Source organism: Staurois parvus, unplaced genomic scaffold (genome assembly GCF_062004578.1).
Source record: "Staurois parvus isolate SC_StPar_1 unplaced genomic scaffold, SC_StPar_1.0 ptg000168l, whole genome shotgun sequence".
Lineage (NCBI taxonomy): Eukaryota > Metazoa > Chordata > Amphibia > Anura > Ranidae > Staurois > Staurois parvus.
In genome coordinates, this window is record NW_028317964.1 from 2903624 (window position 1) to 3047802 (window position 144179).

The 144179-nt window shown below is 41.2% G+C and overlaps 1 protein-coding gene across 1 annotated transcript; it reads right to left on the minus strand.

The window, feature by feature from the left end:
* Positions 1-600: 600 nt before the first annotated feature.
* On the minus strand, positions 601-97252 carry TMC3 (transmembrane channel like 3). Its single transcript, XM_089676415.1, has 22 exons — positions 97116-97252; positions 96052-96198; positions 92761-92836; positions 63500-63581; positions 50783-50889; positions 47865-47963; positions 44730-44872; positions 43461-43608; positions 40590-40633; positions 36348-36495; positions 34436-34545; positions 34263-34335; positions 31004-31231; positions 28972-29100; positions 27160-27227; positions 23099-23227; positions 17284-17394; positions 14377-14502; positions 12831-12909; positions 12713-12755; positions 6595-6856; positions 601-1506 (listed from the first exon to the last, which is right to left on the minus strand). Exons 1-22 carry the CDS (start codon positions 97217-97219, stop codon positions 657-659), a joined length of 3306 nt encoding a protein of 1101 aa, XP_089532541.1. The 5' UTR covers positions 97220-97252; the 3' UTR covers positions 601-656.
* Between the last annotated feature and the right edge of the window lie 46927 nt (positions 97253-144179).

Consider the following 144179-nt stretch of genomic DNA (forward strand, 5'->3'; position numbering starts at 1 on the left):
TGTCAACCGCCGTGGCTGCTGTGCTTGCACGGCATCCCCAACATCTCTCCAGATGGACCCGGACTGCATGCTAAACTCTGAGGCCGCAGGTTTTACACCCCTGCTCTAGAGCACTTGCACTTTCAAAGTGCACAGTCTATTTCCCTTTAGTAAATCAGCCCCACAGTATATTACCTTGGTTAACATTATTTGCTTTCATCATGTACAGTATAAAATTGATCAAGCTGCAAGCTCTTCTCCAATCAACCATCAGCTATCTGTAGCAGAACAAATAGGAAGTTATAGGCAGACTAGAGGCAATTAAATTCAGTGCTTGGGACTTTAAGATGGCAGAAAAAATAAAAATAGTTGTTACGGTAAGGGCCAATACCTCTTGCATGAGTGACTTGTGTTGTAATTAGCATTTTTTCTTCAATGTCTTTATCATAATATCTAGTTTCCAAGCCAAATGCAGTGTCACATTAATGTAAAGTGAATTTAAAAAATATTGCACGTCTAAAGTCTTTTTTTTTTTTTTTTAACCTGGATGGTTGCTTTGTATTCATGACTGACTAGTGTGGAGTGTGTAGGTCACTATAACTAGTTATATTAATTTAGATATTTGTGAAATGGCCCAACTGCTATTTTTAATGACTTTTATAATAAATATTACAATTCTAGACATTTGAACAAATCAGTTCATTCAAGGGAGAGGCATTTAAGTCCACACTGGCTTTTGATTTTTTCTTGGTTAACTTTCCACCACTTTTGATGTATTTGTCCTTTGTATGAATGACCTGGATGTACTGGTCAGTGCTGCTATTTTGCTGGTCACTGCTGGATGCGTTAGACATTGAGTCTGACTCTGTAAGGCAAGATTCAAGTTTGTGCTTTGACTTGACTTTCCGGTGGTGTTCCACAAACTGCTCATCAAGGTCAAGGTTTTTCAGATTTATTTTTTTTCGATGATGTGGCTTTTCTGAGTCAATCTGAAAGCCCCCTTCCCAGGATTTATATTGCATGCGAGCTAGATCTCGCCCAGATATCATTTGGCTGTCATTGCGGTCTCCAATGTAAAACCGAGGATTATGCCGGAGATCTGATAGTGAGCGAGGGCGTTTGGATCTGCGGATTAAGTCCCTGTGAAGTTCATCTTCCTCTTCCTCACTCAGGTGTGGTGAGTGAGATCGACGCGGTGTTTGAACAACATACCTTCTAACATTTCTTGGATATAACTCTACTATATCACCAGACTCATCCATTCTGAAATGTCTTGGCAGTCTAGATGTGGAACGAAGGAGTTTCTTATGAGATTCATGCTCATTAACTATAAAATATCTTGCGTGTGGCCGATGAGGGAGAATACTTGGTGTACTGGTCCCATGACGTTCAGGTGTAACATGTCTCAGGCCTTTCCTGAACAGAGGCTCTGATAGAGCATTCTCTGTTTGTTTCTTTAGCCCAGATGAATGGTAATTCTTGGTTCTGCAGACTTCACTGGAGCTTCCTTGCTTTATACTGGGAGGCCTAAAAATTAAATCATATTAATGCATCTATATTAACATTGCATTGCATCCTTAGATATTAAAAATATAACTCTATAATCATACACTATAAACCGGCCTTTCTCAACTTTTTTTCACCAGAGAAACCCTTGCAATATTTTTCAGGTCTCGAGAAACCTTAGCTAAAACTAATTCATTGGTGATCTTTGGGAAAATTCCCATTTACAATTGGGGCCAAGCGGAAGACCACACTCCCCAATACAGAAAGCTAAAAAGATCATCAGCCTGAAACTGTGGAGGCACCATCTAATGTGAGGTCAGTTGGCCACGGCTCAAGGAACCCCTTGAAATCTCTAAAGGAACCCTGGTTAAGAATGACTGCTTTATACTATACAACAATAATAATAGCCGAAATGGTGGCATATACTGTAGAAGACCTGGCAGCAATCAAGGCACTGTAAGTTTGCAAAACTAAGTAAAGAAAATGTTTATAGAAGTTATTAAAAAAAACATCTAAAGTTAAACTTTAATGTTGAAATGATCAATCCAAAGGAATAGTCCCAGAAGCAGGTAAAAATGCCAGATAAAATTTGCTAAAATTCTCAATATATGTAGTAGATCTGTGAGAGTTGTCTCTGTTCCTGATGTAGTATCTTTTTAACAAGGCTATGTCACTATAAAAAAATGAAATAAAATAGTTATAAACTCCAGGTAGATATTAAATCAGGCCTTGCCCCATGAACATTATTCACCATATGCTTGTTTATCTAGAATAAACATACAAGCTCAGCAAATCCTATGTTTTTTTTTTTTTCCCCTGCTGCTCTTCCACTGCATTTCCTGTGCCGCCATTCTTGTTTTCTTTGTCATGGGAAGCCTGTTATCTTCTTCTGGTTCTTGCAACTAGCCCCCTGATCACCTGGTTCCAGATCTCGTGCATGCACAGACAGAGATCAGTTGCCATGTCTTTTACATTACATGTCGCCATAGTGTTGGGAGGTCTCCACCCTTGGCTTCCTGGGATACATGGTCAAATTTCCATCTGCACATATGTGAGATCTGGCTCCATGTCTTTCCAATTTCAAAATGCCATAGTGTCAGGAGATTACATAAGAATTTGGCACCTACGGCCCTGCAGCTTTCTTGGATGCATGATATGTACTCCAGGAAGCTGGGGGTATAGAGGGGCTATATAATTTCAGCTAGGCAAGGAAAAGGAAGTAAATATTAGATAAGGTATTCTGATTACAAGTAACCATTTGTAACCAATGTTCAAATGGCAGCAGTGTGGGGATTTGAATCAGGGCACATCTCACCACCTGAGCCTAATATATAACTTTTATTTTAAAAAATGTAAGTGAAAATAAGTTTTAATATTAGTTTCATATCTTTTAAAAACCAACATGGCCTGTGCCAACTTTGGCACCTCCAGATAAGAGGCTTTGCCAGAGGTGATTAGTGTAAATAAAATGACAAAGAGCCTAAGGGCTTATTTACATGTGCTTCAAAATGTGGTTTTGGACAAGCTTTTTTAAAGTGTTCTAAATGCCAATCACCCTGTCCCTGTCACTAAATAAAATGGTTGGCTTACAGTCCTGTTTACTCGTTGTTTTTGCTTTGCTTCAAAAATTATACCCCATGTCGCTTTCTTGGCACTTCAAAGCCTCCATAGAAATCTGTGACAAAGCTCGCTTGCAGCCTCTGTGGCTTTTGTTTTGGAGGTATTGTAGGTATGAGATATCCCAGGAAGCACTGGGAAACCAAAAGGTGAACCATTCCATCCAGATTTAAAGCTAATAGTGCCACTTTTGGTCTTAATTTTAAAATATGTGTACTACTGAGGAAAATAATATATTGGATATAAATGCAATATTTATATATAGTATGTAAAAGGCCATTCTGTCTCTGTATTCTATTTCCCTTTTCACTGTATAACGGGTTATGCTTTCAGAAGTAACTGCTCATACACTATATAGTTAAAGGTTTGTGAACACCTGACAATAATACCCAGATGAGCTTTTTAGACATCAAATTCCAAATCATAGGCATGTTGCCACTAAGCCCTAACACCTCCCCCCACTTTGTGGCTATAACAGCTTCCATTCAGGAACCGAAGAGAGAGGACTGAGTGGTAGAGGATCGGGTAAAGGAGAATTTAACAATGTCACACATGCTGTGCAACGTGGAAGAAATATAACGGGGTGAGCGGGGACCAGAGTGAGAGAGGAAGAAAAGCAAACCAAAGAATCAGCTGGGGGTTACTACTGAGTGGGGGATCAGGAGAGCTGGGGGTTACTACTGAACAGAGGATCAGGAGAACTGGGGGTTACTACTGAATGGGGATCAACAGAGCTAGGGGTTACTACTGAGTGGGGATCAGCAGAGCTATGGGGTTACTACTGAGTGGGGCATCAGCAGAGCTATGGGGTTACTACTGAGTGGGGCATCAGCAGAGCTGGGGGTACTACTGAGCAGGGGATCTGTTGAACAAGGGTACTAACAAGCTGGGGATCTGCTGAATGAGCGTACCAATGAGCTGGGGATCTGCTGAACAGGGCTACTAATGAGGTAGGCATCTGCTGACTGGGGGTACTACTGAGCTGGAGTTCTATTGGGCCCCATTTAAAACAAATAGAAAATCAACACACACAGGGTATTTGCTAAGATCCAGAAAAGCATAATTGAAGCATCAAAAACGCATTAAAATAGCATGTTGAAGTGGTAGGCACTTTAATGTGTGTTGAAGTCGAAGCAAGTATACATGAGCCCTAAGTGTCAAAAATGCCACATGGCAATTGGCTATTTTGGTATCAAGTCATGTTGGCTTTAAAACATCTGAAACTGATATTAAAACGTATTTTTAACCCCTTGACGTTGACCGTCTCCTTTCTCTCTCAGGGTTCTAAAAGCTGGGAGGTGGGCCTTAAGGTCATGTGACTGCTGTGATTGACTATCACAGTGGTCACATGATCAGAAAGCTCCCGATTGCAAGCATGAATCGGGAGCTTACTGATCACCTCCAGCTATTATGCTGGCTCCCTACAGGGAGCATGCTCTCAGCACTGTGTGTAGTGTTAACAGAGCCACATATATGTGGCTGCTTGGCGTTAAGGCCCAAATGCTGAGTGGCCGCATATGTGTGCGACTGGCGTCAAAAGGTTAACTTGATTTTTAAATAAAAGTTATAATTTAGACCCAAGTGGGTGAGATGTACGATGATTGAAGAGCATTACATCCACTCTAATATTATGAAGAAAAGGAAGTAGAATCACTAGGTATATAAAGTAAGGTGATTATAAAAGGGAACAAAAAATAGTGGATAATTATGTACAAGGGAGGCGGGAAGAAGTGAAAGAGAATTTAGTGGAAGGTACTCTTTAACCACTTGAGATCTAGAAGATTTTACCCCCTTCATGACCAGGCCACTTTTTGCTATTAAGCACTGCGCCAATTTAACTGATTATTGCGTGGTCATGCAATGCTGTACACAAAATTTATATTTTTTCACATAAATAGAGCTTTCTTTTGGTGGCATTTGATCACTACTGGGTTTTTTATTTTTTGAGATTTAAATGAAAAAAGACCCAAAACTTTGAAAGAAAACCTATATTTTTTTTACATTTCTGCTATAAGACATATCCAATAAAAATAAAAAAATACATATTTCTTGACAAATGTATTCTACATATATTTGGTAAAAAATCCCAATAAGTGTATATTGATCGGTTTGCATGAAAGTTATAGTGTCTTCAAGCTATGTTATAGATACTGCAATTTTTGCATTTTTTTTTTGTACAGTAGTAATGATGGTGATCAGGGACTTATAGTGGGCCTGATAGTGCGGAAGACAATCTGACACTAACTAACTCTGGGTGGGAACTAACTGTCACTGACATCTCCAGTGACACTAATACAGTGATCAATGCTAATAATATACACTGTCACTGTACTAATGACACTGGCTGAGAAGGGATTAACATCTAGGGCAATCAAGGGGTTAAATGTGTGCCAAACAATGTTTCGTATGTGTATTGTGTGCTGTTTTACTAAGCAATGTGCCGGTTTTTACTCCCTCTTTGCAGGGAGAAAAAAAAAACAGCCCATAAACATACTGTGTTTACCAAGACAGGGCTCTCTTCTATCATTCACTGAGCCATATATCATTGGCCAGGACCTACTGATTGGCTTGTGCAGCAGCAAATGACAGCACAGTGTTCCGGGTCCACATATATGTGTTTAACCCTAAGGGCTCATGTACACGGGGCGTTTGGAAAACTCTTCTGAACGATGGAAACTGACTGCTGGAAAACGTAAGTTAAAAAACGCCAGTTTAGCCACGTTTGCATACTGCGTTTATGCGCGTTTGCGTTCAGAAGTGTTTTTAAAAGATAACCTCAGGAGACCTCCCCAAATGCTCAGAATGCACTGAAAAATAGTAAATAATTAACTATTTCAGACATTTTGAGAGCAATAGAGAGAGCAGTAGGTGTTGAGATTAGCTGTCATTTCTGGTTGTATTCACTATGGATCCCATCATGAGCATAATGCGGCACGTTCTACTTTTCTTTTTCCTTCATGCGAAACCTAGAACTGACTGCGCTGGTGTACCGGGTCCATTTGAAAACATGGAAAACACTTTGCATGCATTTCTGATGATAAAAAAAGGCTCTGGACAGCATCTGGATATGGAACAGTTAAAAAAACGCTTCTAAACGCAAACGCTTATAAACCTGGTTAACCGCGTTTACACACGTTTACAAGTATTTGGCGTTTGAAACACCAGTAAAATCTACTCCTGAATGCAAGTTTGGTGCATTCAAAAAAAGACTGTAAACTCAACTGCCTGTAAATGACTGTAAACGACGATGTGTACATGGAGACATAGGAAAACATTAGGGAGAGTTCAGGGGCTGCTGAAAAAAATGCTGAACAGCTCCTGAACGTCAGTTTATCAGCTGCAGTGTACATGAGCCCTAACTCTCCTATATAATTTTTTTAACAAAATAAACAATAATAACAGCACATAATAATTGTACTTTGTTTTATTTTTCCACTTCTTTTCTATAATTAGGCATAGTGTTGAAATAACCTTACAACACAATGGACATACCTGTTTGTAACCTGCTCTGCCCTCTGTGGTTTCACCCTGGACCCTGAAGGGCTTGGACTAACATTTGGAGGCTGTGGCACAACCACACGAGGAGCCGATTGGGAGATAGTTTGTATCTGGCTGCGCTTGCTGCCTGGAGATTCAAAGTTCACCACGCTTCCATTCTTCCGAGGAGTAGATGAATGAACAGAAGACTCTTGGCTGATGATGTCACTCTCTGGATCCCGCTTTTTTTCAGGGGCTTCCTTATGCTGGAATCGGGCTGTAACACAGAGGTATGTACATCACATATCCTATAGAGTATGCATTCTGATTAATATGTATGTATGTATAAGAAAATAAACTGTGACCTTCTACCTGTTTCAACCTTTTTTTTTTTTTTTTTTTATTAATTTGGGCATTCATACTGAGAGCCTGATAAAGATTTAACCAACCATTGTTATTTTATTACTTTATTACTAGTTGTATCCAATTTTTTTGAGTTTAATGATATTTCATCCTTTTCAGATGCGCATGGTTTCTAAACTTGCGCCTGATTTAGGAAAAAAAAACTTGACTTCAACTTTTGTTGAGCAAATATTATTTGTGTTTTGGCATTTAAATAACTGAACTACTTTTCTTTCTGGAAAGCTCAGTGTACAGGTGAGGACTAACTTAACTTTAAAAAAAAAAAAGTCCACCCTCCTTAGCCCAATAAACCTAATCTATGCTGCTACCTCCTCCCAAACCAGGTACTTACATACCTCCTACTTCTAGAAACAGCAAATTCAAAGTCATGCAGGTTGATTTACTAAAAAAGCAGAGTGCAAAATCTGGTGCAGCTCTGCATAAAAACCAATCAGCTTCCAGGTTTTATTGCCAAAGCTTAATTGAACAAGCTGAAGTTAGAAGATGATTGGCTACCATTCACAGCTGCACCAGCTTGTATACTCTCCAGTTTTAGTATATCAACCCCATCGTCTTTGTAACAAAATATTTTCTGGTGCTGCCTATGCAATAAATCTCTACAGACTTGAATAGGGACGTACGGGTGTATTTATAAATATTAATGTGCATAGCAGATTGCCCAGTGAAGGGGTATGTACATTTTTTTTTCTGTGCAAATGGGGCAAAACATGAATGTTTTAGACTATTCCATGTACTGGGTGAATGTTTTTCATTGATTTAAAGCAAACAAATACCACATTTGACCACTAGATGACACTATGTATCATAGGAAATTCTTATCCTACTTAGTGCTTTCTAGTGATCAAATTTGGTGTTTTCTGTTTTAAATCAGTGAAAAACAATCGTTCAGCACAGGAAATAGCATACCATTCTTTGTTTTTGCTAACATCACAAAGAATGAATGTACGTACACTAGGAAAATTGCTATGCAAATATTTTATAAATACACCCCCTTGCGTCTTTACAATATGAGTAGCGCTCCATTCAAGTCTACAGGGAGTTATTGCATAGACGCAGGCAACACTGGAAAAGATTTTGGTACCAAGGCTGTAAATATCATAGGAGGTTTTCTGATATCTATATGAGAATCGTTATACTTGTTATGAAGCAGCCATTCCTCATCTGCCATTTATTATTTCCAGGGTAGTTTATTTTTCCCAGCTCTGAACGCATCACTGCATTATGGATCTTTACATTGCTGTGTGCAGTGTCTATAGACAACAATGCACCTGTCTTCAGATCCGTAAAAAAAACCCCCAAAATGCCACACGGCTACAAATGTGGCTTTAAAGAGGCCTTAATGTGTTTGGAAGACGCCTGCCTTGTGTACATCAGTGTGTGTAAATCTAAACGTTGGGATTGATTTAAGAGCCAAGACTGCTTGTTTGCGAAGTGAATGGGGGTTTAGCTTGGTCAATAGGGTGGAGCTTTCATTATTATTATTATTATTATACAGTATTTATAAAGCGCCGATAGTTCACTCAGCACTGTACATTACAAAGGGGGGACAGAACATGTGACAGAACAATAACAATACAAAACATGAGGGGATTGAGGGCCCTGCTCTTTCGAGCTTACAATCTAGGAGGGAGGGGATGGTGGCACAGGAGGAGATAGCTGTGGGGGATGGAGTGGTAGGAAGAGTGGAGGAGGTCGGTCAAGTTAGCAGGGGGTAGGCTTCCCTGAAGAGATGGGTTTTCAGGGTGCGCCTAAAGGAGAGGAGAGTAGGTGATAATCTGATGGGTTAGGGAAGGGAGTTCCAGAGGATGGGTGACACCCTGGAGAAGTCCTGGAGGCGGGCATGGGAGGAGGAGACCAGGGAACTAGAGAGAAGGAGGTCTTGTGAGGAGCGGAGTGTGCGTGCTGGGCAGTACTTGGATATTAGGTCGGTGATGTAGTTCGGGGCAGTATGGTGGACAGCTTTGTACGTCAGTTTCGTCATCACTTTGTACGTCATCACTTTTAATATCCAGTAATGTCCGAAGGAAATTAAAAAAAACAGTATGTTTGCTTCTACATGATTGGCTAATGGAAATTAATACATCTTCACATTATTCACTGAGCTAAGTGAACAGTCTGTATTCCTATAGTCTGCCTTTTTGTGCCCACCAGCCTAGTGAATCCTACAGAGCCACTAATACTGGAGAAACATATTTAGAAAAATCTAGTTTAGCCCCCCCCCCTTTCCTGGCCTGCCAGGCCTGTGCTCAGATCAAGGGTCTGGTAGCAATTTAGGAGGGACCCCACACTCCTACCCTCCTTTTTTTGGAGGGGTTCCCTTTAAATGTCCTACCAGGCCTAAATGACCTGGTATGGCTTTTATTGGGAACCCCACACTTTTTTAAAACATTTTTTTTTTATTGTGGGGTCCCTTCTAACCTTCCTACCAGACCTAAAGGGGTTTATTTACTAAAGCTGGAGAGTCCAAAATCAGACTCCCTTCTGCATAGAAACCAATCAGCTTCCAGGTTTCATTGCCAAAGCTTCATTGAACAAGCTGAGGTTAGAAGCTGATTGGTTTCTATGCAGAAGGGAGTCTGATTTTGGACTCTCCAGCTTTAGTAAATAAACCCCAAAGGGTCTGGTAATGATTAGGGGGAGGGACACCATGCTGTTTTTTTTTGTTAGTCCTGCTGCAGCAGGTTCTCTACATTGTACAGATGTGCAAATTTGCAGATGGTTTAAGGAGACCACTCAAGATATTTAAAGGAATTTTTTTTTTTTTACTTTAAACAAGGAAAATAACTGCCCCTTTAAAAACGTTACTTCTTGAAATTTTTTTTCACTGATTTATGTCCCTCAGGGCAGTACCTGAGTCCCCATACCCATTGTATGGCCAATAACTTGCATATAAGCCTTCAAAATGGGCACTTTTGAATTTACAAGTTTAAGTCTCATAGACCTGCATTAAATTCGAAGTTCGCGGTTGAACTTTAGTTAAGTTCGAATGTTTGACTTTCGTAGTAAAGTTCCACTGAGATCTGATGTGTTTTCAAAGTGTTCCTTTAATTGTTTTTGTACACATATATACACACAATATACACCCTGCATTTTCTTATATTGGCTTGTAGGACCTTCGAGAAGGTTTTGTTTGTTTGAGCCACTAATACTACTTTACAAATATCAGCATGGATACAATTTTATAAGAACACCTGCAACAAGGTTTTGTAGTTGTGTAAGACCACAATCCAAGACTGTCTATGATTAGGAATAGGTGGAATAATTCTGAAATCCATTTAGGCAAAAATGTTGCATCATTATGAAAATTCTGAACATATTCTATTATGAAAACCACAGCCTAGATCCAACAAGATTTAGTTATTTGAAAATGTTGCTGACCTATTTATTATTTTTCCTGATACAATAGGCCCTGGTTTATGCTGATGCTAATCTGATGCGTTCCAGAAAACATAGATTCGCATGTCAAGGGAGGTGGTTCCCACCCATGCGTTCCAAACACAATGCGGTTTCCGAAAGGGCCCTGTGCATGTTTGATGTGAGGTGGTGCGTTTTTGATCCCCATAGACTTGAATGGAAACAGCAGTGAAAATGCATACAGTTGTGTTCAAAATAATAGCAGTGTGTTGAAAAAAGTGAATAAAGCTCAAAATCCTTCTAATCGCTTTTATTTCCATACACACAAATGCATTGGGAACACTACACATTCTATTCCAAATCAAAACATGAAGAAAAATATATCAAATTTGTGTTGTTCCTCTAAAAAAAAATGAAGAAAAGTGAATATTAGACTGTTCAAAAAATAGCAGTGTTTGTATTCTTCTTTACAAACTCAAACATTCACTATATAAACTGAGAAATGTTTGAAGATTTTGCTTTCCTTTGAATCACTTAATGAATATTTAGTTGTAGTCGCACTGCTTCTGAGAACTGCTGTACATCTGTGTTGCATGGAGTCAACCAACTTCTGGCACCTGTGAACAGGTATTCCAGCCCAGGATGATTGGACTACATTCCACAGTTCTTCTCTATTTCTTGGTTTTGCCTCAGAAACTGCATTTTTGATGTCACCCCACAAGTTTTCTATTGGATTAAGATCCGGGGATTGGGCTGGCCACTCCATAACGTCAATCTTGTTGGTCTGGAACCAAGATGTTGCACGTTTACTGGTGTGTTTGGGGTCGTTGTCTTGTTGGAACACCCATTTCAAGGGCATTTCCTCTTCAGCATAAGGCAGCATGACCTCTTCAAGTATTCTGATGTATTCAAACTGATCCATGATCCCTGGTATGCGATAAATAGGCCCAACACCGTAGTATGAGAAACATCTCCATATCATGATGCTTGCACCACCATGCTTCACTGTCTTCACAGTGTACTGTGGCTTGAATTCAGTGTTTGGGGGTCGTCTGACAAACTGTCTCCGGCCACTAGACCTAAAAAGAACAATTTTACTTTCATCAGTCCACAAAATGTTGCACCATTTCTCTTTAGGCCAGTCAATGTGCTCTTTGGCAAATTGTAGCCTCTTCAGCACATGTCTTTTTTTCAACAGTGGGACTTTGCGGGGGCTTCTTGCAGATAGCTTGGCTTCACATAGGCGTCTACTAATTGTAACAGTACTCACAGGTAACTTTACACCTTCTTTGATCTTCCTGGAGCTGATTGTTGGCTGAGTCCTTGCCATTTTGGCTATTCTTCTAGCCATTCGAATGGTAGTTTTTTGCTTTCTTCCACGTCTTTCAGGTTTTGATTGCCATTATAAAGCATTTGCGATCATTTTAGCTGAGCAGCCTATCATTTTCTGCACTTCTTTATATGTTTTCCCCTCTCCAATCAACTTTTTAATCAAGGTACGCTGTTCTTCTGAATAATGTCTGGAACGACCCATTTTCCTCAGAATTTCAGAGAGAAATGCACTGTAACCAGCATGTACAACATTTGCTGCCTTCCTTCCTTAAATAAGGGCAATAATTGCCACCTGTTTTTCAAAGAATGAATGACCTCACTAATAGAACTCCACACTGCTATTATTTTGAACATGCCCCTTTCAATTAGTGATTCAATTACACAGAATCAGCAGCATGCATGTCATGACTGTTGGGTCTGTTGGATTTCTATTACTCTACTACACCTGCTAGTAAATTGTTTGCCATGTAGAAATATAATTTCTACCAAAAACAGTGATTGATCAGGTGATGTCTGACTGCTATTATTTTGAACACAACTGTAGGTGTTCAAATGCAGTGTGATTTTAGTTGGAGATATACCTATTTCTAATGTTACAAAATAAGCCAGAACAGAAATTGCAGTGTAAAATTGCAGCAGCATCACACTTAAAACACATAGAAATTGAACTGCATCAGTGTGAACCAGGACTTAATATTTCAAAACAATTTTAAAAAAACCTTACTAAAGATACTTATGTATAATGCTTTGCATTGGATATATGCTGTGACTTGAAGTACATTTCTGCTGCTGTATTACTAAAGTTTGCCACCAAGTGGCGATATAGCACCTATTTCTTTATTTTATTAACTTGCACGAAACACATTCTGGTCATTTTACATTTGCATTGCACAACTTTATTTTGTGTTTACATCATTTATATACTGCATACTACATAAATGCCTTGGACATATTTATGTGGTGTGCCTCTTTTGGCAGTTCATATTGAATTAAAATTTAATGTATATAAAATCATAAAACTTACCCACAGCCATTTGAAAGACCTTTTTCTTGTCTTCCATTCTTTCCTGAAAAATGAAACACACTGGGAATATGATCAACTGTCCACTGAAAAATCGGTGTTCTCTTGAGTATTTACTTACAGTCTGGATCTGTGCCCTCAGCTGATTATTGGTGAATTTTAGGGATCTTGCAATACTCTGAAGGTAATAGATTAACATACTATAAAAAGATGAAAACATTAATGGTACATTGTTAGGTAGAAAAAAGGTAATACAAGCTGGTATATTGATTATGTCAGCTACTTTGTAAATGTTTTCTTTTCAGTTGTAAGGGGAATATTCATAAAGCAGTAAATCTGACATTTACCCAACATTCACTGCAGGTGAATCTCCCTGGTGCATGTGTTTTAACCACTTCCCGTCAGACCCATGTACAGGGCTGGATGGGAGCAGTGTAGGAGCGGGTTGCCGTTCATAAACGGCGCCCACATTTACAGGCTGTGCGCGCTCCCTGGGAGCACCGATTTCTGTACGGGACCTCTGTGTGAAGTCCCGATCATGTGATCACCGATTGGCCAATCAATGATCACATGAATAGTAGTAAGCAAGATGTCACTTCCTGACATCATTGCTTACTACTAGTGAAATCTGTGAATGATCACAGAGGTCACATGGTACAATGCTATTCACAACAGCCTTGTACCATGTGACAAGCTGTGACCAATCACAGCTCTCACAGTATTTCTCAATGGCTGCAAGAATGCAGCCAGAGAGAAGGAGAAATGATTGCTTTTACAGCCTTTATGAGTGTAAAAGCAATTAGTGTAAAAAAAAAAAAAAAAAAAATTTCATCACCCCCCAACAAGTAGTACAGTGTCAGGTATGTTAAAAAAAAAACAAAAACCCATAAGTAATAATATAAAAAAATTAAAATGTAAAAAAAATTATATTTTTTGGTTATGAAACTAATTTGGTTTTTTTTTTTTTACTAAAAAGATAATTGAATACATTTTGGCCAAGATCTATGACGAAAGATTATTTATTTTCAACATTTTATAAGAAAAACACTTTTTTCAACATTTTTGGACTTTTTCATTTATATAGCAAAAAATAAAAATCCATCGGTGAATAAATACCACCAAAGTTTTATCTGTCTCAAAACAATGCTAAAAAATTCATATGGGTACAGTGTTGCATGACCGCGCAATTGTCATTCAAAGTGTGATAGCACTGAAAACTGGCCTGGACAGGAAGGGGGTAAAAGTGTCTGGACTTGAAGTGGTTAAATAGGTGACTGATTTACCAACAGCGAATGTTTGGTGAAAGTCACATTAATTCATTTATAAATATGCTCGTAAGTGTACGTTGGGTAGCAATATCCAAGATCAACTATTTAAAGCAGAATTCTAGGAATTTATTTTTTGCATGTTGCTAGCTTGGCTCGATGTAAGTATCTATAACTAATACCCAGAGGGCCGTAGGTGAAGCTGTAAATCACTGTAGTAGCCATTGCTACATACAAAGCACGCTGCAGTATTAGTAAATAACCCCCAGTGTATTTCATTTCTGTTAGGGCACTTTAATGCTGGAAATCGAAGTCAACAGAGGAACTGAATTCACTGTTTTTCAGTAATCCTCAATTTCATAAAATATGGATTTCTACATTCAAGGAGTGAGAATTACTTACAAGAGAAGAAGTAAGGCCGGGAGGACCACCACTGGACTGCTGACATAGCTCATCACCTTATTGAACCAAGCAGGAAAATCAGTTTCAATGGTCTCAGAAATGATGTCATAAATTTTCTCTTGTCCACTGTAGAGACAATTGGTATTAAATTATGTTGTAATGCTAGACCTAAAAATCTTAGTTACCTCTGACTGTAGTGTCCTGATTCCCATCCCCTCTTTCATTGCTCCCCCACCCCTCCCTTTCCCATTCTCTAATCTTATCCCTCCCCACCTTGTCCCTTAATTTTTTATAAACATAGAAAAGTGATGGCAGAAAAAAAGGCCGAGTGATCCATCAAGTCTGCCCCCCCCCCTTTTTTTTTTTTTTGTTTAGTATACATGTTTTGTTTGTTAACTTCTTTTGTCTTTGGACTTTTGTCCCAAGCATGTTTCAAGTCATGTTTCAAGGCCACCCACCAGTAACATAATAATGGTGTTCTAGGGCAGGAAGCATGGCATCATTCATTGCTATGGTGTTGGTGGCTACCTCCAGCATTCAGGAGAGGATGAAAGTTCGCCTCCTGCAAACTTGCTGCACATCCAGACCTTTGCTGCTGTGCTGGAGCCAAAAGGTAGAGCTGTGAATGGATGTGAAGAGGGGATTCTGTGATTGGGAATGAATGCGATGGAAGAAATGTGTGATAAGGGGGCTCTGTGATGGAGTGACTGTGAGATTAGGGGGCTCTGTGATGGAGATTATGTGATTGGGGGGCTCTGTGATGTGAGGGACTGTGTGATTTGGGGGCTTTGTTATAGTGGGACACTGCAATGAGAGGGCAGTGATGTGATGGCAGTACTCTGTGATGGGGAACTCTGTGCTGGGGGGGCTGTGTAATTGGGGGCTTTGAGATGGGGGCACTGTGCTAAGGGGGCCCTGATTTGATGAAAGTTCTCATCAGATGCATTTTTAATGCCTGGCAACAAGGTCTAAAATAGGTTTTTATTGACCGACATGAAAAATGCATGAAAGCACATTAAACATTCACATGAAAGCACGTGTAAAATGCACATTAACTTGCATTGAAAAACGCAGTAAAAAACAAAAGAAAATAGAAAGGTGTGAACCTACAGTGCCTTGAAAAAGTATTCACACCCTTTGAAATTATCCACATTTTGTCATGTTACAACCAAAAACGTAAATATATTTTATTGGGATTTTATGTGATAAAATCAACACAAACAGGCACATAATTGTGAAGTGGAAGGAAAATGATAAATGGTTTTCAATATTTTTTACAAATATCTGAAAGTGTAGTGTGCATTTATATTCAGCCCCTTTACTCTGATACTCCTAACTAAAATCTAGTGGAACCAAATGTCTTCAGAAGTCACCTAATTAGTAAATAGAGTCCACCTGTGTATAATTTAATCTCAGTATAAATACAGCTGTTCTGTGAAGCCCTCAGATGTTTGTTAGAGAACAATAGTGAGCAAACAGCATCATGAAGGCCAAGGAACACACCAGACAGGTCAGGGATAAAGTTGCGGAGAAGTTTAAAGCAGGGTTAGGTTATAAAAAAGTATCCAGAGCTTTGAACATCTCACGGAGCACTGTTCAATCCATCATCTGAAAATGGAAAGAGTATGGCACAACTGCAAACTTACCAAGATATGGTCGTCCACATAAACTGACAGGCTGGGCAAGGAGAGCATTAACCAGAAAAGCAGCCAAGAGGCCCATGGTAACTCTGGAGGATCTGCAGAAATCCACAGCACAGGTGGGAGAATCTGTCCAGTCGTGTACTCCACAAATCTGGCCTTTATAGAAGCGCGGCAAGAAGAAAGCTATTGTTGAAAGCCTTAAGAAGTCCAATTTGCAGTTTGCCAGAAGCCGTGTGGAGGACTAAGCAAACATGGAAGAAGGTGCTCTGGTCAGATGGGACCAAAATTGAACGTTTTGGCCTCAAAGCAAAACGCTATGTATGGCGGAAAACTAACACTGCACATCACACTGAACACACCATCCTCACCTTAAAATGGGGTGGTGGCAGCTTCATGTTGTAGGGATGCTTTTCTTCAGCAGGAACAGGGAAGCTGGTCAGAGTTGATGGGAAGATGGGCAATCTTAGAGGAAAACCTGTTAGAGTCTGCAAAAGACTTAAAACTGGGTCGGAGGTTCACCTTCCAGCAGGACAACGACCCTAAACATACAGCCAGAGCCACAATGGAATGATTTAGATGAAAGCATATTCATGTGTTAGAATGTCCCAGTCAAAGTCCAGACCTAAATCCAATTGAGAATCTGTGGCAAGACTTGAACGTTGCTGTTCACAGACGCTCCCCATCCAATCTGACAGAGCTTGAGCTATTTTTCACAGAAGAATGGGCAAAAATTTCACTCTCTAGATATGCAAAACTGGTAGAGACATCCCCAAAAAGACTTGCAGCTGTAATTGCAGTGAAAGGGGTCCTACAAAGTATTGACTCGGGGGGCTGAATACAAAAGCACTCCACGCTTTTCAGATATTTATTTGTAAAAACTTTTGAAAAGCATTTATCACTTTCCTTCCACTTAACAATTATGTGCCACTTTGTGTTGGTCTATCACATAAAATCCCAATAAAATACATTTACGTTTTGGTTGTAACATGACAAAATGTAGAAAATGTTAAGGGTTATGAATACTTTTTCAAGGCACTATGGTCTAAAGGGAAGCTCCAAGAAAAAATGGAAATATCCTGTCTACTATCAGCCCACTTGCAGAAAACACTGCTCTGGGCCTGAAAGTAAGGGAACAGAACTTGATAGGGGCTTTGACCATTCTTTACTGCATTCAAAAAATGTTTAAACATTTTAAAAAAGTTTAAATTTTGAATACATTTTAATAAAATGTTGAGGTGATGTGTTCCACCTAAATATGTCTTACCTAAATGGTCCACAGTTTATAGATGGCTTATATCTTACTATAGCAAAAACTGTTGGCAGCATGCACAGGAACAGCATGAAAAGCAGCATAGCCAAGTAGAAGTTGTTAGATCTGTAAAAAAAAAAAACAGACAAAAGTGAAAGTCATATGTGCAGATAACCTGTGTCCATTATAATTGCAAGGTAGGTCCCATTGTTTATAAAGTAAGCCTACATCTCAAAGAAATATAAATTTCACTTTATTCTCATTTACCTAAACAAGCTTATAAAAGACTGAATTGTCCTGGGCAGTGTAGAAACTACAATAGTGGCCTAGTGTGCAAGTTCATGATGGTTCTCAAGAGTAGGGCTCAAGTTGTGGCAACTACTGTCAATTAAGAGTGATAGGCAGGAAAAAAAGGAGTTAAGTTGCTTGGTGTGTTATTGATATGTCCTGAATCCTCCCTACCTGAGTGGTTCAGCCCTCTCCATGCCCCATGCTCTTGTGATATATGGTAGGTGGAGTTGAAGGTGGGTGGCCACATGGGATGGAGAGGCTAACGAAGAACCAGGATGTTGTTGTGTTCTGGATTCTACTTACAGTCATGGCCGAAATTGTTGGCACCCTTGATATTTTTCCTGAAAATCAAGTATTTCACACAAAAAAGGTATTGCATTAACACATGTTTTGCTATACACATGTTTATTCCCTTTGTATGTATTGGAACAAATATAAAACAGAGGCAGAAAAGCAAATATGACATAATGTCACACAAAACCCCAAAAATGGGCTGGACAAAAGTATTGGCACCCTTAACTTAATATTTGGTTGCACACCCTTTGGAAAACATAACTGAAATCAGTCGCTTCCTATAACCATCAATAAGCTTCTGACACCTCTCACCCGGAATTTTGGACCACTCTTCCTTTGCAAACAGCTCCAGGTCTCTCTTATTGGAAGGACACCTTTTCCCAACAGCAATTTTAAGATCTCTCCACAGGTGTTCAATGGGATTTAGATCTGGGCTCATTGCTGGCCACTTCAGAACTCTCCAGCGCTTCTTTGCCATCCATTTCTGAGTGCTTTTTGACGTATGTTTGGGGTCATTGTCCTGCTGGAAGACCCAGGATCTTGGACGCAAACCCAGCTTTCTGACACTGGGCCCTACAGTGCGACCCAAAATCCTTTGGTAATCCTCAGATTTCATGATGCCTTGCACACAGTCAAGGCACCCAGTGCCAGAGGCAGCAAAACAACCCCAAAACATCATTGAACCTCCACCATATTTTACCGTAGGTACTGTGTTTTGTTCTTTGTAGGCCTCATTCCGTTTTCGGTAAACAGTAGAATGATGTGCTTTACCGAAAAGCTCTATCTTGGTCTCATCTGTCCACAAGACGTTTTCCCAGAAGGCTTTTGGCTTACTCAAGTACATTTTGGCAAACTGTAGTCTTGCTTTTTTATGTCTCTGTGTCAGCAGTGGGGTCCTCCTGGGTCTCCTGCCATAGCGTTTCATTTCATTTAAATGTCGACGGATAGTTCGCGCTGACACTGATGCTCCCTGAGCCTGCAGGACAGCTTGAATGTCTTTGGAACATGTTTGGGGCTGCTTATCCACCATCCGGACTATTCTGCGTTGCAATCTTTCATCAATTTTCCTCATCCGTCCACGACCAGGGAGATTAGCTACAGTGCCATGGGTTGCAAACTTCTTGATAATGTTGCGCACTGTGGACAAAGGCAAATCTAGTTCTCTGGAGATGGACTTGTAACCTTGAGATTGTTGATATTTTGCCACAATTTTGGTTCTCAGGTCCTCAGACAGTTCTCGTCTCCTCTTTCTGTTGTCCATGCTTAGTGTGGCACAGACAGACACACAATGCAAAGGTTAAGTGAACGTCTCTCCTTTTTATCTGCTTTCAGGTGTGATTTCTATATTGCCCACACCTGTTACTTGCCCCAGGTGAGTTTACAGGAGCATCACATGCTTGTAACATTCTTATTTATCCGCAGTTGTGAAAGGGTGCCAATACTTTTGTCCAGCCCATTTTTGGAGGTTTGTGTGACATTATGTCGAATTTGCTTTCTTTCCTCCCTTTTTTTGTTTTGTCCCAATACACACAAAGGGAATAAACATGTGTATAGCAAAACATGTGTTAATGCAATACGTTTCGTGAGAAATACATGATTTCCTGGAGAAATATCAAGGGTGCCAACAATTTCGGCCATGACTGTATGTTCATCTTCATGGGCCCCTGAGTGATAAGAAGAAAGACTTAGTCTCACCTTCTCAGCTAATGTTTTGTATGAGGGGCGTTCAAGTCAAACTGGGACTTTTAATTTTACAGGTATAAAAAGGGATGCTAGTGTGGCTGTACTACATGCAGTAGTAAGTGGCAAGTTTTTCCTATTACTGATAGGCGGCGAACATGTCAGGGGCCAGTCCAGAGATCAAGATGGCAGACAACAGTGTTATGACATGCATGGAACACCATGTGCTGATGAAATTTCTTGCGAATGAATGTGTAAAACCTGCAGATAACTACAGAAGACTTCAAGCACAGTACAGTGATGAGATGCTCAGCTGCAGTAAGGCAACTAAATGGTGTAAAAATTTAAAAGGTGGGTGTACGTCCATCAGTGACAATCCTGGCCGTGGTGGTTCCCAGCCCACAGCAGTCATTCCTGTGAACATTCAGTGCATGGAATGCCTAATCCTGGATAATCAACGCATAACCTGTCGTGAAATTGCACAAGAGACGATTCTTTCTGTGGGAATGCTGAACACAATCATTAATGAAGATTTGCATTTTTTAAAAGTTAGCGCACTCTGGGTACCAAGACAGCTTTCCACTTTTGGACGGCATGGAAGAGTTGAAGTCTGCATTGCGCTGAAGGAGCGTTTTGACAGGGAAGGCCAGGATTTTCATTCAATCAATGTTGCTTATTTGGCCAGATGCAGCCAACGAAGAACTAAGGGGAGAAGGAAGGAGGAACAGCCAAGTTGGAATGGGAGTGGTGGCTTGGTGATGGAAGGTCGTGATAGTGGGGTGGTCCACAATGTCTGTGAAGCACTCTTTGGGCAACTGTAATACAATCCTCAGTTATGGCACCGGACCAGGAACCCAACCTGTAAACACACAGTAACATGACTTGCAAATGCAGTTGTGTGGGTTCCTAGCCTAACTTTAGGGTAAAGTGTATCCGGACCTGTATGTGTCAGTAAGAGCTGGAAAGAAGATTCATGTCTGCACTGTCTCTCCTGAAATGTCTTCATTTATCTATCTATTGTTGCCCAGGACATAATGGGCAGTGAAGAGTGAAAGTAAGGATTCATTCCTTTTTGGAGCCCTGGGTCATGGCGGCCTTCGGTTGCAAGGGGTCATGGCCCCATGCTTACATACTTGGTTATCAAGAACCTTTCTAGGAACAGGAACATCTAGTGGAGACTCCCTTTGTTCACGGGTGAACACGTAGTGACAGCATGCAGTGGTTCCATAGGCATAAAGGCATGCACATACTCATCAAGATTAGAACTCCAGTATAAGTATAGATGTTACTTTATTTTTTTTAATGGCTGTGTTTGGGATCTCTAAATATAACCTTACAGCAACTAGTCACAGTTTCTGCCAATTTTCAGATTGCACTGCTATTCTAAAACATGAGAATGAGTAGAGGATAGGGAACTTTATTTCTAGCAACATGGCTGTATTTTTTAATTGTCATTGGAATTCGCTGAAAATAAACTGAAAGCTGAAAAAGCCACCGTGGTATTTTCAGTTATTAGTTACAGTGCTCTGTATACAAATATATCCTCGGACTTTTCCACATTTTCTAGTCTAGTCTTGCATCCTGGACTAAAAATGAATTAAAAGGCCAACTGAACTCTCAGTCTATTTAGCTAAACATTTTTCATGCACTTACCTCTTGGCGTCTACTAAACGCATATGGGCTTGCTGTGGTGAGAGTGCGTTCACTTCATACTCCCAGCACATTGATTGACCTGTCTTAGACAACTCCCAGTCTCTAGGGAGCTGACAGCCAATCACAGTGGTCACATGATCAGGCAGTCATTCTCACTCCTCTCCGGGTGCAAACACCCTGTTAAAGGAATGCAGAGGCTCGGTGGGAAGGGGTTAAAAATGAAAAGTGTGCAAATCCTACTGTTTGATTTTTTTTAGATCGAAGCCACAGATTGAGTAGAGAAGCCTGCTTCCTGCCTGCATGCTGCAGAAAAGCAACCTTGCTCTCTGTGCGAAAGCAGTGGTCTCTCTGCTGAGGTGAAGAATATCAAATTAAAATTAGATTTAGTCTTAACCTTCCCATTCTCTTAAAATATCCAACCTATGATGCGTAACTGGACAATCAGACAATTCCTGACCGATGTACTCACAATATCTTTATTATTCACTTTAAAATCACATTTAACCTACACTAAACATGAACACACTATTAAAAAAACATCCCTCCGGTCCCTATATTTTGTAATTCTTAATCCTGTAATTGAGTTTATATTATTATACTGTATATTTCTCATGTAATACAGTGTAACTAGGACTGCCAGCTTATTTGGAAGTGTAAATCCATTATGGTAAAGTTCAAACAGGATGATCCAAACCACTGGAAAAAGGTGTGGCTGTATTAAAGTGATAGTAAAGTCCTGAAATCTAAAATCTTTTGACAGGCAGATGTGTCTTCTGTCGTAAATGCCCCCCCCTGCATGTCAGCAGGTAACATGTTATGCGGCTCAGACCACATTTATGGTGCACTGTGTGAGCCACGGTGATGTGACTTCTGTGCTCATTCACGGGAGTGATGTCAACTGTAGCTTGGCCATTCAAGCAGCTGATGATATGGAGCCCAGAAGGAATACCAGGTGAAGATGGAAGCCACGGGGACCAGCGAGAGCCGTGACAGGGCAGCGTCTGCAGGTAAGTCTGTCATACTCAGGGGCGAACTGGCAACTCATGGGGCACCCGGGCAATAGGGGATCATGGGGCCCCTGTGTCCTTGCCCACACTAAAAAAAAAGCCTATAAAAGGTACCAGTGGCATTTCATGGGGCCCCCTACTGACCTTGGGCAGTGCCTGAGTGCTCGAATGGTCAGTCTGCCCCTGGTTATACTGTATTAGTATGCAGTGCATAATAGTACATTATGACCTAATTCTGCATGGGGGACCATTCTTTAAAATAATGAATTTGACTTTACTACTGCTTTAATGAAATCCAAGGGAGGAGTGGGCTAGCTGTTATACAATCACAGTCAGATGGTAATAGCTTGATAGTGTATCAATACTTATCAAGTCCTTCCATGCTGGTAAATTGGAGCTGTAAGGGGCCTGGTGGATGAATGAGCCCGACTGGTTTCTCCGGTTTCAACTGTCGGAGGCAATATAGCGTGTATGTTTGTGTGTGTGTGTGTATATATATATATATATATATATATATATATATATATATATTCACAGTGTATGTGTAGATGCATGGAAGTTATTTAAGGACTATGTTTGCTGTAAGAGGGTGCTTCTGATTTGTATTGCGGATATATTGTGAAGTTGACATCAAGGGACTCTGTCTACAAATGATCAGGGTTTTCTTCCACTTTAAACCAATCTTCATGTAAAGTCTGCTTTTTAAATCCTAAAATCATGTTTAAATATACCTGTAATATGTCAAATCTCACTAAAGGAATAATTACCTAAAGAACATTTTTGAGAACTTTCAAGTTCAGCATGCCCTTCCCAAAATTTGGACTTATATGTTTCTGTCACATAATTATCATTGTGAATAGCCCGAGGTGTAAAGCGATTGTTCATTCAAGCTCTTAGCTACTGACCTTGAAGCTCTGAAAACCTGCTGATGTGGAACATTGCAGGTCAGCACTGCCCAGCTTCTTAAATACATCAAGCCTATCAGTTTAAACACATTAAATGCTGGAAGACACGGAGAGAAAAATGCCCCCATCCTGAAAAGAGAGAACAATAAATCTCTGACTGGATGTCCCAACAGGTAGTATAAATATGTCACTTAAAGTACACCAGTGCCCCATTTTGGGATTCATAGACAATGGCGAAATATTTTTATTGGTTGGGTACTAATACATCTGGGCCCTGGATGTGAATGTACCATGACTATTCTGTGGACAAGGCCAATATTTTAGAAACGTACACATTTAGTAGGACTAGTGGCGATGTCATATAGCAACCAAATTAGGGGGGTATGGGAGAAGACCTCTGAATAATTGGATGTGACTTGAGTAGGTTGATTAATATAAGGCTAATAGACTTTGCAAGGGAAGTTGTACTTTGCAAGAGAATTTTCCCTAGAGCTTAGTGAATATAGTAAAGCTCTGCTGACGTTCATCATACAATCGTGCAAGCAAACCGTTCTGCTAAACTAAAAAATTATATGGTGATCAATCACTCTGTAATTTGTATGTGCCAGCTTACTATGCTTGAATCATAATATCAAAGGAAATAAAACAAAAATAGCAAATAGAGTCCAATGGTCCAAAAAAAGTCCCACTGTGTGTTGTTTGTAGTCCAACAACTGTGCTCTTTTAGAGAAGTAAGACATGTGCCCACTTCAATATCAATGTGCTGAGAGTGACCCCACATGGATTTACACTCACCACAAATGATTGACCTTCTATTACTAGACAGATCACTCTGTGCATTTGGGGCAAGCCCACTGAATAACTTTGCACCAACCACATGATTCAGAAATCTCAAGGTTCAGATCTTCCTGATGTTATACACTGCCACTGAAAAACATGAACAGAAGCCTGTCAACACAAGCCCACTGCATAACTTTGCACTGTGTATCCACAAAATATAGTAGAACAAGCACAACTTTTTTGCTCGAAGGAACAGAGGGTAATGAATGAGATTACTTATGAAGACAGAGAAGAGGAAGCACTGTCTAAGCTACAAGTTGCAACTACACTACAGTATAGTGATGGTGGCAAGTCAAAGCTCCTCGTGAAACCAGCCTTATATAAGATCCTGTGTTGACAGGCTTCTGTACACTTTAACTACTTGCCGACCACCCACATGGAAGAAAAATATATTTGAAATATATTTAAAAAATATTCTTCCCAAATATATTGCCTTATATTTGAAATGCTACAGTTTTGGCCATATTCAATATATTTCTAAATATATTTAAATAAATATACTGCATGTTAAAAAAAGGTCATTTTAACATACTGTATATGTTTACATATATTTGTAAATGCATTCCAAAAATGTAGATTTGTATTTTTAAAAGTGTGTATGTGTGTGTATATATATATATATATATATATTTATTGAAATATATTTTGAAATATATTGAATATGGCCAAAATTGTTGCATTTCAAATATATGAGAAGATTATTTTTAAAATATATTTCAAATATATTTTTCTTCCATATAGTCAGCCATGTAGCTTTCCTGCTACAGGTCGGCTGCTCTGTGTAGAATCACGTGTATATATATATATATATATATATATACATGTTTCCACATTTCCAGGTAGGCGGCACACCCGCCCGCTCGCTCGCCCCATGCTGTGCTTTGTCACAGCACATGCCAATTACCGAGTCCCGGCCAGTGATTGACCGCCACCACTGGGCGATTAGCTCACTCTCACGGAACACAGCTCTATGACTGTAAACAGCACAGAGCTGTGCTCAGTGATAAGGGATCTCATTGTTTTTTCATTCCCTGCAAATCAGGGAATGAAAACAACTAGACATCTAGTAAAGGAAGCACACAGTACACACACAAACACTGGTTAGGCACATATTTAACCCCTTGATCACGCTACATGTTAACCTCTTCCTTCACAGTGTCATTAGTACAGTGACAATGCATAGCACTGATCACTGTAATAATGGCACTGGTGATGTCAGTGGCAGTTAGTTCCTACAAAGTGTCAGTTAGTGTCAGATTGGTAGCTGCACTATCACAGTCCCATTATAAGTCCCATTATAAGTCGCTGAACATTTGTAGATGCTTTAACTTTGACACAAGCTGTTCAATATACACTTACTGGGATTTTTTTTACCAAAGATATGTGGCCAAAATGTGTTAATAGATTTGATTTTTTTACTTTTTATGGAATGTGTTTTATAGCATGTAAAACATTATTGTTTCTTTTTTCTAAATTCTCTGTCCTTTTTCTTAATAAATAAAAAACTCAGAGGCGATCAATACCATCAAGCTCTATTTGTGTGGAGACAAAAAAATATACGTTTCATTTGTGTACAGCATTGCATAACCGTGCAATTGTCAGTTAAAGTAGCACAGTGCCGCATAGCAAAAAAATGGCCTGGTCATGAAGGGGGGGGGTAAATCTTTTGGAGGACAAGTGGTTAATCAGTGGCAGTGCCTAACACCAGGAGGATCTGAACCTTGAGATACCTGAATTGCGTATGGTGTAATGTTAAACAGTGGGTTTGTCCCAAATGTGCAGAGTGAGCTGTCTGGTTAGAAGGTCAATCCCCGGTGGTGAGTAAATCCATATGGGGTCACTTTGAGCACATTGATAAGTGGGCACATGTCTTACTTGTCTATAACAGCATGGGCGCCTGAGCACAGTTGTTGGACTACAAGCAACACACACTGTAAGGACTTTATTGGATTTTATTTTCTGTTTTTGTGGTTTTATTTCCTTCGATATTATGATTTACATGTATTAAGCTGGCATTTAAAATTATGGTGTGATTGATCACTGTCACATTTTTTAGTTTAGCAGCGCAGTTTGCTCACATATATATTGTTTACAAATGTTTATCGTAAACACATTTTTTTAGACTGCGGCAGCTATAGGAGATTTATTTATGCATTATACTCATTTGTCACATTTTTTTCACATTTTTTTATTTTTATTCAGTGGCACAGAGTAATATATCACTATCATGTGCAAGCAAAAACTGTTTTTTTTCCCTTGCATGTGGTTGGGTGTTCTTTGCACAGCAAAGCTTCACCACTTTCACTACTTCTCCACTTTCTATTCTGAGCTATCACTATGTAAAGTAATTCAAGATATACACATCTTCAGAAGTCACACTGGTAGCAAATTGAACTTGACTGGTGATGATAATTTTGACCATATAGCAAGAGGATATGTATACATATCAAGCAATCCACTGGGGTTCTGTAATCATAAAAAGGTTTAAGTTCCACTGTCCTAGATAACTGTTATAGCAAATATTGGTTCACGGCAAAAGATAATTACCTTTAAATGAAAGTTTATCCTAGAATTATTGTAGGAACATTATACATCAATATAACACAAGTACTTTGATAAATCTATAGCACCAGCAATCCAGAAATCCAGCAATCAGCATTGGAAACTGAGGGCCATTTGCAAGTGGCACCATGCAACTCATGGTGTCACTCAGACTCCCTTCCCCATGTCTATGTGTTGTGATTGCAAAGTCTGATTGGGAAACACTTCCTCTGTGCCCTGATGCTGTCAAAGACAGAGCGTATGAGGGGAGGACTGAGAGACATCATGGGGGTTATTTACTAAAACTGGAGTGTGCAAAATCTGGTGCAGCTTTGCATAGAAAGCAATTAGCTTCCAGGATTCATTGCCAAAGCTTAACTGAACAAGCTGAAGTTAGAAGCTGATTGGCTACCATGCACAGCTGCACCAGATCCTGTGTGCACCAGTTTTAGTATATCTTCCCCCATAAGTTGCATGGTGTCACTGGTAAATGGCTGGCACTTTCCAATGCTGATTGCTGGACAACTAGAGCGTGGACAAATATCAAGCATGGTGCTATGCATGTATTAAGGCACATGTGTTATATGGCTGTTTAATGTTCATAGAGCAATTCTAGGGTGAACTTCCACTTAAAATACATTTCTAAGTCTTACGTTCCGGTCCTGTATAAATGTACGTACCAGATCATTCCTTGATTGTAGACCAGATGCAGAACATTCTCAGCAATTTTGAATTCACCGTATTCTGGCTGAAGATATTTAAACAATGAAAAGTTTAAATGTAAGTGCTAATGCAGAGAAGTAGAGTTTTATTTGGTTTATCCCAACACTGGAAGACATCGCTGTGCAGCTGGGGTTAACCACAGTCATCAAACAGGCAAATTGCATTATATCTCATTGTCTTGTTAAACAACCAAATATAATCTAATGTAATAACCTTCGATGCTCAGCAGTGATGACAGAGACAAAGAAATGATCTCCATACACAACATCACATTCACGCATATTAAATAATTATGGAGAGACAAGGCAGTCTCAATGAAATCTTAGAAAAGAGTCTGCCGCTCTAGCAGCAGCATATTATATGTTCAGGATATTATTTCTCTGGGAGATGGAACTAGTGCAGAGTTCTAAAACTCTAATAGCAGTAGATTTATGGGAATGTTTTCATCCAAGGACATAATTTAACTGAAACGTATGGAATTAGAAATGATATCCCCCACTGTCACCATCCAGGGTGGGTTTGATTGATTGTTAGAAGTAATAAAGAGAATTTGAGACATGCTGATAAGCCCATCTATAGCCATGTTATACAATAGATGATGCATTGCAGCTCAAGCCATGACCTGGCCTGTCCTTGGCTGACCTGACATGTATTGTGGCCATGTCTATTCTTTGAATCACCATGATATGTTCTGTAGCAGCAATGAAAGCACTGCATATTATTAACTGAAGTGTAATTTCACTGATAGAGTTATGGCAAGACTTGTTGGCTAAAGCAACTTGAGGATATTGCTGGAGGCTATTTAATAAATCTGCCTCAATGAATAAATGTTAAAAATAATTTCTTGTCATATAAAAAAATAATCCCATATTCTCACTCACTATCCAGACGGAGTTTGATTGATTGCTAAGAGCAATACAGAGAATTTGAGACATGCTGATATAGCAACATATGGTCATGTTATACAATAGATGATGCGTTCCAGCTCAAGCCATGACCTGGCCTGTCCCTGGCTGAGACCTGACAACTATTGTGGCCACGTCTACTTTTTGAATCACCATGATATACACTATAGCAGCACTGAAGGCTGTAAGCAATAGCAACTGAAGTATAATTTCACTGATAGGGTTATGGCAAGAAGCAACTTGAGGATATTGCTGGATGTTATTAAATCTGCCACAACGAATAAATGTTAAAAAATAATTTGTGTCAGATACAAAAAAATCCCATAATCCCTATCCAGGATGAGTTTGATAGATTGGTAAGAGCAATATAGAGAATTTGAGACATATTGATAAGGCTACCTATGGGCATGTTATAGAATAGATGATGCATTACAGGTCAAACCATGACATGGCCTGTCCTTGGCTGAGACCGGACATCTATTGTGGTCATGACTACTCTTTGAATGGCCATTATATTTTCTGTAGTAGTACTGAAGGCACTATGGGGTTGATTTATTAAAACTACAGACTTCAAAATCTGTGCATGGCAGCCAATCAATTTCTAACCTCAGCTTGTTCAATTAAGCTTTGACAATAAAACCTGGAAGCTGATTGGTTTCTACGCAGAGATGTAGCAGACTTTGCACTTTCCGGTTTTAGTAAATCAACCCCCATGTATTATCAACTGAAGTGTAATTTCTCTGATAAAGTTATGGCAAGGTTTATTGCTGAAGCAACTTGAGAATATTGCTGAAGGCTTTTTACTAAATCAGCAATAAATAATTACTGTAAGGGTTGAAAAAATAATTGTTGTAATATACTCACAAATTTGCTTTCTAGATCCCAGCAGCAGCAATCACTCATATACCGGACAAAAAGGCCACGAAAGAAGTCAATAAGGAGGATACTTGCCACGGTGAAAATCATATCAATTATGGAAAGTTTCAGCATCTCCTGAAAAGGAATATCATAATGGTAAAGCCTATTCGTTTCAGCACCGTGATATCCTATTTTGTATTTTTATTCTTTGCTTTTTTTTACATTTTGGTTAGAATGCAAAATAGTTAACATTTCAGTCAGATTTTTATGTCGTGTTTAAAATCTTGAATATACAGTGTGTATACACACACACACACACACACACACACACACACACAGGGTATAGAAAAGAATCACCCCCCCTTTAAAATAATCCCATTGTGTTGCTTTGCAGTGTTTTTGTTTTATCCAGCTGTATTTAGTCAGTGCAATTTATTACATCCAAGTAAAAGATATAACACCAACATATCAGAAAAAAATTCAAAAGAAAAATCACTGAGTTGGAAAAAGGATTAGCTCCCTCCTAAAAATGATTTGTAAAGTCAGTCAGGTATAGCTAATCACCTTCTCAATAGCACACAAAGCCATGTGACTTAAAACTATGATCAGTTGTGGTAATTTTGCTTATCTCAGCATGAAAAGAGCTTTCCTGGAGCATTTCAGTCCCTGGTAGAGCAGCTGAAGCAAACACAAACTATGGGTGGCAAGGCACGGTCAAAAGATCTCTGGGATAAAGTTGTGGACAGGCACAAGTCAGGAGATGGATACAAAAAAAAATCTCAAAGGCTTTATCAATGCCTAGAAGGACAGTGAAGTTTATTATTAAGAAGTGAAGGGTATTTGGTACAACACAGACAATCCCTGGATCAGGACATCGCTACAAACTGGATGAAAGAGCCAGGAGGAAACTGATCAGAGAGGCTGTCAAGAGGCCTACAGCAGGTCTGAAGCAGTTACCGGAATTTATGACAAAGAGTGGTCATTATGTGCATGTGACAACAATATCACAAATTCTTCACAAATGTGTTTTGTATGGGAGGGTTACAAGAAAAAAGCCACTCCTCAAGAAAGACCACATGCAGTTACCACTGAGCTTTGCCAAACGCACTTAAAGATTCTGAGGCCACATGGAAAAAGATGTTCTGGTAAGATCAGACTAAAATCTGTCTGGCGGAAATCCAATACAGCTCACTATCCAAATAACATCATTCCTACAGTAAATCATGGAGATGGTAATATCCTTTTATGGGGGGTTTATCTGCAACAGGGACTGGAGCACTTGCCAGAATAGAAGGAAAAATGGATGGGGCAAAATACCGTCAAATTCGTGAAGAAAATCTGCTGCCCTCTGCCAGAAAGTTGTCAGTGGTAAGAAAGTTTACCTTCCAACATGACAATGACCCACAGCACACAGCAAAAATGATGGCCACTGATAACCTGCACTGATGGTTACTAATGAGGCTGCACTGATAATGTGGCACTGATGGGCACTGATATGCTGCATTGACAATGTTGGGGCTGCACTGATAGTCAGGGCACTGATGATCAACTTTCCATTCCTTAGACAGTGACAGTGCTGAGGAAAGGAAATGCCAAAATCCAGCGTTGTTTACATGTGATCAGCTGAGATTGGACACAGCGTATCTCATGTAAAGAGCCAACGTCATTGGCTCTTTACCCTATTTGGTAATATGCTGTGACCGAGGGGCACAGCTCACCACCATTCGCCACACTGCAGACCCCCGGGGCCTCCCAGTGCAAGAGCCACCCAACTGTCATTGAGCAATAGACCGGGTGGGAATCATTTAAACATCACTGAAAATCTGAGGAGGACAAGTTGGAAGAAGACTGTGGAAGAACAAGTCATTACAGGGACAGGAAGTGAGGTGAAATCTATCTAACAGAAACCCGGATTGCCGGATTGAGGGTTAATCCATACATATCAAATACTACAAAAAAAGAAAGAAAAAAAAAAGAAAATTGGCTGGGAAAACATTTTAAAACACAAAAAAGTTATATAACTGTACTGTTATCTCACCTGTCCAACATAGGTTTCCCAGCACTCATTTTTCTGCATTGGAAACTCAGACATAACTGGGGAAGATGTCTGGTTGATGGCAACCATGATTCTTGTAATGTTCTGATCCATCTCTACTGCAAATGTGGAGTTTCTATCCGTTGCATAACTAGGACTGGTTTTAGATAATACAGGGACTGTTGTGGCATAAAGTGGGGCTGCATCCATGAAGGTGTTATTGCTACTGTTCTGAAACACATTGTTACATATGTTAAATAATATTCATATAACAGTACAGGTGTCTATTTATTATATTTATACACACACTATCATATAAATGTATATGAAATATACATTTTTTTTGTAGTTGAACACATCTGTTCTCAACCTGACATTCTACTAACTGTACAGTTTGGTTCGTTACTATGTAGGGCTAAAGCTTTATGTTTCCTTTACTTTGCATAACGTGTCAAACACAAGGATTGCGGGCTGAATCCAGCCCGCTAGACCATTTCATGTGGCCCTTGCACCTCTCCTGCAGCTATAGCACCCCCCCTCACCTCTGCCCTCATCGTGTCTCAGCAGTCGGCAGCAGACAGAACTCCTCCTACAGATTCTATGCCTATCTTGACATCTACAGCACCCCTTCATCTTCGCCTCACCTGGTCTCAGCATTCAGTAGATTTTGGCAGTTATTCCCAGCAGCAGCGCAAGGTAAGGGAGGGTGGGGGACTCTTTACTTCTTACATTGGGGTGCTCTTGACATCTGATGTAAGGGGGGGGTGCTCTGGACATCTTGTCTTACAGACACAACTGGCCTTTTGAGGGCAATCATAATGCTGACATGGTCCTTGAAGCAATAGAATGTGACACCCCTGTTTTCCTTTGATCCATTTTGTATTAATTATCCCCTCTGTTAGTCTCTGGGAAGAAAATACTATGATTCAGCAGTGATTTCCAATAGTACAATACCACATACCAGTAAATTCTGTTGCAATTTTAATTTTTAAGGATACCTGGGACCCCTAGATTTCTGCTCAGATAGGGCCCAAACAGTTTACCTGTGGCCAGTACATGTTCTAATTACCCCTGCCTACATGTATGAAATAGTACTTTTTAGCTGGCAGTGCTAATGATCTTCTCTAACCTTTGGTGGTCCCCACATATACCAGCTCCCAGTACTGGAAGTTTTCTAATAACTTATTTGCAACTCTAATACGTCCCTTGGTCCTCAAAGGGTTAAGTAGATCATGTGACATATAGAAGCCAGAAATATTGTAAGTTGTTAGTGACAATAGACTTCTTGTGCTGGGAGCTAAATGTGAGTATCTACAAGGATAGCTGCAAATTAGAGGGGATCCGCAGCACTGTCACTTCATGATGGTTCACTCTTGAGGTCATGTAGAGTCTTTATGATAAGCCAAAATGACACCAATAAGTGGTGCATGTGGAGTAGCATAAATAATTACTTTGTACTGGACTGGACTTTGTACTGGACTCTAGAGCAGTGGAGACGTGTTCTCTGAAGTGATGAATCACGCTTCTCTGTCTGGCAATCCGATGGATGTGTCTAGGTTTGGTGGTTGCCAGGAGAACGTTACTTGCCTGACTGCATTATGCCAAGTGTAAAGTTTGGTGGAGGGGGGATTATGGAGTGGGGTTGTTTTTCAGGGGTTGGGCTTGGCCCCTTAGTTCCAGTGAAGTGAGTGATGACCTCAACCCAATAGAACACTTTTGGGATGAATTAGAGTGGAGTTACTAAGCCAGGACTTCCCGTCCGACATAAGTGCCTGACCTCACGAATGCGCTTCTGGATGAATGGTCAAATCTTCCCATAGACACACTCCTAAACCTTGCGGACAGCCTTCCCAGAAGAGTTGAAGCTGTTATAGCTGCAAAGGGCAGGCCAACTCAATATTGAACCCCATGGACTAAGACTGGGATGCCATTAAAGTTCATGTGCGTGTAAAGGCAGGCCGACTAATACTTTTGGCAATAGAGTGTATATACTATATTAGGATAGACTTCAAATAAAAAAAGGTAGTTGGCCAGAAACAGCACATTTTCAAAACCTGAAAAAATCTGACTTCAATATTCTGGGGACAGAGACCTAGAACAGCCAAGTAACAACTAAAGTCAAAGAAAAGTTGGAACTCATCTGCATTCATGTTTATGGTCAATGATTTAGAAAATATCAAAGCCAAATTATCAGCATGGCAGCCAAGCATCTAATACAGCAGCAGAGGTTTTAAGGTGCTGGATCTGAAGTTGTCACCATACTGATTTTTGTATTTAGTATCTGAGGCAACTAAATGAAGGTTATTTACCAAAACTGGAGATTGCAAAATCTGGTGAAGCTCTGCATAGAAACCAATCAGCTTCCAGGTTTTATTGCCAAAGCCTAATTGAACAAACTGAACTTAGAAGCTGATTGGCTATCATGCACAGTTGCACCAGATTCTGAGTACACCGGTTTTAGTAAATCTACCCCGTGTTATGACTATGCATAACTGGTAGCACTGATGTTTAACTATACACCAGCACCATCCACAACAGCCATACCCAGCAGGTAGCACTTCCTGAGTGGTCCATACAGCAGGCAAGTCTGTGCTGTAATTGGTCATGGTCTTTAAAACTCTGACCTTGTTACCAGCTCCCTACTGCCTGGCTTCTGTAGCAGCTTGCACAGGCACTGTAATCTCTGACCTGACAGCTCACACCAGCAATGTCCCTTTTCCTACCTCTGCTTCTGGCCAGGAGGATTGCATCTGGAGTTACAGCTGACAGTTTCTTGCATAGGCACCTCTCACCACCATGCTTTCAACCAACCCCCTGAACACCACCACACACTCCCTTTCTCATCACCATGCCTGAAACCTCCCCACTACTCCCCATGCTCTCTCACTAATGCCACTGACCTACACCTCCTCCACCCACACCACACCTGCACACCAACCAATGCCTGACCCCTATTCTCCATCTAGCTCTCACCACCGTTTCCACATGATCCTACATCACTCTCCACTACACCAACCTCGCTTCTACCCTCACTCCCATTGCAGTGATGCATACCTCATTACTTGCCATCACTGTACCAATGTACACTGTGGTAACACTTCCATATTTAGCCTGTTCAATGAACAGACACACAGTTGCTAGTATTATTAAAAGGAGAAAATAGAATGTTCAGATGAATTTCCCTAAATTCATTTATCTTTATGTACAAGGTATGTAGGTTTTGCACATGACCCCCAACATGTCATTTTACCTTTGTACTTACACTCATGCTATTAACTTTGTCCAGCAATGCAATAATCAAACTGTACAGGTTCCCCAAGTACAACACAAGGACCCTTTAAAAGAAAAAAAAAGCCCAAGGGGCACACTGGTTACAGTCCTCCTCCAGAGATATGTAGATTGGTGGTTGCTGATGTCTGTATTACAAATACCTACCTTGCCAGCTGGAAGCGTAATGTAGTTCTAGGATGATACATTTCCAAGGCTGCTACCAGCTCAAATGCAGATGGAGCAATCATAGTGATTAGCGAAACCACTACACTTACCTATAAATGAATGCACAGCATTTGTGTATTATTATTTTATCATATACATTTTACAGTAAAATATTTCCTTTCACCTACTTCGTTCTCTAGAGGAAGGTGGTGACTATGTAAAGGGACAGATTAAATGTGTTTACAGTATTCAGTGGGGTCGATTGACTAAAGGAGTGGAGGTTGGTCACTTTGCAAGGTGTACGCTCACTTAACTTGGTAGATAAGGAAAAGCTTTGTTCACTTTGTATGTCCTATTGTGTGCAAGAAATAATAAAAAAAATAGATTTTGGCATATACATGACTGCATACAACTCTTATTCTCGAATTCATGTTTTGGATAAGGTGGGAAAGAGTTCAATTTTTCCAGTTATTAGTTTTGTCTGTAACCCTATTTAGGGAGATTTTCCCGCACTCCCTGTCTCTCTGATGCCCTTACATGGTAATGGGAATCAGTTCCAAAACAGGAAGACACAGAATGAAATGATCACATTGTTAGAAATGTTAATACTTCCTCCTTTTAGTAAAAAATGTGTCCGGACAGTAGCTTAGGGGGACACTCCCCAAAAGAGAACCCCAATTTCCAAGGCTTTTTTTCTCAGAGAATAGGTGCAGGAACTTCCCTTCTGAGTCACCCCTTGTCTCTGTCCCCTATCCCCCTCCAAACACTGGCCCTTGGTTCCACCCCTTACCCACCTCCCAGTACTGCTCCTTTTAGAGAATGCAGAACCAAGTATCATTTTGTGGTGCTAGGTCATTTGCATGGGATTTTTTGATGATAGCAAAAAAACGCAGATCCCCTGCAATGGACCCCCCCACGGTAAAAATAGATCCCCCAATCAACAATACATTTCCCCGCAGCAACAATAAATCCACTGCAACATACTATTCCCCCAGCAACAATAGACCCCTGCCAGCAACAATTGATCTCCAAGCAGCCAGCATCAATAGACCCTCCAGCAGCCAGCATCAATAGACTCTTCCCTCAACAGTAGATGCCTCCCAGCAACAATTTAACCCCCAGCAACAATAGATCACAGCTAGCAATCATCCTTTAGATTGTCAGCACGAAATAGCAGGGCCCTCGAACCCCTCGTGTAGTGTATTGTTACTGTCTTGTCTCATGTTCTGTCCCCCTTGCTACTGTACAGCGCTGAGCATACCCTTTGGCGCTATATAAATACTGTATAATAATAATAATAATTGTCAGCAGATTTTTTAATTCTTGCGTTTACTTTAATAGGTAAGAGCATAGGTTCTGGGTTTGGTCTGAACCCATGTTCAGCCAAACCTGGCAAGCAGCTGGCAGTTCCAGGTCAATGAGCTGCGGATGGGGGATTCCCTGTAGCTGCATGTACACAAAGGGGCAGAGATGCCCGTGACGTAATTACCCTAAAGTGGCCACATGGCCTTAATAGGTCAATGGCATTGATTAAATATGGCCATGTGGCCCTATTAGGTTAATGATGTCACAGGAATCCCCATCAAGAGCATGCCAGAAGCATCTCCATCCCTTTCTGTATGTGCAGTTGACCTGCTTCTGACCTGCGTTTGACCTGCTTCAAACAGGTTCTGTATTCCCCTTAACTTGTATGGAGAAAATTGTTTAAAGTGAATAAAAGCTTGTCAACACCAGTTCTCACTCTGTTAGGCTAGAATGTAGTTTGAAAAATGGAGGAGTATGACCCTTGCTTGTCCCTCCTGTAATATAGATATTTTCTCCCACCTTATCTCACTCCAGGAATGACTCTGAATACACAGTGCACATATGATTTGTGTACCAATGGAAAAGTTTACCATAAAAACACATTTACCTCATTTTTTTCCCAAAGACTTAGTTCTATTTTTGTACGTTCGAGTTTCTGTGATCTGTCCACCACAAAATAGATAATATAAATGCTTCCTGCCAGCGAGAGCAAAACTAAAATGTTTGCTAGAATTCTCAGACTTATTGTCACTGCCCTGGAAAAGAAACAGCAGTGTCAGAGGTTGCTCTTGGAATTTCTTATTACAAATTTACGAGCTGATCTCTGGTGTACCGACAATGTAAAACATTCACAGATGGACTCAATGCAGATCATGGTTACAAATCAAAGTAATCATGTTTTCTTTGCACTATGAACCTGGGGAATTATTATACATATTTGATGGTATTTTTCAAAAACATTTTTTTTTTCAGATCTAAGAAAGCAAGTATAGATTACTAACACGTGAAGAAGATGTTGAGGAAACATTACTGAATTGTTTTATATTTTCAGTGCGTACAAGTTGTGAATTATTATCATAACTCTTTCCAATAAATATATTTTATATATCGGTATATCCATTGTATTTTACTTGCTTACCATTACAAATTTTTTTGATGGTATGTCATATACAGATTTATAGATTTTAAAACGTTATAATCCTACACCCACAGTTCATCCAGAGGAAGGCAAAAAACCCAGCAAAGCACAATCAAATTTGCTCCTGCAGGGGATTAAAGAATCCCTAAAAATGAGAAACAATGGCTTTGAAATGACAGAGCTCAATTCTTTAAGGACCCGTGGGTGTATGCCATCCTGTCCAGGTGCTTTATTTACCTTTATTCTGTCTACATATTTTTGGATCATATCAATTGTGAGCCAATGTGGATCATTTGGAGATGTGTCAATACCATGCCCATCATGGACAAGAGCTCCCCCATGCTCCTTTGTATACACAGAGCTGAAGAAGGTATTTAATAAATTTGCTTTCTCTTTGTCCCCAGTCACCCACTCTAGATTATTTTGTAAAGGGCCTACATGCTCGGACCGGACCTTTTTACTATTAATATATTTGAAGAATTTTTTGAGGTTGGTCCTGCTATCTTTTGCAATCTGTCGTTCGTTTTTGCTGCCTTTATTTCCTTTTTGCATATTCTGTTATATTCTTTGTAATGTTTACATGATGATAGCGTTCCTTTATTTTTATATTTAATAAAAGCTCTTTTTAATTATCTGTATCTTTTTTAACTTTGGCCGTAAGCCACATAGGTTTGAGTTTTAGCCTTTTAAACTTGTTGCCCATGGGATTATATTTTGCAGTGTGTTCATATACAGTCTTTTTATAGAACTCCCATTTCTGTGTTGTGTTCATTGATGCCAATATTTCCTCCCAGTCTAAGTCTTGGAGAGAAGCTCTCAGCCTTGGAAAATTAGCTCCCTTAAAATTTAGCATTTTTATTTTTCCTGTATGTGCTTCATGTTTACAGCTAACAATAAAAGAAATCATGTTATGGTCACTGCTACCCAGATGTTCTTTTATATGGACATTCGTAATAAACTCTGCATGGTTTGAGATTACCAGGTCCAGCAGAGCATCATTCCTAATGAGGCCTCTATGAATTGTACCATAAAATTGTCCTGTAGTAGATTTAAAAATGTTTGCCCTTTAACTGTTCCTGCAGTACCATTACTCCAGTCAATTTCCGGGTAGTTAAAGTCCCCCATTATTATCACTGTCCCAGCCCCTTCGATCCATGCAAGGAGCTTTGTCTCCAGCTCCTCATTAATACTGGGAGGCCTATAACAAACTCCAATGATTACCTTTGTAGTACTGTGTAATGTAACCCCATAGATGTCTCAGTATCCACATAGATGTGTCATAAGACTAATACCATTGTTATTAACAAATTTAATGTATGAGATAGAAAGTCAAGGAACTGGTATTAGGTAATTTATGTAAAAAAAAAAAAAATCTATAAGATTATAATTAAAATATTTTTTAAGGTTGCATCAACTGTTAATATTGGTATGAATTGAGCTTGCTGATGGGAGAAATGAAAGTATGACCATTCTTATATTGCTTTTCATAGGACAGACCTTATACCAAATGTAAGGGTAGTTTTTGGCTTTGTGCTTGCAGTAAAGGCTATTATTCTTTTAGATTGCTGCTATTCTGTCTATGTTTAGGCCTCATGCACACTGCAGCTCAAAAAAGCTGATTCTTCAAGCGTGTTTTTTCCCTGCCCTTCCTTTTCCATGCACACTATAGGCTTTTTCAGGAGTTTAGTGGCAGGGAAGTTTACAGGCAGAAAAAAACCCATCACTTGTGCGTTCAGGGGAAGAGCTTTTAAGCATAAAAAAGATGCAAGGGGTTCCTTGACCTGTGGTGGCACTAGGCAGGAAGGTGTTAACATGAGGGGCGATCAAAGGGTTAACTATGTGCTGTTTCACTATGTGCTGTGTCTTCGTGCTTCACTGTAAGCACACTGCATTGGATGGCTGTGCACAGCACAGCCATCCAAAGCAGTGTGCATGAGCTGACAGGAAGGAGAACTGTTTTGTTTACAAATCATTCTCCCCCCCCTGACGGAGACACTTGGCAATCACCCCGGTCCCGGTGATTGATAGCCGCAGCTCCAAATGGTAGCGCGGGTAGGGTGCGCACATGCCTAGTGCACGCCCCCTACCTGGAAATGCAAATCACGTATATATGTATATATATATATATATATATATGTGATTTTGTGCACCTGTGCCACCCTGTAGCAGTATTTCTGCTATAGTGTGGTTTGGAAGTGGTTAAAGTGGTTGTAAACCTCTGATGTGAAATATGAACAAAGTATACCCCTCTATAGTGTGTACTTGTCTCAATCTAAAAGTGTAATTTTTCTCTGCTGCCTTGTTTTTCTGCTAACTGCACACGCCACTGCTGCCAATTTTTCCTGACACCAAGAGCTAAAAAGGTTACCAGAGAGGGAACTCCAGTACACAGCCTGTGAATGACAACTTCAGCTCTGTTCCTGTGTGCTGTGTGAAGGGGGTGTATCCCTTCCCTCCAATCAGCCCTCACTTAGCTCTACAGAGTGTAACTTAAGCTCCCCACCCTCTGCTTTCTGAAATCTCATACAAGCTGTATAAATTTTGCACTTTGAATAGTTATAGAGTAGAGAGTGCTCAGATAAACAGGTGCAACTTATATTAGGAGGATTTGTTTAATCTCTGTGCATTATCTGAAGCTAGTCACTTCACTTGGTATATGTAAGGGTTTATAACCACTTTAAAAAGTTTTAACTTTCTGGATGAGGTTCCACTCCAGCCAAAGATCCTCATTTATTTTTGCATAAAGTGGGGAAAGGTTAGAATTTCTTTCTAGCCTCCTAAGAATTTCTCTTTTATTGTTGCTTATAACCCCATTGGGTAGATTCCACTCATGTTCTGTAAGGTCACCAAGACAGATATTGAGGGTAAGCCTCCAAAGCAGAGCCAGTGCCATGACACCAGAGATCCTTTTAGCTGTCTGTAATTGTTGCATTCTGATCTTCACTGTAAGGGATATCTCTTCCCTGACCACCAATGTAAGGGGCATTCTACCTACTGAACTCACATTAAAGCGTTTTAGCAGGGGTTCCCTGAGACCTGAAAATTATTTTAAGAGTTCCTTTAGGGTAAAAGGGTTGAGAAAGACTGATCTAAGGCTAGGTTTACATCTGCCTGTATTGTGCAGGGTGGTTGTGGGTGCCGGAATCACAGCTGTTCCCGCACCCGCAACCACCCACAGCCAGATTGCGCTTTCTTAATGGCACCCCCACGCATCTCACCCACACAACCCGCATAAGTGAACCTAGGCTAAGCATTCCCCACTCTATCTGAAAACCAAAAAAAAAAAAACTTTTTGGCTGTAATTCAACTTTAAGTGATGCAGTTGTTTAGTTTTCTAAAATTGTCTACAACTGCAAGACAGTTATCAAAAATATCTCTTTCGTATGAAGACTTGATATCCTATAGTGTCCTATGCAGTTTAATGCATGACAGCTGTAAAGCTAAGTTAATTAGATTTTTTTTAAAGTACAAGGATTACCAGAGCTCAAGCTTCATGTTCCGATATCTGAACACTTTCCTAGGCCATATGTTGGTGGAATGAAAATGTAAGAACTAGATGCCTGTAAATTTACAAATGTGCTTAAATTAATCTAGGGGGAAAACATAGAAAATCATAAAATTATTATACAAAGAGCTCTGGGGAATCCTATTTTATAGAAGCAATAAAATGCATGCATGCATAGAATGAAACTGAAAAGAATTCTTACGTACAAATTCTTGCTTTTTCTTTTCTCCTGTTCTTCTAAAATAGCTTCCTTTATTAAAGACAGAAATTAAAAGGAAATTAGGGAAATCACTTTACAATAGCTCTGGTCTGCGGACCAACACAGTAATGACAGCCAGTGTTATTATGTGCCAACTTAGGCCCCTGGATGAGCATCTGCTAGTTCCATAAAGCTACAGTATTATCGAACAGCTGCCTATCATGTACTGTAGTGGGAGCCAGCACTCAGAAATGACTCCCTTGACATCTATGCCTTTTACTGCTTTCCCTGTGACTATGGAAGTGGAGAACTGGCAATGCAATACACGTGGCAGTGGAAACTTGTGTAAGTTCTAAAATGTTTGAATAATACCACATTTTTAACAGAATTGAGTTAATCCCAGCAGCAAAATAAAAAACATATGAAACATTTTCTATATATTCAATTCCATCATGATTCTCCCAAGTTTAAAGGATAAGCTCACCTTTATGTTCCACCCACATTCGGGGCAGCCAGTTCACCAAATCACCCCCTCAGTTTGTCAGCAAGCGATTTTCTCCGCCCACTGTCACAATTTAAAAAAGAGTGCTGCTGTTCGGGGCTCCAGCCACAAGGCCACGTCATTCATTCACAGTTTCCTGTGAATAAATGAACTACAACTACCGTCAGCCACGGCAGCTGAAGACCTGCAGTTCTGAATGAACTGCAAGGGCACTGATGAGTGCTGTCATAGTTCATTCGCAAGCCCTGCAGCTTTCAAACTGACAACCCGTATCGGAGGTGCAGGCTGAAAGCTGCAGGGCTTGTCTGCAGATGTCTGACATTGCACCCCTGGACCACTGATCACGGGTGCAATGCTTTTCAGGCTCTTGCAGGAAAAAAAATAAATACACATTTTTTTTCTGTCAAGAAATATGAGCACTTATTATTTTTTTGGAAAAATGAAAGGCATCCATTAAATCAACAAGAGATGAAGGCTCATTGGCATGGGGGGTGGCAGTACAGTTATCTATAATTATTATTGGAATGTTTGCGAAGATACTGAATTTAAAGAACCCAAGGAACCAAACAAAATATGATAATTTCTTATTTGGAATAGCCTGATACTATAACCCCCGGTTCACATATTTGCGGCCGGGTGGGCCGCGTTTTGTGCAGGCACGAGAGCCCAATCATTTTGAATGGACTCCTGTGCCCCGTGGCATGCAAGGAAGTCCCTGCACTTCTGAAAACGCAGCCCGCATGTTAACCTCAGTTCCCAGTACGGTTGCGTTTTCTAGTGCGGGTGGCGTGCCATTAGAACTAATGGCACCCGTCCGCGGGTCTGCATTCTTCTGTGTGGGTGGTGCGGCGGCACAGATTTTTGTGTGGATCTGCAGTGGCACCACCTGCACAGATGTGAACCAAGCCTAAAAGTAGATGTATGAAAGGAAAAATGTTCTCCTTAGCTGACAGGTGAACTTTGGACTTTTCTATGGTATATAATAATCACACATATGTGCTATACTTGTAGTCAAAAGGACTTTAGATTTTGCAGTAAAGGTCTGGAATTGCACTATTTATCCAAGAATTTTAAGAAACATCTCTGGAAAAGAAATTTTAAAAAAAAATTTCCCTCTTTCCACCTATTAAAACCTATACAACAAAAATATATGTATCCATTTCAGTTACAAAGTCTATCTGCTCCATCTCCAAAGGAACATACTGTATATACCATGTTAGGATAGACTCCAAATACAAAAAGGTAGTTGGGCAGAAACAGCGCATTTTCAAAACCTGAAAAAAATCTGACTTCAATATTCTGGGGACAGAGACCTAGAACAGCCAAGTAACAACTAAAGTCAAAGAAAAGTTGGAACTCATCTGCATTCATGTTTATGGTCAATGATTCAGAAAATATTGAAGCCAAACTATCAGCACGACAGCCAAGCATCTAATACATCCAGCAGAGGTTTTAAGGTGCTGGATCTGAAGTCACCATACCAAATTTTGTATTTAGTATCTGACGCAACAAAATGGAGGTTATTTACCAAAACTACAGAGTGCAAACTCTGGTGCAGCTCTGCATAGAAACCAATCAGCTTCCAGGTTTTATTGTCAAAACTTAATTGAACAAACTGAAGTTAGAAGTTGATTGGCTGCCATGCACAGCAGCACCAGATTCGGAGTGTTCCAGTTTTAGTAAATCTCCCCCTATGTCAACAACCCTGCTGCAAGACAAAGATTAAGACTAACTTTTATTAACACATTTCAATATAATGGCCCCAGTCAGATTGCAAAATGCACTGTTACAAAGTGAAAGTAGATAAAAGCATTGACCTGTAGCCTTGGCTTATGTATCAGTAATCCTAAATAGGGGGGATTTACTAAAACTGGAGTGTGCAAAATCTGGTGCAGTTCTGTATAGAAACCAATCAGCTTCTAACTTGTTCAATTATGCTTTGGCATTAAATCCTAAAAGCTGATTGGTTTCTATGCACTACTGCACCAGATTTTGCACTTTCAAATTTTCGTAAATAACACCAATAGTGTACTTTATGGAATTATTTCAATTAAACTTTTATTTTTGTTAATTTTCCTATCTGGAGCAGATATCCATTGTGCCAGTATTGACAGGATGATAGTCAGTCTTACTATAAAATGAGAACTTGACTGCCGTGAATGAATATTAAAATGATATTTGAACGCTACTCAACATATAATAAAAGTGAAACAAAAGTGAGAATTCAGCTTTGGAGGATTGAATAAACCATGCATGTTAACTAGCCAGTGCTTTTGTATAGTATTGCATTTTATATTGTATTATATTATATGCTAGAAAATGAATAACGTGGACAGAAAACGTAACCCTTCTATACTAACAAAGTACTGTACTTACTCTAATGCTGTTAACTATGGCAGCAGTTTTACTTTCAGCAGCTTCTGGATTCCCAATGAGATAATCCCATGCACAGAAGATTCTCCAACAGAAGGTATAGTTCTCATCCGAAGCACTTGCCAAGCTCAGCCTAGAGTTCCTTGCCATTCTTGTAAAGGTGATCCATATTTTTTTATTTGAACAATAAGGTTACATTTATTGTAACAAAATGGAAAAGATAAATTATATACAGTATTTCAGGGCAGCATATTTCCACTTATCACTAAAAAGATATATTCTTTGGAACTAAAATTATGAACATGACTCCTCCTCGGGTCTCCTTCACCTTTCTTAAGGTGTACAAAAAAAGGTAAAAAAGCCTGCTTTGGTATTAACAGAGAAGATGCACCATGCAAATTTAACCAGCTGACTCTGAACTTCTAAAGGATGATGCTGCTAGACCCCTTGTCTGGTCAAAGGGGAAATGATGATATATTCTAGTCAGAGTTTGTTTGATTTTTTTTTTGGCGCATGTTCGGAAGATGGGGTTAGGGGTGGGAGCAGTGGAAAAATCTTGTTAATGATTTCAGGTCCTAATTTTTTGCTTGCCACACTGTATGGTCACCCTTCATAAACTACTTCTGCAGTTGGTGTTAAGTGCTTATATTCTTCTACCTGCTATTGTAAAATATAGGTTTATTGAGATTCATTGAACATAAATACAATCATATAAATACTTAATACTCACAAGTGAATCCCAGACCAAATCCTAATATCCCTAATAATTTACTGATATAAGTACAATACATCGTACAGTTAATCAAAACTAACACTTGCACACAGTGAAATACATAGTCATCAAATGGTGGTTTAACCAAAGTGTGTGATGCCTGGTGGTGCTTTCATTTAATGATTAACAAAAATTCAAAGGTTATAAGGGTTGATTTACTAAAGGCAAGTAGTCTGTTCACTTGGCAAGGGATTTTCCACTTTGCAATTTCTCTTGGCTTAGTAAATAAGGTGAAGCGCTGTTAACTTCCATCATCCAATCATGTGCGACTTAAAATACTTGGTTTTTTTTTCATTTTCTTTACAAGCAATTAGGTATTCTTTGCAAAAGTGAATTTTTTTCCATGTTACTTAACTAAGGGAAATTCCCTTGTAACGTAAACAGCCTATTTGCTTTAAGTAAATCAACCCCATAGTGGTCAGTGTAAAAAAACGTGACTGCATGCAAGATGTCATTTGCTGAAAATATGATATACACTTAGAGGCGATATGTTATATTACTTTCTTAACAGTGTGATGAAACTGTAGGCAAAGACTGCCATTCCAACAAGAAAGTATGCCAATGGCAGACGGTATCCGGCACGTCCAATTTTCCTTTCTCTGCCATAGTAGCCATAAAATAGTACAGAGTATTGGAGATAACCCTGCAAAATATACAGAGCCCTATCAGAAAGAGAAAAAAATAGGAAACTGACATTTCTCTAAGAAGTTAATAATATCACCTTAATGAGAGCATGTAAAGACAGAAATATGGGTACTGCCATGACTTATTTGGACTTTGAAGTTTCAAGCTTGGAGGTTGTCATTCTGATCCTGGCTTCACTACCAGCTAATCCATTGGCCTGACCAAACATGCGTAGAGGGATTTACGATATAATTTTTAAAATTTCATTGGTTGCTTGTTTGTTCCAAGTCAGTGACTCACTAGCTGGTGAATCCAGGATAAAGATTTTCAGTTTCTTAAGCTGGCTATACACTAGTAGAACTTTTTGTTTGACATTTTTAATTTTAGGAGTCTTTGTTAGATTTTCTAATCTTTAGTGGGGTCAAATCAACATTAGTTTTTGACCACAGTCACAAGTAAATTCAAAAGAGCAGGAAGGACATTTTTTTCTCAAATAAACAAATTTCATGAATGAATGAACATTGAATGTGGTTTGCGTTTGGGAAATTCCAATATTGAATATTACAGGCAAAGGAAATTTTGAAATACTTTTGAACCACATTCATCCAGTTATCAAATGTACAAAGAAATTTTGGACAAATATTCGTACGAATGTTCATTTAAAATCTTTTCAGTCAGCTGTAGCCTCTAATATTAAATGTCAACTCCCATATCTCTATTGTCACAAATTCTCTTTACAGCGATTGGCATTGTCACAGTCAATTTCTAAATTTTAGCATTTTTCAAATATTGTTACATGAGTTTGTAATAAGCTGAGTAATAAAGGATTTACATTAAAAAAATACTTTAAGGCTCCATGCACACTTTTTTTAAGCTCCTAGAAGCTGTTATTAGCATTTTATTCTGCTCCTAGAAGCTAAATAGTGCTATCCTATGTGCCTATGCACACTACTTTAGGCTATTAGCATTTTTTTGAGCTTCAGTGTCTAGGAGCAGAAAAAAAATTTTTGTAGAGTTTTTCGGAGCGTTTTTCCAGCAGAAAAATACGCTAAATGCTCCTAAATGCTGCTAAAAACTAAAACGCTCCTAACACCTTTTTTATACCTTTTTAATTTTAACCCTCTACATGTACTGTAAAATGCTAATGCTCCTAAATGCTTCTGAACACTATTAAATGCTACTAAAATGCTACTAAAAAACCCTATTACCAGTGTTTTTTATCCAGCATTTTTCCAGCTATTTTTGTGCATGGAGCCTAAGCATGTATAACAAATTCATTTTAGATTAGGATAGAGTAGAAAATGGTTAAGAGCAATGTCAGGCTTTTTTTCCTGTCTGTGTTCCAGCAAGAAGATTTCCCTTCATTTCTTGTCCTAACAGCGAGTAATAGACGATCCTACAAAGTGAGGGTTTATTCCCTCTTTTGTCACCAGTACAGGTTTGCCCATTGTAAAATCTCCACTGACTTTCCTTTACTATGACAACTCAACACAAAAGAGCTTTACTTCCCATCATGGCCATGCTTCCCTTGAGGTTAACTCAAGGCAGCACTCATGGAGGCACAATGGGGGGAGGTTGCACTGAGGCCAAACTGTCCTTACTGGATACTCTGTCTTTTAGTGCAGCTCAGTACCACTTACCTTGAAAAAAAATCACAGAATCAGCTTCAATGAACTCTCTGTAAGCACATCGGTCAAGCCCTACTGGTGATGCAGAGCCTGTTAAAAGTGCAAGCTCAGCATCTCTGAGCGCAACACTGCTGGCAATAGCACCTGCCTGTGTGACTGGCATGGTGGCCAGACAGACTTTTACTCAGTGATGCATTCAACAACAATACTTTCAACAAGTTTAGTTTTACTGGGCTGAGTGTGTGTGGCAGCAGGTGGCGCTACCTTGTGGGGTACCATCTGTGCCCCAGTGATGGGGGGTTGGGGCCAGCAGTGTCGGCATGACCCTGTTTGCCTTTGCCATAACTGTCTGTACTGGAGGCAGTGGACACCAGGAACAACAGTCTGGGTACATCCCCCAACGTAAACACAGAGGGAAATAATACCTGACTTGAGCTCTAACACTTCCACATTCTATACAAAACTAAAAAAAAAGAAGTTTTAACCTACTCTTTAATGCACTGATTTATTTATATCTCCATATAACTTTTCCTCATTATCAACATTAAAGCTGAACGTGGGGAAAAACAAATATTGTCCAAATACATGAGGCGTGTGTTTTACTTTTTAAATCATGGTGCAACTTGTGTATTTTGTGCATTATTTTGTGTGAAACTTTGCCTCTGTGCCGGAGTTTCCTGTAATAAAGACAGGTCACAGATGTCCTTTTGCAGGGTGACTGGTCTTGTTGCCACCCCCTTCTGTAGTTTTCTGCAGTCAACCTGTAGTAGGTGGAGCCTGCTAGACCCCTAACCACAGCTCCGCTGTCAGCACAGGCTATGTACAATACAGTGACTATGTCACTGATACGTTATATGATATCTGGACATGCAAAGGCACTTGGTGCACACAAAAGGGGACTTATATCCTCTGTGGCCATTAAAGGATTATATTTAATTGAATTTGTTTGTGCCCAGACGTCAGCTTTAAGGTGCCTACATCATGGCCATAGTCCATTAAAATACATATCACAGTAACTAAAAGAAGTGAACGTGTTCCTCTTCAACTGTAGAACTTCTGTTTGAAAATGCACTTAGTGCACACAAAGGAGATTTATATCCTCTGTGCCTATCAAAGGAATACTGTATATTCAATGGAAATATTTTTTATGTCCTGAATTCAGCTTTAATGTGCCTAGATCATGGCCATTGTCCATTACAAGACATATCACAGTAGCTAGAGGTAGTTAGCTTGTTCCTCCTCAACTGTAGACCTTCTGTATGGTGAGACCTGAAGAGGCCACATCATATAACCTGTAATGAGTATGTATAGCTAAGAAGGAGGCCATGGTATTTATACGTGCTAACAACAATTATCAGTTAAACTTGACAGTGAAATCCTTGCCCCAAGTGACCAGATGGTGTTCAGGTCCTGCGCTGATGGCATCTCCTTGTCAGGTATTTTCTTGTTAACAGTGCTTCCAAATGGAGCTCCAGCAAGAATCTGATAACAGAACATAACAGTATTAGCTGCTCAGGGAAGGAAACATGTAAAATGAGAAAAATCACTTAAACCAAGAAATGTGCGGCATGCAAGTTAAGCGAAAAACTTTATACGTATAATTAATTGGATTTACTGCACTTACAATATCTATATGGTTTTCTTTATTTTTTTCTTTATTCTTTGTGTATCATATTCAATTAACAGAGATATAGGCTAAAGGGTTTTTATTCAAATATTGAATTTTCTTGTAAAGTCCCCTAATGGTCATTTGATGTGATGGGTGGCCTCACTGACTAATAGGCAGGCCCCAGAGATGGGAATCTCTATTATGGTTTAAAGTGGGAATTCCCCTTAAAGTGAATTTGTACCTTGCCTTTTCAGAGCAAAGTAACAGGGTTGCTGGAAAACCCACCTGCTGTACTGCTGACAAGTTCTTCTCACTCCACAAACGCTTGTAGCCAACCAATCTCTACAAAACTCCCAGTACTTTTGGTAAAGTGAGAGCATGTGACTATCTTTCTCTCACAATGCATTGTTTACTACATCAGGAGCCATTTACTGTGGGGGTGGCACTGTAAAATGGGGAATCCTTAATGGAGTGATTTTGTGTATATTCTTTGTATATTCTGTATATCTTTGTATCATAGTTAATTATAAAAAACATAACATTTGAAAACACATTTTGTGTCAAGCAAATATGAAATTGCCTACTAATATTTAGTATTTTCACGTACAGCCAGCAGATGGAGCTCTGAGTTATTTTAGTATGTTTTTCAGGGTTTCCTTAGCCCCTTTGTTGCTTGTAAGCGCACTAACACAAGGTGAAATTGAAACTAAAAATTATACAATAGAATGAGTCACAACAGTGACCTCTCACACGCCTCTTCTTTCTGTGCAACTCTCAACCAGATCTCAACCAGTGACAGAACATCTGAGAAGAGTTCCTCTATGCTCTCTCCTTATAAAGCCCAATGTGCTTTGAGAATCTTATATTTAATGGGTGAAGCCTATATTTAAAGTTTACTATTTGTTGTCTCTGTTCCCACTGGGGAGATTCACCTTCTCTATTTGTGTGGGTGACCAAAGTCCCCTGGACATAGAGTAATGGTAAATCCAAAATGTTACAGATGTCACTGGAACAATAACTGAGACAATCATCTAATGGGGGCACCTATTCCAATGATTTTCTCTTTCTCACACGTTGGAGAGGTTTCCCCACACTTAATGCTTTTTCTCTGTGAAAGGAAGTGAAGGGAAATCTGTGCAGTTGGACAGTGAGATAGCAAAATAAAAAAATGTATTTGTAAAACAAATAAACAATTAAGATAATGCTATTAACGTAAAGTGACAACAAACAATATCCATATGCTCTAAAAATTATCCATAAACATCCACTACTTAATGGCCCTGTAATATATTTTTCATGAAATTGTTTTTCACTGTGTCTGCCTGCTTGTGACATCCTTTGTGAGCTCCCTAACCTCCTCTCTAACCTTTTCACCCTCGCTTCTGTTTTGAATGAGCAGTGTGTGTTAGTTATGGCCATGTGCATTGCTCTATGCACACTACAAATCCCATAGTCCATAGTCCATCTAAGGTGCAAAAACGAGAGAGAGGCTGTTCTGCTGTGTAGCTGCAGACCAATCAGGGTGCCCATACTGACTACAGCCAAAAGCACCTATAAAAGGCATGTGAGCATCAGAAGTGGACCACAGAGCAATGGTAGAAGATGGCCTGGTCTGGTGAATCAGAGATTATTCAAAGCTTTCTTTTGCATACTGTGGATGGGCGGGTGTGTGTGTTACTTACCTGGAGAAGAGATGAAACCAGGGACCACTATGGGAAAAAGGCAAGCCGGGGGAGTCAATGTGATGCTACTGTAGATGTCTAGTGGAGATCATGCCTCGATGGGTCAGGGTTGTTTTGGTGTCAGAATGTGGACCTACTCAGTATTAGATGGGCAGTCATAATGTTATGACTGATCAGTATATATATTATAGTTTGATAAGTTGAATTTCATCTTTGTTGACAGCAGTATTGTGTTTAATTAAATGACACTAGAGTGAACATACTAAACACAGATCTTGCAGATTTTAGTGGGCCGGTCTCTGCTGAGGAAAAAAATAGGGGGAGACTTAATAAAACTGATGCATGGTAGCCAATCAGTTTCTAACTTCAGCTTGTTCATTTAGGTTGTGACAATAACAACTGGAAGCTGATTGGTTTCTATGCAGAGCTGCACCAGATTTTGCACTTTCCAGTTGTAGTAAATCCCCCCCAACAGTGTTCATTTTCCCTACATAAATACATGACTAAATGTGGAACAGTGACTGATCAAGGACTTACGTCAAGCGATCCTGTCTTATTGCTATCAATATTCTTATAATGTCAGTGCTTGTTGAGAGAACAAGGAGTGCATCCAAAAGTTGCATTCAGTGGCAAGGCTTGTTGTCACAAGGGCACACTTATACTAGAACTATCCATCAGTTGATGAGAATGGCAGTGTGGAGCTCACATCTGTCATAGCTTATAGGTGTCTGCCATAGTGGAGCTGATAAATGGTCTATGGCTTTTATAGAGGTTACAAAGTAGTGGTCAAGACAGAATATAATAAATCAACTGGTGTCTTGTACGGGGACAACACCTATATATCTTCAGATTACTGGTGTGTCTAAGTAGCAGTAAATATATGTGCTGACATTACTATATAAAATAATTACGGCAATTTAGATTTGAATGGATGCATTTACTTAATATTTAAAAAGCATTTTTAGTTTAAAATGTTTGGAAACTGCATTTGTATGAATATGGGCTCTTACCTCTGGCAATACAACAAAAGCTCCAGTCATTATTGTGAGGACGATGTTAATGCCGAATAACCATCGTAAAAATATAAAGTATGAAGCAACACCTGATCCAAAGTGACCTGATGAAGAAAACAAACATTGATGGATGCTTATAGGCTGTGGAAGCTAATATTGCATATATCAAATATTGCAGAAAGTTTGGAGTGTAAATGATAAGTGCACTCTGAAGCTTCAGTTTAAATTTAAAAAAAATCAGCAAAAGGGACATTACTTACATTTAATGGAACGTGTCTCTTGTGCTGGTGCCAGCTGTCATAGTGGAAATATAATGTCTTCTGTGCCCCCCCCAATAACCCACAGCAGTAATGTTCCAGTGCTGCAGGGGTTAATACCAGTGCTGGACCTGTGACAGGCACTTGTCAAGAGTGCTGGCTACGCTCCCCCCTTCTGCCCCCCTCCACCATTAACAGAAGCTGTACTATAGCTTCCATGAATGAAAAGCTATGTATGAATGAAGAATGGGCAGATGAATGAAAGGTCCACCTCCTCCATTCATAGATCACTTTTCATTCAAGGAAACTATAATACAGATTCTGTGAATGGAGGAAGAGGATGGAAAGGGTGGGCAAAGCTGGCACTCTTCATGAGTGTCTGTCACATTTCCAGCACTGGTATTATCCCTTGCAGTAATGGAAGATTACTGCTGCAGAGGACTGTGGATTTCGACTATGACATCCAATACAAGCTTAAGGGACACACCTCACATTATATGTACAGTAAGTACTGTCCCTGGTGCTGATTAAAAAGAAATGACCTAAACTTAGGCTTTAACAAAGTACACTTATACTCCCCCCCCCTTCCCATGATCTAACCTAACCCCCCCCCCATCCCACAGATGCATACCTACCCATATATGAAGGACATGGTTCTTTGTTTGTTTATATCCAGTGCCATGAATCTTCACTGTCCTAGACTTCTATGGGGCTGACTCCAATCATGTCTGGCCTCAGGAAACAGCCCTATAAAAGTCTATATGATACTACCACCAACACTCTTGATAAAAAACAAACTATTGGATCATTATTGTTATTATACAGGATTTATATAGCGCCAACAGTTTTCACAGCACTTTACAAAATGAAGGTAGACATTACAGTTACAATACAATTTGGTACAAGAAGAAACAGAGGGCCCTGCTCATTAGAGCTTACAATCTAAGAGGAAGGGTTGAGTGATACAAAAAGCGATGGCTGTGGGGGATGATCTGATGGAGGAAGTAAAAAGCAGTTTACTAGTTAGAAGCAGGATAGGCTTCTTTAAAGATAAGGGTTTTCAGGGGTTGTCTAAAGGTGGATAGATTAGGAGATAGACAGACAGATTGGGGTAGAGAAGCTCAGGAGAAGTCCTGGAGGTGAGCATGAGAGGAGTTGGACATGGGAACTAGAGAGCAAAAGGTCCTGGGAGGATCGAAGAAAGCGGTTTGGTTGATATTTTAAGAACAGGTTGGTGATGTAGCTGGGGGCAGAGTTGTGGATGGCTTTGTAAGTTGTTGTTAGTATTTTGAATTTTATTCATTGGGTGAGTGGAAGCCAGTGGAGGGATTGGCAGAGAGGGGTAGCAGCCACTGAACGGTTGGTAAGGTGGATGAGCCTGGCAGCAGCATTCATGATGGACTAAAGGGCGGATAGCCTATGTAAAGGTAAGCCAATGAGGAGGGTTTGCAGTAGTCGGGGCGAGAGATAACAAAGGAGTGAATTAGAAGCTTTGTGGTATCATTGGTTAAAAGGTTGAGGTGGCATGATTTGGACAGGGTTTCGATCATGGTCAGTATGCATCTGTCGAGGGAGAGGGTGGGTTAAATTAGGTCAGAGGCAGAAAGGATTAATGTGCTTTGTTTCAAAATGCACTTATCCTTCATGTGATCCCCTATATTGGCTAACTAAATTATCAAAGATGCAATGCAAGCTTTTGGGACTCAGGTCCCTTCTTCAGGCATTTTAAAATTTTGAAAATGGTTCTAAAACATATTTATACACAGTTACAAAGAAGACTAGTGAAATACAACCATTAGTCATTTCAGAACCATTTTTAGAATTCCTGTTCAGGTCAAAGTGGAGGGGACTTTTTAATGTCCATCTCTTGCTTTCACGGTGCTTACCTGCCATTTCTTCCTTCCTGGCAACCATTGCAAAATACCATGTGTTGTTACTTACAGTGGAGGAAATAATTATTTGATCCCCTGCAGATTTTGTAAGTTTGCCCACTTACAAAGAAATGAAGGGTCTATAATTTTATCATAGGTGTATTTTAAATGAGAGAAACAAAATATCAACCAAAAACCCAGAAACAAACACATGATACAAATGTTATACATTGAGTTGCAGTTCAGTGAGTAAATAAGTATTTGATCCCCTACTAACCAACAATAATTCTGGCTCCCTCAGACTGGCTATTTGCTCATGTGGTACACAGATTAGTCCTGTCAATTTAAGAAGATGCTCCTAACGACAACTCGTTATGTGTATAAAAGACACCTGTCCACAGAATCTCTTTCTTGGGCACCACCATGGGCAAGACCAAAGAGCTGTCAAAGGACGTCAGGGACAAGATTGTAGACTTGAACAAGGCTGGAATGGGCTACAAGACCATCAGCAAGAAGCTTGGCGAGTAGGAGACAACTGTTGGAGTGATTATTTGCAAAGGGAAGAAATACTAAATAATCATCAATCACCCTCGGTCTGGAGCTCCATGTAAGATTTCGCCTCATGGGGTAAGGATGATCATGAAAAACATGAGGGATCAGACCAGAACTACATGGGAGGAGCTTGTGAAAGATCTAAAGGCAGTTGGGACCAGTGTCACCAAACAAACCATTGATACACACGCCACCATGGATTTAAATCCTACAGCGCCTGCAAGGTCCTCCTCCTCAAGAAGGCACATGTACAGGCACATGTAATGAATGTGTAAATAATTTAGAAAAGGGTTGGGAAAAAGTGCTGTGGTCATGAGACCAAAATTGAACTCTTTGGCATTAACTCGACTCACCGTGTTTGGAGGAAATAAATGCTGACTATGACCCTAAGAACACCATACCTATAGTCAAGCACAGAGGTGCAAACATGCTTTGGGGCTGTTTCTCTGCAAAAGGTATAGGCTGACTTTGCCACATTGAGGGGCCAATGGACAGGGCCATGTATTGTAAAATCTCGGATGAGAACCTTCTTCCCTCAACCAGAACACTGAAGATGGTCATGGATGGATCTTCCAGCATGACAATGACCCAAAACTTACCACCAAGGCAACAAAGGAGTGGCTCAAGAAGAAGCACATTAAGGTCATGGAGTTGCCTAGCCAGTCTCCAGACCTTAATCCTATAAAAAAAATTTATGGAGGGAGCTGAAACTTCGAGTTGCCAAGTGACAGCCAAGAAACCTTAAGGATTTAGAGAAGATCTGTAAAGAAGAGTGGACCAAAATCCCTCCTGAGATGTGTGCAAACCTGGTAACCAACTACAAGAAACGTCTTACCTCTGTGCTTGCCAACAAGGGTTTCTCCATCTAGTACTAAGTCATGTCTTGCTTGGGGATCAAATACTTATTTTACTCACTGAACTGCAACTCAATCTATAACAGTTGTATCATGCATTTTTTCTGGATTTTTGGTTGATATTCTGTCTCTATCATGTAGAATACACCTATGATAAAAATTATAGACCTATATCATGGTAAAAGGTCACATGGGGGTGGGGATTGAAGAGGCCCCATCACTTTGACTTGAATGGGCAAGGTGATGGGGTCTCCTAAACAATTGTTGAATTTGGATATCTCAAACACAGTGAAGGGAATTTACTAACACTGGAGCAGCCAGAATCAAGAGCAGCTGTACATGGCAACCAATCAGCTTCTAGTTTTCATTTTCAAACCTTAACTGAATAAGGTGAAGCCAGAAGCTGATTGCTTACTATGCACATAGCATGCTTGAAGGTAAAAAAATATTTCAGCCTTTACAACCATTTTAAGTTGATCTCTTTTACAAGTATATCTTAAAAATAATTTATAATGTACATTTATTTAAAGTAAATCTGAAGACGTTAGTCATGGCTCCTGGTACCTGCAACACTGAACACTGCTGTAGTAAGGTGAAATCAGTGCTAAGATGACTCCAGAAACAAATACTTCCAGCAATGATGATTTCCTCATTCCATGCTGTGCCCTGTGGTTCTTTCCACTGGCCCACATAGTGATGTAGGGCCCAGCAGATTAAACCACTGAGAGAGGAATCTGAGATTCTCTTGGTTACTGAACATTCTTAAAGAAGAATTGCAGGTATGGTAATTTTTACACAGTTACAATGGCCTCGCTTGGATCAGTATAACTAATGTATGTACAGTATATGCCATACCTGAGGAATCCCCTGGAAGCTGGAAATCATCTAGTAAGCCCCACTACTATGATGGTCTCTACTAGCTTCTGGGTCCAGTGCCAAGTGGCTGTACTGTGTCTTGCTGAACACAGGAGGTAGCTTGCTTGGAACGGGTGAAGAGGTCTCTGATTGCACAAGGTGGAGAGGTGGGGCAATGACTTCACAATCTCCATCCTGTCTAACCGGAGAACACTTTGCATTAATTGCATTCTCTGAATGGAATCCATGCCAAGCAGGTGACCTCCTGTGTTCAGTAAGCAGCAGATCAGCTGCTCAGTAAAGGTCTGGGAAACTAGTGGAGATCACTGTAAAAACGGTAAACTTCAGTGATTTCTGGGTCCAAGGGGATTGACCAGGTATGGCATATGTATAGTTACAATGATCCAATGTAACTATGTAAAAATGTCCATATCTGGAATGTATTTTTAGATAGATGATTATGGCAGAAATAAATGGTGTGGGTAGTAGAAGATGTGACTAATGAAGGAACACTTCATTTGAGGTTTTAGTTTTAGCATCAGGGGCATTTTACACATCCTACTAAAAATTCTAATATACTTAAAAATATGTAGGCTTTGAAGCTGTTTTATACTCCTACAGGTTGCACACACCACAAATTGCATTTTAGGGCCCATTCACAAAATCTGAGTGTTGGTGTGGAACTTGCAGTACCCCAGGGAGTTCTCTCCGCTTAGCACACCAGAGAGTGCTCTGTAAGTGAGGAGCCCAGTGATATGCATGTTTTTTTTTTATCTCCCCTCCCTTAAATTTCAGATTCCAGCGGAGCACAAGGCAGATTTGTAAAACACACTGATATGCTTTATAAATGGCAGTGGATTTTTTTTCAAAGCAGCGTTATGACCATATCACAGCTTGAATGGACCATTATGAAGATATAACTGGCTTTCAAGGTCAATATAGTTCTATTCCCATAAGATTCCATAAACCAGGGGTATCAAACTCAATTTTGTTGCAGGCTGCATCAGCATTATGGTTGCCATCAAAGTGTTGTTTGTATCTGTAAGACTAGATGCACAGAACACTCTATACCCCTTACATCAGATGCCAAGAGCCCCCCTACCATCAGAAGTCAAGAGTCCCCCACTCTCAGCTGCACAGAGAAGCATAGGATCTGGCAGAGGAGTTCTGTCCTCCTCTCTATTGCTGACTGCTGAGATAAAGTGGAGACAGAGACAAGGAGGTGCAACAGGAGAGGTGCAAGGGCCACATGAAATGGCCTGACAGGCCGGATTCGGCCCCGGCTGATTTTGAATGTTTGCCCACTCACAAAGAAATGATCAGTCTAAAAATTTAATGGTAGGTGCATTGTAACACTGAGAGAAAGAATAGCAGCAAAAAATTCAAAAGAAATGCATGTCTAACAAATTATGCACTGATTTGCATGTTCATAAGGGAAATAAGTATTTGATACCCTTCACAAAACATGACTTAGTACTTGGTGGCAAATCCCTTGTTGGCAATCACAGAGGTCAGACATTTCCTGTAGTTGGCCTCCAGGTTTGCACACATCTCAGGAGGGATTTTGGCCCACTCCTCTTGGCAGATCCTCTCCAAGTCATTAAGGTTTGGTGGCTGACGTTTGGCAACTGAAACCGTCAGCTCCCTCCACAGATTATCAATCAAATTAAGGTCTGGAGACTGGCTAGGCCACTCCAGGATCTTAATGTGTTTCTTCTCGAGCCACTCCTTTGCTGCCTTGGCCATGTGTTTTGGGTCATTGTCATGCTGGAACTCCCATCCACAACCCATTTGCAATTCCCTGGCTGAGGGAAGAAGGTACAGTTGTCCTGTCCCCTTAGCAGAAAAACACCTTCATGTTTCCACCACCATGTTTGACAGCTGGGATGGTGTTCTTGGGGTCATAGGCAGCATTCCTCCTCCTCCAAACACGGCGAGTTGAGTTGATGCCAAAGAGCTCGATTTTGGTCTCATCAACACATTCAACCAGTCCTCCTCTGCATCATTCAGATGTTCAGTGGCAAATTTCAGACGGGCCTGGACATGTGCTTTCTTGAGCAGAAGGATCTTGCGGGCACTGCAGTATTTCAATCCTTGTTGGCATAGTGCGTTACCAATTGTTTTCTTGGTGACTGTGGTCCCAGTTGCCTGGAGATCATTGACAAGATCCTCACATGTAGTTCTGGGATGATTCCTCATTGTGCTCATGATCATTGACCTAGGGAGACTGACAGTTGTTTTGTGTTTCTTCCATTTGCGAATGATTGCACCAACTGTTGTCACCTTCTCACCAAGCTGCTTGGCGATAGTTTGGTAGCCCAGTCCAGCTTTGTGTAGGTCTACAATCTTGTCCCTGACATCCTTGGAAAGCTCTTTGGTCTTTGCCATGGTGGAGAGTTTGGTATCTGATTGTTTGATTGCTCCTGTGGACAGGTGTCTTTTATACAGGTAACAAAATGAGATTAACAGCACTCCCTTTAAGACACTGCTTCTAATCTCAGCTTGTTACCTGTATGAAAGACACCTGGTAGCCAGAAATCCTGCTGAATGATAGGGGATCAAATACTTATTTCCCTCATGAACATGCAAATCAGTGCATAATTTGTTAGACATGCATTTCTTTTGAATTTTTTGTTGCTATTCTTTCTCTCAGTGTTACAATGCACCTACCATTCAATTTTTAGACTGATCATTTCTTTGTGAGTGGGCAAACATTCAAAATCAGCAGGGGATCAAATACTTACCGTATTTTTCGCTCCATAAGAAGCACTTTTTTCCCCCCAAAAAAGGGGGGAAAATGTCAGTGCGTCTTATGGAGCGAATATGGAGTGGCCGGTCCAGTATTTCCACTGCTGACGTGTCAGAATACCAGGCCGGCCGCTCAGCTCTGCAGCAGAACCTTACCTGTTCCTCAGTCCAGCGCTGCACAGTCTTCCCGCGCCGGCTTCTTTAGTGTAGGATCTCGGCTTGACAGCCGGGTGCCCAGTGCGCATGCGCGAGAAGCGCTGCACTTTGTGAATGGTACTGCGTCTTCTGGGACACATGACAGGTCCAAGAAGGCTGTCAAGCTGAGATCCTACACTAAAGAAGCCAGCGCTGACAGCCAGGTGCCCACACTAAAGGGAGGACAACTCCGCGGAAGTGGGAGCGGGTACCTGTCAAATTCTCCTGCATCTGTCATCTCCTGCACTGTCTGCAGTCTCTGGTCATCCCTGTACTGTGTCCGCAGTCTCTGGTCATCTCCTGTACTATGTCCGCAGTCTCTGGTCATCTCCTGTACTGTGTCCGCAGTCTCTGGTCATCCCCTGTACTGTGTCCACAGTCTCTGGTCATCCCCTGTACTGTGTCCGCAGTCTCTGGTCATCCCCTGTACTGTGTCCGCAGTCTCTGGTGATCCCCTGTACTATGTCCGCAGTCTCTGGTCATCTCCTGTAGTATGTCCACAGTCTCCGGTCATCTCCTGTAGTATGTCCACAGTCTCCGGTCATCTCCTGTAGTATGTCCACAGTCTCTGGTCATCTCCTGTACTATGTCCGCAGTCTCTGGTCATCTCCTGTACTATGTCCGCAGTCTCTGGTCATCTCCTGTACTATGTCTGCAGTCTCTGGTCATCTCCTGTACTATGTCTGCAGTCTCTGGTCATCTCCTGTACTATGTCTGCAGTCTCTTAGTCATCTCCTGTACTGTCCGCAGTCTCTTAGTCATCTCCTGTACTGTCCGCAGTCTCTGGTCATCTCCTGTACTATGTCTGCAGTCTCTTAGTCATCTCCTGTACTGTCCGCAGTCTCTTAGTCATCTCCTGTACTGTCTGCAATCTCTGGTCATCTCCTGTACTATGTCCACAGTCTCTGGTCATCTCCTATACTGTCCACAGTCTCTGGTCATCTCCTGTACTGTCCGCAGTCTCTGGTCATCCCCTGCACTGTCCGCAGTCTCTGGTCATCTCTTGTACTGTGTCCGCAGTCTCTGGTCATCTCCTGTACTATGTCCGCAGTCTCTGGTCATCTCTTGTACTATGTCTGTAGTCTCTGGTCATCTCCTGTACTATGTCCGCAGTCTCTGGTCATCTCCTGTACTATGTCCGCAGTCTCTGGTCATCTCCTGTACTATGTCTGCAGTCTCTTGTCATCTCCTGTACTGTGTCCGCAGTCTCTGGTCATCTCCTGTACTATGTCCGCAGTCTCTGGTCATCTCCTGTACTATGTCCGCAGTCTCTGGTCATCTCCTGTACTATGTCCGCAGTCTCTGGTCATCTCCTGTACTATGTCTGCAGTCTCTTGTCATCTCCTGTACTGTGTCCGCAGTCTCTGGTCATCTCCTGTACTATGTCCGCAGTCTCTGGTCATCTCCTGTACTATGTCCGCAGTCTCTGGTCATCTCCTGTACTATGTCCGCAGTCTCTGGTCATCTCCTGTACTATGTCTGCAGTCTCTTAGTCATCTCCTGTACTGTCCGCAGTCTCTTAGTCATCTCCTGTACTGTCTGCAGTCTCTGGTCATCTCCTGTACTATGTCCGCAGTCTCTGGTCATCTCCTGTACTATGTCCGCAGTCTCTGGTCATCTCCTGTACTGTGTCCGCAGTCTCTGGTCATCCCCTGTACTGTGTCCACAGTCTCTGGTCATCCCCTGTACTGTGTCGGCAGTCTCTGGTCATCTCCTGTACTGTGTCCGCAGTCTCTGGTCATCCCCTGTACTGTGTCCGCAGTCTCTGGTGATCCCCTGTACTATGTCCGCAGTCTCTGGTCATCTCCTGTAGTATGTCCACAGTCTCCGGTCATCTCCTGTAGTATGTCCACAGTCTCCGGTCATCTCCTGTAGTATGTCCACAGTCTCTGGTCATCTCCTGTACTATGTCCGCAGTCTCTGGTCATCTCCTGTACTATGTCTGCAGTCTCTGGTCATCTCCTGTACTATGTCTGCAGTCTCTGGTCATCTCCTGTACTATGTCTGCAGTCTCTTAGTCATCTCCTGTACTGTCCGCAGTCTCTTAGTCATCTCCTGTACTGTCCGCAGTCTCTGGTCATCTCCTGTACTATGTCTGCAGTCTCTTAGTCATCTCCGGTACTGTCCGCAGTCTCTTAGTCATCTCCTGTACTGTCTGCAATCTCTGGTCATCTCCTGTACTATGTCCGCAGTCTCTGGTCATCTCCTATACTGTCCACAGTCTCTGGTCATCTCCTGTACTGTCCGCAGTCTCTGGTCATCCCCTGTACTGTGTCCGCAGTCTCTGGTCATCTCTTGTACTGTGTCCGCAGTCTCTGGTCATCTCCTGTACTATGTCCGCAGTCTCTGGTCATCTCTTGTACTATGTCTGTAGTCTCTGTTCATCTCCTGTACTATGTCCGCAGTCTCTGGACATCTCCTGTACTATGTCCACAGTCTCTGGTCATCTCCTGTACTATGTCTGCAGTCTCTTGTCATCTCCTGCACTGTGTCCGCAGTCTCTGGTCATCTCCTGTACTATGTCCGCAGTCTCTGGTCATCTCCTGTACTATGTCCGCAGTCTCTGGTCATCTCCTGTACTATGTCCGCAGTCTCTGGTCATCTCCTGTACTATGTCTGCAGTCTCTTAGTCATCTCCTGTACTGTCCGCAGTCTCTTAGTCATCTCCTGTACTGTCTGCAGTCTCTGGTCATCTCCTGTACTATGTCCGCAGTCTCTGGTCATCTCCTATACTGTCCACAGTCTCTGGTCATCTCCTGTACTGTCCGCAGTCTCTGGTCATCCCCTGCACTGTCCGCAGTCTCTGGTCATCTCTTGTACTGTGTCCGCAGTCTCTGGTCATCTCCTGTACTATGTCCGCAGTCTCTGGTCATCTCTTGTACTATGTCTGTAGTCTCTGGTCATCTCCTGTACTATGTTCGCAGTCTCTTAGTCATCTCCTGTACTGTCCGCAGTCTCTTAGTCATCTCCTGTACTGTCTGCAGTCTCTGGTCATCTCCTGTACTATGTCCGCAGTCTCTGGTCATCTCCTGTACTATGTCCGCAGTCTCTGGTCATCTCCTGTACTGTGTCCGCAGTCTCTGGTCATCCCCTGTACTGTGTCCACAGTCTCTGGTCATCCCCTGTACTGTGTCCGCAGTCTCTGGTCATCTCCTGTACTGTGTCCGCAGTCTCTGGTCATCCCCTGTACTGTGTCCGCAGTTTCTGGTGATCCCCTGTACTATGTCCACAGTCTCCGGTCATCTCCTGTAGTATGTCCACAGTCTCCGGTCATCTCCTGTAGTATGTCCACAGTCTCTGGTCATCTCCTGTACTATGTCCGCAGTCTCTGGTCATCTCCTGTACTATGTCTGCAGTCTCTGGTCATCTCCTGTACTATGTCTGCAGTCTCTGGTCATCTCCTGTACTATGTCTGCAGTCTCTTAGTCATCTCCTGTACTGTCCGCAGTCTCTTAGTCATCTCCTGTACTGTCCGCAGTCTCTGGTCATCTCCTGTACTATGTCTGCAGTCTCTTAGTCATCTCCTGTACTGTCCGCAGTCTCTTAGTCATCTCCTGTACTGTCTGCAATCTCTGGTCATCTCCTGTACTATGTCCGCAGTCTCTGGTCATCTCCTATACTGTCCACAGTCTCTGGTCATCTCCTGTACTGTCCGCAGTCTCTGGTCATCCCCTGCACTGTCCGCAGTCTCTGGTCATCTCTTGTACTGTGTCCGCAGTCTCTGGTCATCTCCTGTACTATGTCCGCAGTCTCTGGTCATCTCTTGTACTATGTCTGTAGTCTCTGTTCATCTCCTGTACTATGTCCGCAGTCTCTGGTCATCTCCTGTACTATGTCCGCAGTCTCTGGTCATCTCCTGTACTATGTCCGCAGTCTCTTGTCATCTCCTGTACTGTGTCCGCAGTCTCTGGTCATCTCCTGTACTATGTCCGCAGTCTCTGGTCATCTCCTGTACTATGTCCGCAGTCTCTGGTCATCTCCTGTACTATGTCCGCAGTCTCTGGTCATCTCCTGTACTATGTCCGCAGTCTCTGGTCATCTCCTGTACTATGTCCGCAGTCTCTTGTCATCTCCTGTACTGTGTCCGCAGTCTCTGGTCATCTCCTGTACTATGTCCGCAGTCTCTGGTCATCTCCTGTACTATGTCCACAGTCTCTGGTCATCTCCTGTACTATGTCCGCAGTCTCTGGTCATCTCCTGTACTATGTCCGCAGTCTCTGGTTATCTCCTGTACTATGTCTGCAGTCTCTTAGTCATCTCCTGTACTGTCCGCAGTCTCTTAGTCATCTCCTGTACTGTCTGCAGTCTCTGGTCATCTCCTGTACTATGTCCGCAGTCTCTGGTCATCTCCTATACTGTCCACAGTCTCTGGTCATCTCCTGTACTGTCCGCAGTCTCTGGTCATCCCCTGCACTGTCCGCAGTCTCTGGTCATCTCTTGTACTGTGTCCGCAGTCTCTGGTCATCTCCTGTACTATGTCCGCAGTCTCTGGTCATCTCTTGTACTATGTCTGTAGTCTCTGGTCATCTCCTGTACTATGTCCGCAGTCTCTGGTCATCTCCTGTACTATGTCCGCAGTCTCTGGTCATCTCCTCTACTATGTCCGCAGTCTCTGGTCATCTCCTGTACAATGTCTGCAGTCTCTTGTCATCTCCTGTACTGTGTCCGCAGTCTCTGGTCATCTCCTGTACTATGTCTGCAGTCTCTGGTCATCTCCTGTACTATGTCTGCAGTCCATTGATTCAGAATATTTTTTTTCTTGTTTTCTGCCTCTAAAACCTAGGTGCGTCTTATGGTCAGGTGTGTCTTATGGAGCGAAAAATACAGTATTTCCTTCGCTGTACATCCACAAACAAAATGATATATTCGCCTAGAAAGAGCTACATCCTCTCCATGCTTAGTTCATTTATTAGGAAATTTCATCAGATACAACCATGGCATTAAATTACTGGATCTTACTAGTTTCCAAATAATATAATTTTATATGAGCTCTTACTTCATAGATACTGTATATATTGTTTATGTTAATGAGCCATAAATTGTATTTTCTTGAAACTGATGTTATGCTGGAATTACATGTTTGGATGGTTTTGAATTCAAAATTGATGCCACACATATTTAATGTCAATATATTGAAGACTTTTGTTTTGAAAAATCAACAAAATAAGATTAAATATAAATGGACCCCTTTGTGTGCTATCATTAGTCTGGTGGTAAGAGTAAGATTCCTCCAGTAATCACAGTGTAGAATAAATCTAATTTTTTAAATTGGTAAAACAACCTACTTACCCATCTAAGGAGATACCATTTCTTCAGACTGGTCAAGTATTAGGACTTATACAAATCATGTTATATGTTGATAAATCAATTTATTACACTTACTTTCTATCTTCTTTATTCTCATCTCCCAAGGAATAAACAGGACAACAAAGTTGTAGAACAGGCGAATGAATTTTTTCCAAAGCTGAAAACAAGTAATCTGTATTAATTTTTGTGACAAATATACTATAATTTGCAATATGTGTTTGTGGTGGCTAAGGTTCTTTCTTTACTTCACTGAGGTTCTGAAATCATATCCCATCAAGCAAATAAAATATAAATTCCTCTGCATATTTTGGTTTCCTCCCTGATCTAAGAAAATACTGGGAAGTTAATAAACATTGGACAGAGAATGTGATGGCTGTCATAGAAAAATTAGATTGTAAGCTCCTTTTGGAAGGGGGCTGATGTGAATATTTGTTTGTGTTCGTGTGGTACTCAAATATGTAGTATTATATAGCTCATTTATTTCATGTTATGTGCCATAAAGATAATGATTTTCTCCATAAATCTGAAATTAAATAGTAACTAGAGATGGGATAGGTGGAAACTGCTTTGGCTTCTAACACAAATGAGCATTTCCTCTTGTTTTCAATGGACACAGACTCGAAGATGTGGCACTTCAATTTCAACACTAATTTGTTCAAAAGAAATTTTGTTTATTAAAAAGAACACTTTTTTTGAGGTTCTGCTTTAAGTATACATGCCATTAAAAATTTAAAAATATACTTTAAAACATATACAGGGAACACAAACTACCTGCTCAGAGCTAATGCACCACTCCACCCCACTACCTTCTTCCTGTAATCTGGGAACCTCTTTGCTTCTCTGTTTATAATGCACAACATATTCCTAACCACACCCTCTGTAGACCCCTTGCTGTGTCTCACATACACAAATGTTGCTGCATCAATGCCTAAACACTTGGAAAATCCTCAAACTCAGTAACCAGATAGATATCTGACTTTTTTTTTTTAAGATCTTAGATCAAAATGGCAGATAATTTACTCCCCTTCATGACCTGGCTATTTTTTGCGTTGCAGCTCTGCGTTACTTTAAATGATAATTGCGCGGTCATGCAACGTTGTGCATAAATTAAATGTATGTCATTTTTTCCCCACAAATAGAGTTTTCTTTTAGTTGTATTTGATCACCTCTGAGTTTTTTAAAACGTTTTTGCACTATAAATGAAAAAGCACCGGCATTTAATAAAAAAAAACAAAAAAAAAAAATTTTTTTTACTTTCTGCTATAAAACAGACCCAATAAAATTGTAAAAATCTAATTTCTTCGTAGATTTAGGCCAAAATGTATTCTGCTACATACATTTAGTAAAAAAAGATCCCAATAAGCATATATTGATTGGTTTAGTATCTACAAATGGCAGTATATATACTGCAATGTTTTTTAAAATACTAGTAATGGTGGTGATCAGTGACTTATAGCAGGACTGTGATATTGCGGGGGAAAGTCCATTAAAAATTCGAAACAAAACAATTCAGATCCAAATAAACATTTAAACCTCTTGGTTTTAGAGTCTTTAACTCAAATATCCAAAAAGTTTCATTCTTCGAAATGGCTTTAATTTTATTGCCCCCTCTCCAATGTGTATCAACCCTATCAATACCACTAAATTTTAGACCACTCGGGTCACAATTGTGACAATCCCTAAAATGTCTAGAAAGACAATGGTCCTTCTTACCTTTTTTAATATTTGGGACATGTTCATTCAATATTTTGTACTGTGGCCTCTTAGTCCTACCCACATACTGGAGCTGACACGGGCATTCTAACAGATAGGTGACATAGGGGGTAGTACAGGTAATAAAATTCTTAATATTATAATTAACACCTGTACTGCATGATATAAAACTTGAAAATACCCTCGTATTGGAATTGGTAACTTTACACATAATACTTTTTTACAGGGGTAAAAACCAATAAAATCAAACATATATGTTTTCTTTTGTTTGGGAGGAGATATAATATTCTTAACTAAAACATCCCTCAAGTTTTTTGTTTTCCTATAAATAAATGTAGGTTTTCTCGGGATCTCAGATCCTAAAACATAATCTTTTCTCAGTAAAGGCCAATATTTATAAAAAATGGATTCAACTTCTTTATACTGGTTACTGTATCCTGAGATGAATGCATTTTCCACCTTATTATTATAATTTTTCTTTTTAGATACAGGTTTGAGTTTCTTATTTCCTATATACCTCTTACTTCAAACTTTGTCTTTTCCAGTACTGCTGGGTTATACCCCTTTTCAATATATCTGTTCTTAATAATTTCCGTCTGTTCAATATATTCTTTTAAACGCGTACAATTTCTAAAAATTCTCAAAAATTGTCCCATTGATCCAGGTAGGATGGTGACAACTATGATTGGGCATATACCCATTCCTGTCTGTTTCTTTAAAATAAGTTTTTGTCAAAATTACATTATCTTCTATAAAAATATTCAAATCCAAGAAATTCACAGAACACATATCCATAGTCACCGTAAAACCCAAATTGTACTCATTATTTTCTATTACGTCAATAAAAGCTTTTAACGTGTCCATAGGACCATCCCAGATAAGCAGGATGTCATCAATGTATCTTTTCCATAAAACTAACCCCTCCCATTTCTTATTAAAAATAACATTCTCCTCCCATTTACTCAAATAAATATTAGCTAGGCTGGGCGCAAATTTTGTGCCCATTGCCACTCCCCTCTTTTGTTTATAGAAGCTACCTCCATACCAAAAATAATTACTATTCATACAGAACTCTAAAAGTGTAATAATAAATCTTCTTTGTTTTATGTGCAAGTCTGAAAATTTTTTTAAACCCCATTTCACCACTTTAATTCCACCCTTATGTCTTATATTGGTATATAAGGAATTTACGTCGATGGTTACTATTAATATAGTATCACTCGAGACTTTTTTAAGTTCAACCAAATCAATGACATCTTGAGCATCTCTCAGGTATGATGGCATTTGTTTCACTATAGGCTGAAGAAAAAAATCAATATATTCTCCAGTCCTGGAGTGAATACCTCCAATACCATTGATAATTGGTCTGCCTGGGGGATTAATTAAACTTTTATGTATCTTAGGTAAATAATATATAATAGGTAATTTACAATGTAATGGGACTAGATATCTCACTTCCTTCTCATCTAAAACACCATCTTTCTTCGCTTTATTGATTACTTCTTGGAGTGTTTTTTTATATTTACTCAATGGATTATTTTTAATTTTAGTATATGTATCTGTATCTTTTAAAATATGAGAAATATTTTAAAAGATACAGATACATAGAGAAAGATGGTATTTTAAATGAGAAGGAAGCGAGATATCTAGTCCCATTACATTGTAAATTACCTATTATATATTATTTACCTAAGATACATAAAAGTTTAATTAATCCCCCAGGCAGACCAATTATCAATGGTATTGGAGGTATTCACTCCAGGACTGGAAAATATATTGATTTTTTTCTTCAGCCTATAGTGAAACAAATGCCATCATACCTGAGAGATGCTCAAGATGTCATTGATTTGGTTGAACTTAGAAAAGTCTCGAGTGATACTATATTAGTAACCATCGACGTAAATTCCTTATATACCAATATAAGACATGAGGATGGAATTAAAGCGGTGAAATGGGGTTTAAAAAAATTTTCAGACTTGCACATAAAACAAAGAAGATTTATTATTACACTTTTAGAGTTCTGTATGAATAGTAATTATTTTTGGTATGGAGGTAGCTTCTATAAACAAAAGAGGGGAGTGGCAATGGGCGCAAAATTTGCGCCCAGCCTAGCTAATATTTATTTGAGTAAATGGGAGGAGAATGTTATTTTTAATAAGAAATGGGAGGGGTTAGTTTTATGGAAAAGATACATTGATGACATCCTGCTTATCTGGGATGGTCCTATGGACACGTTAAAAGCTTTTATTGACGTAATAGAAAATAATGAGTACAATTTGGGTTTTACGGTGACTATGGATATGTGTTCTGTGAATTTCTTGGATTTGAATATTTTTATAGAAGATAATGTAATTTTGACAAAAACTTATTTTAAAGAAACAGACAGGAATGGGTATATGCCCACCCATAGTTGTCACCATCCTACCTGGATCAATGGGATCCCAAAAGGACAATTTTTGAGAATTTTTAGAAATTGTACGTGTTTAAAAGAATATATTGAACAGACAGAAATTATTAAGAACAGATATATTGAAAAGGGGTATAACCCAGCAGTACTGGAAAAGACAAGGTTTGAAGTAAGTAAGAGGTATATAGGAAATAAGAAACTCAAACCTGTATCTAAAAAGAAAAATTATAATAATAAAGTGGAATATGCATTCATCTCAGGATACAGTAACCAGTATAAAGAAGTTGAATCCGTTTTTTATAAATATTGGCCTTTACTGAGAAAAGATTATGTTTTAGGACCTGAGATCGCGAGAAAACCTACATTTATTTATAGGAAAACAAAAAACTTGAGGGATGTTTTAGTTAAGAATATTATATCTCCTCCCAAACAAAAGAAAACATACATGTTTGATTTTATTGGTTTTTACCCCTGTAAAAAATGTATTATGTGTAAAGTTACCAATACCAATACGAGGGTATTTTCAAGTTTTATATCATGCAGTACAGGTGTTAATTATAATATTAAGAATTTTATTACCTGTACTACCCCCTATGTCACCTATCTGTTAGAATGCCCGTGTCAGCTCCAGTATGTGGGTAGGACTAAGAGGTCACAGTACAAAAGATTGAATGAACATGTCCCAAATATTAAAAAAGGTAAGAAGGACCATTGTCTTTCTAGACATTTTAGGGATTGTCACAATTGTGACCCGAGTGGTCTAAAATTTAGTGGTATTGATAGGGTTGATACACATTGGAGAGGGGGCGATAAAATTAAAGCTATTTTGAAGAATGAAACTTTTTGGATATTTGAGTTACAGACTCTAAAACCAAGAGGTTTAAATGTCGATTTGGATCTGAATTGTTTTGTTTCGAATTTTTAATGGGGGTTTGTGAGTTATAGGTAAAATTACGTCTTGGAGTTAATAAGGTTTATAATTCCCATTTGATTCAATATCTAATATTATAATACCTTTATATGAATGAATTGGAATATAATATATACAATAATATAAATTATAAAATTATAAAAATATGATCAATAATATATATTTGTTTAAAATATAATTTAAATTTTATTTTTAATTTTATTTATTTTATAGTTTAAGAATATGTTGTATGAACTAGGTACTTTTGTATTTATTTTTTATTTTTATTTATTTATTTATTTTTTAAATTTTTTTACTTTTTATATTTTATTTTATTTTATATTTTATATTATTTATTATTTTTTATTATTTATTTATTATTTTTATTTTATTTTTATTATTTATTTTTATTTTTATTTCTATTATATTATTATATTATTTTTTTATTTTATTATTTTTTTAGTATTTTTATTTTTAATTTTTAATTTTTTAGTAATTAAAATTTATTTAGTGTAATTTATTGATCATAATTTTAAACTGATGATCTGAGCTCCTCCTTAAATATTATGGTTTTATAAAATATAGATAGAGAATATATATAGGAATATATCTGTTAGATCGGAGATGAGTAGTGTGTAAATTCATTAAATTCCTGTTATAATAGTGAGTTCCTCCTTGAACATCATGTTTCTATAAAATACAGTTAGGATATATATATATAGGAAAGATATTTTATTAAGTTTATTAAATTCCTGATATAATAATGTGTGTATAAACAAGATTTTATGTGTAAGTTGTTTTTTAAAATGTAAATGTAAATGTTATTTATATTGTGTGTAGTTTTGGTAGTACCATATATAGTAGTGATACGAGTATCCTCCGTTATGTTATTCTATGAGTGAGAGTGGGTAGTGAGGGCACCATTCACTTCTCCAGTATGGCGGCATATGCTGCAGAGCTGTGTAGAGGAAGGCTATAAATGGGACTGCATAAAAGTGGCCACCCGCCCAAGTCTATAACTGGCTTATGAAGCAAGGACACATAAACAGGCATCACATAGTGAATAAAGGGGAGAGAACAATGTTCTTGGACAACTTGCCAGCCAGCTTGCTAACAACTGAATTAACCTGTCTAACAGTATGCGTTTATAACAGGGGTTTAGTTAGCACACATTTGCAAATACATACGTAAGCCACAGAGCCACGACACGGCACCCTGGTAATCTGTGGTCCTAACTCTAAAATTTGTGAGTCCCCATAGTAGAGGCACATGCATTTAATGGATAGATCATGGGCAGGTGGACCTGGTTGTTAGCAAGCTGGCTGGCAAGTTGTCCAAGAACATTGTTCTCTCCCCTTTATTCACTATGTGATGCCTGTTTATGTGTCCTTGCTTCATAAGCCAGTTACAGACTAGGGCGGGTGGCCACTTTTATGCATCTTTGAGTTTTTGGTACGTGGGTGCACTAGGACCCTGGTTGCCATTGTGCTACATGCTGGGGTCCAGTGCACTCCTTTGCCTTTAAGAGGGGTGGCTCCCTCAGGTCCACCTGCCCATGATCTATCCATTAAATGCATGTGCCTTGGATTCACAGTTTCTTTATTTTTGTTCACTTTTTCACTGATTATTAATGTGATTGGGTATTCACTGGAATGAAGTCACTATAATTTATAATTGTTTAAATTTAAATATAATACACTATGTGATATTTTTTCTTTTTTTGAGGAAAAGTGCCCATCAGTGCTTTGTATCAGTGCTGGCTATCAGTGCCTCCTCAATGCTGGCTGTCAGTGCCCATCAGTGCTGGCTGTCAGTGCCCATCAGTGCTGGCTGTCAGTGCCCATCAGCGCTGCATATCGGTGCAGCCTCATCAGTGCCCATCAGTGCAGCCTATCAGTGCCCATCAGTGTAGTCTCATCAGCGCACATCAGTAAAAGGGTAAAATCACTTGTTTACAAAGTTTTTGGTCTTTTTTCGTGTGTTTAGGAAAAAAAAGAAATCCCAGTGGTGATTAAATACCACCAAAAGAAAACTCTGTCTCTAAAAAAATGATAAACATTTAGTTTGGGTACAGTGTTGCATGACCGTGCAATTATCATTCAAAGTGCAAAAGCGCTGAAAATTGGCCTGGGCAGGAAGGGGGTAAATGTGCCCAGCAGGCTAGTGGTTAAAGTGGTAGTAAACTTTGTTTTTAAAAAAATTGCTGACTGACAGAATATATATGACATAAGAGACCCTATTGGTCTCTTCTGTCATAAATTTTTTATACTGCCTGTCAGCCTTCATGTAGACTGAGCCTCGCATGCATAGCTCAGTGAACATTTATGGTCCCGATCTGTGCTGCTGAGATGTAACTTTGCAATGTAACTGTGCACAATTCACCAGTCGCCAACTGTCTACAGAGTCAACAGCTTAAGACCTCGAAACTTCGTGTGGCCTTCAGCTTAGCACAGCAGTGTGTAGAGAGCTTCATGGAATGGGTTTCCATGGCCCAGCAACTGCATCCAAGCCTTACATCACAAAGTGCAATGCAAAGCGGCGGATGCAGTGGTGTAAAGTACGCCGCCACTGGACTCTAGAGCAGTGGAGATGTGTTCTCTGGAGTGACGAATCACGTTTCACTGTCTGACAATCCGATGAATGTGTCTGGGTTTGGCAGTTGCCAGGAGACGGTACTTGTCTGACTACATTGTGCCAAGTGTAAAGATTGGTGGAGGGGGGAATATGGTGTGGGGTTGCTTTTCAGGGGTTGGGCTTGGCCCCTTAGTTTCAGTGAAGGGCGCTAGCAGGAACTTGACTGGCCTGCACGGAGTCCTGACCTCAAACCAATAGAACACCTTTGGGATGAAATAGAGTGGAGACTACAAGCCAGGCCTCCTCCCCCGACATCAGTGCCTGACCTCACAAATGTGCTTCTGGAAGAATGGTCAAATATTCCCATAGACACCCTCCTAAACCTTGTGGACGGCCTTCCCAGAAGAGTTGAAGCTGTTATAGCTGCAAAGGGTGGGCCAACTCAATATTGAACCCTACGGACTAAGACTGGGATGCCATTAAAGTTCATGTGCGTGTAAAGGCAGGCCGACCAATACTTTTGGCAATATAATGTGTGTGTATATAATGTGCATAACTTTACATTTATCAACATTAAACCTCATTTGCCACATAGTTGCCCAATTAAACAGAGCATTGAGGTCGGCTTGTAAGTTGGAGACATCCTGTAAGGACGTTATTCCTCTGCACAGCTTGGTGTCATCTGCAAAGACCAAAATAGTACTTTTAATCCTAGACCCTATATTGTTTATAAATATTTAAAAAAGTAAGGGTCCCAACACTGAACCCTGGGGTACACCACTGATGACCCTAGACCATTCAGAGTATGAATCATTAACCACTACTCTCTGAATATGGTCTTTTAGCCAGTTTTCTATCCATTTACAAATTGATTTTTCCAAGCCTGTAGACTTTACACATTAACTGTGTTTGAGGAACTGTGCCAAATGCTTTTGCAAAATCCAAGTATACCACGTCCACCGCCACCCCTCTGTCCAAGTATACCACGTCCACAGCCACTCCTCTGTCTAAGGTTTTGCTCACCTCCTCATAAAAAGAAATCAGATTTGTTTGACAACTTCTGTCTTTCATGAATCCATGCTGTCTGTTACTTATAATATTTTTTCCAGCAAGAACTCATCTATGTGGTCTTTTATTAAACTCTCCAGTATCTTCCCAACTATAGAAGTAAAACTAACAGATCTACAGTTACTTGGAAATTACTTTGACCCCTTTTAAAATATTGGCACCACATTGGCCTTATGTCCATTCAGTGGTACTATGCCAGTCATTAAAGAGTCCCTAAAAATTAGAAATAATGGCTTTGAAATGACACAGCTCATTTTATAGCTTTTTTCATTTTGGCCGTGAACCATTATTATTTTATTTTTGTTTTAGCCTTTTAAATGTAATGCCCATGAGAATATATTTTTGCAGCGTGTTTTCATATGGTCTTTTTGCAGAATTCCCATTTCTGTTCTGTGTTCATCGATGCCAAAACACAGTTTACTATGCTTCATTTATGAATGAACACAGTGAGTAACAATCACTCACTGTGTTCATTGAGACAAGGAAGGGGCTGATAAATGGCATATACATGATGTTCCCTTCCCTGTTCTCCATCCTGAAATGATCCCCTGCAGCAGCTGTTGGGAGAGAAGGGAAGCCAACTGGGGGAGGGAGACAGCTGGGGGAGAAAGAGGACAAAGCAATCACACAGGAGCCTGGTCACCAGAAAGAAGAGTAAAAGGGACAGGAGGGGAGATGGTGGCAGCATATACTTGTATTGCTCCCTTGTATTTACCTCCTGTGGCAGTTGAATGCTGGTGGGGGGTAGAGGAGGAGAAATACAGACTGGTGCCAGTAAATACCGCCCATGCCTCCTGTCCTGGTTTCGGGAGTCAACAATAAAGGATCATGGTCTACCCCAAGGGTGGACTGGGCCAGACAATAGGGTGGTAATTGCCCCTGGACTGCTCTGATGTCACTTTGGGGGGCCCCCAGAGGCTGGGCCGTGGCTCCCCAGTGGCTGCAGGGCTCTGAGCTGAGAGTCTTTCTCTAACAGCCCAGAGCCAGTACTGACAGTTACCCCCTCCCACACAGATGAGAGAGGAGAGAGAGCTGTTTCTGCTCCTCCTCCGTCCGCCCTCTCCTCCTGTGTCTGCCCCGCCCACACTCCCTGCAGTGTTGTGCCTCAGAGAAGGAAGTGTGTAGGAATGAAGTGTGAAGCCCAGTAGCCCCTCCCTTCTTTCGCCTACCTCCCAGCGAGTACTCTAATGTAAGAGTTACTCTCATGTAAGGGGGGACTCTGTGGACTTCCTTCCTTCCTTCCTCCCTCCCTTCCTCTCTCATCTTAATATGTTTGTGTACATTTATTTATAAGACCAGCCACAGATGGATCGAAATTCAGCCAGTTCAGCACGAACTGGCCACATTTCAATCTGTCTATGGGTAGGCTGCTTGTACAGAAGTTAATTGACTCCAGTACAACCAGCCTGTAGGTTTTTTGGTGCGATAACTGTCTGCGACTATAGCTGCCAGCAGTGATAATTGTATTCTGGCGGTGGAGAAACCTCCAACTGTCAGAATACAATAGTATAAGCATCTCATTTAATCTCCAGGTATTTATCCTTTACTGATCCCCTCCTACCCAAAGTCTCATTGTGACAGGAGCACGATCAGCAATAGACATAACATATATATTGGAGCTCACCAACGACTCCAATTGTCTATGATCGATCATAATATAATCCAGTCTTGAATATGTTCCATGTACTAAAGAGAAGAAGGTGTAATCTCTTTCTCTTGGATGTTTCACTCTCCAGGTATTCATCAATTGATATTGATATAATAGCCTCTTCCGGAATTTTAATTTCTTCCCACCCTCGCTCTGTGTACCCGATGACGTATCCAACTGAGGATCCAAACACAAATTAAAATCTCCTGCCACAATCAGACTACCCTTTTTAAATTCAGACAGTTTTCTTAACACGCCCTCCAAGAATGTTACTGGATTTTTATTTGGACAATAGATATTAACGAATGTATATTCAAATCCTTCAGGAATAAAAACCGACCCTTTGGGTCCTCCAATCTCCCCTCCAGGGTAAAACTAAAATTTTTTGAAAACCCAATTGCTACTCCTTTAGCCCTTTTAACTGGGGAATCAGCATAAAACCACATCAGATAGTACTTGGTATATAACGTAGCATTTGTATCATGGGTTATATGTGTCTCTTGTAGAAACACTACATCTATAAAGTGTTGCTATACTTCCCTAAGTATCTTATGCCTTTTTGTCGGAGAGTTTAATCCTTTCACATTATAAGTCATACTTAATCAAGCTCATTGCTGATGTTATTACACCACCCTATCCACTTTTTCAAACATAAACAACTTAAGGTGTGAACTTTCCCCTCCATCCTCCCACCATTCCTTCCCCCCTCTGTTCACCACCCCACCACCCTACTTCCCACCCTCCCTTCCCCCTACCCATCCTACCCCCAAAACCCTCATGGCCCATGTATTGCCCTGGAATCTGTTGTGAATTATATCCACTAGCGATTCCTAATTTGGGGTGAGATTCAAAATATGCATGCCCACTCCAATCCCTGGCTCATATCATTGACCTTATTGGGGTTTGACCTCATGTCTGACCTCCAGGCTGCCTGCCAACCCATAGCCCCCACTAATCCTTGTCCCCCCCACCCGGTAATCTCAGCTGGGAGGGAAGCGACCAAGGGCAAAGGAACCTCTGATGCAGCAGGGGGAGAGCGGTGGGGGGGCGAAAAGAGAGAGAGAAAAAAAGGGGAGGGTGGCGCATATACCAAACTCCAGAGTACACCTAAAGATACTCCTCCTCTCCTATCCCCTTACTCATTCTCTTTCCGACCCCCTCTCACCACTCCCCCACACCTCTTCTTCCTAGCTACCCGCTGCCATTTTCCCAACCCCGGCCCTCCACTATCCTTTAACCCCTCTAGCCACACTTCAAGGTCTATTTTCTGTAAGTTTAATTTCTCTCAAAAATCACTGAGATCTTCTGGGAACCTCAGCCTTGCCAATTTTCCATCTTTCCATCCAATCAGGCATGCTGGAAAGCTCCAGTTATATTGAACTTTTTTCTCTTTCATACGCTCCAGCAGAGGTTTTAAGGCTCTTCTTCTGGCCAATGTCTCTGGAGCAACGTCAGCAAAAATAAGCAACTTTGTTTCCTCACATTTTATTTTGGTAGTGTCCTGCAAATTTTTCCATATTCTTTCTCTGTCTTCATATTGATGAAATCGGATTATCACATCTCTGGGGCTTTCTGCCAGAACTCCTTGTCTAATCCTATGTACCCTCTGGATTTTCAGATTTTCTGTCACTGGTCTTCCCATTATTGGATTACACACACTCCTTATTTTCTCCCTTAGATCCTCTCCGTGTTCATCTTCTGGTAAACCCTGGATCCTAAGATTATTTCTCTGTCCTATTTCTCCTGATCTTCTAATTTAAATGAGAGCTTTCTCTGTTCTCTACGTATCTCCTCCACCTGCACTTCTAATTTCTTATTTATTTGAGCGTGTGCCTTCATTCTCCCCTCTACTTCTTCTCTCATTAGTATCCGACCCAAGTCATTGCGTAATGTCCCCATCTCAACTCGGGAGACTCCCAACACAGGAGCAGTCTTAAAGAATAAGTTCACCTTTGGGAATATGTTACATGTTCCATCCATTTTTAGGGTGGAACATGTAACATGTTCCCATAGCCGAGCCACTGCCCGCTGCCCCCATCTGAGAGATAGTATGGGGAGAAGTTCCCCCTTACTATCAGTCAGATTTGAAAACAGCGCGGTTGTGCGGGGCGCCGCCCACACAGCCGCATCATTCATTCATGGACTTCCATGAATGTATGAACTTCAGGTCCCGACAGCCTTAGCGGCTGTCAGCTTGTAGTTTTCAATTAACTACTACCGTGCTGGGGAGCGCCGTTGAAGCTTCCTGTCAGAATATCTGCTTGCTCATACATCCCGTACAGCAAGCAGATATTCTGACAAGCCTGCAGGAGATCTGCATGGCATCAGCGATCTACTTATCGCTGGTGCAATGCTTTCCAGGCTCCTGTAGGAAAAAAATACTAAATGCACATTTTTTACTTTAAAAAAAAATGCGTATTTATTATTTTTGTCCAAAAGGTGAACTTATCCTTTAAGACATTAGCTCTGGAGCAAGAGATCGAAGGATTAAAGGAGTGAGCTACACATCTTAGGGTGACATCACCACATCTTGGCATTACCAGTTATTGTTGATCTCTCTCTCTCCTCTCCCCTGCAGCTAACACTGGCTGACACAAGGGAGATCAAGTGACTGGACCGGAAAATAGATAAGTATTCAGATATTTCCTTGTCAGAATAGGTGTTATAAGGGGAGAGGGAGTCTTTTTAAGGTTAGGTAGGTAAATCCTGGAATTTCCACTTTAAGACTGATGCAATAAAGCAAAAGTAAATGAGCTAATGAGCAGCTTCTTGGGAAGGATCTTAGTACATCTGTCATATTAATGTAGGAGGCTGTGCTTTTGAGGGAAATATGAGATTCAGGGTAAGTGTTCTATAGATCAGCCTTATAAAGTGCACATCCTTTTCATCCCCTGTAAGGTTTAGTGCTTGAAAAGCCAAATGCAGTGACCTGTAATTATGATTTTGTGTTGTCTCACTATATACTCCCATATGGAAGAAAAATATATTTGAAATACTACAATTTTGGCCATATTCAATATATTTAAAATAAATAAATAAATATATATATATATACACACGATATTTATTTCAGGTACTTATATAGCACCATCAATTTACGCAGCGCTTTACACACACACACACACATATATATATATATATATATATATATATATATATATATTGTACAGTCACATCAGTCCCTAACATATATTTATATGCTGCATGTTGAAATGCGTTTTTTATATATTACAAAATATATGAAAATATTTTTTAAAATATATATTTTTAAAATATATTCTTCAGATTTTTTTAACATATAAAAAAACTAATTTTAACATATATTTTTACATATATTTGTAAATGCATTCCAAAAATGTAGATTTGTATTTTTAAAGACATACAGTGAGGAACAGAAGTATTTGAACACCCTGCGATTTTGCAAGTTCTCCCACTTAGAAATCATGGAGGGGTCTGAAATTCACATTGTAGGTGCATTCCAACTCCGAGAGACAGAATTTAAAAAAAAAAATCCAGGAAATTACATTGTATGATTTTTAAAGAATTTATTTGTCTTGCACTGCTGAACATAAGTATTTGAACACCTGAGAAACAGCAAGAATTCTGGCTCTCAAAGACCTGTTACTGTGCCTTTAAAAAGTCCACCTCTTCTCCACTCATTTATCTAACTTAGTAGCACCTGTCTGAGCTCTTTAAAGATACCTGTCCACCCCACAGTCAGTCAGACGCCAACTACTACCATGGGCAAGACCAAAGAGCTGTCAAAAGACACCAGAGACAAAATTGTGGACCTCCACAGGGCTGGAAAGGGCTACAGGGCAATTGCCAAGCAGCTTGGTGAAAATAGATCAACTGTTGGAGCAATTGTTAGAAAATGGAAGAGGCTAAAGGCGACTGTCAGTCTCCCTTGGACTAGGACTCCATGCAAGATCTCACCTTGTGGGGTATCACTGATGATAAGAAAGGTGAGGAATCAGCCCAGAACTACAAGGGAGGAGCTGGTCAATGACATGAAGAGAGCTGGGACCACAGTTTCAAAGTTCACTGCCAGTAGAACACAACGCCGTCACGGTTTCAAATCATGCATTGCACGGAAGGTTCCCCTGCTCAAGTCATCACATGTCCAGGCCCGTCTGAAGTTTGCCAATGACCATCTGGATGATCCAGAGGAGGCATGGGAGAAAGTCATGTGGTCAGATGAGACCAAAGTAGAACTTTTTGGTCTAAACTTCACTCATCCTGTTTGGAGGAAAAAGAAGGATGAGTTGCATCCCAAGAACACCATCCCTACTGTGAAGCATGGGGGTGGCAACATCATGCTTTGGGAGTGGTTTTCTGCGAAGGGAACAGGATGACTGCACTGTATTAAGGAGAGGATGAATGGGGCCACTTATTGGGAGATTTTGAGCAACAACCTCCTTCCCTCAGTCAGAGCATTGAAGATGGGTCGTGGCTGGGTCTTCCAACATGACAACGACCCGAAACACACAGCCAGGATAACCAAGGAGTGGCCTAGCCAGTCTCCAGACCTAAATCCAATAGAACATCTTTGGAGGGAGCTGAAACTCTGTGTTGCTCAGCGACAGATCTAGAGGAGGTCTGTGTGGATAAGTGGGCCAAAATCCCTGTTGCACTGTGTGCAAACCTGGTCAAGAACTTCAGGAAACGTTTAACCTCTGTAATTGCAAACAAAGGCTTCTGTACCAAATATTAACACTGATTTTCTCAGGTGTTCAAATACTTATGTTCAGCAGTGCAAGACAAATAAATTCTTTAAAAATCATACAATGTGATTTCCTGAGTTTTTTTTTTCAATTCTGTCTCTCAGAGTGGGAATGCACCTACAATGTGAATTTCAGACCCCTCCATGATTTCTAAGTGGGAGAACTTGCAAAATCGCAGGGTGTTCAAATACATCTGTTCCTCACTGTACAGTATATTTGAAAATGTATTTTTAGAAATATTTTTCATATATTTTGTAATAAAAATGCATTTCAACACACACACATATATATATATATATATATATATTAACCACTTCCAGACCGGACACTTTTACCCCCTTCCTGATCAGGGCAATTTTCAGCTTTCAGCGCTATCACACTTTGAATGACAATTGCGCAGTCATGCAACACTGTACCCAAATTAATTTTTTACCATTTTTTTGAGACAGATAAAGCTTTATTTTGGTGGTATTTATTCACCGCTGGGATTTTTATTTTTTTTTGCTATGTAAATGTTCACAAATGTTCACAAATTTTGAAAAAAAGTGTTTTTTTTAATAAAATTTTGCAAATAAATAATATTTCATCATAAATCTTTGCCCAAATGTATTCCATTATCTTCTTAGTAAAAAAAAAACCAAATTAGTTTATAACCAAAAATTATAATTTTTAAACATTTTTTTTACATTTTTATTTTATTTTTTTATATTATTATTTTTTATTTATTTATTTTTTTTTACATACTGTCATCCTAGCAGTACAGTGTCACCATGGTGACACTGTACTACTTGTGGGGGGTGATAAAGATTTTTTTTTTTACACTGATTGCTTTTACACCCATATAGGATGTAAAAGCAATCATTTTCTCTTTCTCTCTGTGTGCACTCTTGCACTCATTGAGAAGTACTGAGTGAGCTGTGATTGTTCACAGCTTGTCACATGGTACAAGGCTGTTGTGAATAGCCTTGTACCATGTGACCTCTGTGATCATTCACAGATTTCACACGTAGTAAGCAATGATGTCACAAGTGACATCTTGCTTACTACTTTGCATGTGATCACTGATTGGCCAATCAGTGATCACATGATCAGGACCTCGTACAGAGGTCCCGTCCGACGATCGGTGTTTCACTGTGTCCGGAGGACACAGCGGGCACCGGATCGCGGTGCTGCGCGCTCCGAGGGAGCGCGCACAAGCAGGGTGCGGGGAGGCCGTTTAGAAACGGCCACCCGACCCTGCACTGCCACCGTCCGGCCGTTTATATGCAACGGCCGGTCGGGAAGTGGTTAATATATTTTGAAAATATTGAATATGGCCAAAATTGCAGTATTTCAAATATATGTCAATATATTTGGGAAAAATATTTTTAAAATGTATTTCAAATATATTTTTCTTCCATGTGGGCTCTTGGGTAAAGTCTTCTTGAGTCATTTTTTGTAACCTGAATAATTTAAAACAAAGCCAGTATTTCACATGTAGTGTGTACCCAGCCATGTTTCAAGTCAGCACATACTGTGGAATTTAGATGGCCCCCTATAGGACTTGATTAATCATCTGCATTGCTGCCAAAAGGCAAAATATCATCACCAAATCAATACCTAATTAGCAGCAATTGGTGTAATCAACTTCCTACTGTCTTACATGGAGAACAAGGCAGGTGGCTGTAAATAGCTACCGTTTGTCTCTGTTAACATTTTTAAGTGAATACCTGCAATTGTGATCTATAGAAGCAGACAAATGCATGTAGAATAAAATAAGTAAATGTGCATTAATAAGATCTGACATGAGAAGAAAATCTAAAGTGGAATATTTCAAAGCTGCAGGTCAGTGCTATATTGGGTGTGACTTGCCTGACATCTGTGCGACTTCATGCATAGATGTCTATGCAAGTCACACCTGAAATCGCAAAAAATAGCGCAGGAACCTTTTTTTCAAATCGGTGTGGCACAGCAAAGTCAGAGTCACACCAATTTGAATGGTTCCGTTGCCAACAACAGGGTGCGACTGCACACCGGTGTAACTTGTCATGTGATTTAACTGTTCCAAATCGCATGACAAGTCATTCCAGTGTGAACCAGGGCTAAAACACACCAAAAAAACAAGTATGCTGCATTTTAGACATCCAATATATATTAGATATACATTACATTTAAAGGTGATCAGCATTATGTAAATAATCTTATCATTGTGTAACCACTTGAACTCCGGAAGGTTTTACCCCTTCATGACCAGAGCATTTTTTCCTATTTAGCACTGTGCTACTTTAACTGGTAATTGCGCTGCCATGCTACCCAAGTTAAATTTATATTCTTTTTTTTTCACACATATAGAGCTTTCTTTTGGTGATATTTGATTAACACGTTTTTTTTTATTTCTTGTGATATAAATGAGAAAATATTGACTTTTTTTTTAAACTATATTTTTTACTTTCTGCTATAAAATGCTATAAAATATCTCAAATTTTAAAAACAAAAATCACATTTATTCATAAATGTTGGTAAAAATGTATTTTGCTTCATGTCTTTGGTAAAAAAAAAATCCAAGTAAGTATAGATTGATTGTTTTATGTGAAAGTTATAGTGTCTGCAAACTCTGGTATATATAGTGGAATTTTTATTTGTGTATTTATTTTTATACTACTAATGGCAATGATCAATGACTTATAATGGAACTGCGATAGTGCAGTAGGCAATCTGACACTAACTGCCACCTCCAGTGACCCTAATACAGTGATCAGTGATAATACTATACAATGTCACTACAAATGACACTGGCTGGGAAAGCGTTAACACCTAGGGTGAACAAGGGGTTAAATGTGTGCCTAAATGGTGCCCTGCTTTGCAGGGATGAGAAAGAGAGAGATTGTTTTCTCTGTACAGAGTCCTGTGTTGTTTGTCAACACAGGGCTCTGGCAGTGGTGTATTTAGGTCTGTGCTGCCCTAGGCAACACAAAAGTCATCTGCCCCCACAGACACTGACCAATACAACCCCCCCTTCCCCCTCCTGCGGAAAAAGCCTGACATTGACCAACAACGCCCCTGCCACCCACTGGGGAGAGCCTTCTACTAACCCCCCCCCCGGTGATAGACAGACACTCATCTTCACAGCTCAGGACATCCCCAGGAACGAGAGTCAGGCTCTACGTACACCATCAAGCAGTCCATAGCCTCTCTCGGATCCCACCTGGTTCTCATGGTGCGCGTGTCCTTTCTTTCATCCCTTCTTCTGGGGGAGGTGCTGCCCCCCTGAAAAATGCCGAAAAATACCAGTACAGAAGTAGATATTAGTACTTTTAGCTGGTAAACATATAAAAATGAACCTAGAGCTCCACCTATTGGCTAAAAATATTAATATTCAGTATTTTATATACCTAAAAATTGAATTTTTACAAATTTATTTTTTTTAGTCCATAATAAAAAAAAACATAAACTAAACACTGCAAATTCCCTTGAAAACGACTCTGTTACTAAAATCCAAATGCAAATAAAAGAGTGTGATTCCTCCCACTAAGCCCTATATCACTACAAGACTATTTCTCAGCATTACAGCAGCATTCACTGCCATGGACGGCAAGAGAGGCAATATTTTGCTTTCTTTTTTACATACTGTTGTATGATTTGGAGCTTTAGAGAATTTGCCATTTAGTATACAACTACCACTCAAAGTAGATGTTAACCCTAGGGACCTTTTCACTTGGTGCTGCTTCTGTTTAGCAGGGGATCTGTGGAGCTCAAATAGATGGATGTAATTTTTTTGGCATCCTTGCCTATTCAGTTTGTGTCCACATTTAGACAGCAGGCAGTTGCAGACCGGTTATAGCTCTATGGGTGGTTGGATGTAAGTGGAGTTGTGTCCTTTTACGTCAGGCTATTTCCAATCCATCCATCCAAGTTTACATCTAAAAAAATAAAAAGGTCTCTTTTTTTTTTTTTTTTTTTTTAGCAGACCTGGTTGCACTCATAAGTCGGCAGACAGAGGTCCATTTACATCAGCCTGCTCATAGTTTTGCATGGAGCTTCCAATCAGGTCCACCTGAAAGATGGGTAAGACGGCCAGATTGGAAAGACCATATGAAAGGGCCCTAAATGGATGACATTTACATTACAAAAGTTCTATGTATCATTAAAAATAAAAAGGTTTTGTTTGCGTAATGAATGTGTCTTGAAACGGCCACTTGTAGTCTCCATTCTGATGTTCCTGTGATAGAGTAACAACACAGGAACCCAACTGCAAGACAATGACAGAGCATTGTCAACCTATAACAGGACATGTCTGACCATGGACCTTCATGGCAGGATCACCAGGAATTATTTTAGTGAACGCTCCAGATTTAAAAATATCGGATATGATTTTTAAAACTTACTTTAACATGTTAATGCTTATATTAAAGTTTAAAATGTCGGTTTAATTATGTGTAGCACCTTACTCTAATTAGGCTGGTAGGATAAATTTAGTTTTTGGCTTCATTGCAGTCAGTGGAACAGGGATCTATTGTTTTTGTCTGGTCAGGGCTTTCTAAACTGGGCATTAGATTTATCCTATCTGCTTCTGGAAGAAGCTTCCAGAATATAGGCTGGGCAGAGTCAAATGTCCAGTATGACTATTTACCATGCCCCAGCCAATCACTGAAAGGAAGCATCCAGGAGGAAGCTGGGGAGGTGATATATGTTCAGGAGGCCTTTCCAGAGTGTTCTTCTACTGCTAACAGGGTTCCAGTTTTCTGTGGGCGAAAGACAAAAGTTGCACTCTGGCCCTCAGCAGGAACTGGACAGAGGTCCTGAAGAATATTGTTAAAATAATTTTTTGCTGGAGGGCACTGTCCTGAAGTCCTGGTCTGGAGAAGGATCTTTTATCTCCCTCATTGAAGATCTACCTTTGGTGGCAGATAGCTTCTGGGACATTTTGAGTAATACCTGGTTTTTAAACTTTAGTGTGTGCCTGCAGCTATAAGGATTTGTGCTAGGCATTTGTCCTCATACAGTTTGCTGCTATAGTTTTGGAGTATCCTGAACCCCCTCTCCTGTCTCAAGTTATTCTAAACATTCTAAAAAGAAATCTCCTAGAAAGGGGCGGACTGACCATTTAGAAACTCGGGCTCTGCCCGAGGGCCCGGGGTCAGTAGGGGGCCCCATGAGATGCCCCTGGTACCTTTTCCATAGGCTTTTTTGAGTTTGGGCAAGGACACAGGGGTCCCATAATCCACTATTTCCCGGGGGCCCCATGAGTTGTCAGTCCGCCCCTGCTCCTAGACTGAGCCTGTATTTTCAATGTGAATTGATCTGTGCTTGTAGATGGCAGCCTCTGTACTATTGTGGGAGAACCTTTGTAATTTACAGTGGCCCCTCTGGGGTTAAGTGCTACATAGTCTTTATCTCCCAACTCCAGGAAACTTTCCCTTACAGTGGGCTGAGTCTGCAATAGAAGGATTGACTGCTATTTTAGGTCTAGGAGGGAAGAGAAGCACTTCTTCTTAGCTGTTCCTCTACTTCCCTGGCAGACAATGCTCCCCCATGCTCCTGCAATGTCCTCACTTCTACTGTAGAGTTATGGACCCTGCAATGGCCATGACTTCAGAACCTTAGACCACAAGAGCATGGGTGAGATGACAATGTGGGGACCGGTGTAGCAGCCTTGAGAAGTGGAGTATATATAGTTACATAGTTAGTCTGGTTGAAAAAAAACACACGTCCATCTTGTTAAATCACTAAAAAGCAAAACAAAATATTTTTAAATGTATACAATCCTATATACACAATTCTATACCCACAGGTAATGGGTAAGTAAATTTCTTTTTTTTCTCCCTCTACACCTATAGGAGCAGTTACCCCTTGCAGTGCAGGCCCAGCCCCACTGCAAGGGTGACTTGTCAGGTTTCTTGGAGTTGGCCTTTAAAAATAAATGCAAAATTTTTCTTAAAGTGGAACTTCATCCAAAAGAGAAAGTTCAGCTTGTTTGCACCCCCCCCCCCTTTTACTGTCACATTTGGCACTTTTTTGGGAGGGAGTGGGTACCTGGTTTTGACAGGTACCTGCTCCCACTCCCGATCAGATGAGTCGGAAGTTCACCCCCCCTCCTTTTTCCCCCACAGCCTTCTTTGACACCAGAAGCCTGCAGGACCATTCACAAAACACAGCACACTTCGCACATGTGCAGTAGTGCAATTTCTCTTCTTAAGATGCTGGCGCCTGCCCCTTAAGCCGATTGAAGAATCAGCTCAGGTGAGGACATCACTGGATCGCTGGACAGGTATTTGTAGCTACTGACTTTTATTTTTTTGGGGGGAAACTAGAGCCTTGCTTTAAGGTTTATAAATTTGCATGAAAAGACTTAATAAATGTTGAGTATAAACAAATGATTGGATTAGGTAATACATCTTTCTATTAGAATATATGCATGTACTTTTTTTTAAATAAACAGCCTTGCCATCAATATAGTTGTATTGCTACGTGTAAATTATGAAGATGTAATTTTTTAAATTTCTTTATAATTGGCAGTCAATCTAGAAATGGGAAAGCTTTGGTCTTCTGTTTTTTTTAAATTTTTATTAATTCTTCATTATAGTTACTTAAAATGTATTCCAAAAGCTTTTAGCAAAGCTAAAATTTGCTGTATTTTCTACTGATAAAGCAGTCCGGGGAATTCAGTGCCTAACTGCTCCATAAATCAGCATGAGAAAGTTAATTAATTTTTACAGAGCTATTTCAAATTTTATTGTGTGACTGAAGTATTTTAATTAAACAAAGAATTAACTGAGGCGGCTAGCAGCCATAGAAACTGCCGGATGGGGTTCTTTAATTTGAGAGCCTCTGTTTATTTGTACTAAAGAGCAGTCAGGAGGTTAAATTGACAATGTATAAATTACACATGGGTGTCACTGGGAAAGGTCTGGGCTAGCACAGATAAAAATGTGTTTATTTTATTATGGGGGATCGGTGAAGGAGTGAAAGCTGCGCTCTATACAGAGGTAATGGAGTCCTTTATAATGTGTTTAATTTAGGGTACATGTTTTATAACAGCAATATTAATGCAAGATAAATTATTCCGGTCGCAAAATGTAATCGGTCAGCTTGGTGCATTCTATAAATAGAACTATGCAGTATGCTTTTCTTACCATGGCGAAGAGGTGTTTAGCTTGAAACAACATATGGATTCAGTGTAAAGCCTCATTCCCACGGGCATACTATAGAGCACTCTAGTGTGAGGGCCATGTTTGCCTGCACAAGGATGCAGAGGTGCTCCATGCATCCCCATGCAGGCAGTCCCATTCATGTTAATTGAGACAAAGCTGCTGCCTCCAATTTGACAGGTATGAGGGTGCACGGTCCTGAACACACACTGTCTGTAATCAGGGTCCTGCACCTACACCTGCACAGTTGTCATACTGGAAACAGCGGCTGTGTGTGTGCAGTTGCTGCATCCCAATAGACATGAATGGGACTGTCTGCACAGGGATGCATGGAACAGGGGCGAACTGACAACTCATGGGGCCCCCGGGCAATAGGGGATCATGGGGCCCCTGTGTCCTTGCCCAAACTCAAAAAAGCCTATGAAAAAGGTACCAGGGGCATCTTATGGGGCCCCCTACTGACCCCGGGCCCTCGGGCAGTGCCCGAGTTTCCAAATGGTTAGTCCGCCCCTGGCGTGGAACATTTATGCATCCCTATGCAGGCAAAAACAGCCTTACCACAAGTGTAGGCTTTAGTACACCCATAGGGATGAGCCCTTAAAGTAACATTAAAGCTTCAGGTTTTTTTTTTCAATTAAAATAATAAACGTGTTATAATAATAATAGTAATAATAATAATATACTTACAGTAGCTGCTCTGTGCAATGTTTTTGCACAGAGCAGCCCCGATCCTCCTCTTCTGGAGTCCCCCTTTTTGGCGAATGACCCCATAGAAAGACACTTTCTATAGGGGCACTAGCGTGGGCTCACTCCTGTGCTGCCTTGCCTGTCTCCTCTGTGACCAGGCGACTTTGCCCCCACTCCCTCATCACAGCATGTGATTGACAGTAATGGATCCCGCTGCTATCAGTCTGCCCAGTGAGGAGGTAGACAGCGGTGAGAGCCGCGGCTCGCTTGGGTTGTCACCTCATCCCTTTAAAACTGAACACATATTAATGACACAGGTTCTGAGGCTAATTTATTGCAGATAAGGCACTAAGTGAGTTTAATTACCATCCTAATCAGCCTGAGAACATGTGTAATTAATATATGTTCAGTTTTAAAGTGATGAGGTGGCAACCTTACTGCTCGCATGTACATCACTGGATTGGGATTGGGCTAAGGTAAGTATAAAGGGGGGCAGGGGGGATCCTGCAGCATAGAAGGTTTTTTTTACCTTAATGCAAATAATGCATTAAAATAAAAAAAAACTAAAAGCTTTAAAACCACTTTAAAGTTATCTATCACAACATGCCACTGAAACTGCCCTACTAAAACTCACTAACGACCTACTAACTGCTAAAACCAACGGCCATTACTCCATACTCATACTCCTTGACCTTTCTGCTGCCTTTGACACAGTCAAGCACCTGCTCCTCCTCAGTAAACTCCACTCCATTGGCCTCCGTGACTCTGCTCTCTCCTGGTTCTCCTCTCACCTTTCTCAGCACACTTTCAGCATCACATACAACTCCTTCACTCCTCTTCCTCTTTCCGTTGGGGTACCTCAAGGCTCCATCTTTGGGCCCTTCCTTTTCTCTCTCTACACCTCCTCCCTGGGCCAACTGATTCCCATGGCTTCCAATACCACCTCTATGCTGATGACACACAGATCTATCTCTCCACTCCCCAGCTCACCCCCTGTGAAGGATTTTCCGACAAGAAGAATCGCGATCGGGAACGCGCATGCGCAAAGGAGATCCCGCAGAAGAATTGCCGGTTGTGCGCAGGCGCGCAGGAATGCGCGATTGCGCACATGCACGCACACGTGCAAATGCATGGTGAAGATTGGCGCCAGACGGGCCATTTAAGGAGTGCCTCTGCTCAGATTCAGTGCTGACTGGTCTTCAGCTCCCCCCTGTGTCCTGCTTGTTCCTGTATGATTCCTTTGTTGCTGACCTGGCTTGTTCCTGACCCGACTGCGATTACTCTCCTGCTCCTGGTTCCTGACTTTGGCTCTGCTCCTGACTTTGGCTTTTCCTTCTGATTCTGTACTGCGCTGCCCGACTGTTGATGACCCCGGATATCCTATGACTCTGCTCCAGTCCTGTGTCCTTGCTACCTACCTTGCTCTGCTGCACAGCTGGCAATCCACAGAACCTGCCTGGTCTATTTCTACGGTGCCCAAATCAGAGGATACTCTGCCTACCAAGGTCATCATCTGCAAGAGCCGCAAGCAACAACCACTGGCGCTCTTGCCCCCTGGTCCCTAGACTCCCTCTGTTCCAACCTCCGCAATCCACCCCCGCAATCTCCTCACGTATCACAAATCTACTTAGTAACATATCAGTATGGATGTCACATCACTCCCTTAAACTCAATCTTTCCTAAACCGAGCTTGTAATATTTCCTCCTCCCCGATCCCCCACTTGCGACTTTACCATTAAGATCAACAGCACAACCATTGGTCCTTCCCCTCATGCCAGGGTTCTAGGTGTAATCCTCGACTCTGACCTCTCCTTTGGGCCCCACATCCACTCACTCACTGGCTAAATCCTGCTGCCTCAACCTGAACAACATTTCCAAAATGCCATTTATGACCAATGACACCATAAAACAACTTATCCACGGCTTGGTTATATTCCGCCTTGATCACTGTAACTCCCTCCTCACTTTCTTACTGCTACACAGGTTATTCCCCCTTCAGTCTATTATGAATGCTGCTGCTAGACTCATACACCTTACCAACCGATCAGTGACTGCTGCCCCTATCTGCCAATCCCTCCACTGGCTTCCACTAACCCAACGTATAAAATTCAAAATACTAACCACAGCTTACAAAGCCATCCACAACACTGCCCCTAGCTACATCACCAACCTCATCCACAGGTATCATCCAAATCGCCTGCTCCGCTCCTTCCAAGACATCTTGCTCTCTAGCTCCCTCGTCACCTCCTCCCACACTCGCCTCCAGGACTTCTCCAGAGCCTCTCCCATACTCTGGAACAACCTACCTCAGTATGCCCGGTAAGCCCCCACCCTGTCTACCTTTAGGCGATCTTTGAAAACACACTTATTCAGGGAAGCCTAACCCACCTCCACCTAAGAACTGTACTTGAGCCACCTCCATCAGATCATCCCCTGCAGCTATCAGCTTTTTTACCACCTCACCCTTCCTTTAGATTGTAAGCTCCATGAGCAGGCCCCCCATATTCCTAATGTACTGAAATGTATTGTATTCGTACTGACTACCTTTACATTGTAAAGCGTTGCACAAACTGTTGTCTCTCTCTATTTTCATTGGACAGAGAGGCAGCAGCAGGAGCCATTAGCTCCTGCTGCACTCAATCACAGCCAATGAGGAGAGAGAGGTGGGAGGGGCTGAGCCACACTCTGTGTGTCAATGAGCCGGCTCGGGAGTGAGCCCACACAAGTGCTCCAATAGCAAGCTGCTTTCTTTGACGGCACTCAGCATGGGGGAGTGCCGGTGGGGGACCTCAAAAGAGGAGGATCAGGGCTGTTCTGTGTAAAACCAGGTAAGTATAACATGTTTGTTATCTTTTTTTTAAATTGTATTTAGAGTCACTTTAAAGTGACACCTTATTCTTTCCAATTCAGGACAAAGTGAAAGTGTTTTGTAAATGGTTTCCTCCCTCAAACCCAAGATACTTACTTTGCCAGTGCATCCTCACCACTCTTCAGGGGACTGAGATTGAGCACTGCAGTCACTTTTGCAGCAGTTGTTTTCTTATTTTGGGTCGTAATCCTGTGCAATGTCATGTCTCTTTTGACCATGTTATTATTATTATTATTATTATTATACAGGATTTATATAGCGCCAACAGTTTGCTCACAATATAATGGGAGACAATACAGCAACAATACAGTTCAATACAAGAGGGATAGGAGAGCCCTGCTCCTTGGAGCTTACAATCTAGGAGACCATGCTTACGCTTATGAATTGACAGTTTCCCGGAAACTGTATATGCCGTCATAACCTTTGATGCTGTACCTTGTGACCCAGAAATTAAATTGGCAATTTCAAGAGGCACCAGCTAAGCGGCACCAACAATTTGCCCTCTTTAAAGCTCAGTAAGCCTTGACATGACTCCATATTACTAGCAGCACACGCAGTGAATGACAGAAGTGAGGATTCCCAGCTGTTAGCTAGATGTCTCTTCACACAGCAGAAGCAGAAGAATGTTACATCACTCCCACTTTCAACACAAAACATGTTGTCACTTTCACACCTGCAAATCATGTAGTGTTTCCTTTTTTTTTCTAACCTCTGTATATTTAGTTCATATTTAAATATAGTCTTAATATGAACTAAATAGTGAGATTTGATATTTAACTGAAGTTTCACTTAAAATTCAGTGGTTAGTTTTTGTATTAATTGCAGCTTTGAAGTAGAGTTCTATATAATGTTTGTTTTACTATCTGATATTATTTATCCTGTACCTTTATCACAAGTCATACATTCTACTATCAAAATCTGTGATGCCAAATGCAGCTGGCCTAATTTACAGGAGGTGGAAATATTCGTACAAATAAATTGTGTGAATATTCACTTCATTTATCCAATCATGTTAAAAGCAAATACGTGAAACAGGAGTTTCCTTTTCACACACTTGGATAAATGAAGTGAATAGTAACACAATTTATTTTGGTTGGTTTACAAAAGGCAAATAGGATGTTCACTCTGCAAGGGATTGTGCACTTAGCTTAGAGAATGTGGAGAAAAATTGCTTTGCAAAGAATACTCAATCATGTGCAATGAATAAAAACAGTACTTGTGCTTGCACATGATTGGATAATAGAAGTCAGCAGTGCCTCACCTCATCCACTAAGCTCCAGGGAAAATTATTTAGTAACTCTTTTGTCTTTAGCAAATCAACCCCATTGCATGATGAATCTTAAACCCCTTAGTGAATGATCACCACCAAGTATCCATGGAAAAAATTGGGAGAGATGTTTGTTTACACTGATACAGATAGCAAAAGACTTATACCATGCAATAAGGTAAGTACACCATGAAAGAGTGGGGGTATTATCAAAACTGGAGCAGCCAGAATTTAGAATAGCAGTGCATGGCAATGAATCAGCTGCTATTTTCAGCTTGTTCAGTTTGTTCAGTTACGTTTTGAAAATGAAAGCTTGAAGTTGATTGGTTGTAATGCACAGCTGCTCCAGTTTTGATACATTCTCCTTCATGTATTCTTGGCCGTATAATTCAGAATTCACTTCAAATATGTGTAGCCAGGTGTGCTGCCAGCTACATGTGCCTCTCTCCTTTCACTTCCCTCTCCCCATTGTCAATGTGTAGCAGCAGCCTCCACTCACCCTTAGCTTCCCTACTGTGTGTGCAGACTTGTATCTGTGTGAAATCCCCTCCTTGTTCCTGCACCCCCCCTCTCCAGCAGCGAATTTGAGCAAATAGAGAGCAGGAGAGCTTGATTCAATTGGAGCATCAGATAGAGGCCTTGCTTTACAGCAGTGGATCATGGGATATGTAGTCCTTAAAAGGGCACAATTTAATACAAGTGAATGGAGCTAGCAGGGGATGGACCCTATCCTTGTGATCAAGCCATTTTTTGGTGTGTCAAGGAAACGGTGGTTTCTGAGTGGAGACATCATGGTTGCAGCTACTTTATGGATGTTCAAACAAAATAACCCAGAAAAGCAGTGTTTGGAGTGAAGCTCTCATTCACATATTTTTTCCAATGTTGAGCGAAGATGGGCTTTCTTCAGCCAGCATCATTTCATCCCATAGACAAGGTAAAGGAGTGGGTTTGGAGCAGTGCTGAGGGTCTAGGATATTTTACCTATGCAGTCAGTGGAGTCTGAAATTCTTATCTACCATCCTCCATTCTTGTTCCAGGTCAGTGACTTGGCATTTAAAATAGAAAGTCAATAATGACAGCTGTCCTAGCTCTATCTTTACAGGTTTCCCTTCCAGGACACTCTAACCATGATTCCTGTAAAAATTCCACTCCCTTTATTTCTGGACAATGATAATTATTAGTATTCAGCAAGCAAGAATGGCTAAAATCCATGAATGTTGTGCGTTTATCTCTAATGCATTTTGAACATGAACTCCTAATTGTAAAGCATGCAAATCAGAAAACTGCAAAAATATGATTACTATGATTTCTTTTTTTTTTTTTTTTGAGATCTCTGGGGTTGGTTTACTAAAGGCAAATAGGAATGTGAATGTTTCTGTAGCTTAGTGAATAGGGTGAAGCGATGCTGACATCCATCATCCAATCAATCAATCAATCAATCAATCCAAATACTGTTTTTTTTTCTTTGCATGTGCATGGGTATTTTTTTTACTTTTTACCACATTCACTAAATTTAGACATTAGCAGAATTTATTTAAACATTTTCCTTTTAAGAATGTTCATTCATTTTCTAACCAATAGTGGGGTCAAACAGACATTCGATTGTGACCACAGTGACAAGAAAATTCGAAGGATCAGGATGAATTTTTTTTTTTTTGAATGAACAAATTTCTAACAATGAATGTGGTTTTCATTCAAGAAATTCCATTTATTCCAAAATTGAATGTTTAATGCAAACTAAATCGTGAGCTTCTTTTAAGCAACATTCGTCAAACCATCAAATATACTGGGAATTTGTGTACAAATTTTCATGCAAAAATCTAATAGTATACAGCCAGTTTAAGAGAAATTATTTTGCAATGTAAACATCCTATTTGTCTTTCTTAAATCAAACCCATTGAGCTAGAATCATTTTCACAAATAATCAGCGACAGTATCAACTGGGTATATCAGATAAAGCTTGTAGAAACAGTCTCAGTGCTAACACTTCAGCATATAGAAGTCATTTTTACTCATACAGCAGACGGTGAACATGATAACTGGCTATGTGTCATAAGTCAATACTCCATCAGTCCTAAAGGACCCCTCCATAAACGGATCTTTCAACTGTGTGTAGACAGATTGCACTAAGAAGTATTAATCATGTATCATGAATTTCCTTAACGCAAATGATGAATAAGCTTAGGAAACTAGGGTGTAACCTTTGCATATGACTACAAATGGATAAAGCAAATGGATAAAGCAATTCATCACAACAATCTGGCCCTCCTTGCCCTCCTACTGATTTGATCGTATATGGCTTTTCTTAGGAAATGTTATATATGATATCAGTCTTATCCCACCTCCGCTCCAGCTGCCTGGTAGCCTCGTGTTCTGGTTAGCCGTCCTTCATACTTCAACACAATCTCTTTAGCCTGTCTGTTTGATGGAGACAAAATGCAATACTATTTTTATTAGAGACCAGGTCGACCTCAGGCTTCTAAATATATATTGATTTTATCTGATGCATGTAGCAATGAATAAAGGGGCAATTCACACTCTGTAGATTTTTTTCAGACCTACATAAGCCTAGATTCCTATATTCACTATGCAATTACATGAATATTGCTTTAGAATAGTGAGACCTTTGTTCTTTCCTTACTTTAGGGTCATGAAATAAGAGGAGGGCACTCTTTGAGTCTAGAGGAAAAGAGGTATGTGGAAAGACTTCCATAAAAGATCACTTTGATTGTGTTTTTTTAAAAAAGCAATAGATTTCTAAATGCACAGAATAAACTATGTTGAATGTATAAGTATTTACATATTTACACCATAGATCATTGATCCAGGTAATATATGACTGACTTAGAGCAGTGGTCTTTAAACTGTGGCCATAGACCAGATGCCGCCCTTTGCTAACCTTTTTCTGTTCCTTGGGGCACTATTCCTCCCACTAATATTAGGCACTATACCTCCCACTGATACAAGGCACTATTCCTCCAACCGGGTACCAATGATGAGGCACTATTCCTCCAACCAGATACCAATGATGAGGCACTATTCCTCCAATCGGATACCAATGATGAGGCAATATTCCTCGAACTGGATACCAATGATGAGACACTATTCCTCCCACCGGATACCAATGATGAGGCACTATTCCTCCAACCGGATACCAATGATGAGGCACTATTCCTCCAACCGGATACCAATGATGAGGCACTATTCCTCCAACTGGATACCAATGATGGAGCACTATTCCTCCAACTGGATACCAATGATGAGGCAATATTCCTCGAACTGGATACCAATGATGAGACACTATTCCTCCCACTGGATACCAGTGATGAGGCACTATTCCTCCAACTGGATACCAATGATGAGGCACTATTCCTCCAACTGGATACCAATGATGAGGCACTATTCCTCCAACCGGTTACCAATGATGAGGCACTATTCTTTAAACCAGATACCAATGATGAGGCACTATTCCTCCAACCGGATACCAATGATGAGGCAATATTCCTCAAACCGGATACCTATGATGAGGCAATATTCCTTGAACTGGATACCAATGATGAGGCACTATTCCTCCAACCAGATACCAATGATGAGACACTATTCCTCCCACTGGATACCAGTGATGAGGCACTATTCCTCCAACTGGATATCAATGATGAGACACTATTCCTCCCTCCGGATACCAATGATGAGGCACTATTCCTCCAACTGGATACCAATGATGAGGCACTATTCCCCCCACTGAAATGAAGCATTATAGTATTCCCCCCACTGGATACTAATGATGGGGCACTATTCCTCCATTTGCACAAACAATAGGGCAATTTTCCTTCCACTAATACCAATAATGGGACACTATTCCTCCTAGTGATAGTGACCACAGCTGCTTTTTAGTTTATTTTACTTCTTGTGACAAACACACCGGAAGCGCTACTTACTCTCACTGTTTTCAGGACATATTCTACCTCCACTGGCCAAAGTCCAGCCCCTCTAAAGTTTGAAGGACAGCAAACTGCTCCTTTGTTTAGAAAGTTTGGAGAGCCATGCCTTAAGAGGATCTGGAAGGAATTACCTTTGGGTTTAGGGGTCCATATATGTAGGTTATCGACTTATTTATTTATTTTTCTTTCGGTTGAACTTGACGGACTTTTTCAACTTTACTATGTAACTATGTCTTCCATATGGCGCTGTATTAAAGTTTCAGTGAGCCACACTTACTGGTATGGCTTATTCAGTAATGCAGAGCAAAAAAATAGAGCAATAATGAGGTGCAGACACGATTCAAATAAGATCAGCCAAGGATGGTTTCTGATTCTTTACTGTTAGCTGAAAGTGTTAGATGGACTAGTACATTTAGAACCACTAACAAATTGAATCCATACTCCACAGCAAACAGTTTTTCCTTTTGGGATAAAGGTTTTGCATGAATAAATAAAAGCTGATCATTTTAGTCACCCTCATCTAGGTAAGCTGATACATTCTGCTGGAGAGTTTGTGCTGTGAAAAAAACAGATTTGCTGGCTGGACACCAGATGAAAATAAAAAAAAGAAAGCCTAAAAAAGGAAACTAATGCAGCCACCACATCTAAGAATTGGTAAGCTGCAAGATAATAAATGTTTTCCTTTTGGATTTATTACCGCTTTAACAACATAAATCATGAAATAAAATAAATGAACATTTTTTTTTCTTCGAATGTTAAAACTAAAAAAAAACAACAAGAGATCACACTTTGAATAATGTAGTCTGCATTATTGAATTCAATGCAGATAAATCTGGCTATTCTAGTAACATTTTGTTTGGAAGTTTTTGTTTTAAAAACATCAGTTTGATTCTCTGTAATTGTTACTGGGGTCAAAAAACATTAGTTTTGATGAGAAAATTCAAAGGAGTGGGGATGGATATTTTTTCTCATTCATTTTAAAATCAAAGGTTGAAAGCTAAAGAAATTAAGTACTCAAGTACAAATGTTCCTACAAAAATCTAAATCTGTTACATATTTTTGGGTTTTAACAATGAGTGTGGTAACAAATGAATATATCCAAGTTTTAAAAGTTAGAAATGCCTATTATTGCATGTAAACCACCAAGGTGTTTATTAATGGCTAATTTATAGGTTGGAATTGAAATGATGATAAACTAAAGGAAGCAAAAGGATTGCCAGAACATGAATGGGTAAGAAAAAAGAGGGGCAGTTGGGAAAAGAGATGGCTAAGGGGGAATCTGAATCTATCACTTAATAGCAATCAATACTATCAGAAAGAAGTAAATTGGTTACATTAATTTCTGGGTGAGCATAGGTGATCCAAGCTTTCCAGACTTTTATACATCTTTTATGTGTGTCCAATCAGCTTGTTTTAATGCTCATAGTACTCATATAATACTGTGAGAACCTACTGAGAACTGTGATATGTGGTTCTAAAGCCACAGTTTGGGGATCCCTGGTACAAGTGTCTCTTTGATCCTTCACCTTGCGTCCGGACCTTAACACGTAACTTTAATTGACCTATTTGCTTCTATCTATGCCTCATATATGTATATAATCACCAGCATGGTATGCCCATTTGTATATTTTTTATGCATTCGCTACATACATAATGGAGAAAAGGAATGTTTACAATAAATTAAAAACATACTTGAGTGAGCGCAGCTTTTGTCGCATTGGCCAGGGTCTACATCGAATGTTTGCAACAAGTTCCTTTTGCATCTGAATATTCTGGAAAATTGTTTCTGGGTCATTGTTCTCCTCTTTTCCTTCTGCATTTTCATCTTCATCTGAAATGCTGCAAGAACAAAAACAGGCAAAAAAAAAGAGAAACTTGTTTGAAGTATTCTATCACTGGCATAAACATTTTAAAAGGCAAAGGATGAAAAATTGTGTTATTGGTGTTTCAAATGTATGGCTTTATTTCTTGCTAAGGTATTTTTGAAAAAAATGTATTTAGATGACAAACAAATTGAAAGCAGAGGACTCAAGTAAACATCCTAATAGATATCACAGAGTATCAGCTAAACACCATGTGCTGTCCAAGGTGCTGAATCTGTCAGTTCATTGAAATGTACTACAGTATGTTGCTTATGTCTTGAAAATGTTTAATTTCATGACCAATGTAATAATAATAGTAATAACAATTACATCATTTATTATTATTATTATTATTATTATTATAAGTAGTAGTAGTAGTAGTAGTAGTAGGAGGAGGAGTACAGTAAGGTGATTCAAACATACTTGGGACAAGCATAGATCTATACTAAGGGGGGAGGGGGCAGACTTGATGGACCACTTAGCCCTTTTTCTGCTGCCACTTTTCTATTTTTCTATTATTATTATTATTAATAATAATAATAATAATAATAATAATAATAATAATACATATATACACAAGAAAATAGACAAACATTAACAATGTTTTTTGCACAATATATAATTTTAGACAATGCTTTACAAGATATATGATTTTATTGTACATTTTTTTCAAATAATCACTTTCACAAAGCCGTGCAATTTTTAAACGAGCCATTTCACTGAAAGGATAAAGTGCATAAAATGTTTGAGTGTACTGTACAGTAACATTTTAAATGTTAGCTTATTCTATAAACTGATTTTAGAATGACATACATCCTTGAATGATAATCCTACCATACCACTACAGTCATTGCATAGAAGATATAATACGTAGTGAATAAATGCCAAGCTTACCTCTGTGGAGGGACTTGGTAGATGCTGGTATTCCTCCTGACACTTTTATATCTTTTAGTTGACTTTGTAGGTTTTAGTGCGGCAGACACACTCACCGTTGTCATTTCAGTACAATCCTTCCTCTGTCAGGAGGAGCTGAGCTCTGTGCTTATTAGAACATTCTCCTCCTGTTTTATTGCCTGGAACGCCTACCCCTGTAACATAGCTCAGAGCTATAAGTCTCTAATGTCACATTTATCTTACATGGGCTCACATGCACTTCACTTTTTAAGCGTGTGTTTGTGACAGCAACTAAGTTGTAATAAAGAATATTATTAAAATAGTAAAATTTTATACAAGCGTTACTATCAATCAAGGTAAAATATGTGTTGGTATGAGAATATACAGCCATCACTGTTTTAAACTAAATTCCTTTGCCTGTAATGTTCTTATCCAAGCTAAAATTGAAGATATTTATTACAGCTATATATTTATACAATACCAACAATCTATACACGTTCACATCATTTTGCCTTCAAGAAGCTTACAGTCTAATGGCATACTAGCGCCATTTTAGACAGGAGCAAGTTAATTTACCAGCATGTCTTTTGGTGTGTGGGAGGAAGCTGGAGTACCTCCGTGCAAGCACAACAAGAACATCCAAAGTCCCTGTAGACAGTGTTCTGGCTGAGATTCAAACCAAGTGCCCCAGTGCAGCAAGGTGGACATGCAAGCCACTAAGCCACTGTGCTGCCCATGGTATGTGTGTGTGTTATAAAGGAACTGATATTGCAGTTTTTGGTAGGCGCTAAAAAGATAAAACACTTTTTCAATAGCACTCATATTCCACAGGGAACATCTTTATTTTTAAGCTCCTGGGACTAAACACCTGCTACTGCCTTTGCTACAAAAGTCACTCGAGTTCCCAAGAGATATAGGAAGCAACACCTCAGACAATCGATTCCTATAAGCGAACGGTTACATTTAATTTGTGTGGACTGTTCATTTACAGTAGCAAAATATTAAGTAGAGCTAATGAAACATGGACAAAAGAGGGGGCTAAACAGAGAGATTATAGTTTTGGCAAGTGCACATATGAAATAATTGCAGGGATATATATCATATGTCTAGCAGCAAAATACAGAAATTAAAGGAGAGAAAAGCAAAAGTGTCATTCTGATTTCATCTGTTGTTCTTCATGAAAAAAGCACATTAGTATTGTTGTGTAATGGGGAAAATAGCTACTCTCTAACCTGTTGTGACCTGGAGATCCAAGTGGCACACTGGAGATCCATAGGGGACACCCTGAAAGCAACCTAGCCATGCATGACCAAGACCCCAGTTCCTATTCCAACCAACTACTGGCATGGCCTACCAAGAGACCCTGCTATGTTCTGGCAGAGAGAACTATTTCCAGAAGATGTCACCATTTAGGTTAGAGCAGGGGTTTCCAAACTATGACCCGTGGCCACATCCAGCGCACTACAAGATTTTATCCATCCCAGAAACTGTCTATAAAAATACCCCTGCTGGCTGACAGTGGTCTGTCCATCTTAATATGGAGACTGGTGCATCCACTACCAAACAGTCAACCATGACACTCCACCAGCCCCCTAAAGAGCACTGTTAGATGTAGGGGGGAGCTCTGATTGCCTCTCCTGGATGTAAGGGAGGGCTGTAATGGACCCTCCTAGATGTAAGGGAGGAATCTGAAGGGTTATTCCATGGTGTAAAGTAGGACTCTTATGAATTCTTCTCGAATTAATGGGTGACTAAAATGAGCAATCTTGAATGTAGGATGGACTTTACCTGAAACTCCTGGATGTACAGGTGAAACTCGAAAAATTAGAATATCGTGCAAAAGTTAATTTATTTCAGTAATGCAACTTAAAAGGTGAAACTAATATATGAGATAGACTCATTACATGCAAAGCAAGATAGTTCAAGCCGTGATTTGTCATCATTGTGATAATTATTGCTTACAGCTCATGAAAACCCAAATCCACAATCTCAGAAAATTAGAATATTACATGCAATCAATAAAACAAGGATTGTACATAGAACAATATCGGACCTCTGAAAAGTATAAGCATGCATATGTACTCAGTACTTGATTTGGGCCACTTTTGCAGCAATTACTGCCTCAATGCGGCGTGGCATGGAAGCTATCAGCCTGTGGCACTGCTAAGGTGATATGGAAGACCAGGATGCTTCAATAGCAGCCTTCAGCTCTTCTGCATTGTTCGGTCTCATGTCTCTCATCTTTCTCTTGGCAATGCCCCATAGATTCACAGTAATCCCACGGTCATTGAACCAGGTTTTGGTGCTTTTGGCAGTGTGGGCAGGTGCCAAGTCCTGCTGGAAAATGAAGTCAGCATCCCCATAAAGCTTGTCTGTGGAAGGAAGCATGAAGTGCTCCAAAATCTCCTGGTAGACGGCTGCGTTGACCCTGGACTTAATGAAGCACAGTGGACCAACACCAGCAGATGACATGGCTCCCCAAATCAACACAGACTGTGGAAACTTCACACTGGACTTCAAGCATCTTGCAGTGTGTGCCTCTCCATTCTTCCTCCATACTCTGGGTCCTTGGTATCAAAATGAGATGCAAAAGTTGCTCTCATCAGAAAAGAGGACTTTGGACCACTGAGCAACAGACCAGGTCTATTTTTCTTTAGCCCAGGTAAGACACTTCTGACGTTGTTTGTTGTTCAGGAGCGGCTTGACAAGAGGAATACGACATTTGAAGCCCATGTCCAGGATCCGTCTGTGTGTGGTGGCTCTTGATGCACTGACTCCAGCCTCAGTCCACTCCTTGTGAAAGTCCCCAACACTTTTGAATGGCCTTTTCCTGACAATCCTCTCCAGGCTGCGGTCATCCCTGATGATTGCGCACCTTTTTCTTCCACACTTTTCCCTTCCACATAACTTTCTATTAATGTGTTTTGATACAGCACTTTGGGAACATCCAACTTCTATTGCAATTACCTTTTGAGGCTTTCCCTCCTTATGGAGGGTGTCAGTGATGGTTTTCTGCACAACTGTCAGGTCAGCAGTCTTTCCCATGATTGTGATTTTTACTGAACCAGACTGAGAGACCATTTAAAGGCTCAGGAACCCTTTGCAGGTGTTATGGCTTAATTAGCTGATTAGAGTGGGACACTTTGAGCCGAGAATATTGCACCTTTTCACAATATTCTAATTTTCTGAGATTGTGGATTTGGAGTTTTCATGAGCTGTAAGCCATAATCATCACAATTATGACAAATCACGGCTTGAACTATCTTGCTTTGCATGTAATGAGTCTATCTCATATATTAGTTTCACCTTTAAGGTTGCATTACTGAAATAAATGAACTTTTGCTCGATATTCTAATGTTTTGGGTTTCACCTGTAAGGGAGGATTTTGATGGGTTCTCCTGGAATTAATGGGGGACTATGATGGGCACTCCTGGATGTAAGGATGTAAGGGAGGACTGTGGTGGGCTTTCCTGGATGTAAGAGGGACTCTGTATAAAACAGTTTTTTTTCAGCCTGCAAACGTTTGTAAACTTCACAATGTGGCCGTTACTGAAAAGTTTGGAGATCCCTGGGATAGAGGAAGGGTGAGGGCACACAACCTACAGTTCTGAATAGCTCATAGCAAAATGTTAGCATGATACAGGGAGAACAATGCAAATTGTGTATACAGAGTCTAGAGAGCAGAGACAAAACAAAAGGCCTGTGCCTGCAGAGGGTTTTCCCAGAGATCATCCCTCAAAGAATCCAAGTATTCCCATTATATACAAGCCTATTATACAAGGCCTACATCTACCTTTGGCTTTCTCCAGCTTACCTTTAAGAAGAAGCGATACGATTTATGCTTTCCGGCCTCCCTCTGCAATGTACTGATCCACCCAGAGTGGGTGCTACTCCTACCAGCCCCAGGAAGCTTTCCTCTTCCTAATATATACTCACCTTCTAGCAGAGGGCAGGGCTAGCACCAAAATGGTTATTAGTACTGACAACATCACAAACTCATCTGCATTTGTATGCATTATACCCACTGGATCTTATATCACCTTTAAAGCTATAACACGTCAATCTAAAATACAACATGCTGTTAGAGCAGCGGTTCTCAACCTGGGGGTCGCGACTCCTTTGGGGGTCGAACGACCATTTCCCAGGGGTCGCCTAAGACCATTGGAAAACACATATTTCCGATGGTCTTAGGAACCGAGACGCCGCTCCTGTCTCCGGCGATGTGTGGGCGGGATGATATGCTGCCCCTGTCACCGCCTCCTCGCCGCTGATTGGCCACCGGAACTGTAGCTCATACAGGCGGCCAATCACCGGCGAGAAGGTGGAGCTTGGAGAGGAGGAGCCGAGCGGCAGCGCGCGGAGATCGAAGAAGATCGAGGGAGCTGCAGGAACGAGTGAAGAGAGAGGCCAGAGAAGGAAGACAGCTGACAGGTAAGTGCAAATTTTGCTGCTGCAGCCAGGTATGCAGGCTGTAGATGGGAGAGGGAGAGAGCGAGCCCAGGCTGGAGCAGGAGTCAGCAAGGTAAGTATCATTGGTGTCAGTGGGAGGGATAGTGCCCCATCATTTGTGTCACTAATACCAACGATGGGGCACTATTCCTCCCCCCACTGACACCAACGATGGGGCACTATTCCTCCCCCCACTGACACCAACGATGGGGCACTATTCCTCCCCCCACTGACACCAACGATGGGGCACTATTCCTCCCCCCACTGACACCAACGATGGGGCACTATTCCTCCCACTGACACCCACAATGGGGCACTATTCCTCCCACTGACACCCACGATGGGGCACTATTCCTCCCACTGACGCCAATGATGGGGCACTATTCCTCCCACTGACGCCAATGATGGGGCACTATTCTTCCCACTGACACCAATGATGGGGCACTATTCCTCCCACTGACACCAATGATGGGGCACTATTCCTCCCACTGACACCAATGATGGAGCACTATTCCTCCCACTGACACCAATGATGGAGCACTATTCCTCCCACTGACACCAATGATGGGGCACTTTTCCTCCCACTGACACCAATGATGGGGCACTATTCCTCCCACTGATACTAATGATGGGGCACTATTCCTCCCACTGACACCAATGATGGGGCACTATTCCTCCCACTGACACCAATGATGGGGCACTATTCCTCCCACTGACACCAATGATGGGGCACTATTCCTCCCACTGACACCAATGATGGGGCACTATTCCTCCCACTGACACCAATGATGGGGCACTATTCCTCCCACTGACACCAATGATGGGGCACTATTCCTCCCACTGACACCAATGATGGGGCACTATTCCTCCCACTGACACCAATGATGGGGCACTATTCCTCCCACTGACACCAATGATGGGGCACTATTCCTCCCACTGACACCAATGATGGGGCACTATTCCTCCCACTGACACCAATGATGGGGCACCATTTCTCCCACTGACACCAATGATGGGGCACTATTCCTCCCACTGACGCCAATGATGGGACACTATTCCTCCCACTGACGCCAATGATGGGGCACTATTCCTCCCACTGACGCCAATGATGGGGCACTATTCCTCCCACTGACGCCAATGATGGGACACTATTCCTCCCACTGACGCCAATGATGGGACACTATTCCTCCCACTGACGCCAATGATGGGACACTATTCCTCCCACTGACGCCAATGATGGGACACTATTCCTCCCACTGACGCCAATGATGGGGCACTATTCCTCCCACTGACGCCAATGATGGGACACTATTCCTCCCACTGACGCCAATGATTGGGCACTATTCCTCCCACTGACGCCAATGATTGGGCACTATTCCTCCCACTGACACCAATGATGGAACACTATTCCTCCCACTGACACCAATGATGGGGCACTATTCCTCCCACTGACACCAATGATGGGACACTATTCCTCCCACTGACACCAATGATGGGACACTATTCCTCCCACTGATACCAATGATGGGACACTATTCCTCCCACTGACACCAATGATGGGGCACTATTCCTCCCATGGACACCAATGATGGGACACTATTCCTCCCACTGACACCAATGATGGGACACTATTCCTCCCACTGATACCAACGATGGGACACTATTCATCCCACTGACATCAGTGATGGGGCGCTAGTCCTCCCACTGCAAAATTACAGTTATGAAGTAGCAACGAAAATAATTTTATGGTTGGGGGTCACCACAACATGAGGAACTGTATTAAGGGGTCGCGGCATTAGAAAGGTTGAGAACCACTGTGTTAGAGGATTACCAATGACATTCAAAAATACAATGTGATTGAAAAAGGATGTTGCAAAAGTAAAGCTGACAAGACAGATGTCGAGTACTGTCTTGACACTTGTCGTGTCCCCAACGGGGCTCACAACGAACTTATGTAGTGCAGAGGTAAAACTTGGACACTTAAAGTGTTACTAAACCCGGACCCTGCATTCACTATATCTGGTCTCCCACAGTACACAGAACATGAAAGTGCAATTATTTTAGTAAATATAAACTGCTAAATACCTTTTATCTTCATAATTTAGAGCAGTCCTTTGACTTCTATCTTTGCACAGCCCAGGACTAGCTAAAGCTTGTAGGAGGAGTTTTGCTTCTGCTCTAGGAGGACGCAGATTCCCTTACCTCTGTCTGGACAGTGCTGATTGGCCATGTGCTGATCACATGCACTCTCCCAAGAAAAGAAAACAAACCTCTCTAGCAATACACACTAAACTGAGCATGTGCATGCCTACGGTTCAGTCTGGAGATAAGAGGTGGTTGCTTGAAAAAGGGGAGGAACAAAGAAGAAAGGATCAAACAGCCTTTTTACACAATGCACCGGGTTTATTACAGTTGTGTTAGGTTAATTCTGTTATAAATAAATCAGCTTTACTTTTGCACCATCAATTTTTAATCACATTGCATGTATACATATCTGTATAAGGCCTTTGACTTTGCTTATACATTTTCCCCTGAGCCCATGTGCCTTTTAAAATTGCATTGTTTTGGACTGCAATTCAGAAATGCAAATCAGATATGGTTTTCTATGTGCATTTTTAACAGAAGATCAAGGCGATTTTATTACTGCTTTCTCTATCTCTCGCTATATTTCTATATATCTATGTTTAATGATAGGTAAAATGATAGGAAATTAAATCTCTATTTTTATTTTAATTTAATTTTACATTTAATTGCCATTTAGTAATAGTGTTGTCATATTGAGAAAATTATTGTGAAATAATGAACTCTGGATGTTACCACCCAGACCATTTACAGTGGGAGATATGGTTAGTCTCCCCATTGTTACAATGCTCCTCATCCGTACATTGAGTATATGTAGCTCTTACACATGGCCAGTGGCTGAGGTCTGCACAAGCAGAGAATTTGTTTAGCTTGATGTATGAATCTCAGAGGAGACTGACCCTGGTAATCACAGGCAAAGTGAATTAAGTGAAAATAACTGAAACATGATTAAAGCTATTGTAAATCTAGAATTTCAACTTCCATTCTTTTACAAGAAGAGGTAGAAACAACTAAAAGTATTTTAATGGACATTCCCTGTTCCAATCTGTGCATAGTATTGTCTAGCAAAGCATGTTGCTACAACATGGTGACCTACTTTTGTAGCGCTACCCCCACAGGATCCACTGGATCCACAGGATCCACTGTCACCCTAAGCTTCAGCACAGTCAGGCAATGCACATTTTTCCACATCTTGCACCCAGAGTCAGTAAGATAGTCCTTGAGCTGATTTTTAGTTGTTTCTTTATTAAGGGGTTAATGACTTGGATAGGGTAAAGGGGGATATGGGATGCCCAAAGAACTACAAACTTGAGGACAAACTTCTCAGCAAACTGTACACTGTACAAAAGTGGATCAGGAAAATAGCACTGTCGAGCACTGAAGTCCCCTTGATGTACCCTCTTTAGACCCCAGATGAATCCTTCCTCTTCACCTGGCTGCACTGAGGGCATCCCTGGACAAGGGAATCCAATAACTAACAAGTAGTTCCGGATGAGAACTGGTTGAGTCTTGCACTTGACTGCCCTCTCCCTTTGTCTGGCCCAGGGGGTGTAGAAGTACTCATAATGTTCTGTCCTGTAAGCCAGATGTTTGGGAGCTGCTTTCAGGCCTTACGCTGAACTGGCTTCTTCTCTGCTGCACAAGATGTCCTCTCAAGGAGACTTTGGGCAGTGGAGATATTTCTTTCCAGTATTCTGCCTGTAGGTAGACTCCCCTCCAGCCTCCTTTCAGTCCGTCTTCCACCCAACTTCAGCAACAACTCCCCTGCTGCACAGGCTCTGCCACATTTAAGGGTTAACCTTAGCCACCATGCCAGGCCTCCTGCCTGGGGATTGGCCAAGGTCCCCTAAACATGCACATTTGGGCCTCTGCCCCTCTTCCGGAAAGTTCTCAAAGTTTCTGATAGGGTGGGAGGGCTCCAGAAGCCCTGACCTATAGAGCCTCCCAACCTGTCCTATTGAGCGGACATAAATGTGTCATCTGCCTCGCTCTGCTGTGAATAGTAGGGGAACAGCTCACAGATTTCCTGTTCACAAAAGAATCTGCCCTAAATGAACTTAAAAATAAAATGCAACACGTCTGTTCCTGGAATTGTTACCCTTTCACCATATTTTGAATAAAGATGATTAGATTGTACTTTTCTGGGGTTGCTGGCTCTTTTTTAATACTTTGTTCAGCTGAAATTACAGGTACTTATATAACACTGTAAATTTACACAGCGCTTTACATATATATTGTACATTCACATCAGTCCCTAACCCTCAAGGAGTTTACAATCTAAGGTTCCTAACTCTTATATTCACACACATACTAGGGACAATTTAGACAGAAACCAGTTAACCTACCAGTATGTCTTTGGGAGTGTAGGAGGAAACCAGAGTACCTGGAGAACACCCACACAGGCAGAACATGCAAACTCCAAGCAGGTGGTGCCATGGTTGGGATTCGAACCAACAACCCTAATGCTGCCAGGTGGAAGTGCTAACCATTTAGCCACTGTACTGCCCTAAGCTGAAGTCCTGTGTTCTGTTTCTACCAAGGGAACTCTGTGTGTCTGCCATACTGGTAAGTTAACTTACTAACAATGGGGTTGATTTATTAAATGCAAACAGGCTGTTTACTTTGCAAGGGAAGTTGCACTTTGCAAGGAAGTTTTCCCCAGAACTTAGTTAATGTGAAAGTTCACTTTCCAAAGAATACCCATTTAGGTTAAAGGAGAATAAAAAAAAATCTCATTCACTAAGCTTAGGGAAAATTCCCTTGCAAAGTTCAACTTCCATTACAAAGTGAACAGTCTATTTGCCTTTTGTAAATCAATCCCAATGGCTCTAGGGAAATTACATTTTAAGGGGTTTATTTATTAAAGGCAAATAGACTGTTCATTTTGCAAATTAATTTTTCCCAGAGCTCATAATGCTCCAATTATGTGCAATCAAAACTTGTATCCTTGCAAGTAATTGGGTATTCTTTTGCAAAATGAAATTTCACTGAATTCACTAAGCTCTGGGAAAAATCCCATCCAATCCAGTCAACTCTTTTCTACCCTAATTCCTTACTCCACCCACCAACTTACTTCCCATACAGGAGATTGCCAGTCATTTCAAGAACAAGATCAACACAATTCGTGATGAGATCTTCAGTGTCAAGCTTCCTCCTCCAACCAACATACTAGGCCCAACACCACACTCAGTACTCTCCTCCTTCGACCCTGTTACCACCAAGGAAGTTTCTGAACTCCTTTACAAGGCTCACTTTATAACCTGTCCCCTGGTCCCCACACGTTTATTGCAGCCTCCTTCCTGCTCTATCCTAAACTCTCTAACTCACATCTTCAACCTCTCACTCTCCACAAGCACCTTTCCCTCCCCGCTCAAACATACACTGGTTACCCCAACACTTAAAAAACCCTCACTGTCCTGTTTGCCTCCAAGCTTCTTGAGCTTCTTGTTCACAACCAAATTAATTGCTACCTCACCGACAACAACCTTCTCAATCCTCTACAGTTGGACTTCTGCCCACAACATTCCACAAAAACTGCCCTACTAAAACTCACTTATGACCTACTAACTGCTAAATCCAACGGCCATTACTCCATCCTCATACTCCTTGACCTTTCCGCTGCCTTTGACAGTCGACCACCTCAGTAAACTCTACGCCATTGTCCTCTGTGACTTTGCTTTCTCCTGGTTCTCCTCTTACCTTTCTCAGCACACTTTCAGCGTCACATACAACAACACTTCCACTCCTCTTCCTCTTTCCGTTGGGGTACCCCAAGGCTCCATCCTTGGGCCCCTCCTTTTCTCTCTCTACACCTCCTCCCTGGGCCAATTGACTCCCATGGCTTCCAATACTACCTCTATACTGACGATACCCAGATCTATCTCTCCACTCCCCAGCTCACCCCCTCAGTATCCTCACGTATCACAAATCTACTAAGCGACAAATCAGTATGGATGTCACACCACTCTCTTAGATAAATATTTCCAAAATCGAGCTTGTAATATTTCCTCCTCCCTGGACCCCCACTCATGACTTTACCATTAAGATCAACAGCACAACCATTGGTCCTTCCCATCATGCCAGGGTGCTAGGTGTAAGCCTCGATTCTGACCTCTCCTTCAGGCCCCACATCCAATGGCTGGCTAAATCCTGCCGTCTCAACCTCTGCAACATTTCCAAAATTCACCCCTTTCTGACCAATGACACCACAAAACAACTTATCCATGCCTTGCTTATATCCCGCCTCGATTACTGCAACTCCCTCCTCCCTGCCTACCATTACACAGGTTATCCCCCCTTCAGTCTATTATGAATGCTGCTGCTAGACTCATACAGCTTAACAACCAATCAGCGACTTCTGCCCTCTCTGCCAATCCCTTCACTGGCTTCCACTAACCCAACGTATAAAATTCAAAATACTAACCACAACATACAAAGCCATCCACAACACTGCCCCTAGCTACATCACTAACCTCATCGGCAGATATCGTTCAAACCGCCCACTCCGCTCCTCCCAAGACACTTTACTCTCTAGCTCCCTCGTCATCTCCTCTGACGCTCGCCTCCAGTACTTCTTCAGAGCCTCTCCCATCCTCTGGAATTCCCTCTCCCAGTATGTCCTGTCTGTCTGCTCCCACCCTGTCTGCCTTTAGGCAATCTTTGAAAACTCACTTATTCAGGGAAGCCTACCCCACCTCCACCTAAGAACTGTACTTGAGTCACCTCCATCAGATCATCCCCTGCAGCTATCAGCTTTTGTACCACCTCCCCCTTCCTTTAGATTGTAAGCTCCATGAGCAGGGCCCTCACATTCCTTCTGTACTGAAATGTATTGTAATTGTACTGTCTCCCTTTATATTGTAAAGCGCTGCGCAAACTGTTGGCGCTATATAAATCCTGTATAATAATAATAATAATAGTAAATCAACCCCCAAAGCTCCTGTGGGTAGGGACCAATGTAGATTGTTCAGGGGCACTCTGCAGGGTGAAGCTATAAGTGCATGTTTTTTATTACATGCAAAAAAAGAACCATTCACTAAAAATGAAAATGACAGAAAGCAGAATCTGAGGATGTGCAGAGGTCAAAGGTTAATTGCTGTTTGTGATAATCAAGCAATTGAAGGGAACATTTAATTAACAGAAACCTTCATAATAAGGTCAATAGATTTTATCTTTCTAGAATTATATTATCTATGCTGCATGGAAATATAGGCATTTCTTACTTGGAAATATTAAAATGTCGTGCGTGTTTTATGTGCTTGTTAGCAAGTGTTACAATAAAGCTCAATATGCCATTACAGATCGGTGTTTGTGATATCTGAATAAATAGTATTACATACAAACACCAATTCATTTATATATATATATATATTTTATATATATTATTATTATTATTATTAATATTATTATTTTATGAGACAGGATTTATATGGTGCCAACAGTTTATGCAGTGCTTTACAATTTAAAGGGGGGACAGTACAATTACAATACAGTTCAATACAGAAGGAATAGGAAGGCCCTGCTCATAGAGGTTAGAATTAGAAACACTTGACGTTTTTACAGCGGCTGTTTTTGGCTTTTGAAGTTTTTTTCTTCAGCTAGTAAACCCCCCACAATGTTATCCTATGTGTCCATGCACACATAGACTATAATCAACATTTTTTGGCTGGGACATTTTTGGCTGGAAAAAAACTCAGGACTAGTGGATTTCTAGAGGAGTTTTTTAGCTGTAAAAACGCTGTAATGCTGAAAAACGCAGCAAAATGCGGTAAACTGCTGCAAACAGTGTTTTTGGAAGTTTTCTTTACCAAAAAAAAGTTTTTTGGGTAAAAAAACCTGCACTGCGCTTTCTGAATGGTCCCGTATTCTTCTTGGACCTGTCATGTGTCCCAGAAGACTATGGGGAGGGATGGGGGAGGACAACTTCTGCTTGCCTAGGTGATCGCAGCAGAAGTGGGAGCGGGTACCTGTCAATTTTGGGTACCCCCCTCCACCACTCCCCAAAGGTGCCGATCCTGAATGGGGAGTGGGGGACCAGTCTTTAAAGCAGAACTTCCCCTTTTGAGTGAACCTCTGCTTTAAAAACAAAGAATGTGTGATGTCACGCTGGTCCCAGAAACCACCTTCTCGCTGCATGCTGCCACCTACTGTCCAGCAGACCTGTCAGTAATCCCACATCACTGCATGGCCAGATAACCCTTCTCTGTGCTATCCAAAACTTAAAAATAATTTCTTGGCTGGAGTTACACTTAAAAAAAGTACCTGTTCCAACTTACATACAAATTCAACTTAAGATGAAACCTACAGAACTTATCTTATTTGTAAACCGGGGACTGCATGTACAGTATTTCAGCTGTATTCTTAGTTGCTTGTCTAAAGTTCAGCTTAAAGTGTATCTATGGTCAAAATGTGAAATTATATATTCATTTCCACATTGAATTTCAATTATCTGTAGCCTACAAAAACAGGAAAACAGTCTTACCAGCACTGCAGGTGTCATAGTAGAAATGTTCTGCTATAAAGCCTGGATTGCAGTAGTAATCCACTCCAGTAATGGTAAGCCTCAGGTATGCTGCCCTCTTCTAACTGGGGAAAGCTCTATAGTGAATCACAAACATTTAAAAAGAGGACACAAAACCTCATGCATTAACTGTCAGGGCTCCAGGTATGACCAGAGGTGTGTGGACTGACACAGGGAAATGCAGGCTTCAGGTATAGTATAAACAATACAATTTATTCAAGAGTAAACAATACATAAACGCAGTGCAAGACAAAACATAAACACAGTGCAAACAAACCAAACCTCCAACAGATAACAATAAGAACAATACTAAACGTAGTTGGGCAGGCCGGGTCGGTAGCAAACGGGCAGGCAAGGTACAAGGAGCAGGCAGAAGAGTAGTCAGGAATAGCCGAGGTCAGTACAGGCAGAGTTCATGCAGAGTCGGGATTCAAGCAGGCAGGATCAGGATACAGGGGCCAAGGGAAACTATACACCAAGGCACTGACCGCAGGCCTGACCACTCCTTAAATACACCTCCTGCAATCAGGTGATGACTTGATTGCAGGAGTGAGCTTCTGGCTGCTGAGAGCACCCGCTGGCCAGCCCTGGAACTGCAGCCCACACGGCAGGTGAGTCCCACCACCAGTGGTGAGTCCATTCCTGACATTAACTTTAAAACTGTGTATCCACTTAGGAAGACGTAAAAAACATACTCACAAAAGCTGTACGGCTGTAGACTTTAAGGGATACACAAACCCCAGTAGCCTACGCTAGATACAGGAATCAGATGCTTCATATGGACCTGGACAGCACTTCAAAAAAAGCAAACAAACTGACGCGTTTCAAGGGCAAAAACCCTCCTCCTCAGAGCTTAGGCACCTGTGGCATGCCAGGATTGAGTGGCCACACAATCTCCGCCCTCGCCATGGCAACTGGAACACAAGCTCTACTGGACATACTGACTGGCCAGATTGCTCTAGGGCAGGGGTGTCAAACTGGTGGCCCTCCAGCTGTTGTGAAACTACAAGTCCCATCATGTCTTTGCCTTTGGGAGTCATGCTTGTAACTGTCAATCTTGCAATTCCTCATGGGACTTGTAGTTTGGCAACAGCTGGAGGTCCGCCAGTTTGACACCTGTGCTCTAGTGGGTTAGCAAGAGTCAAAAGGACTGCCGCCTTCTGCAGCATGGCAACTGGAACACAGTGAGCAGAGACTAAGACCTCATTCAAGCCATATGTACAGAAAAACTGATGGAAAAAACGGTGTCGGATCATGTGATATTTGGAAACTTATTAACTCATTTATTGAAAGTACTTTAGTATCTTTGTTCACATTATTTATTAATTTATATTTTGGATCATGTGATATTTGGAAATTTATGAACTTATTTATCGAAAGCACTTTATATCTTTATTCTCATTATTCATTAATTTATAATTATGGTCTGTGTTCTTGGTAATTTATTCACATTATGATTATGAGCACAGTTTATCCACCTGTATTGTTCATTAGTACTGATTGACGTTCATTAGCAGCGCTACATCACCTTTAATTAATTTATTTATATAGTTGATATTGTGGGAACACAATTGATGTCAGCAGCAGCATCTATTCATTTGTTTATTTATATTGTAAAGTAGGCGCAGAAGGTCACTTCACTTATCTATTGATAAGACAGACTGAACCCGTAGCCCTTCTGCACATGCTCAGTTTTGTGTGTATTGCTAGAGAGGTTTTTTTTTCTTGGGAGAGTGCATGGGATCAGCACAGGGCCAATCAGCACTGTCCAGACAAAGGTCAGGGGTTCTGCATCCTCCTACAGCAAAAAAAAAACTCCTACAGTCTTTAACCAGTGCTCTGCTGAAGTCACAAGACTGCTCTAACTGCTGATGAGAAAAGGTATTTAGCAGTTTATATTTACTAAAATAATTGCATTTTCATGTTCTGTGTACTGTGGGAGACCAGATAGAGTGAATGCAGGGTCCTGGGTTTAGTAACACTTTAACAGATCAATAATAAATGCTTAAAGCGGAACTTCATACCAAGGAGGATGTTCCACTTGTTTACATCCTCCCCCCATCCACTTTTTTGAGAGGAGCGGGGGTCCCTGGTTTTGACAGGTACCCGCTCCCACTTACTGTCAGATGTGCCGCTGCAAACTGAGTCGGAAGTTCTCTCCATCACTTGCCGACACATCATAGGTCCCAGAAGACTGCAGAACCATTCACAAAACACAATGTGCATTAGGAAGATGGTTATCAAAGCAGTTTATTGGGGGAAGCAGGGCAGTGTGCAATGGGTCAGAAGGGCAGGGAATGAGATATCAGTAGAGCAGTGTACAGGCGGTCAGTAGGGCAGGGGACGGGTCAGCAGAGCAGATGACAAGGGTCAGCTTGAGGGAGAACAGGGGTTATCAGGTTAGAAGACGGGTTAGTAAATCAGAGGACAAAGGTCAGCAGGGCAGGGTTCAGGGGGTTAGCAGGTAAGAGGACAGGGGTCACTTATGGCAGAGCACTCAGCAGAGCTCCTCCTTCCATCCCTGCACTGCACACAGCCTGAGCACTCAGCAGGTCTCTTCCTCTCTATACACACCACACAGCACATAGCTAAGATCAGATTCTCTTACAGACACAGGCACAGTGTGTAGCTTACTACTACAGCTGTGCTGACATTCCAATCTGTGAATTCCACAGGTCAGAACTGTAACATAGCAGCCAACTATACACTGTGCAAATGGAGGCTGTGTCTGTAAAGGAATCCTATCTCAGCTATGTGCTGTGTGGGGAGGAGGGGACCAGGTGAATGCCCTGGGAGCACTGTGGCTAGTGCTGGAACAAGGTTCCAAATTTTGGGTTGTCCCCAGAACAGTAATAGTAGGGAAATCTTCCAATGGGGACACTATTTCTAGTGACCTGGAAGTTCCAAGGAATTCTCTTAATTTGCAGGGATTTCCTCTCACTTGTTTGGCTATGGGACAGGAAGCAAAGAGAAATCTCTGCAATGGGACACAGATGGTGAAAAAAAAATCTAACAAGGGTTATACCCTCCCTTGCTCTTTTCAAAATAGGAAAAAAATGTTTTGCCTATAGTTCTACTTCAATGGCCTGCTGTTTTTATTATATGCTCACAAAAGAAAGTCTGGTTATTTTATTCTAAACATTTCTAAAGTACTTTTTTTTATACTCCGTAATGATTTCTCATGGTGTACTTTTTTTTCGGTGCGCACAACAATTGAACAACGAGAAATTGAAATAAACAATACTATCTAAAAGCTGCAAAAATTTGCACACAAACATCGGTAGACTGAATGTGATTGCAGTGTTTGGTTGTCATCAGGGCTGTAGATAATTTTTTTTGTGGGGGGGTTCAGCTCTCAGCTGAGCTGAATTTTTACCGCTAACCCCCCCCACCAACTTCTCCCCCTTGAAGGAAGGAAGCAAGGGGTGGAAGGAAGAAAGGAAGGAAGGGGTGGGTGGAGGGAAGGGGTGGATGGATAGAAGGAAGGGAGGGGTGGGTAGAAGAAAGGAAGGGGTGGATGGAAAGAAGAAAGGGAGGGGTGGGTAGAAGAAAGGGTGGGTGGATGGAAGGAAGGAAGGGGTGGATGGAAGGAAGGGAGGGGTGGGTGGAAGGACAGGTGGGTGGATAGAAGAAAAGAAGGGGTGGATGGGAGGAAGGAAGGGAGGGGTGGGTGGAAGGAAGGGAGGGGTGGGTGGAAGGAAGGAAGCAGTGGATGGAAGGAGGGAAGGAAGGAACGGGTGGGTGGAAGGAAGGAAGGAAGGAAGGAAGGGGTTGATGGAAGGAAGGAGGAAGGGGTGGGTGGAAGGAAGGGGTGGGTGGAAGGAAGGGAGGGAGGGGTGGGGGGAAGGAAGCGGTGGAAGGAAGGGTGGGTTGGTGGAAGGAAGGAAGGAATGGAGGGGTTGGTGGAAGGAAGAGAGGGTGGAAGGGAAGGTAGGTGGGAGGAAGGGAGGGGTGGAGGAAGGAAGGGTGGGTGGAAGGAAAGAAGGGAGGGGTGGGTGGAAGGAAGGAAGGGCGGGTTGAAGGAAGAGGTGGGTGGAAGGAAGGAAGGAAGAGAGGAAGGGAGGGAGGGGTGGGTGGAAAGGAGGAATGGAAGGATGGGTGGAAGGAAGGGAGGGTGAAAAGGAGGAAAGTAAGGTGGAAGGGAGGGTGGGTGGGGGGAAGGAAGGAGTGGGTGGAAGCAAGAGAGGGAGGGGAGGAAGGGGTGGGTAGAAGAAAGGAAGGGAGGAAGGGGTGGGTGGAAGGAAGGGGTGGGTGGAAGGAAAGAAGGGAGGGGTGGAAGGAAGGAAGGAACAGAAGTCGGACTCACCATGACTCCTTCAGATGCATCAGAGCTGTCGGCTGCTGTTTAAAGTTACCTGCCAACACCTCCTCTGAAGCTGCATGGACTGGAGTGTGGGCAAGAACAGAGGGAGGCAGAGCAGATCCAGCCTCTCTCCCCTCTTCTCCTATTGGTTCAGAGGATGGAGGGAGGGGCTGGGCAGTGAGAAGAACACAGCGGGGCAGAGAGGAAGAGGCGGGGGGTGGCAGAAAGAAAACTGAACCATCAGATATGTTCTGTACAGTGGTGGGGACGGTGACGAGCAGCGATCTCCTGTATGGCTTTCAATAAAGCAGCTGGAAGCCGCTTCTCCTCCTCTCGGTCCCGCGGCTTAAAGCTGCTTTATTGAAAGGCATACAGGAGATCACTGCCCGTCACCACCCCCACTGCCACCCCTTCCACACACACCTAGTCCTGGCACTTGCTCGCCACCCCCACCTTATTTCCACTTTCGGGCGAGTGGAGATTTTGAGGGCTGCAGGGAGAAGGGGGGTTCAAACCCCCCTGAGTCTCCCTTTATCTATGCCACTGGCTGTCATGATTGGGAAGAACCCTGATTGATTCCAGATTATTAATCTAAGACCAGTACCTGTCAATGACAACATGTTATCAGGATGTCATTTTCTTCTGTTAGAAATCATGTTTTACTGGTCCTAACCTGGCTGAGAAATGTAGTAATAAGACTGTATGTTGTTGCTATATCATTACTATGTAGTTTATTTAACCACTTCAGTACTGGACGCAATCACCCCCTTCCTTCTCTGGCCAGTTTTCAGGTTTCACTGCTGTTATACTTTGAATGACAATTACTCAGTCATACAACATTGTGCTCAAATTATATTTTATCATTTTTTTTAAAATAGAGCTTTCTTTTGTGGTATTTAATCATTACGGGTTTTTTACTTTATTTTTTGCTATATAAGAGAAAAAATATTGAAAACTTCAAAAAAAAACATGTATTTCTTAGTTTCTGTTCTAAAATTTTGCAAATAAATAATCTTTCTTTATAAATTTAGGCCAAAATATATTCTGCTACATTTCTTTGGTAAAAATAACCCAAATCAGTGTATAATATTTGGTTTGTGTGAAAGTTATAGCTTCCACAAGCTATGGTATATAAATTTGAAAATTGATCAGTCCTGATGTACTGACAGTCTATCACATTTCTTTAGGCCTTAAAATGCCAGGACATACAAATACCCCTAAATGACCCCTTTTTGGAAAGTAGACAGTCTGAGGCATGGCGAGTTTTTTGAAGTTGTACATTTTTTGTACAATTTTTTGGAAACTGAAGAAATAAAATAACACTTATTTCTTTTTCACTATTTTTTTTTTACCAACTGTCACCAGAGCAGTACGGTGTCATCATATAACTGGTGTGCCAGTGATTAGGGATACTGACTGGTGATAGTATGTAAAAAATGTATTTATTTTCTTTTTTTTCTTTTTACAAGTACTGTGACCAGAGCAGAGCAATGTTACCATATTGACACTGTACTTCTCTGTGGAAGTAATCATGGTTTTTCTTTTTTACATTATGATTGCTTTTAACAGTAATGATCATTTTAATGAATGACATCCATTCATTCACAGCCATTAACTGAGTGTTATTGTGATTGGCCACAGCTATCACATGGTACAGATGGACTATGATTGGTCCTTTCTGTACCATGTGATCACTGTGACCAATCACAGAGATCATCACAATAATACACTGTAACGCAACCGGACCCCGACTGCACTAGGTTATTTCCGTTAGACTCCCACTTCCCTGTCCGAACACAGATCCACGGACACCACCGCTGACCAAACAAAACTAGACGACACCAGTCTGTATAAACATGGAACTCTCTACTTTAAACTCAAACAGGCTTTTTATACAATACACACTGAGGCTGATCACATGATCATATGCAAACACAGCTATATACAGAAATAGACTTAACACTCCAAACAATAAGTTAATTAGGTTAGCTAGCTGGGTGATCAAAACAAAAGGTGAATGGGAATTCACACCTAGACAATGGTTGGATGAATTAGGATCTCACTAAAGAGCAGACGGTCCAGCTCCTTCAATGCACATGTCTACTTCAGAATCAGCAACCAGGAAGAATCTTCATATAGCTAATAAATATTACTGTCACATCTGAAGTATTCCAACTGCATTCTCAGCGTCCATTAGTCACTCTGTGCCCCTAAGAGACACAGGGTGACTTACACATAAGAGGGATATGGGGAGCTGAGACAGGGGTCTCTCCACCCCTCCAAAGGGGGCTGTGTTCCATTGGCCCCCCACCCAAAGTGACTACAACTGTCATGTAATTACTGTTATTGGTCACAGCAATCATATGACATCAGGCCTGACCTGGTACAATGATCTTTTTTCTGCTGTGTCCAGTGGACACAGCGGGTGACAAATCGCAATCCAACAAGGCTCCTAGGATGCACACCAGGCACGTAATTGGGAGGAAGTCACATGACATCCATCCTGGATAGGAGAGCTGCCACTTGACAGTTAGTTTACAATAGGCTGGGCTGGGAAACAGTTAAATTGTTGTGATATGGCTGAACCTGGCCCGTACTACTGCTTTAAAAAACAAATACCTTACATTTTAAAAAAATTGCATAATATGTTTAAAAAATAAGAAAGATGAAACGGAAGTTAAAAAAAATAAAATATATAAGAAAAGCCCTTATTCTCACACATATTGTATATAAACACAAATGTGTACTTATGTCACACACAGGTATGTACAGTAAATCACAATTGCAAAACACATGTTAGGTATCACCACACACAGCAGTGTGAGAGCAATAAGTCTTGGGCCATGCCTTATAGTTCTTTATGGTAAGCTCTATATTAATGAGTTGTAAAGGTTCTTAAAGTGCCTCCTATGGAAAATTTGGGGTATCGCAGTTTGCAGCTTTTTTGCAGGTGCACTAAATATCTTGACATATTTGGTATCTATTTAATCAGCTCAATGTCTTCTTTAACATTTTATAAGCAAATGATGTCATACATCCCAGGAGTCTTCAGAAGGGGAAAAGGGGTGTTCTAGGCTAAGCACACCCTTCTGCATGCATGACTGAGCTAAGGGCAGATGGATTCCAGGAAGGAAACGATACATAAATCATCTGCCCTTACTCAAGATGGGCACAGGCAGAAATGCTAGAGGGTTGTTTTTCAAAGTGATTTCTCTGCAAAATAATGCATGGAAACATAGATGGATGGGGGAGTTTACTTTGAGTAATACAAATAAATAAGCTGCATTTTTGGTTTGTGGTACTCAGATGTAGTGTAGTTCCGCTTTAAGGAAATCCTGGGGATAATACAGCCTGTCATGTCCAGAGTTTAGTTCCCTGCTGATCCCCTGCAAAGGTCCATGCCATCCAGTGAAACCGGTTAACTCAAGTCCACTCAGAGAATAAAGAATTTTCCTTTTTACTGACAAATGAATAAATACAAAATTCCATAGCTGGTATGGTGGTGCAGGCTTAAATGAGGTTGAAATAAATGCAACTAAACCTAGAGATGAGGTGAGAGCAATAAATGAGCAGAGCGTCCCAGTCCCAGCATTCCTCCAAATAAATTATGCATCAGTTCAGACTCCTATATAAGAGAAGTCCATATGATTTATCCTAAAGCTGGCCATAAATAGATCAAAACTGGGCCGCTTCAACAGGGTCCTGTCGAATTTTGATGCATCTATGGCTGTTCCCACTTAAAGGGTAACTCCATTTTTGTGTGAAAAAATAGGAAAAAATAATACAGCATAATAATTGCAACACAAGTCATATTGTAATTAAATTTTATTAAAAATGACCTTTACTTTTCAATCTGCAGTGCCGTAATTTTCTGTAAAATGTAATGTAATATGACAACCTGGAGGCTTTCTGTACACAAATGGTATTTGGAATACATTTATTTCAGGTACTTATAAAGCTCCATCAATGTATGCAGCGCTTTTCATATATATTGTAAATTCACATCAGTCCCTAACCCTCAAGGGGTGTACAATCTAAGGTCCCTAACTCACATTCATACATACACATACTAGGGCCAATTTAGACAGGGAGCCAATTAACCTACCAGCATGTCTTTGGAGTGTGGGAGGAAACCGAAGTACCCGGAGTAAACCCACGCAGGCAGAACATGCAAACTCCAGGCAGGTGGTGCTGTGGTTGGGATTCAAACCAATGACCCTAGTACTGCCAGGTGGAAATGCTACCCATTTAGCCACTGTGCTGCCCATTAGAAAAGTAATTTCCTTATTTTGTGATTGGCTCACTAATTTTCCCAGAAGTCTGCACTAAGATACAATTCTGATTTCTTTTTTTTTTTTTTTTTTTAATCTATAAATGCACAGAAAAATACAAAGAACATCCAATAACTGGTATAACAAAACAGGTTACATCCCAAGTGAGAGAAGAGTAAACGGATCATTAAAACTAACATTGTCAGACTTGACATAATAAACAAGTGGAATCTCAGTGTTTTAAAAGGCATGTCTGAAAAAGAAGGGAGGCTTTTTGAGAAGGCACAATGGGTGGCATGGTAGGGATGTAGAACCCTTAGAAGTAAGCTCTGCTAGTGTTAAACCATCGTACCTAGTGTTAAACCATCGTCCTATCTAATGTCTACTGGGCAAGGATGTGTGCATCAAGGAGTTTTATATTTTTTTAATAGATCAGAAGGAACAGGAACAGAAAACAGAAGAGCCTGCAGAGGGAACTGTGGGGAAGAAAGAGAAAGAAAAAACAAAAAGGGGGGGGAGAAGGGAGGGAAAGTGTAAAATGGGAGCGGGAGGGTGGGGAAGGAACCAATAGGGGCAAGGGAAGACAACGGTAGAGGTTGGATATGAGAGTAGGTCAAACCACCAGGGCAGTAGCACAAAAATGTAGACGTAATAAGAATATTCATCAGAGAAACTAAACCGATCCCAGTAGAACTACCTAGTCCAGTAATTTTCCCTGAAGAACAGAGGTCAAATGCTCCATGCTTTCTATATTGTTCACTCTGGCAAACCATTGGGATATGATGGTTGGATGGGTCTGCTGTTTCCACATAGCTAGAATACAGGCTCTTGCCCCATTTAATAGATGTTTAAGTAGAGATTTGTGGTAATTTTCTTCGAGAGAGGGGTCACGTTTAGAAGAATTGCTGCTGGTTCATCTGACAGGGAAATGTCTGTGAATTTGTGTATAAATTGCAGAACTTGTTGTAAATATGGACGTATTACAGGGCATTCCCAAAAGATGTGGAGAAGTGTACCCAAGTGAGCTCCACATCGCCAGCATCGATTGGTTTCCTGTGGGAACAATCTGGCCAGAATTGATGGGGTCCTGTACCACCTAGTCACTATTTTATCGGTTGTTTTTTGATACTTATTGCACAACGAAGATTTGTGTGCGAAGAAGAGAATCCGATCTTTGTGCTGATCAGAGAAAGTGGTCTGTAGATCTGTTTCCCACTTTGTCAGGAACGGAGGGTCCAACCGTGCATGTAAGGTCAGTAGTTGTTGGTGAGACAGTGATAATGATTTTCGGATTGGTTCTTCTCCCAGACAAAGCTCCTCAAACGTGGTAAGTGGCCTTTGAAAAAGGTGCCGTTTGGGGAGGGTGCTCAAACAATTTGACAACTGATAGGCTCGTTAGTTTTTTAAGATTTTAGGTCCTAATTGAGCGAAGATAGTGCTACCCGATGCCCAACCTGTGGTTTGAAGAAAAAAGGATGTGCGTAGAAGTTTTTGATGAGCGTGTTGGAAAAATGCGGAGTCTGTCAGACCAGGGGCGAAGGACAGGTGTTCTATGATCGGTGTCATTGGAGACGGAAAGCTTTCTAAAGATGAAAGTTTGTACAGTCTTCCCATTTCTGTCAACATGGATCAACAAGTGAGGAGATAAATATGCGGTGCTAGTACGACTGCAAGGATACTGCATAGCAAATTACTTTGCCGGTATGTCTGTAATGGTAATGTAATATATGATAATATTATAGTAATATTTTCCTTCATTGGACTCCTGAAAATGTATTGGAAGGTCTTGCAAGGCAGATTGGGCCTTCTATCCAGGAGTTCTTAATAACAAAATCACATGATCCTCCTGTGCTATCAGGGGTACAGCTAGTGCCAGCTAGTTGATTATAATGAATAATGATGAATTTCAATAAAACCATGGCAGAACTCATAATCAAAATGCATAACTATATATAATAAATAATAATTATTACATAAATATATATAGTTACCCTTTTGCCTGCCAAAACTGTCTGTTTTGGTTTCGGTTTTCGGCCAACGAGTTCATATGGGTTGTGTAAGACCTAATCATATACAGTATATGTGTGTATGCCTATAAAGCCACAGTATGCAATATACGCAAATACATTTAAATAGAACATCTTCAATACAAGTATCAATTTTCAAATGATTATAACACAAATCAAAATTTAATTAATAGTTTTGTCAAAGTTATACTACATTTATAGTTTCCTATGGCAGATCTATTCATGATTCCTTTGGGAGTAATTGTTTTTTCTTTTAATTTTTCATAAGCTACTAAATAGGAATGTAAATCATTGGAACACGTGCATTAACAAGGTGAAGGTCGCTGCTTGTGTGTATAAATCTTTATGGCACTAAGAGCAATTTTATACTTCACAGTAAAGCATTCTGATCTCTAACATTAAATACCAGTGGTTAGAACAGAAGCTTGACTATCTCTGCACCAGTGGAGATTGAGATATCATTCGCTAATAGAACAATCTGCAGTATTTCTTGACTTATCTCTGTAGAACAGTATCAACATATAAAACTGCAGCAGATATTGTATTTCTATGTGACAAGTTCATCTACTATAGGAGTAAAGACACCAGGGTGCAGCTGGTCCTAGGACCATAAGACTCTGTTTGGGTCATGCCACCTTCTCAGGTTTTTTTTTTTTGAGGGAAACTGTATGTTATTTCTGTGCTTGTGGAGATTTCAATTCCTCCTTTGCGAGAGTGTTTTATTAGAATTTCCCCTATGTCCAACACTTGTGAAGCCATCTAATGCACATAAGAGCAGATTGTTAATCCAAATAGAAATTATAAAACTTTCCTCTTTTTCTAAAAATCAAAAATCACAATCAAAAATAAAACAAACAAATGTCCAGAACAAATAAACCCCACAGTTGTAAACAATTGTCCAAAACAGTCTTTTTTTCTTTTCTTCCAACAACAAGTCTCTTTCTCAATACCCGCAAATCCTGATGGCAATATACCTCAAAAAACAAAAACTCAACATAGTGTCATACCTTACAAATAATAAATACACACGTGCCACTCAATGTGCAACATGCAAAAAAAAAAAAATATATATATATATATGTGTTCACTCTGTGTACGAATATCTACACACAAGCAAACATTCCTTTGTGTACCAGAAATATACAAGTGAAAACACTCACATGACGTATCTATTACACAAACTGTGAAAAAAACTAAATATAACAATGCAGGAGTGTATCACCACACTCTATATTCATCACTGACCACCTTTAAACCCAAACCAACACTCTCCAACTCGTGTACTGATGGATAATTACCCTATAAGAAAAATGACAGGGCATAACACAAATCCGGGTTGACTTCTTGTCATTAGGGTCACATCCAGTCTTAGGGTTTATCTTCCATTTTCCTCATAAGAGAATCAGCCATTACAACAGTGAATCCAAAGATAACATCCTTTATTATAGCAACTTATAAATATAAATTTGGATGAAGCAGTATAGTATACTAAGATGTAGATATTTGTATGCTGATATTTTTAATTTTATTTTATGTATATGGGATATTGTATAGTATGCTTTGTATTGTGGATGTTAATACAGAGGTACAGGATCTGGATGAGATTTATAAACGGCTATGAGATGAAGTAAGGTGCAATGTGGACAGGTATGGGCAGCGTTTTCCAGCTTCCAAGATGGCGGTTTTGAAGTGCCTTTAGTGTATGAAGGGCGGTATTTAAGGAGTCGATGCGCAGACGTCCTTACCCTTCTGAAAAAGTCATAGGAAGTGACGAAACGCGTCAGAGACACGTGACGTCACAAACATCGACGTTGACCGGAAGTGCGATCGCGGCCATCTTGGAAGTGGGAACATGTGGCCAGTGTTCCCTAACTTGCCTACACTTGTATTCCTGTGAGGAGGAGCTGCTTCATCCAAATTTATATGTAAGTTGCTATAATAAAGGATGTTATCTTTGGATTCACTGTTGTAATGGCTGATACTCTTATGAGGAAAATGGAAGATAAACCCTAAGACTGGATGTGACCCTAATGACAAGAAGTCAACCCGGATTTGTGTTATGCCCTGTCATTTTTCTTATAGGGTAATTATCCATCAGTACACGAGTTGGAGAGTGTTGGTTTGGGTTTAAAGGTGGTCAGTGATGAATATAGAGTGTGGTGATACACTCCTGCATTGTTATATTTAGTTTTTTTCACAGTTTGTGTAATAGATACGTCATGTGAGTGTTTTCACTTGTATATTTCTGGTACACAAAGGAATGTTTGCTTGTGTGTAGATATTCGTACACAGAGTGAACACATATACAGTATATATATATATATTTTTTTGCATGTTGCACATTGAGTGGCACGTGTGTATTTATTATTTGTAAGGTATGACACTATGTTGAGTTTTTGTTTTTTGAGGTATATTGCCATCAGGATTTGCGGGTATTGAGAAAGAGACTTGTTGTTGGAAGAAAAGAAAAAAAGACTGTTTTGGACAATTGTTTACACCTGTGGGGTTTATTTGTTCTGGACATTTGTTTGTTTGATTTTTGATTGTGATTTTTGATTTTTAGAAAAAGAGGAAAGTTTTATAATTTCTATTTGTTTAGCCTTCAAGGGTGGAGGTGGATTACTTTTCTGGGATATTACATGGGGTTTTGTGCTGTGTATTTTAATATATATAGATTGTTAATCCACTGCATCCAATCAGATATGCTCTCTATAGTGATGCACCGATATATCGGCCACAAAAAATTAATGGTTGAAAATAGTGCTATCTGCATTTTGCCAATAGAAAAAAAAAAGTGGCAATAATGGTAACAGACTTCAATGCAAAATCGCATCACATTGACTTCAATGCAAAGCTGCCCCCTATTGACTATAGTGCAAAATCGTGTCCTACTGATTCAATGTAAAATCACGACTAATTGACTTCAAAGCAAAATCACATCCCATTGACTTCAATGCAACATCACGCCCCATTGACTTCAATGCAACATCACGTCCCATTGACTTCAATGCAAAATCGCCCCTATTGACTTCAACGCAAAAACACCTCATTTAAGTGTTTCATTTTATATATATTGCATTTTATTTTCTGTCCAATTTTTGAATAAAAGTTGTTTTACGTTACTGGATTGTATTTTTAAGATTCATAGTCATTTAAATTCATGATATTAATGAAATAGTCAAATATAATACAATTATATATTTTTTTAATAACTGTCTATTTTGGTTTCGGTTTTCGGTCAAATGCATCCTGAATTTTTTACTTCGGTCTCGGTCCAGAATTTTCATTTTGGTGCACCACTAGTTCTCTCTCAAGCATACGTTTTCTGCTCCTTCATATTTTCTCAGCCATCCTTTTATAGCATCACCACAAGCCTGGTCCTGAGCTCTTCCCTTTTATTAATCTTTACCCTTGTGTTTGAGTTGCCCTGCACCACAGACTGCTTGTAGCACCTTACCACCCTGCTTTGCAGAATCTTTGGAGATGTGAATACAAGATTTGGCAAAAGGAAACAGTGGTGCTTTATGGTTACTTATGCCTGTTATACAATCATTTTGTGAGTATATTTCCTTATTAATAAAATTAGTCACTATTTATTGAGGTAATGCGCAAGGTTTGTGCGCTCTTTCTTTCATATTCCTCTACATAAACTCTCAAAGTCCAGCCATCTTCCCATATGCTCTTTCAAGAGCCCCCCAGCAGTGGTTTCTCACATGGATAATCTTTCAGGGCCTAGGCCCAGAAGGCCTAATTCTCTCCTGGCTACAAGCCTGCATGGTGTAAGTCAGGGATAGCCAGCTACCCTCCTTCTTCAGCCCAAGGCCGCACCCACACCAGATTGTAAAAGGCACAGTACTCCACCCACTAGCATCACCCAGGGGAGTGGTCTCCATAAAAGTGGAACTAGCACCTGCTTACATGCCTGAGTCTAAAATGTGACAAGTGAAACTGATGAGTGCCATTTACTGTACCTTATTTCATGCCATGGCATATAGGGCTATAAGCCATATTTGTTCTCTGTATGTAGGTGTTCTTTCTGTATGTTACCTCTTAAAGTAAATAAATCAATAATTACTACATCCTGGACGGTTGTTTATGTGGTTTGCTCTCTGTGTCTTCTTCTCCCTTGGGTGGCAGTGGGTTTTCTACAATACTTCAGAGATAGAGGCTGACATATTGTGCTGACAGCCTAGGCCAAAGTGGTAATGAACCCCCAGGGGGTGTGTCCATGATCACCTAGGTTTCAAGGAAGTGGGGTTAATGATGTTGGCCATTATTAAACCCTGAAGAGAAGGTGGAGTAGAGTTTCTGTGGGGAGCAGCGCCCGGGGGGGTGGTGAGTGTTGCAGCGAGAGCAGTGTTTTTTTTTTTTTAATGCTCGGGCAATTTATTTTTAAAAGTTGAGTTGTGCTTTAAACAAAGAATATATTTCAATGGTAACCTCAATGAGTAGGGATTATTAGTGAGACTGATGACTTATGTTGATGAGTGTGAATGAAATAGGAGAATATCAAATGAGGCTCATAAGTGAGAAGGGACAATAAATGAGGCTGGGAAGACAATTAAGAAGGATGCAAGACCATGATCTAGAGGGCATCTGAGAAATGAGGTAGGGGTATTGAATTACTGAGTTTAGCTACTTGACCATTAATAGAATGAGGTTTGGATTAGGAATGAGAGGTACATGCGAGGAAGATTAACACCTGACCAAGGTTTGGAGAAGGAGTCACCAAGGTTTGAAGGAAAAAAACATTTGTAGGGTCCACTCAAAGCTACTAGATTCGTAAGCCTTGGAGCAGAAATTGCCAGGGTGTAGTTACAGTCTTTTTCTGACTGGATAAAGTCCACTGTACAGGAAGCCAAACTTTTGATCTTCTTGAAATGTATTTAAATTATCAGCAGAAAAAAGAGCCAGTGAGCCCGCTTAATCATACAATTTCTAGGACTAAGTGAATTTTAATAGCTTCTGTTTTCTGATGATAATTTAAATTAATTTGATAGAACATTGAGAATATTGCTGTTGTTATTGTGTTTGGACTTTGGAAGAAAACTGACCAAGGTTGAAATGAGGTATGATGAGGGTGCTGAAGACACACTAAAAGTGTATGTATAGCCCCAAATTTTTTTTTTCATTTTGGACACAGTGGACAGGGTTAGAACCTGTGAAAAGTCTTTTTTGCTGTTTATGTCCCTGCTAGGTAGGGTCATCCTCTTTGATTCTCCTGGTCACCATTGACAAACAGTGATTGGAGACCCAAAATATAGGCATTGCTACAAGCAAAGGATATGAGAATACATTTTCAAGTGGGAAGACTGGTTTTGGTAATAACTGTCTAACATGGGATTTCCTTGTAGAGATTTCTTCTCACTTCCTGCTGCTTCTCCATGACAAAAAACAAAAAAGAAACATCCCCAATGGGGAGACAGACATCAATAAAAAAACTGACAAAGGTTTTACCCATTCTCTACTCAGTTCAAAATTATAGAAAAAAATTTGGCTTTACATGCTCTTATGCGCTTTAACGAGAACCTTCACTTCCATTATGGAGTGTGTTCCCCTCCAATCCCAGACCCCTTTCCCAATTGGAAATAGTATTTTTTTCTGTATATGTTTTTTTTTTATTTTTTCTGTAGCCCCTCCTCTAATACCATTGTTGGCTAGGCAAGAATGATATGTCCCGCAATCACATCTTCCAGGAGGCTGCTTGAACAGGGAGGGCAGGGCTGCTGCGCATCTTTGGCGGGGACCAAGCAGCCTAAAGAGTTGTGGCAGAACCCATCATATCAAGTGACTTCTGTATTTTGGTAAGGGTTATGCCAGCATACAAACTGGGGTGTGCTTTTGTGTTTGTAGCACTCTCCTAGGTAGGTTGCTAGTGTGTATATAGTCTAGTTTAGTATAGTGTGGTCCCCTGCTTAACAGGAGACTGATAGGCAAAGCATAGCAGCTTTTCTGCTTAACAGAAAAATTACAATTGTTTAGTAAGGGTATCTTGTGTGGCCCACAGTGCTGCTGCTGGTGCTGTGATTGGCACTGCTGTGTCCAGGTGACCTTGGAAGGTTGTGGGTGAACAGGAGTGACCCATGCAGATCAGCAGAATGAATATGAATACCATCTCAACAAATTACAGGAAGTTGTGCCCCTTTACATGCTGGGTACTAGTATTTATGTTCAGTGAGCACATGGCATCAAGGTTTTTCTTCCTCTTCCTCCTTCCTTTTTTCTCTTCCTCTGAGAAGGGATTTCCGGCCAGGGAGGTGGCTGCCTACCTTGGCTCATGCTGCCAGGAAGCCTTGGGTGTGTGACCCAAGGGCCATAATGCTGAAACCCAGGGTGCTTTGGAGGGGGATGTCTACAAATCCTGTCTGATATTACGGAGGAAGGAGACCTGTAACAAGGGCCTTGTGAATGCAGACTGTTCTAAAAGCTGGGACTTGTACTGTTAAGCCCCCCTCAGGACCTACATAGTCAGCTGCTGTGTGCAAGCTAGAGGGGACACTGGTGGGTATCCAAAAGAGCAACTGTCCATTAAGTTCTGCATTTCTACAGTGGGACTTTGCTCCATTCTTTGTACAGTGTGCTACACTGTTCTACTAAGGAAACCCACAGATCTGCTTAGAGGAAGCTATCCTCCATTGTAGTTCAATTCGGAGTATCCCAATATACCCCTTCCCTATCCCAGTTCTAAAAACAAAATAAAAACAACAAAAAATACAACCCCTAAACTGATATTTGGAGCATAGCACTACCTTCGTAAGGGCCCCTGGATTTGTTTGGGTCCCCTATGCTCTGCACGGCCAAGCCAGGCAACATGCATTTTCCACACTTGTACCTTGAGAGTCAGTAAACAGTCCATGTACATGTTTTTTTTTTGTTTTACTAAGGGATTGAACTTGGATAGGGTAAAGGGATTATGGGATGCCCAATTTGATTAAAGAAATAGCAGAATAAGGATGTTTAAAAATAAATAAAAAAAAACAGACACTTGACTGTGTCCTGGCTAGAACCATTACAGTCCTTAGTACAGTATTCCCCTTCTAGGAGCTTGGTGTACCCTGAGTGGATTTCTAGCAACATGACCATGTGTAGGAGCTCTTGGTCCCCTTGGTGCACAGAATACCAGCCCACCTGGCAACAGTATCTGATCCCAGGACAAGGGATTGGGTAAGCTATTTACTGTCCCTTGAAGACTTGCCAGAACATGCCTCCAGCAGATCTCTCCCTTCTAGGCCCTGGGGATGTAGAGGTACTCACACTGTCTTTGTCCTGCAACTTGGATAGAATTGCTTTCAGGCCTTCTAGCTAGGCTGGTTCCTCTCCAAGTTTTGCAGGCTGTCCTTTCCAGATGGAAGACAGGCCAATGGAGCTCCCTCTTTCAGCTTCTCTTCAGCCTCCAGCCTGAAAGCAGAACCCCCTCCTTCCCGGGCTACAAAGCAATACCTCTCATCAGTTGATCCTTCTCCCGACTCCCCTGCTAGCATGGCTCGATCATATTTATGGGCTAGTCTACCACACTACTAGGGCCTCTTAGCCTGGGATTGGTCAGACTCCCATGAATATGCAGATTAAGATCCCCACCCTTCCGCCTACTGGCTTCTGGAAGCTGCCATGGACCTCCAGAAGCAGGTGGAGGTAATAGAGTCCCAACCTGCTGATCCATCCAGCCTGACCTCACACTGAACCCACGTAAATTCAGGCTCACTCTCTATTGTGAGCCAAAAATAATTTACCTTACACTAGCCCCACCTAGTGGGCGCTACAGGAGTAACGAGCGGAAGTTGTGTGCACCTGGCTATAGAAAATGCTGTGTGCTTGGCTGTGGGAGAAGATCTAGGGGAAAGCCTGGCCAGGATACAAGCGTCTCCCTGGGGGGGTAACGCTACATATTCTTGGGAGGTAAAAATCCTGGATATAAAACAGTTCATATTGTATACCCCGTTGATTAATACGTTCCAACAGATAAGTCATTGGTTTCACTATAAGAGGTGGTTCTCTGTTTCTGCATATGTTTTAAAAAGCCTACTTGAATAGAATTTTCTATGGGTGCAATGAGTATTTTTTTTATGATTATTACAAAAATTATCTGCATAATCCATATTTTACCTTTTAGTATTTAAGTACTGTATGTCCAAGAATATATTACACTTAGATTGCACCCTCTCCTCTCTCTATGTCTTCACCCAGAGTCACTTCAGTCTCTAAGGAGGTGCTCAATCAACTGTGTGAGACCAGCAAGAAGTCAACCCAGATTGAACTTTTTGCTGAACTCATTATATTATCAGTATACACACGACTCTCATTGTGCCATATACCCCCCTTTTCTATCTACTTTTTGTTTGGTGCAGTGCAATTTCAGCCCCTTCAAATGAATGGGCTGAAAACGCACTGCACTCAAATCGCATAGGAATTGTATGATTTTCTGCAAAAATATATGCACTTATTTTTTCCTTAAAGGTGAACTTGGCTTTTACACTTATGAATGGACTTTGGTGAGCGCATCCTGTTGTGTGTCGTATCATTGAGGAGGCACAACGGTTAAACTCAGTAGAGCCACTGGGACTCCCAATGACATCACACACAAACATGATGGTGTGGGACCTTAGCGGTGGCTGCTGAGAAGGGATCTCAACAAGACAACATAGAATCTGCTGGGTGGGTGAGTATCCAAATTATGGAGAAACCACCAAAAGGTAATCAGGGGTAGAAAAGAAAAGAGGGGTTGGGAAGCTGAAGATCTGCATTAAAGCAAAATGTAAGACTGAAAGACCAGTAAATAATAACACTTAAAGTGTTACTAAACCCACAACAGTAAAATCAGTCTGTATATGCAGTAAAGCATGCTTGTTATACTCACTGTGGGACCTAAGGGATTAATCCTCTGCATTGTGTAAAAAGGATGTTTGATCCTGTCTTCTCTGATCCTCCCCTCCTCCTCTGGTCCACAGTCCCCAAATCATCTCCTGATAGAACAGAGCTTTGGGTGCAAGCTGCACATGCTCAGATTGGTGTGTATTGCTAGAAATTTGTTTTTTCTTGTGAGAGTTCATGTGATCAGCACCGGGTCAATCAGCGCTGTCCAGATAGGGGGTCAGAGGTTATGCAGCCTCATAGGACAATCAGAGGAGGAATGAAGACTCCTCCTACAAGCTTTGACCATTGCTCTGATGGACACTGATAGAAGTCACAAGACTGTTCTAACTGCTCATGAGAAAGGTATTTATCAGTTTATATTTACTAAAATAATTGCATTGCCATGTTATGTGTACTGTGGGAGACCAGATATATAGTAAATGCAGGGTCCTGGGTTTAGTAAAACTTTTCCTTGTTAAATTAAACTTGTGAAAATATTTTACTAATAATTATGTTGGAGCAGAAAATATAGAAAAATATAGAAAAAAAATCTTCAAATGAAAATGTTAATCTAAAAAGATGAATACTTTTGGTCTGCCTTAAGCTGCTTGCATAAGTGCATAGCAGAAGTCTGGCAGGCGAAGTACTCTGAAGTTCCAGAGGATGAATCATTCCTGTATTAGGTTTCCTCATGTGCTGTTGATGCATTAGTTCATTGAAAATTTGAGATTTACCAGTGGCTGCGGCATGGAGCCACACAATGTCTACAATAGCTTCTCTAGACATAATAAACTATATAATGTACCAATGATATACAGTAATGGTTCTAGCAGTGCTCAGGAAAATCAGCTTACCAAGTTATACAGAGCATGTGTTTTATAGTATTGCACAAGGTCATATGGTGTGTATTAAAGATGGTGTTTGGAAAAGAAATCAAACACTATCATGAAAGGAATAAAATTATAAAATAAACAGACTTTAGAGTGTTCACATTTCTCATGCTTTTTATGGAAAAAAAAAATCAGTATTGGTATAAAGCGGTTCTTTATATAAAAAAAAAATCACACTATTATGGCGATGTAGTAAAAGTTATTATTATATTTGTGAGGACCGGAATTCTGTAATGACTCTTTGATACATTATTTGTAAGGTGAATATAGCTATATTAGTGCACTTGTAACAACACAGGCGAGTTCTGTACATGGTACATTTTTTAATTGCACTAACAGTTCATTTTTCAGGCCTGATTGGCCCGTAAGAAGAAAGTAAATGTCTTGAAAGCTTGTCCTGAAAAATGGTCTATTAATGCAAATTAAAAAAAGGATCATCATTAATTAATTAATTTCAGGTACTTATATAGAGCCGTCAATTTACATGGCACTTTACACACACACACACACGCACACACGCACACGCACACACGCACACTTGCATCAGCCCCTAACCCTCAAGGAGTGTACAATCTACAGTCCCTAACTTACACATACTAGGGCCAATTTAGACAGGATCCAATTAACCTACCAACATGTCTTTGGAGTGTGGGAGGAAACCCACGCAGGCACAGGGAGAACATGCAAACTCCAAGCAGGTGCTGCCATGGTTGGGATTCGATCCAACGACCCTAGTACTGTCAGGTGGAAGTGCCAAGTGGAATTATTGACTCTTAGTCTTTGTTTACATGGGTGTACTTAAGCGTACACCTGTGTGAAGGGCTGTGTTTGCCCTCATGGAATGCGCATGTGTTCTGTGCATACCCATGCAGGCAGTTCCATTCATGGCAATTGGGACACCTAGGTGAACAAAGCCTTATTCAAACTAGTGAAGACACCAAATGTGAGCAGGCATATTCACTGACCGATTACTTTTTTATCTTACTGTGAGATGATGCCTAATGGTTCTGACTACCGCATAGTGAACCCTGCTATCTTCAGTAAGGATAAGTAGTGGAAAAGTTCCTTCCCTCCTGATCCCAGTACTGGCTGTATAAATAAAGTGCTGTGGAAAAATGTGCATTTTCCTTTTTGCTGGGCTGCATGGTTTAATGCGATACTTTGTGTGCTGCATTTCAGTGCTAATAAGAAACAAGAAAAATAACAGTAGAGCAAATACAGTTTGATATGTGACATCAATTATTAAAATGACACAGCTTATTCCCTACAGTCACCTGTGAAAATGTCCCAGCCAGAATGCACTAAGCCTCCTGTATACCTGTTGAGCTGCACCCATCCATCCCTTAAAGGGGACTCTGGCACCTATTTGATCCACATCAGGAATCTCAGGATCTGTACACCTGGCGAGGGATCTCCGCCCCCATTTGGATGACCTTTGATGACATCAGGAGTTCACATATATTTATGCGCATTATATTATGCGTTCTGGTGAGTGCGCATTTTTTCTGCAACTAATCGCACCAGTACCGAGTTATGAGAAATCGTAGAACTCCTTTGAATACAAAATCTCCACGAACACTTATAGTCACCTTATGAACGTTGTGTATATATCATTATATGTACCTAATTTTATTAGATTGATTTTAACGCTGCACTTTTCTTTTATAGAATGCACTAAGCCAGCATGGAGGAACAAAGATGTCATGATACTTACAGAGTTAATGTAAAGGAAAAAGCATCAACCATGCCAACAACCTAGCCACTAAGCACAGGCATTGTTTAACCACTAGCTAGTGGAACACTATTTCTGTCTTGCTGGTGATGGGGCCCATCAAGTGAAATGCTCAGCTGATGACCACTCACCACTAATTTCACCTGTTTTTGTCCCAAGTGGTCAATTGGTGGCCAGCAAAATGTTCCTCCCTCTTGAGCCAGCTCTATGCAGCTGTAATAGGCAGTGGTAGCTGGAACACACTGAAAACTGGATCAACTCTGGAAAAGTAGCTCTGCATGTTGTCTGGGCTCTCAGCAACAGTAGACAGTTTTCATGCAGCAGCACATGTCTCTCACCCAGGGCTAACATATGTGCGGGGCCAGTTTGCAGTGTGATTTCAAGCCCCGTCTGGTGCGACTTGGTTCATCGACTGCGAATTGTTAAAGTGTATGACATTGGAAATCTCACCTGAACTGGACTGAAATTGTACTGGACTCTTTTTGAAATCACACTGTGGTCGGCCAGCACATATATAGAAAAGCCTTTTGGTTTCAAAACGCATCCAGTTTGCATATATGTGAACTAGGGCTCAGGTTTACTTCTCCAGCAGTGGAAACAGCAACAACAGCAGCATCTTCTGTACACAGTAGCACCGTACTCACAAAGGTCAGTCTCTCTCTGCCTGGGCTCTCTGTAGCAAGGTTTGTGTGCAGGCAGACCTCATTACTCAATTAGTAAAAGATACATTTTAGAGGCTCAAATATAAATTACTGTATCACCCAATATATGGCTTCCATCCAGTAGCCAAAAAACATGCAGACAAAAAAAGGAATTTGTGAAAAGAGATTCACAGGAAAGTGGCTACATTATGAACAGAATGCGATACTCAGAAAAATTTCCAAAAATTATGCTTTATTACACATTAATGATTGACACACGGGCAATCGCCCTGGTTTACCATCACCCCAGTATGAGACAATACATACAGACCTAAAGCCATTAAAATCACACCAAAACCGGTCTAGATATATGTGTTGCAAAGGCTAGGACCACCATAGTCTAAAGCATTTGCAGCACTTGCACATTGGTTACACTCCCTGTAGGAGGTATGTTCAAAAAATTATACCATAGGTATGTAATATCACATGCTATATATATAAGCACATATAGTTACCATATAGGTTACACTCCCTGAAGGAGATTTTCCAAAAATTGTACCATGGGTATATAATATCACATGCAAACAAAAAAGACAGATACAGTTACCATCTGGAGAGAAGCATAACCCTAGGCCTATGAAAGGCAATGTGGGTAAAACATTGAATGAAAAGAGGGGGGAAATGACCCCAATGATATGATGATGGATTCATGCAGTACAACCCTATAGAGGCACATGTGGTTGGGGCCCATTTATCTGTAATATACGTGAATAGTTGCAAGGATTCTTATAGATGAAAGAGTCCCTGTTGATGTCTTGATGGAGAAATAGATGCAAATAGCAGAGGCCTGCTTTATATGGTTTCTTCACCACAACATGTGGACTGCAAACCACTTTAATATTTAAAACAAGATGAGGCCCAATAGGTCTTCCGCCTGTTGCAATATATGTAGTATGCTTTGTTTCTATATAAAACACCATAATGTCCCCATCCTGTAATAAGACAAACGATGTAAGAATAGTCACTTTCAGAGCTCTCACTCTATTGTATATATAATATATATGTGTCGCAAGGAGCCTTTATCGTTAGTCCTGTAACAGTCCACTCACCACCTGTGCAATGGGTAGTAGAAAAAGGAGATATCCTTCATAAGTACTGCCGTGTTGATCCAGGGAACTACCGCTTACATCAGCCGACATTTCGCGGGTTCTGACCTCTCCATGGCGCCTGTACAGCTTTTGCATGACTCATGGCATGTGAAAATGGCTGCCTCCTTGTAGGTCGGCGTGCATATCGCCAGTGCGCATGACCGGAAGTGACGTATCTGACTTATGACGTCAACGCGTTTCGCCGATGGGCGTATCTCACTCAGCTTTGTCAGGACCAAAGTGTATGACATTGGAAATCTCACCTGAACTGGACTGAAAATTGTACTGGACTCTTTTTGAAATCACACTGTGGTCGGCCAGCACATATATAGAAAAGCCTTTTGGTTTCAAAACGCATCCAGTTTGCATATATGTGAACTAGGGCTCAGGTTTACTTCTCCAGCAGTGGAAACAGCAACAACAGCATCTTCTGTACACAGTAGCACCGTACTCACAAAGGTCAGTCTCTCTCTGCCTGGGCTCTCTGTAGCAAGGTTTGTGTGCAGGCAGTCCTCATTACTCAACCCTGCAGTCCCTAAGCAAGCAGCACGTGGTATGACATGCAGCAACCCCGAGCCCCTGCAGCAACCCCGAGCCCCTGTACACAGGCTCCCAGCTGCTTGATGGTCTCTGGGACTCCAAAGCCCTTCCCCTGGGCTCACTCCATGCCCTTGCCCCCACTCTGTACCTGCAGGTCCTGACAACAAACTGGGATGCAACCTTGCACTTTACGTAAGCAGCTTGCTCTCTCTCTCTCTGAGTCAAGGATCTCTCTCTCTGAGTCAAGGATCTCTCTCTCTGTACCCCCTGTGGGTCCCTGCTCCTCTACCAGGTGATGGGTGGAGCTGAAGACCCACTGACCAATCAGAATTTCTCTAGGTTCAGGCAGCCAATCACAGTCTTCCTTTACCCATATTGGTAGGTAGCCTATCCTCTTCAGCTGCAGAAGAAGCCAATCAGAGCACAGTCCAGCCTCCTCTCTCTCTCTCTCTCTCTCTCTCTCTCTCTCTTTGCAGTTGGCCTTCAAAATGGAGGGAAAGAGAAGAAAAAAGTTCCTGCTGCATTTAGTTTTTTAATTCTGCTGGGCTTAATTTAAACAGCCTAACCAGCCTTACATATGCATCAACTCCACTGCTCCTTTTTGTGTGGAATGGCTCACGGTTTGAGCTACCTCACTCAATGTTTTCACCATCTCTTGGACACCAATGGGGATACCTTTACATCCTAACCAGATGTGATCATCATGTGACCTGTCTTTATGTATGACTCCATGTATGGCATCATCACTGCCATCTATTTCCCGAGGAGGAGAAAATACAAATAATGCCAATCAATGTTCTTTACACTTGTTTGCCCTGTGTAGTCTTACAGCATGTATAAGCAAGCATTCTGAACAACTGGAAAATATGTTGTACATGTCAGTTTACTCCAAGTGTAAGAAAATACCTAACTGTGCTTTGTAATGGGTATTTTATACAAATATTTTTCAGCCTTTAAAGCTGTTCCATTTATAAGCCTAGCTTGCTAAGAACAATCAAGAGTTCTAAATTTGACCATACTTGTTTAAACTATTTTGTATCTGGCATATTGTCTCTGAAATATTTTAAAAGAAATGGATATATTATACTCACCCTCCACTCTTGATATAACCAGGCTGGAAACTATTTAGTTTCACACTGCATACTTATGTAGAAAACTGCTGACTGTAAGGATAAGCTAAGGTTTGAACTAAAGTGAGTTCAGCCTGAATCTGTGGGAGATTATCACTTGATAGCAGGCCACTGGCCCAATCAGCTGTGGCCATGGAAATACCCCCTCAGCCACATGTAACAAAGGGTCGGGGGTATTTCCATGCTGGTGACCTCATTTACCTTGTATGGCCACATGGCCATATTTGGAAAATGCATGTGGCCATAGTAGGTCAATGATGTCGCAAGCATCCCCATTCCTTTGTTTCATGCCACTGCGGGGCATGGAATTCAAAGGCTGCAGCTGATTGGGCCAATGGCCTGCTCTCATGTGACAGCTTCCTTGGGGTTCAAGCTGAACATAATATGGCCCTTAGCTCACACTTATTGCTTAGAGCAAGCACTGCAGAAGAACTGTATCAAGCTTAGGGTTGCTGGGATAATTTAGTAGGTAAACTAGATATATTTTGGTGTGAACTTAGACAGTCTTGCCATAAGAATTGAAAAGAAGGGTTTTATTAATTTTTTTGTTAACGCTGATGTAAAACTCGGAGATACTTTATTATTTTAATTTATTTTTTTTTGGTTTAGTTAAAATAACATGTAAGCTTTGGCTTGTGTCTTCAAAGCTTCTAGTGTTCCTGTTGTTGAAACACAAGTTCAACTTAGAACTTATGAAAAGACATAAGTATTTATTACTGCATAAGCTATGAGAAGCACAGGCATGGGTAATTTTGTACAAGAAGAATTTTCAAGTGAGGCCATGGAATAGGCTATAATAAATAAATACAACTGGGAAATTATTGTTGCATCAGGAGGATCCTGGCAATCAAAACAGAAGAAAAAGAGAGCATGTGCAATATCTTGCTGTGTTCTACTTATTAACTTTTTATTGCTATGGCTCAGAAGAAGAAATTCTTCCAATGTTATTGATGGTCTATACATGCCTCTGGCATTCATATATTATGACTGGCCAGCAATCAAAGAAATTGGTTAGAAGTCAAAAATGTGAAAATTATTAGTGGCCAGTAAAGTTCGGTACATTCTCAAATTCATCTATAACCTGAACTATGTTTATGTGTGTTTTTTCTCTTGTATAGGTACGGTATGCAGCCAACACACTAACCCTGTTGTAGCTGTATTGGCTGATATAGAACCTGGAGTCATTGGCAGATGTGAAAGATCCTCTATTCCTAGAACTTTAATCAATGGTCCTGGACAGCACAAACAAGCAGTCCAAGTGGTACTAGATGTAGTGATAATGCTTGCTGCATCTGATTAGTTTGAGGTATAAACATGCCATGGTGTAAATAGGGTGGTGCCCCTACTCCAGGTATGGTCAGCTGCAGGATACCATGTGCGGAGACAGTTGGGTGGATTGACATTCTGCCTGATGGTACCTGCATAGTTCTGGCACTGGTGTTACATAGGACAGCCCCTGGCACAGAAAAATAGTGAACAGAGCATCCTGCTGTTCAAGATAAGTAGTGATACTAAAACCATTAACATTTGCATGTGGTTCTGCGTTTTCTCACTGACCAGAAATTAAAGAAATGTATTTTTCACCAACTGTAAGTTGAAGGAAGAATGCTCCTTACATTGGTGGTCAGTGAGAGAAAGAATTCCCCATTACATTGGTGGTCAGTGAGAAAAATGCAGCATTATTCCAATAACCACCAACGTAACGGAGATTCCCACTGACAACCAATGTAAAGAGCATTTTGCTCATTACCACCAAAGTAAGCAACATTATTTCTGTTTATCATATGGTTTTGTTACCACAGACTGGGCTTAAGGTTTTGTCCCTGTTATTGTCATTACTTGCATTTTGTCACATCTACCCTTTTTTGCCCATGTATTGTCTCAATGTCTCAATTGCTTGTTGTTGCTTGTGTATTACAATGATTATCCAATTGGTGCTAGCATATTGTAACAATTTGTTTGTTACCCATATATTGTATATGATTGCACACCTTCCAACCATACCGGTTTCCACAGGACTGTTCCAGTATTTCAACAGAATCCCAGTGTCCTGAAAATCCATGCTTTGTCCTGGAACTGAGTGTTGTGCTGGGCAGAGGAAAAAGAAACATGTACCTTGGATGCCATGCTGCAGCATATACAGCTAAGCCAGGAGCCTCTTCTGCCTTTGCATTGCTCAGCCATGTCTTGTAGTGTTGCCGGCTGGCACGCTCCATTCTCTGCTGCTGGATAAAGCACTGCCCTCACTGTAAGTATGCAGTTGGCTAATCTTCTGTTTTCTGGCAGGCCCGCTCAAAGAGGAACTACATCTTCCAAAAGCCCTTGTGCTTTATCAGCTGCCCTTGCACATGGAAAAACTACCATTGTGTCCTATCATACTAGAGAAGGAGGATGTCACCTACAATTTGAGTTTCTTTTTTAAAAAAAGAACCATTCTGCTAAGGTTTACACATGTCTGTAAGATTCTCATGTAACTAAGGACTATTATGCGAGTAGAAGGAATGTGGTATACATGTGTGATGTGTACTGCAATAGGCTTGGACTCTATTAATCCATACCCAATATTCAGTGTGTTTTAACCAGGCCCACGTTTCAATGAGGTGTACTGTGCATGCTGTAGGTTCTCATTTCCCTGAGGTGTGCCTTCTTTTTCAAGTTCTAAAGTTGGGAGGCACAGTATGTGATTGCCTTTTTTTCACATATTGTCAATATTTGCATTTTCTGCCTAAATACTCTCAAGTAATTGCTTTTAAAATCATCATATTACTACTTTTTAATCTGTTGCAGCCCCATCACTAATAAACCACATTGCTATTATCCACATTTCTTGCCACAGCGCACTGTATTCATCATGTTTAAGCCTTTGTAATATCTAAATATACATGTAGCACAACTCCCTCGGGGATCGCTGAGTAATTTTTTGGGGATTCACTGTCTTCTCTGACCCCTCTCTGAAAGGTTGACTCCTGCTGACACTACCGTAAACTTCTGGCCAAAAGAACCCTCCAGCTACCAACAGAAAATAGATTCACAAACAGTTTAAGGTGAAGATTTATATTGAGATCCAATGAGAGCACAATAAAGCAACATAAAGAAAAACATGTGCATGTAATGGTGGCTATCACTCTTAGCAACTTCAAGTGAAGGTCAACATACAGGAAAATCTCAATCAGTTTTAGATGTCCTGCAATTCAGAATTTTACCAGTAGCCTCAGCCCTGAGATGATACTTCCCTCAGTGAGCAAAGAAACTACCAAACAGTGCAGCTAACTCACTTTGGGCTCTCAGAGGCTGATGTCAGGGTTCGATTCTGAGGCAAAGAAAGAGCTCCTAGATTGAATAGGGTAATGTCCCTTTAAACTACAGTATAAATTCTTCTGCATGCTCGATGGGGCCCAAGTTGGTGTACGTTAAGAATTCAAATTTTTTTTGAGGTCAAAGGTGGAAATTTGTTGATAAAGGGTGAACACAAAGGGAAAAGCGCTGCCCCTATAACACATAGAGCGAGATGTGAATTTAAGCAGGAGATTCAAGGAATGGGCAGAAGCACATTGTTGTAGAGATTAATTCTTCTCTGGACCAGTGGCAAACTGCAGCAATGAAGGGGCTTCCCTTATGAATGTGGGGCTGACTGCAAGGAAAACAGTGCTGTGACCTGACCAGCAGAAGGCAGACACTGTAGTAGGCTCTTGCGATTGGATAATGCTGAAGGTGTATTTATTAGTAGCCCGGGAGAACTAGGCATCAACACATGTAACTTGTGAACAGTGTCAGTTAAACTAGGCAGGTGTCAGGGAGCAAGGAGCCAGATACACAAGGAGGTGCAATTAAAGGTAGGTTTATTAATATAAAAATAAGACAAGAGTCTATGCAAGTCCAACAGCGGAAATCGTAGCCAAAGCCGGGATCAAGAGCCAGGAAGAATTATCGCCAGAGCCAGGATCAGGAGCCAGGAAGAATCGTCACCAGAGCCAGGATCAGGAGCCAGGAAGAATCGTCACCAGAGCCGGGATCAGGAGCCAGGAAGAATGGTCGCCAGAGCCGGGGTCAGAAGCCAGGAGGAGTCTTAGCCAAAGCCGAGTCGGTATCCAGGAAAGCAAAGAGTAGCTAAAAAAGTAAGCTTGTTGCTGTGCAAGAGACAGGACACGAATGCAATGGACAGCTACAAACAGCAGATTTATATGTGATAAGCCGCCACCTCCTGGGGGAGGAGCCGCAGAGGACTGAAAGCATAAAGGATCCCACAATGCTTTGCAGACACCTAAGATGGATGCCAGCACATGGAGCAGCCCAGCCCTGAGGAAAGGTAGGACCTTGACAGTACCTCCTCCTCAAGGACCCCTCCCCCTCCGCGGCTCAACATAAGGCTTCTGGGGAAAGCGGGCGTGAAAAGCGCGGAGGAGGGCAGGATCATGAACATCCGCGGAAGGAACCCAGGAACACTCCTCGGGACCATAACCACGCCAATGGACCAGGAACTGCACCCGACCGTGGACCAACCAAGAGTCCAGGATGCGGCTCACCTCATACTCCTCATGACCGTCAACCCGGATAGGACGAGGCCAAGGCAGAGAGGCAGTAAAGCGATTACAGACCAGAGGCTTCAACAGGGATATGTGGAAGACATTGGAGATACGCATCCCAGGAGGAAGAGCAAGGGCATAGGCAACCGGGTTCACCCTGCGGAGGATGCGGAAAGGACCAACAAAATGGGGAGCCAGTTTCGGTGTGGGCACCCGAAGATTGAGGTTACGAGTGGACAACCACACCCGATCTCCGACCTGGTATGAAGGAGCGGGCAACGGTCTACGATCAGCCTGGAGCTTCTGGCGCTGAGCTGAGTCCCTCAAGGACCTCTGGATCTGCCCCCACGAGGAACGCAGGGCAGCAAGATGGTTATCCACAGCCGGAATGTCCTGTGGCGAGAACAACTCAGGCAATACAGCGGGTTGGAACCCATAGTTGGCCATGAAGGGAGACATCCCGGAGGATGAGTTGACAGCCGAGTTCCTCGCAAACTCTGCCCATGGCAGGAGATCGACCCAATTGTCTTAATGGTCTGAGATATAGCAGTGAAGGAATTGTTCCAGGGCCTGGTTGAAACTCTCCGCAGCCCCATTGGACTGCGGGTGGTAGGCCGAAGAGAAGGAGAGCTTGATACCCAACTGGGAGCAGAAGGCGCACCAGAACCTGGACACAAACTGGCTCCCACGGTCCGAGACAATCACCTTAGGTAACCCATGCAAGCTAAAGATCTCCCTGGAGAAATCCGTAGCCAGTTCTTGCGCAGTCGGCAATTTCTTGAACGGAACACAATGGCACATCTTGGAGAAACGATCAATGACCATAAGAATGACCGTAGGGCCTCGAGACGCAGGGAGGTCTACAATAAAATCCATGCCCAGGTGTGACCAGGGATGCTCCCCATTGGGAATGGGTTGCAGAAGGCCCAATGGAAGATGCCGAGGAGATTTATTCTGGGCACAGACAGAACATGCCGCTACATATGTCGGAACGGAGAGATGGCCACCAGAATAAACGAGAAACGACCCAGGACAACTGGTTCCTCCCTGGATGACCGGCAGTCTTGGAATTATGGTAGGTACGCAGCAAGTGGGTGCGCAATCCCTCAGGTACGAAATATCTACCAGCCGGTCTCTCAGAGGGAGCATCGGTTTGAGCCGCAAAAATCTGCTCCCCAAGGGGAGAAGTCAGGCTGGTACGAATGGCAGCCAGGATCTGATCTGGAGGTATGACTGAGGTCGGGTCAGAGTCCTCCCTGGACAGCTCAGAGTATTGCCACGACAAGGCCTCATCCCTGATATTCTTGGAGCCAGGCAAATAGGAGACCACATAGTCTCCCTTGGCAAACTTATTCACTCCCACGGCTTCAGCTATCACCTCTATGCTGACGACACCCAAATTAACCTCTCCTCCCCCCACCTCACCCCCTCATACTCTGCCCGCATCGCCCACCTCCTAAACAACATATCAGACTGCATGTCGCTCCACTTCCTCAAACTTAACCTATCCAAAACTGAGCTCCTGGTCTTCCCCCCACCCCGTGCCCCCCCCATCTTCTCCATCACTACTAACAACGCCACCATCTCTCCCACCCCACACGCCAAAGTCCTGGGTGTCACCCTGGACTCCCACCGTTCCTTCCTACCCCACATCCAACTGCTATCTAGATCTTGCAGGCTCCACCTCCGCAACATCTCCAAGATACGCACATTCCTCACCCCAGACACCACCAAACAACTCGTACACTCCCTCATCATCTCACGCCTGGACTATTGCAATTCCCTTCTCACTGGCCTACCCAAACGAGCACTATCCCCACTCCAGTCGATCCTAAACTCAGCGGCTAGACACATCCACCTCACCAACCGCTCCACATCTGCCAATCCCTTCATTGGCTCCCGATTGCCCAACACATCAAATTCAAACTGCTAACTCTGACCTACAAAGTCATTCACAATGCCGCCCCAATCTACATAACTGACCTGATACCAAAATACTACCATACCCGTGCCCTCCGCTCCTCACAGGACCTCCTACTCTCTAGCTCCCTGGTCTCCTCCTTCCACGCTCGATTGAAGGACTTCTCCAGGACTTCCCCCATCCTCTGGAACTTCCTACCCCAATCCATCAGACTGTCGCCTACCCTCCTCACCTTCAGGCGCACCCTGAAAACCCTCCTCTTCAGGGAAGCCTACTCCAACCTCACCTAACACCCGACCTCACCTAACAACTAACCTCCTCCACTCCTCCCGCCACTCCATCCCCCACAGCCATCTCCTCCTGTGCCTCCTCCCCCTCCCTCCTAGATTGTAAGCTCGAAAGAGCAAGGCCCTCGAACCCCTCGTGTATTGTATTGTTACTGTCTTGTCTCATGTTCTGTCCCCCCTGCTACTGTACAGCGCTGAGCATACCCATTGGCACTATATAAATATTGTATAATAATAATAATAATAATAAAACGCTCCAAGAACAGAGCCCACCTGGCCTGACGGGGCGTCAACCTCTTAGCCTCTGAGAGATACGTCAAGTTCTTGCGGTCAGTGAGAATGAGGACCGAAACCGCAGAACCCTAGAACAGGTGCCTCCATTCCTTGAGAGCCTGAATAATGGCCAACAACTCCCTGTCTCCAATCTGGTAGTTGCATTCTGCGGAGGAAAGCTTCCTGGAGTAGAACCCACAGGGAAGTAGGGGTCTATCGGGCGACCGACGCTGAGACAGGAGGGCGCCTACTCCCGTCTCAGATGCATCAACCTCAAGGACAAAAGGCAACCCAGGATTGGGATGAGACAGAATCGGAGCCGAAGCGAAGGCAGATTTCAGAGCTTCGAAAGCTAAGATGGCCTCGGATGACCACTCGTGGGGATTACTGCCCTTCTTGGTCAGATCTGAGAGAGGCTTGGCCAGCGTGGAGAAGTTCCTGATAAACTTCTGATAATAGTTGCCGAATCCCAAAAAGCGCTGAATGGACCGATGACCACTGGGACGAGGTCACTGCAGAACCGCCGAAACCTTCTGAGGGTCCATGGAAAATCCCACAGCGGAAATGATGTAGCTCAAAAAGGCAACCTGGGATCTGTGAAATTCACACTTCTCCAGCTTACAGAATAGCTCGTTCAGCAGGTAGCTGATGGTCTCTTTGTAGATGGTGGACCCCAGTGTTCCTGCGTTTCCTTCTTTAGAGATCACTTCGACAGCAGCACTCCAGATCACTGGCCCACAGGACAGTTCACCAGACTTGTCAGCGGTGACAGCAGTCAGAAACTTCTCCTTCTTCCTTCACTCTCTCTTTCTCTCTCTGCGGTCTGGCCTGGCCAGATCCTCTGGCCTCCTGCACAGCCTTCTCCTCATAACTGCTTTCCAACTCTCTCTGCTCACTTCCTGTCCCTGGGTCTCTGTATTTATCTGCCTCTGCCCACACGCCAGCTGGGAAATGTAGTTCGTTATCTTGCTGCCCCACAGCAAAGTCCTGTAATCAGCCTACGTATCCTACAAAGCTTTACAACAGAGTCTGTACAACTGGCCTGCAGGACACTGCCATCTTGTGTCCACTCAACATCCTGCAAACAGTACTACGGCAGGGTGTTACATACACAGCATATGATATATATACATTAGGTACGTATGTCAATGCAAAAAGTAAAGATTTAGAGTTGCTTTGTTTGAAGTGTAACTATACTTACCTCGACTTCAGCACTGTAGTGTCCCGGACCTTCCTTACTGGTTAAAGATATCTTGGCCAGTCTTCTTCTGAGTCGTGATCTTGTCAACCTTGATTGGCCAGCTGTGTGTATGCACATGTCAGTGTACAGTGCGGACTGGCAGGTAAGAAACTTTAATGCAGAAGAGACATAGTATGCGCCTTCTGCATTAAAAAATCTGCCTATTCACAATTTCCCACTTCAAGAATAGATTAGGAGTAGACACCACTGATCCCAGTACTCCAAGTCCTGCCTGTT

What these genes read in the sequence shown, in the direction of transcription:
- TMC3 (XM_089676415.1), bottom strand. Translation starts at nt 97,219, where the DNA reads ATGACAACGGTGAGTGTGTCTGCCGCACTAAAACCTACAAAGTCAACT. An exon ending in TACCAAGTCCCTCCACAGAG is followed by an intron (nt 96,199 to 97,115) that starts GTAAGCTTGGCA and finishes TTGTTCTTGCAG; the next exon opens with CATTTCAGATGAAGATGAAA. An exon ending in GTCTTTGGGAAAAAAATGAG is followed by an intron (nt 34,546 to 36,347) that starts GTAAATGTGTTT and finishes ATTCATTTATAG; the next exon opens with GTAAGTGTAGTGGTTTCGCT.